This window comes from Lynx canadensis, chromosome B4, assembly GCF_007474595.2.
Source record: "Lynx canadensis isolate LIC74 chromosome B4, mLynCan4.pri.v2, whole genome shotgun sequence".
Lineage (NCBI taxonomy): Eukaryota > Metazoa > Chordata > Mammalia > Carnivora > Felidae > Lynx > Lynx canadensis.
This window is the reverse complement of record NC_044309.1, coordinates 116,528,977-116,673,155: the sequence shown is the minus strand read 5'-3', so window position 1 is coordinate 116,673,155 and position 144,179 is coordinate 116,528,977. Positions and strand designations below refer to the sequence as shown.

The window sequence follows — 144,179 nt, the reverse complement described above, 5'->3', positions numbered from 1 at the left end:
CCCTGGATCTGGAAAGTGAACACCAGGCTCCCCCCAGTACACTGTTCTTTTGATTTCTCATGGCCTTTTCCGGAGCCATGAAAAATACCAAATATGGTTCAATAAAGCAACAAAGTAAATGGCAACTACATTCTTCTAGTTATTCAAGTCAAAAACCTTGGAATAATTCTTGACTCCTTCATTTCTCTTAGCCGGCCCCATGTGCAGTCTATCATTAAACCCTATCAGCTCCACTACAAAATGCATCAGGAATCTGACCCCTTCTCACTTTATCCATGGTGTTACGCTGGTCTAAGCTGTCTTCATCTTCCATCAAAATATTGTCCCCTGCTTCCTCCCATGTCATCTCATCTACCGAGAAGCCAGAGGAATCCTTTTATTTATTTTTTTAAATGTTTATTTATCTTGAGAGAGAGCATGAATGAGTGGGGAGGGGCAGAGAGAGAGAGAAGGAGAGAATCCCAAACAGGCTATGCGCTGACAGCGTGGAGCCCAACATGGGCTCAATCTCATGAATTGTGAGGTCATGACCTGAACCGAAACCAAGAGTCGGACGGTCAACCAAATGAGCCACCCAGGTGCTCCCAGAGTAATCCTTTTAAATAGTAGATCATATCACATCACTCCTCAGCTCGAAAACCCCCAGTGGCTCACATAACACTCCAAAGAAGAGTCAAAAGATATAACAGTGGCTTTGGAGACCCTATATGTTCTAGCTTTTTACCTCTTCAATTCCATCTCCTACTACTTTCTCCTTGCTGATTCTGCTTCGGCCAGACTTGTTTCTCACTGCAACCCCAAAATATCACCTTACAGCCATCCTATGTGCTATTCCTTCCACCTGCAACACCTTTCTTCACAGTATCTTCTTGGCTCATTCCCTTTTTTCAAAAGTTGATGTTATCAGAAAGATGTTACATGACCCCGTGTGAAGACATACCTAGTCTATCTTGAAGCCACTGACCTGGATTTTCATCGCACTTACCACTAACTAAAATATGTAAGCATTTGTTTACATGTCGTTTTTTCCCATACAAGAATAAAAGCTCTATGATAACAAGGTCATTTACCACTATATCCCCAATATCTAAAACAGTGAAAGCATTCAATAAATAGTTACAGAGAATGAGTAAAAGATTTTTAATGTTTATTTACTTATTTTGAGAGAGAGAGAGCTTGTATGAGTGGAGGAGGGGCAGAGAGAGAGACAGAGACAGAGAGAGAAAGAATCCTAAGCAGGCTGCATACTGTCAGCATGGAGCCTGATGCCAGGCTCGGTCTCATGAAGAATGAGATCATGACCTGAGCCAAAGTAAGGGGTCAGATGCTTTGCCAACTGAGCCACCCAGGTGCCCCAGATTTTGAACAAATAATACACCAAAGAAGAAATAGCTAACAACAGATGAAAAAAACGTTCAGCCTTTTCAAGAAGCAAAGAAATTGGTTGATTTTTTGTTGGCCATGGCAATATTTCTGCCTATTAAATTGGCTAGAACAATCAAATAATAAATCCATTACTGTTGATAACAATGAAATTGGTATTTTCATGTATTCTTGGCAGTCTCACTGATTCATTAAGTAGATATTTATTGGGTATCTACTATATACCAACTGTTGTGCAATTTTCCTGTATATACCCTAATCCATAATAAGGTCCAAAGTCTGTGTATTTGTCAGGATAGAATAGTTCAGCTGTGGCAACAAATTAACTCTGGAGTCCCAGAAGTTTAATATAACAAACATTGACTTCTTGCTCTCTCAGCCTACCTTCCTCAGGTTGGTAGAGAGGTAAGGTTTACATGTCCCTTCCCCTCATGTTTCATTGGCCAGAACTAGTCACATCACATGGCCCTACCCAATGGCAAGGAGGCTGAGAAGTGAAGTTTTCTGCCTGCCCAAAAGGAGTGAAGAAACAGATATTGGCAAATGTTAATAATGTCTATCATAATCCTTGATTCAAGAAATCTTAACACCCTACTGGAATAACCTAAAGTACATTAAAATACATTACATACACTAAAAGTACAGGGGCGCCTGGGTGGCGCAGTCGGTTAAGCGTCCGACTTCAGCCAGGTCACGATCTCGCGGTCCGTGAGTTCGAGCCCCGCGTCAGGCTCTGGGCTGATGGCTCAGAGCCTGGAGCCTGTTTCCGATTCTGTGTCTCCCTCTCTCTCTGCCCCTCCCCCGTTCATGCTCTGTCTCTCTCTGTCCCAAAAATAAATAAACGTTGAAAAAAAAATTAAAAAAAAAAAAAGTACATTAAGGGAAATGGTCATCGATATCTTGTTTGTTAGTCTGAAATATTGAAAGAATCTTAAATGTTGACTAATGAGAAAATAATGGAATTATGGTTTATCCAGGTAAAATAGATTATTACACAACCATAAAAATTATAGTTAATAAAGAATATATATACAATAACTATTATAAAATAGAAAGTAAAACTTAGAAAACAAATGAAATAGATACTATAATTATATCATAAAATCTACCTAATAAACATATTCTTTAAAAATACATAAAATGGGGCATCTGGGTGGCTCAGTTGGTTGTGCATCCAACTCTTCATTTAGGCTCAAGTCATGGTTCCAGGGTCATGGGATTAAGCTCTGCAGTGAGCATGGAGCCTGCTTAAGATTCTCTCTCTCCCCCTACTCTGCCCCTCTCCCCTGCTTGCCAGCTCTGTCTCTCGCTCTCAAAACAAAAATACATAAAATGTATTCATTCAATAAATATTCATTCAACAAAACCTCCTATGTGGTAAGCCCTGCACGCAGATTCAGGGATAAAACACACTGTGTGTGGCCTGGAGGTGCCACAGCCATATAAGAATATTTATAATGGGCTAAAAGAAACCCCTGTCTAAAATCATAACAGCTATTCTAATAATTTCATGGATTCACACAGGGTAGACTTTTATCCCATTTTCACTTGGATCATCAAGGAAATTAGAGACAATGAATCATCATTCACTCAACGGATAGTGACCAAACATATACTAAGTGGGTGGCCAAGATGACCAAGATGCCAAATCATGCTTCTGACCTCAGAGGACTTACACTCTAGCTGGAATCCTACATGTCAGAGCAGCCTGGTCCTTGCTAGCCTCAGCTTCTGTTCTGAAGAACTTCTTTATGTAATGTTCCACATCAGACCTGTGAAGATTCCTGGTGCCTAAAATAGTGCCTGGCACATAGTTGGTCTCCTATAAATTCTGGTGCTTTCCAAAACCTACTGTACATATAGGCTTCCCATCCCAGCTGATAACATCAATATCCTTCATTGCTCAGTTCAAAAATACGGTGTCATTCTTGACTCCTCTCTTTCTCTTGTACTCCACATCAAATCTGTCAGAAAACCCTACAGTTCCCACCTTCAAAAAATATTCCCAAATTACACCACTTCTCCCTCCACATTATACCATCCCAATCCAAGTCACCATCATCTTCCACTGTTACTTCATGCTGTTGTCTGAATGTCTGTCCCCCCAAAATTCATGTTGAAACTTAATCTCCAGTGTGATGGTATTAGGAGGTGGGGGCCTTTGGGAGTGATTACATCGTGAGGACTCTACCCCCATGAGTGGGATTAGTGTCCTTATAAGAGAGGTCCCTTCTACCATGTGATGTGACAGCCAAAGGAAAGCCATCTGGGTTCTCACCAGATGCCAAGACTGCTAGCACCATGATCTTGGACTTCCCATCTTCTAAGATTGTAAGAAATAAACATCTGCTATTTATAAGCTACCCAGTTTATAGTATTTTTGTTACAACAGCCTGGACAGACTAAGACGCTGCAGTAACCTCCTGACTGGCCTCCTGGCTTCTGCTCTTGCCCTCTATAGTCTGCTCTCTACACAGTAGCCAGTGAGAACTGTTTAATCCTATCTGATCATGATATTTCTCTGTTTAACTCTACTCGGACCACTCTGCTCTGCAGTCAAATCCACGGCCCTTACAATGGCCTTTCTGGTCTTTCTTCAGAAGCTCTTGACCCTGGTGGACTCAAATCCTCCATTAGTAGCAAACATTGTGTAACACCTCCTTTACAGTCCAGAAATCAAATTTAAGGATAATATCACCACACTCCACACACAATTTTTAAAAAAGAAAATCACACAATGCCCTATCTAAATTACAGAGCAGAATTAAGAGAAAGCAATTCATAATAAAATATGGATTATGTATTTTAACATGGAAATATTTAGACACAACTACACTAGAACAAATACAGCTCCATGAATCTCAGAAGCCCTATCGAATGGTGCCACCCCACTGAAAACCACTGACCTTCATCATCTGGTCTGCCTTCCTCTCTCTAACCTCACACCAGCCATCATGTCCTTCACTCACTCTGCTCCAGCCATGCCCAGTTTCCCCATTATTTCCAGACCAAAAGGCCCTGTTCCTGCCTGGGGTCTTCACAGTTGCATTCTTCTGCCAAGGAGATGCATAGCTCACGCCCCTACAACCTCAGCTTTTGCTCATACGTCACTTTCTCGGCAGGGCCATCCCTGACCACTCTCATTAAAATACCAGCCCTCTTCCCCACGTAGTACTCCCTGTCACCCCTCACTGCTTGGTTTTCTCCATGCTACTTATCTGAAATACTAGATATTTTTAAAACATGGTATTGTCTGCATCTGCTCCATGAGGTCATAGATTTCTACTCTACTGTGTCCTCATTATATAAGTGGGTGGCTGGAACACAGTGGGTGTTCAATAAATATCTGTTGAATGAATGAGAACAATGAATGAGGGGTATATACTGAACAGTTGAATGGATTGCTACAGACGTCTAGCAATCATGACATTATTCCTGAATCACTTGCCTCTACCCCCCCCCCCCGTATCTCGCTCCTCCCCAAAACTTTTCTTCTCCCACATACTTATTGCTTTTTACTGGAGATATTCTCTACCCTCAATTTAATGCTTGATCTGGCTTCTTTTTCTTGACCTTGGTGTCACATCTGGCTTACAGATTTGTCTAATTCCTAGGTTCGATCATATTGTGACAGCTTCCTAGCAATGTCCATCTTGTCTCACTCCCCTCCAGCTTCCCAAACACTCCATCACTTTGTCCACAAATGCACTTCCCCCAATATGCTTGTCAAACTCCTACCCATCCTTCAAGGATAGGTTCAAATTCCTTCTTTTTCTTCCTTAAGGAACACCTGATCCTCCATGCAGAAGTCAGTTTCATGTCCCAGAGACCCATACTTATTTGTAACTGTCCTGGACTCCAATAGATCCTTTGCTGTATAAAACCTTTGTGTTCTCTTTATCCCTCCTGCCAGAGTTTAAATTAAGTACAGAGAGTAAGTTTTATTCATCTCTTGCTTCTCCCCTGGTACATAGTAGATGGTCAATGAACATTAAATGAGATCATTTATGTCAAGCCCTTAGTATAGCTTCTGGACACAGTAAATGCTCTATTACTGCTGGCTGCTAATACTAGGTGTTTTTTTTTTAATATGAAATTTATTGTCAAATTGGTTTCCATACAACACCCAGTGCTCATCGCAACAGGTGCCCTCCTTAATAGCCATCACCCACCCTCCTATCCCTCCCACCCCCCATCAACCCTCAGTTTGTTCTCAGTTCTTAAGAGTCTCTTGGTGCTTTGTAGCAACGTGGATGGAACTGGAGAGTGTTATGTTAAGTGCTAATACTAGTTAATACACAATGGAGGCAGAGTTCAGCCCCACCCAGAGGACAGCTACAACCAATGAGGTCTGCCAGGTAGATTTTGAGAGTCTGTGTTATATCTGAGTCTTTGTTTCTCATTCCCTGTGCCTCTTCCCATCTCAGCAGGTGCCCCATGTTCTCTGGACCACCCGAGGTCTCTTGCAGCAATGGACAGACCCTAGGTCAGGCTCGCAGCTCCCCTCTCATGTGTCTACAGATGTCTTCCTCTCGGCCTGTCACAGGAGCTTGCTAGACTGCTTGTAAATATAGCCCATAGATGGGGGAGGTGGTACTTAATCCTCCTGGACCAACCTTCAATCAACATGGTTGGGAGTTGTTGTAAAAATGCCCCAGCCTCCTTGATTTTCACTGGGAGAATTCTAAAGCATGCCCCACATGGTTTCTCAAGAGATCTCTACTAAGATTGAGTCCCTGTTGCCCCAACAATAACCTATTTGTTGGGTTTTCTCTCCTCTCTGACTTACATAACCCACTTCCTTAATTGTGCTTTTTGGGATCACATCCCAAAACTATAGGCACTCAAGTTCTGCTCTAAGAGAAAACATCATCAGTCAACATTCCTGAAGAAATGAGTGTCCAGCCCTTTACTCTGACAAAGCCCCAATGCTCCCCATCCTGACACTACCTCCCTATGGCCATCCAGTACAAGCTCTCTGCCACCAGAAAATCCTTGGGTTATCTGCAAAGACAAAAATTGGGGGGGAGGGTGGGGGGAGAGGAGGAGGTACAGGTAGAATTTATTCTAAGTTTATCCTTATAGAAAATGTGCCCAGGAAAGGGTTGCCATGACTCACCATTTAAGAACAAAGTCCTTACTCTCACTCTCAGATGTGATCAAGCACTTAGGCCTCTATAAGGACACATTCCTTCTTTATAGAGACAAACATGCTATGAAAACACAAGGAACTTGCTGGTTTATGACTCAGTTTTTCCGGTGCTGTATATTTATTAATGAGGCTCTCATGTATTCCCCAAAGCCTGGTCCCTATTCTCACTGAGCACAGGACTAGATTATATCCCTCAGCCTCCTTTGCACTCGATGTGGAATGACTGGGTTCTGGCCAATGGAATGTGACAGAACTAATGTGTACCACCTCTAGGCCTGGCCATTAAAACCCTCCCATAGATGATCCTCTATGTTTTCACTGATTCTGTCTGAAAGCAAAGGACTCCATGATCCCAGCATATGGCAAAAGTCAAGGTGGCAGCAGCTTGAGGCCCTTAGTCACCATGTGGAAGGTGCCTACATTGGCTTGGCTATGAGAAGAAATAACTAGTGTCTTAAGCTGAAATTCCAAGGTTTGTTATAGCAGCTACTGTTATGCCAAGCAATATAAAAAATGGCAGCTAGAAGTGGAGTGCTGCCATCACCAAAACCTAAAACAATACAGAACCAGCTCAGCAGTTGAGTGGTAATTAGTGAGGAAAGTGATATAAGAAACCAGAAAGAAAGAAACCTGTTTTGTAAAGTGGCAAAAATCTGATGCAACTGTTGCCTTCAATGGCAGACATTATGCCTACTTAAGCCTGTAGTCCAGGGGAAGTGGCTGGAAATAGAGTAATAGGATGTGTTGATTTTTCCCAGGTCAGGGACTAGGGTGAGATGAGACACGTAGGGCACCGAGTTAAGGAGGTAGGCACTTGTACAACTCTGTTCTTAGTGAGAATTATGAGAAAGAGAGGGGTTTAGGAAAGATTGGCTGGTTTGTAAACAGAAGTAAAAGAGGCTACAGAGTCCAGAAATAGTCGGTCTCAAGGGTTATAAAAGCCTACTCATTTTGGATCCCAAATGCTAACTATATTTGAGCAACAAAATCCCCTTCTGACTCAAGCCTACTAACAACGATCTGAGTAAGGATGTGACATTCCCATCCATGCCTATTGTTTTAGATAGTCTCAAGACAGTTACTCTCAACTCAACAGACAGAAGCATGAGAGAGGAAGCAAATACATAAATGAAGCTTGAGAAGCATGTATAGGAAAAAACTTTGGGTATGAACATTTGCTCATGGGATTTCTGGGAAGCAAAGATTAGCACATTCTGAATTTTTAGGGAGTGATATTGCCAAAGAAAAATAAACTTAGATTTAAAAGGCTCTTCATAGTTAGAACCTTGAACCAACTTTTGAGTCTCCAAATTTGCACAAGTAGGAAGTGGGCTTCAGAAGCTGTGTAGTCCTCAGAAAGGACAGGCTCCTCCACACCCATCTCATGGGTTCATAGGTGGCCATGGAGGATAACAGCTAAGGAAGAACCTTCCAGAAAGCAGAGAGGACTACAGAAAACAAAGGACATGGAATTCCTCCCAGAGTGGAAAATCAGGCTACAGTAAGAAGGGAGGAGCCAAGGTACTTACTCCTACTCCCAGGACCAGGTCACAGCACAATGCCTTCCCACTGGGCCTTCACCATTGTCAGTTATCTGCATTGCTGTGTGTCTCTGTCTTCCCTTTCCAACTGGGCACAGCTATTACTTTATCTCGTCCTTGCCCGCCACTTTATATTGGGTATGAATGGGACACGGAAGTTTGTCCCTTCAGTTCAGAGATCAATGGGCAATGAAGAAAACATCCCATCCTGATGGAGAAGGCCACACATTACCCAGAAATGCTGGATTTTTAGATAACTGCAGTAACTGCAAGGAGCATTGAGTTGTCTCTTTTGGGAAAGGAATGAGTGTGTTGTTTGTGTGGGAAGAAGGGTTAGTTGAGTGAGGCTATTTGGTAACCAAAGAGCGGACTGTGACAGAATCTGTATGTTCACCAAAACCACTTTCTCTTTTACCTGGAAATACAGCTAGACTGTATTTCTTAACAACACTTGCAGTTAGATGAGGCCATGTGTCTGAGTTCTGGAAAATGGCATGGGCAGATGTGCAATGCCTTCAGGCCTCACACATTTAAAACCTCCAACAGAGAATCCCCCATTTTTGTTTTCCATTTGCTGGTTAGAAGAGAAAGACTTTGGGGCTCTAAGGTATAGAAAAGCTACAAAATGAAAGAAGTTTGGGTCCCTAAACTTTCTACCAAACACCTGTAAATGGGTTACAGGCAATGAGAAATAATCACTTATTGGATTAAATCAATAACATCCCATGGCTTATTTGTTACAGCAACTATCATTGTCCTCATACAACCTACCTTATAAGTTTGTCATCAGGATTGAATGAGTTAATGTGAAAAATGGGGCCTGGTGCCTAATATATGAAAAAGGGTGCTATGTAAGTGTTGCCTACTCTTATTTGCTTGAGAACAGGCAAAAAATCTGTCATGAACTCTTGCTTGGCAGAAAGCAGCAGCAGCAATGGAAAACAACATAAACTCAGGATAATATTCCTAGCTTTAATTGAAAATCTTGGAGTCTATAAGAGCCAGACCCCTAATCCCGGGGCACACTTGGGAATTTATAATACCTCGTCTAATCCGTCCCCTGAGCCAACCCTAAATTCCATTCTTTAGTGCCATGTAAGTTTGAAAGCCAAAAAACTGTTTACTTTAGAATCGCTCAAACAAACTCAGGACAATGTGTGTTATGCAAATATTCAGGTAACTTTAAGAGCTTTGCTTCACATGACTAAAAGAAAGGTAGAGATGGTCAGTACAATAGCTGGTCACTGGAGCAGAAAATGGAGATGCCTTTCTACCCAGCCAAGAACACAGCTTCAGAACTAGCTGAGTCTGGTCTAGCAATCTAAGATTAAAAAAAGAAAGAAAGGAAATAAAAAAGTGAGGCATGCCATAATTTCTTTGATCACCTTCTAAAGGGAAAGTCAATTACTGACACCTTTCACTTCCATCCTGAAACAAGTTTTTAAAAGCAAATCGTGCTATTTTATATCAGACTTTACAGCTTTGTAACATTCTGAGAAGTTTCCTTTCGTTCAGTTTGACAAATACTTATTAAGGGTCTAGAATGTGTTTGACTGTTTTTTAGCATACTTGGTTCTACAAAACATCATGATAATTACAGAATGTGTTCTTTTTGTATCCAAAATGCTTATGAGTATCATAAGGAATGCCATAGCATGTGAACTATCGACAAAAGCAAGACACTACTGACTTGGAAAATAAGAATAATGTTAAAGTCCTGTGCTGTTATCGATCAATGGCTAGGTTGGAGGTGAAAAATTTACTCTTGTTTTCAAGGTAGAAAAAGGAGGGTCAGCTCATACAGCTAAAATTATTTAAACAATCAGACCCAAGGTGTTGGCTTAAAAACTCCAAGCCTACGAAAGAACAAGATAGTTGTTAGCACCCAAGGCCTTCGGTAGGTCTTTGAGCAATTAGGTTTCAGAAATATAAATGATGTAGTCTTTTGCAACATAATGAATGAAAAGAATTATTAGCTTTGTTATATAAAGAACTCCTAATCAATAAGAAAATGCAAATATTCGGATGCCTGATGGCTCTTCATTTTGTCTCAGGTCCTGATCTCATGATTTGGTTTGTGAGTTTGAGCCCCACATTGGGCTCTGAAAGCACAGAGCCTGCTTGGGATTCTCACTCTCCCCCTATCTCTATCCCTCCCCTGAGCATGCTCTCTCTGTGTCTCTCAAAATAAATAAATAAACTTAAAAAAAAATGGGGGTGCCTGGGTGGCTCAGTCAGTTAAGCTTGTGACTTCGGCTCAGGTCATGATCTTGCAGTCTGTGAGTTCAAGCCCTACATTGGGCTCTGCACTGTGACAGCTCAGAGCCCACAGCCCGCTTCGAATTCTGTGTCTCCCTCTCTCTCTGCCCTTCCCCTGCTTGAGCTTGCTCTCCCTCTCTCTCTCTCTTTCTCTCTCAAAAATAAATAAACATTTAAAAAATTATTTAAAAAAAAGAAAATGAAAATATTCTAAAAATATATAAGAGATACAGATGGTAAATTCACAAAGTAATTAGTATAATTAGCCAGTAAACATTTGAAAAACCTGACTTTACTGGTCGTCACATTAATATAAATTAAAATATCAAATATAATTTTTCTCCAAAGAAAAGGAAAAAATTAGAAGAGTAAAATAGTAATGTGAGAGAGCTCAGAAATGGGCAGTTTCATACATGCTGGGAGAAATAGAAATTGACGTAATATTTCTGGAGGTCAAAATGACTTTATAAGGCAAATAAACTTAAACTGTGTAAGACTTTTTTTTTTAGATATATTTTTTTAATTCCAGTGTAGTTAACATACAGTGTTACATTAATTTCAGGTGCACAATATAGTGACTCAGCAACTCCATACATTACTCAGTGCTCATCATAAGTGTACTCTTAATCCCCTTTACCTGTTTCAGCGATCTGCCCCATCTCCCCTCTGTTCTCTATGGTTCAGAGTCTGGGTTGTTTTTGTTTTTTATTTTTGTTTTATGTTTTTTGTTATTTGTTTTTTGGGTTTTTTTTGTTTTGTTTTGTTTTGTTTGTTTTTTTGAGAGAGAGAAAGCACAAATGGGGTAGGGGCAGAGAGAGAGGGAGAGAGAATTCCAAGCAGGCTCCACACTGTCAATGCAGAGCCCGATGTGGGGCCTGAACCCGCAAACTGTGAGATCATGACCTGAGCCGAGATCAAGAGTGGGAGGCTTAACCGACTGAGCCAGCCAGGCGCCCCCAGAGTCTGTTTTTTTTTTTTAATTTATGTTTTTAATATACCATTTCTTCATATGAGATTTTTTCCTAGGAAATAATCATAGGTATGAGAAAACTTCAGTTACGAAGAAGGTCATTGCAGAGTTATCATTGCAAACAACTGGAAATAAATTCAACATCCAACAAGATAAGATCAGTGAAATAAATGATGCTACGCCATTTTCTAGAGTACCATGTAACCATTCAAAATAGGGTTGTACAAGGATACATATTCACATATATTGTTAAGAGAGAGAGAAAGCAGAGTACAAAGAAATACACACAGAAGCATCTGACTTGTATATGTGCTTGTGGCTGTGTGTGTGTGTGTGTGTGTGTGTGCATGTGCACACATGGGTGCACATGCACATGTGTTTCTAGCTGTATCTATAGCTGTATCTATATCTGTGTATCTATGATCTTTTTTAATTAAATTTTTTAAAATGCTTACTTATTTTTGAGAGAGAAAGAGAGAGAGAGCACAAGCAGGGGAGGGCAGAGAGAGAGGGAGACACAGAATCTGAAGCAGGCTCCAGTCTCTGACCTATCAGCACAGAGCCTGATGCAGGGCTCAAACCCAGGAACTGCGAGATCATGACTGGAGCCAAAGTCAGACACTGAACCGACTGAGCCACCCAGGTGCCCCTCTATGATCATTTTTATATCCGTATTCAGAAGGATGTTTTCCCCAGAGTTAACCGGTCATCTCTGGGTGTTAGCATTTGCTTCACTGGCATTACTATACTTAATCTCACAACAACCATGAGTTAGGTTCTATTGTCTCCTGTTTTGCTGTGATGGAAACCAAGGCTTAGCGAGGTTTAGATGCTTCCCCAAGTTTCTTACTTACACAGCAAGTAAGGAACAGAGCTGACTCAAATTGTTTGACTTTAAAACCTGCACTGTGCTTTTATTAAGGACAATGCAGTGAGTTATCTGTGATGCTAAATTTACCCAATATAAATAGTAGTACTTTCTAAAAGATTAGGTCCTTCCTGCTTTTTTGAGATGAACATAACCATTCTTTAATGAAAAGATGAGATTGTAAACAGTAACTTTTATTCTTCAATGTCCTTAGTTAGGACATTAAAAAGTTAATAACCTGATATCAGTTCTCCCATTTTATTTGCACTGGTCCTAAAATGTAAACGTTAAGGAGCCGTGGATGATTGCAGGAGCAGCATCGGCAAATTTCATGAAACTACATGTAAAAATATGGTTATATGTGACAACATGCTTTCTTCTGCAGAAAGGCTCCATAGCTTCCTGATTCTCAAATCAGGTTCTCAGATCAATCAGATTCCTGACTGAAGAGATTAAGAGCCTCTATTTGATTGTTTCTCCCTTTATTATCTAACACACACCTTCACTAGGCCATGGGATCCCATTCCCTCCCCTTTTTCTGAGACCATCCTTCATGAAGTATCTTTTCCCTCCCCTCCTCTTTATACCTTCAATCTCTTTCTCTATTCTGGTGCCTTCTTATTATCTTACAAATATGCCCTAGTTTTCTTAAATTAAAAAAAAAATCTTCCCTCTCCCTTAAACTGTCATCTGTCTCTTCACTCATACAATGAGAACATACTAGGTATCTACTCTACTCTGTCAACCCCTAGAAACAGAGAGAAACCAGACAAAGTCTCTGTCCTTATAGAACTTCATTTTTGGAAGACAAGCAAGGAATACCTTATCAGTTAAGAATGCTTCCAGCTACAGGGACACCTGGGTGGCTCGGTCAGTTAAGCATCCAACTTTGGCTTGGGTCATGATTTCATGGTTCATGAGTTCGAGCCCCAAATCAGGCTGTCTGCTCTCAGCACAGAGACCACTTCGAATCCCCTGTCCCACTCCCCCCACCCCGCCCTCTCCCTCTGTCTGTCTGTCTGTCTCTCTCTCTGTCTCACGTGTGCATGCACACACACACTCTCTCAAACACAAACAAAAAATATTAACATTAAAAAAAAGAATGCTTTCAGCTACAAGAACTAGAACCTCATTAGCAATGGCTTAAACTCTTCTCAATAACACTAAGTCCAAAGGTAGGTGATGGCTGGCATCAGTTGCCATCAAAGCAACTGTACTTTTTTTTTAAATGTATTTCTGCTCTGGTGTCTTTAGCATGTTGACTTTTTGCCATTATGCTTGTCACTCATTGTCACAAGGTGGCCACAGCAGCTCCAGGATTCCACTTTCAGGGTGCAAAGAAGAAGGTAACAATAGAACAACAGAGACTACTTCTTTTATGAGGAGAGAAAAAGCCTCCTCTCAAACATACCAGATGAGTGACTTCCTTCCGTTTCATTTGTCAGGATGGAACAAGGAAAACAGGCATCTGGGATTCCTGCATCTGCTTGCAAACAGTAGGTAAGAAGGAGGCTGGGAATATCTGTGGGTTAGCCCAGTAACAATGTTCAAAACACATGATCAAACAAATAAATACAATAAACTCGAAAAGTAGCAAGGGTGTCACTTCCTACTCCTTAAGTATGGGTTGTGCATACTGACTTCCTTCCAAAGAGTACAGGATCAAATGGAGGAGGGAGGGGGAGAGTAATTTTCTAGTGGAGAACCTAATATAAACACTACCTCAGCCAGGTGATCAAGGTCAACACCAACAGTCATAAACCAAACCAGATCATAAATCATAAACCCTTGATACAATGTGATGAAAATGCTCTTTTACGTCTATACTCTTTCTCCCTCAAACCCGTAATAATCATGGAGTCCCCCAAACTCCAGGATAATCATGAGAAAAACATCAGACAAATCTCAGTTGAGAAACATTCTACATAAGAACTGACCTGTACTCAAAACTGTCAAGGTCATCAAAAAAACACCACAGCCAACAGGAGAACTCAATGCATGTACTGTGGTACCCTGGATGAGGATGGGACCCTGGATAGGATCCTGGGCTAAAACTAAAGAAATCTGAACAAAGTCTGGTTTAGTTTCATATAATGCATCAATATAGGCTCATTAATCATGACAAATGCTCCACACTAATGTAAGATGTTAATAATAAGGGATATTGGGAGTGCAGGCAGGAGTATATGGGAGTTTCCTATATGATCTTTGGGGGTGTTACTCTAAATCTAAAATTATTCTAAAAGAATAATTATTCTTAATGAAATCTAAAATTATTCTAAAAATATAGCTTATTTAAAAGAATAATAGGTGCTATAAAGTAAATGAAATAGGGTAATGAGAGAGAAGGGTGGGAAGGGCTACTTTAGAGGGAATAGTCAAAGAAAATCTCTAAGGAGGTGACACTTATGCTGCCACCCAAATACTTAAATAAGCTGGCCGTGTAAGAGCTGGGTGAAGAGCATTTCAGGCAGAAGGAATGGCAAACAAAGGCCTGAAGGAGTTTAAGGGAGAAAGAAGGTTCATGGGGCTGAAGCAAAGCAAGTGAAAGGAAAAGGCAGGTGATGAGATTGGGAGATGGGCAATGCTGACGGAGCCTGGTCTGCAGACAGTAGCCAGCAAGGAGTGTGTGATGTCCACAGGTCGACCTCTGGATTTGACAGCATGTGGATATCAAGTAATATAACTGTATTAGTCTCCTATTGCTGCTGTAACAAACTGCCACAGATTTAGTGGCCTAAAATAACACAAATTTATTATCTTACAGTTCTGTAAGTCAGAAGTGTGACACGAATCTCATGGGCCAAAATCAAGGTGTCACAGGGCCACGTTCCTTCCACGGGCTCTGTTGCCTTGCCTCTTCCAGCTTCTAGAGGCTGCTGGCATTTAGGGGCTTATGCCCTCTTCCTCCATCTTCAACCCCAGCAGTCACAGCCCTCCACCCTCCGCTCCCAGCATCTCCTCTCCTGAGAGTCTGCCTCGCCTCTTTCACTTCAAAGAACTCTTGTGATTACATTGAGCCAAACCAGACAATCCAGGAGAATCTCCCCAACTCAAGATCCTTCCTCACTCAGTCATTCCTGCAGCGTCCTCTTTGCCATTGCCATGTAAAGTCACATTCATGGGTTGCAAAAATTAGGATATAACATATCTGTGGACCATTATTCAGCCTATAATAACAACAATGACAACAGGACTACAGACATCAGATTGTGGACTCTTTCGTCAAGTTGAGGCATTAAAAAAAATCGCCATATGCCAATTACAGTGGAAAATCATCCTCAGGTTTTAAACCGAGGAAAGGCATGATAATGGCCACCATTTTCTGTAGAGACTCCTTTGGGAGAATGCCGGGCCCCCTGAGAGATGCTGTCCTGCAGATTTCTGCCTCCCGTTGCCCCCCAGGCCGGCACTTGAGCACAGCATAACCACACAACCATAAGCAATCACCTTGGATATAACCTCGTTTATGGTCTGAAAGTTTACTTTTAAAAACCCCTTACTATAGGAATCTCAAGCAAATACAAAAGTAGAAAATATACTAAATCTCCATGTGCCCATCACCCAGCTCCAACAATTACCAATACCTATCATCTATATTCCCACCAACCTCCTTCCCCCACTGGGTTATTTGAAGCAAATCAGACATCATTATTTCAATCATAAGTAAAAACTTTACCCTTGATATTGGGCAGAGAAAGGTTGTTTAGGGAAGAGGCAGTGGGAATGCAAAAGTGTGCAGGGCAGAGTGAAAGTACGGAGACCCGCTAGATGGCTTGGAGTAAGACAATAGAAGTGGGGAAAAAAAGAGATGTGGATACATTGGGGCTATACCGTGGAGGCAGAGCTAACAGTGATAGCCAGTGGATTGTACGTAGGCCATAAAGAAACCAGTCAAGATGGCACCTACAGAATGGCAAACAATGCTATGACTTCACCAAATTCTATTTCCTCTTCTTCCTGGGCACCCAGCAAGACTACATTTCCCAGGCTCCCTTGCAGTTAAGTGGGGCCATGTGACCAAGACTGGGCTGATGAGATTTTGTCAGAAAAAGCATCTGTTATTCCGGGGCCTCAGATCTCCCACAGAACCCTCATGCCCCCGCTCCTCCTTTCTCTGCTGATCAGGGGCAGAGAGACTTAGGACTCTGAGGCTGAGGTGCTAAAAGAGTGCTTCCAAAACTATATGTAGTGAGGAGCTTTTCTTTTTAGTTCTAATCTATCATGGCCTGCTACTTTTATAAAATACAGTAAAAATAATCACTGAGACAATTATATTTTAAAAAAGACAAAATATAAGCCCAATTCTACTTTTTATTATTAGATTCAATAGACCTAAAATTATCCTGTCAAACTGCTGTAATTTCTGAACACTCTCAGTTCCATAATTATCTTGGCACAAAATGGTGACAAAGAGTTCATGAACCCGCACTGGCCTATGGACCACATTCTGAGTAGCACCTTGCTAGAAGACGGCAGAGCCAGGTAGAAGAAGCCTGGGTCCTGACTGGCCGAGTGGAGCACAAGCATCCCCTCCCCCAACACTCCTTCCCCAGCCAACATACACTGGACTCTGACACGAGTAAGAAATAAACCTTTGTTGTCTCAGGCCACTGAGAGTTTGGAGTTGTTTGTTAAGACAGCTAGCACATCCCAACTAATACATAGGGTTTTGGTCTGAGCAGCTGGCCAGATGCTAATAATTGAGATGGGAAGACTGAAAAAAGTCTTTCTCTCTCTCTCTCTCTCCCTCTCCTTCCCTCCCTCCCTCCCTCCCTCCCTCTTCTTCCTTTTAAGCCAAACTGCCTGGAAGTATAATTTAACCTTACTAAACACTTTCTTAACTTCCTATAATTTGTTTTCCACCCTTATGGTGCTCTTGAAATCGCTACGCTCAGGGTGAGATACACTGAGCCCCAACCACGTACCAGTTCAAAAGTCACCTCCTCTGTAAACACTTTGCTGATTCCCTCAAGAAAGGTTAGTTGTCATTTCTGTGTGAATCCTATCCACCTACACACCGCTGAGCCTTATGAGGCCTTGAGGATGTATTCCCTTTCTTTATACCACCCCAATCCCTAACACCTAACTGGGGCTTGTCCAGGATCCTTCCTAATAAGTGTTGCTAACAGACTCAGCCACTATGCACTTCCTTACGAAGCCCAGGTTTAACGCGTAGTAACCTCCAGGTAAAGTTCTAAATTTTAGCCAGAATCCTTCAAGCACTTCAGTGCTTTTCCTATGGAGAGCTATCAGGGGAAAAGTAGCAAAGCATATGTTGTCAGTTCCTTCTTTCGCTTGTTACATTACTGTTGTATTTAAAAAGATACCATCCTGGGGCGCCTAGGTGGCTCAGTCAGTTAAGCATCTGACTTCAGTTCAGGTCATGATCTCGTGGTTCGTGGGTAGAGCGTCAGGCGGGCTCTCTGCTGTCAGCGCGGAGCCCTCTTGTGATCCTCTGTCCCCGTCTCTCTCTGCCCCTCCCCGCTTGCGCGCACGCTCTCTCTCTCTCTCAAAATAAATAAATAAACTTAAAGAAAAAAAAGGTATCATCCCTCAAAGGAGTGTAAAACAAGATCATGTTAATTGACCTCAAGCCCAGTCAGCAACCAGACTGAAATTCTTTTTTTAAAAAAGGCGAATCTTCAAGGCTGCTGTTTGTTCACTCAGCAAATCTTCATTAAGCATCTACTCTATGCTAGCACGGAGTTAGATGCTGAGGAGACAGCAAGAAGCAAAATAGGTAACATCCCTGCTTCCGTTAGCTTCCTAGGGCTCTGTAACAAAGCACTGCACACATGGTGTGGCTTACAACAAACAATTTTTTCTCTCACAGTTCTAGAGCCTCTAAGTCTGAAATCACAGTGTTGGTAGGGCCACACGTGCTCAGAAACCATAGGGGAGAATCCTTCCTTGCCTTTTCCTAACTTCTGGTGATACGCTGGCACTCGGCTTGCAGCTGGACCTCTGATCTCTGCCTCCATCCTCGCATGGCATTCTCCCTGTGTGCCTCTGTTTCTGTGTCTCTTCTTTTTATATAAAAAGACACCAGTCATCTTGGGGCAGTGACCCACCCTACTCCAGTATGGCCTCTTTTTAACTAATCATACCAACAACAACCCTATTTCCAAATAAGGTTATATTCTGAGGCACCAGAAGTTTACAACTTCAACGTATCTTTTTGAGGGGCACAATTCAACCTACAACACTGTTTTTGTGTTTTGTGTTTTTCTCTTTTAGTTTGTTTATTTTGAGAGAGAGAGAGAGAGAGAGAGAGAGATCATGCACGCAAGCAGAGGAAGGGCAGGGAAAGAGGGAGAAAGAGAGTATCTGCACTAATAGTGGGGAGCCTGCGTGGGGCTTGAACTCTCAAACCGTGAGATCATGACCCAAGCCAAAACCAAGAGTTGGTTGCTTAACGAACTGAGCCATGTGGGCGCCCCTAAAACACTGCATTTATAGAGTTTATAGCTTAGGAAGGAGCCATAACTCAACATGAAAATGCCATTTGTGGTAAATGCTCTAATGGTAACAAGAACCGGGAAGACATTATAACAAGAAAAGCTAAGCTAAGGTAGTAGTCAGGAAGAGATAGTCAGGAAAGAAGGAGGGAGTCAGGAAAAGTTTCTCTGGGGAGGAGAAACTTAAAGTGAGGCCTGAAGAATTTTCAAGCTGGGAGCATTCCTGGGCATGGAATGACAAATAGGGAGCCCCAGGCTGAGGAGAAATTTGACGAGGGACACATAAAAGACCCTCCAAAAAGGACAGCTAGAGAAAACTTGAGACGAAATAAAATCTCTCTCGTTTCATTCACTTCAGTAATCTGAATGGCCCCAACAGGTTGTGTGCATAGGAAATTCAGTTACTCCACTGAGTCTATGAAAGAAGGAAGATCTGTCCTATCATCAGGTTCCCCGACTATTTTAGTGATTGTTTTGCTTAGTCTTTTCAAGACCGTGTTGAGTGAGCCAAATTTCACTTACCGTCGTCTCCCTTTGGGAGCTGGCTGAGGCCGCCGGGTGTTTTGTCTGACCAGGCAAATGTGATAGAGTCACTTCCAGTTTGAAATGTTTGAGAGAAACATATCATATTTACAAGATTTCTGGATTAGCGAACATCGATTTGAGGGTACGATTTCAGTCAGTTGCCGCTGGAATCATTGTGAGTTTTCAGCAAAACACTGTTTAGTGAGCAAACCTCTGAAAGTATGCTTTTATACTTTCCACTCACCCCCCAGAAAGTCTCCAAAACCCAGCTATCCTAAAGGGAGTTAAGACTTCCTGAAGCAGTAGACAAAGAATTGAGTGTTAGCTTCTTGGCCAGGTTTGGATTACCTCCGAAGGCAACTGGGCCATCGTACGTGGCATATATTTTTAGAGTTAGATGGGGAGAAGGGAAAGGCTGTGCTGTGGCTGGGTGTGGTAGGAAGTCACCCTCCCTCTTTGGGGACAAAGTGTCCCACCCTAAGCCGGATTGTGACATATCACAGCTCAGCCTCCCAATTTCACCCACTGGCCTCTTTCCCATATCATCCAAGGTCAGAGAGACCCAAACAGACAGAGGTGACTCCACAGCCCACAGGAAGCTGAAGCTGTGAGAATAAGGATGTGCCACACCGTGCACGTCCCCAAGGAACTGTCTGTGCACCGGGCCAGGGCTGCTTCCGGGCCGGCGTCCAGGTCTACTGCTGAGGGCCAGGTGGTGTTGGAGTTGACCCATTACCCCTCCTCCATCACATTTTCCAGGAAGGGGTGGGTAGGGACTGGTGGTAGGTGGGGACATTGTCGGCAATGAATGTTGGTGTTTTTTGAGTGGGAGCCAAAGCATTGTGTGTTTCTGGGGGTCTGGCAGACTGCCTCCATTGAGGGAGACACACATGACAAGATCGCCACCTCGGCCTCTAGCAGATTTGTTTGAACTTTGCAGGGTAAGACGGACACTGGGGTGAGTTCCATCATGAGGGTCAAGCCTTCCTCCCCCTTCAATCTTCAAGTAAATGAAGGAAAGGGGCTGGATGATGGGCTTGATGAAGTGGGAGGGTGCTGTTTACTACCAGCCCTGTCAATTATTTCCAGGGGTTAGATATTGACACAGAGTTCTTCTCCTTCTATTGCCCTGTACGTGAGTCTAGATCTTAGCTGAAGCAAGTGGGCATTAATAGTGGTCCAGGGCCACCTGAGTGTCTCAGTTGGTTAAGCGTCCAACTTCGGCTCAGGTCATGATCTCGCAGTTCATGGGTTCAAGCCCCACGTCGGGCTGTCTGCTGACAGCTCAGAGGCTGGAGCCTGCTTCGGATTCTGTGTCTCCCTCTCTCTCTGCCCCTCCCCTGCACTCGCTTGCTCTCTCTCTCTCTCTCTCTCAAAATAAGTAAACATCAAAAAAAATATTTTTTAAATAATGGTCATCCAGCCCACAGCCAGGGTAGCATAATCAAGCTGTGTTGAGTTCCTAATTGTTTGTCAAACCACTTTCCCACTGTGATTAGACTTCTTTCTCACATAGACTTCAGTGGCCTAAGAATAACTCAGGAGAACAAAAGCAGGAGAAGAATGTCAAAGTCCAGAATGGCCAGCTTCTAGCAACTCTCCAGGATCTTTTCTTTTTTATTTTTTTTTAAGTTTATTTATTTATTTATTTTGAGAGAGAGAGAGAGAGAGAGAGCGAGCATGCATGCACATGCACCCAGTGGAGGAGGGGCAGAGAGAAGGAGAGGCTAAATCCCAAGCAGGTTCCACGCTGTCAGTGCAGAGCCCGAGGCAGGACGCAAACTCAGGGACAGTGAGATAATGACCTGAGCCAAGACTAAGAGTCAGACGCTTAACCCACTAAGCCACCCAGGCACCCCTCTAGGAAATTTTCTACCAGAAGTGGGTCTTGCCAGCACAGAATGTTCTTCAGGAGCTAGGTTGCTGTGGGATTTGGTTGGCCCCTTCTACACTCTGCCTGATCACAGCTTGTTTGCATTTGGAAGCTTCAATGCTGCAGGCTGTTGCCCACCTGATGTACATCACAGGGGCTACTACTGCCACCAGGCCTGGCATTTGTTACAAATTTGAGGCTTGTGGTCTTTGAAGCCAGACAATCATTTGAGAGACTGAATATTCATGGAATGGAGGTGGGGTTTGGTGAGGGAGACTGATGTCGTAGTACAAGCCCCAGAGGAGACCGTCCCTGCTCTGAACTCCCGGTCTGAGCATAGCCTACAACCCTATCAGTCAGAATTTCAGAGAGTCCTTCAAAGGTTGCCAGATGTAACAAATAAAAATATAGGACATCCCAGTAAATTTGAATTACAAACAGGCAACGAACATGTTTTCAATATAAGTATGGCCCAAATATCACATGGGATATACTTACGCTTAAAAAAGTATTTGTTCTTTATCTGAAATTCAAATTGAACAGGGCACCCTTATTTTCTCTGAAAACCCTAACCCAGGTGCAGGATGCCTCCAGAAGCTTCTACTAAAGGCGGAAGTGAAAGGAAACTCTGTGAATGCTGGCTTTTTAAAAATTTGATAATTAGCCTTTAGAGGCTAAAATTAACCAGCTTAGAGGCTGTTGTCAGACTCCAGCAGTGTTTGCTTATGGGATGAACAACTTCATGCAGAGAACCTGAATGGCCAGTTATCACCAACGCAGCCAAAGGGACTGTCACAGAAAAAGAAATGTTGTTCCCCTTGTAGAAAAGTTAAACCTTCAGGTGTTTTAGCTTTATCTCAATGGCTGGCTGAGGCCTTGGCAAGGAACTGCCTCAGCCCACGCCCTGGGGCACCTGGGCTTGTCTTCTCTTTTTTCTTTGCCCTCTTGGCCTCTGGCTGTGAGGAAGGCAAGCCCTTGGGTGTCTCTCCTCATTCCTCCATGTACAGTATTTCCCTAACCCTGGTTACCATAGAATCTGAACCATTACTTGGCCGGAAAAGTAATTTAAGTTTTGTACCGAGGTGAAATTCACATAACATTAACCACTTTAAAGTGTATGACTCCACAACATTTAGTACCTTCACAATACTGTGTAACCGCCCACCTCCATCCGGTCCCAAAACATTTTCATCACCCCAAAAGAAAACCCCGTCCCCATTAAGGAATCTCCAGCGACTTACTTCTGATTTCTTCGAAAAACAGAGTGCTTCCCGCTGCGAGGCCGGAGTAAGGGAATGAGAGAAAAGGAGGCAGCACAGCACGGCTGTTAGGAGCCTAATCACACACCTTTAATTGGTTTGTAAAATGGAAGATTTCACAGTTAAAGGGCCCCAGAAAGACAGGTGTGAGAGCAAATGAGGCTGTGGTTGACAGGAGAGGGTGTGATGCAGGGCAGGGCTTCCCAGGGAGAGTTTGGAGAAGTTGCCAGCCTGTGAAACAATGGGAAGGGAGCCTTCCGGCAAGAAAGGGTGTGAAAGGTATAAATCTGCTCACGGACCACATTCTTGGGGGATAGAGTAAGGGAAGGGGCACCACAAAGGTGTAGACATGGGCCTGAATTTCCGGGTTCCGCGGGAGTAAATGACTCACTTTGGGGAGGTGCCGGGCCTTCCCTTGGACCATCAGTACTTTGACGTTTCCTGATTTACAGAAGTTGGTTCCTTCTTGAAGGAACCCTTGACTGTCTCCTCTCCAGAGGGACCAGCCCTCCCTATTATATATAAAATCTGGTGCAATGGCATTTTTGGAGCCAGCTGCTACTTCCTGCAGTGACTTGCCGCAGTTTTATTATCCAGATGCTTCCAGTTTCCTTTATTCTTTTGCTGCCAACAGGGGTCCCCAGCTTACTGCAAAGTCAGAAGCTTCCTCGCTTTGAACAGAGCTGCAAGGGGAGCCCTTTGTTCAAGATTTAGCTCAGGTATTGAGCAAATGCCCCTTTTGTTAAGGGAGGCAAGAAAAAGAACCAACCGATCTCCCAAAAGGGAGATCTTCTGAGACAGTTCAAGCCACCAGGGTGCACAGAGTGGAACGTCCATCCACTCAGCAAACACCTGTCGAGTGCATGTTTGCATAAGGCACTGGAGGAGAGGAACGAACTCAAGGGAACGGTGTTCATTCTTAGGTGTTAGGTGTTGCATTCTGTGTACCAGGCACCGTTCTGAGTGCCTCGCTGATATTCACTCACTGAAGTACAACAATCCTGTGATTATTGACATGAAAATGAGCTCGTCTCAGGGTAGGGGTTGTCCTCAGTGTGGTTCACCCTATGTCCAGGCCTTAGCCACCACCCCAGCCACCAAGAGGAATTCAAACCCCCTCCTCTCCCATCTGAGGTAATTTACAGGACCCAAAGAAGTTGCAATAATGACAGCAGAGAAGTGGAGGAACAGAATACTCCCACCCTTGTGTGCACAGAGCTTGCCCTACAAATATCTTTACCCCGTCCCCTTGCCCCTGTGTCTGTGGAGTTGAAACAGTTGCCCACTCTGTACAGCCTATGGACACTTTGCTCAGGTATCAGAGAAGTAACAATATTCAAATAAATGCCCTAGATAACTGAACCAGGAGAATCTCTGGCCCACTCTGCAAGGTAACCAATCATTCATCCTGGGTTTGGGGAATGAGAGATGTAATTATACTTTGAAATTAAGAACTAAAGGAGGATTTAGTAGTAAATTGAGAATAGAGAGCTCAATTGAATTGGGCCGCTTATTTCTAATACTTTATTAAACGTATAACAAGTTGAGAGGCGCCTGGGTGGCTCGCTCGGCTAGCATCCAACTTCGACTCAGGTCATGATCTCACAGTTTAGTTCCTGAGCTCAAGCCCCACGTCGAGCTCTGTGCTGACAGCAAAGAGTCTGGAGCCTACCTTGGAATATGTGTCTCCCTCTCTCTGTCCCTCCCTCGCTCGTGCTCTCTCTCTCTCTCTCAAAAATAAATATTCACAAAATTTGTAATGTATATAACAAGTTGATTTTATGCCCTTATACAATTTCTTTCATACTTACATCCATAAATTAGGAAAAACTCTTTATTGTGCCCAGTAGTGCAGATCAGGAAATATAGTCCCTATGTTTTGCCTTCCACACTGTATTTAAGCAGAATTGTGACTTCTCTAAACTACATTCCAACTGAAATTAAGTCTCACTTTCTTTTAAATTTTTTTTTAATGTTTATTTATTTTTGAGACAGAGAGAGGCAGAGCATGAACGGGGGAGGGTCAGAGAGAGAGGGAGACACAGAATCGGAAGCAGGCTCCAGGCTCTGGGCCATCATCAGCCCAGAGCCTGACGCGGGGCTCGAACTCACGGACCGTGAGATCGTGACCTGAGCTGAAGTCGGACGCTTAACCGACTGAGCCACCCAGGCGCCCCAAGTCTCACTTTCAAATGTACTCTTGAATGCTGCATACTCTTACCTTGTTTTCCTACCTCAGATCAGGGTATAGATGCTGTGTGTGTGTGTGTGTGTGTGTGTGTGTGTGTGTGTGTATGAGAGACAGACAGAGAGAGAGAGAGAGAGATTGAAGTCTTTTAAGGAAGGGTTAAAGAATCTGTGCAAATCAGCTTCTTTCTCATGGTGCACACTTAGAATCACAGTGCTTAGAAGAAGTGGGATAATGAGGGAGTTGCTGGTTGTGGAATTGCTTCCCTGGGAAGCTTCAGGAAGGGTGAAGAGACTAATTGGCTGGTCTGGCAAACAATTCAAGATGAGTCCAAAAGGAGGAGCCCGCTGCTGTTAGGAAGTGAATGGAAATTCATCTTCCCACTGGCCCTTCAGTGGTGGGTACGCAGATGTGAAAAGCAGAGCGCTTAGGGAGAGAGCAAAGACCCTTCTCCAAATCACCTGCCAAGAGGAAAGCAAAGAGGATTTGTCATTGCCTCCGGGGAACAGCCTTTGCTGTCATTTCAAGATCACCTAAGGAGTTTGCCTACATTGCAAGCCTGTTAGCATGAGCTTAATGGCTTTAAGGGAGTCTCCAGGCAGCATAACTAGGGAAGGGTTATGAGTGAGGCTTTAGTGGCAGCAAAATAGATGGATGTAATTAGTTTAAAATACTGGACATGGGGGACGCCTGGGTGGCTAAGCATCCAACTCTTGATTTCAGCTCAGGTCATGATCTCACGGTTAGTGAGTTCGAGCCCCACGTTGGTCTCTGTGCTGACAGTGTGGAGCCTGCTTGGGATCTCTCTCCCTCTCTCCCTGCCCCTCCCCCGCCTGTGCTCTCCCAAAATAAATAAATAAAAATTTTTTTAAAAATTAAAAAAAAATACTGGACATGGGCACCCTCTAATCTGGGATGATTTAGGGTAGTTACACGGGTCGTGCACTACAGAACACTAGGGGGCACCGTTGACATGGAACCGGCATTCCCTAAAACACCCCACCCCACCCCAATCCTCCCTGCTGCAGCTCACAGCCTACACAATTCCCTGTGGCAGTCCTACTCTTGACTGCTTGGAAGCTGAGTCTCTTATTCAATTTCATTCTACCTGCTCAAAGTGGCTCTTCTAGTTTCCAACCAGGAAGCATTTTCAGGGGCAATGCTGTCCGTATCCTCATTTCCTCAAGGGACTGACTGGTAGTGTATGTTTTTCCAACATATTCACCTCCAGCAAAGAAATCTCACAGATTCAGATTAACTTGATAGTGGATAGAAAATAAGGAAGAAGGCAATAGAAGTCAACCAAAAAACATCTGAGTACTTATAATGACATGTAATATCTTTATGCTTGAGTACATAAAGGGAATTAATTAGGACAGGGCTATAATTTTTTTTAAAAGTTTAAATAGTTTAAATGATATTGAGAATTTACTATGTTGCTTAACAAGAAGTCTTGTGGTAGGGTAGAAGCGAAGTTAGTTAATTTAATGCTTCAACAATGTCTAGAAAGATGGGTTTTTTTTTTACAACCATCCCATACCATTCTCACTTGGAAGGTCAGCTTTGTCCCTCTGGCTACCTTACCTCATGGTAACAAGATGGCATTCATGGTTCCAGACATTCTGCACAAACCCCACATCGTCTTTTGGACAGAGTCATTTCCTGTGTGTGTGCAGGTGTGTGTGTGCGTGTGTGTAGGTACACGTGTGTCTTTTATCAGAGCGGAAAAGCTTAGTCAGAAGCACTCCATATTAGAATACAAGTCAAGCTGCTAAAACAGAAAGTCTCAAAAATATGATGGTTTGAATAAGAGAGAAGCGTGTTTATCTCTCATGTACCAATCCCAATACGAGTAAGTCTGTCTTATTACTCTTTTTTTTTTAATTTTTTTTTCAACGTTTATTTATTTTTGGGACAGAGAGAGACAGAGCATGAATGGGCGAGGGGCAGAGAGAGAGGGAGACACAGAATCAGAAACAGGCTCCAGGCTCTGAGCCATCAGCCCAGAGCCCGACGCGGGGCTCGAACTCACAGACCGCGAGATCGTGACCTGGCTGAAGTCGGACGCTTAACCGACTGCGCCACCCAGGCGCCCCAGTCTGTCTTATTACTCTTGAAGTCACGCTGTGTCTTCAAGTTGAATCACCAATATCACCTCCCAGTCTGCGGGAAGTGGAAAGGAGAAAAAGTGAAGCACAGCAATCCCCTTTTAAACACACGATCTGGAAATGAGACTCAACACTTCTTCTCATGTCCCCTTGGCCAAAACAGCCACATGGCCATACCCTGCAGCAAGGGAGGCTGAGCAGTATGGTTTTGTGGATGGGCGTATGCCTAGCTCACACTGAAGGGGTGTTACTACTAAAAAGGAAAAATGAATAAGGGCAGGTAATCAATATTCTCTGCCCCATTCCCCTCGTGGATTTCTGCTCATGTCTTATTGACCAGAATTACTTCACATGATCAGATCTAAAGCACTCACTGCATGAGAAATGGAAACGCCGCGATTAGCTTCGACCAGGGTTTCTCAACCTCAGCACCGCTGACATTTTGGATTTGATGATTCATTATTGTAGGAAGCTATCCTAGACTCTGCGAAATGTTTAGCAGAATCTCTGAGCTTTACCCACTAGATGTCAGAAGCACAACCGTCCCCCTATTATGACAACCAAGAGTGTCTCCAGACACTGCCGAATGACATTTACTTGAAAATCCCTGGCTTAGAGCAGGAATAGGATGCCTCTTCCTTGAGTCATATTTGAGCAAGATGGACACAAAATCAGAGCTATTCCAACTGGAGTGATGGAAGAAATAGCAACCGACAGTGCCTGTGATTGTCAGTAACACAACAAATGTCAAACAACATGTTACCAAATGGATGTCCTGTCAGATCATTTTAATTAAATAATTTATTTATACTACATATATATGTCTTAAGAGCATACATGGTGGCAAAGTGTTCCAGGTACATTCTTGGCTCTGGAAATACAGTAATAACAAAGCAAAGTATAAAATCCCTGCCTTTGTGGATCTTGAATTTTAGCACATAGCTACCTAATAGTTACAAGTCAGCTCTAGGGGCAGTATAGGGTAGTATGGCATTGGAATTAAACACTCCTGCACCCAAATTCTGATTCTGCCACTTATCAGATACGTGACCCTGGTCAAGTTACTTTCAGCCCCCTGAGTTACACTTTAGAAGAGACTTATACTATCACCTCTTAACATTATTTGGAGGATTAGTTGAGATATACTTTGTAGCCCAGCACCTAACACAAGTCTTAGATGTGTGACAGCAGAAGAGCACTGGACTGGGAGTCAGAAGTGTTTCATTCAACAAACATTTATTGAGCAGCTACTATGTGCCAAGCTCAGTTCTAGATACGGGGCATTCTGAGAGTCAGGTAGCTAAGACATACACTCTGTGCTTAAAGGGCCCTCCAGGTTTAATACCTACTGGGATGACACGGTGGGGGTGGTGGTGGTAAGAGGATGAATATAACCTGTTTATAGGTCCCAGTTTAATCAGACCATTTTCTTTCTAGCACCTGGAGCAATGCTTGGCACATAGGAGGTGCTCAATAAAATATTTATTAAATGAAGAAATGAATGAATGTCTCTATACAGTGAGAACAAAAATTCTGACTCACAGAAATGTTTTGTAGACTTACAAAGTCCAACGTAAATATCAGTGAAGTCAGGAACCTTGATAATCATTTGTCATTATCAAAGTAAATGACTTACATGCAAATTGAAAATGTCAAAGCTTTTTCAAGTACTTGGAAGCCATTTGACCTCTTAAATAGATTGAAATCATATTTATATTATTTTCCTAGTAAACCCTTTCCCCAAGTAACTGGAAAAGTAAACTTTAAACCAACTCGTATCCAAATCATGGCAAACATGGGCAAAATCCAAATGAATGGGATTTCACTACATAATTTATCTGGATTTAAAAGTTTTAAAAAATGATCATGTTAAATTCATTGACTTCATCTATAAAAATACATTCAAATGTGCTTAGAACTTGTTTTGGCTGGAGATGTGGAAACAGAGAGTAATAACAAATGACACTCTACAAATTCTAAAAATTATTGGTGACAAAATTGAGTCTGTTCTTCCAATTTGCTTATAATTATTTTACTCTGATTTTTATTATTTTTTCTTTAGAGAATCAAGCTGTTTCCACTTAGATTACCTCTAAGTCTTCAAATGTAGGTATATTTAATATAAATCAGGGGGCAATTCCAAAGTTTGAGTGAAAACAGAGGTCCAAATTAATGTCATGCTGTGGGGAAGGGCTGCAGGAACTGTTATCACATGCTTCATTTCTCTAAAACATTGTATTTAAATCTAGACAATTAAAAAGGTAAGGTGTTTGTTGGCTGGGGGCAGAGGTGGAAAAAGAAAAGATAAGTTTTACAGAGAACTAAAGTTGGCAGGAAATTGCAAGATGAGATTCGGCTTGAAATATAAATTTATTTACCAAGAAGGAAACTATGAAAAGATCAAAGTACCCACGTCCCCTTGCACATTCCCCCAATTGATTCTAGGTATGACTTGCAAGATCAGGGTAGCCACTACCTATGCACTATATTAAAACTAGAGACACTTGAAATATTCCCCTTGCTACTTTGTTTGAAATATGGGTCACTGCTCCAAGGTGCACGGAGGTACTCAGCTTACAGCTTTGGCCAATGAGCTAAGCTTTTGCATGCATGGATAACTGCATTTCTTTTTATACCCTATAATCCATTTATATATATTTTTTTTCCACTAAAAGGATGTATTGAAATAAGAAGCATAAGTCATAATCACTAAAGGCATTTTTACATATGCAAGACAAAGAATAGGCTAGAACAAGAATGAAAGACGTAAAAATAAGGGAGTCTAATGGAGAACCTTCCTCATTAAGTTAACTCTAATATTGTCTGATTTGACCTCAGAGATTGAGGAATTCATTGTGAATCTTTTCTTAGGGACAAAAGAATTCTTTGCCGTCAGAGCTTACTGTACCTAACAGATACCTTTGGGAGATGTGCCCAACCCACAGCCCAGCCCATGTGGCCTCAGCTTCTTCTTGGGTGTCTTCTCCATGGCTCTAGTTCTGCCGGTCTTCAGTGATGCCCTTCTTTCTTCCATGCCCTTCAGGCCTCAGGATGGTACTGGTTTCCTGCTGTTGTTAATCTCTTGGTGCTTCTCCATCACTTTGTGGTGCCCTTGACCTCCATAAAACCATTACTTACAGTCTGTTCATGTGCCACTTGTGTCTCTCAGGGACCCAGACGACCACACTCCTTGTATAAGTAGTTCCTATTGCTAAAAAAAGTACCACAAGGTTGGTGGTTTGAAAAAATGTATTATCTCACAGTTCTGGAGGTCAGAAGTCCAAAATGGGCTTGACTTGGCTAAAATCAAGATGTTGGCATGGCTTCATTCTTCTGGAGGCTCTGGGGGAGAATTTTCCTTGGTTCATGGCTCCTTCCTCCCTCTTCAAAGCCACAGTGTACCATCTTCACATCTCTCTTTCTCTGACCTCTGCTTCTGTCATCCTCTTGGCTTCTCTGACTCTCCCTCTCCTGCCTCCCTCTTTCCCTTATAAGGCCCCCTGAGCGTAGACTGGGTCCACCCAAATAATCCAGGATAATCTCTCTAACTCAAGATCCTTCGTTTACCAAATCCCTTTTGTAGTGTAATTTACTCACAGTTCCAGGGATTGGGACATGGATGTCTTTGGGGGGTGGGTGGGTATACTCTGTCTACCACACCTTCTTTCAAGGCAAAGGATTCTTCTGTTTCCTTCCTGGACTCTCTGTTCTCCCATGCTCTATTTTACCCGCCTCCCTTGTGGCATTCCATTAAATTTTGTGTGTCCACTGCTAGGAATTTACCCAAGGGATACAGGAGTACTGATGCATAGGGGCACTTGTACCCCAATGTTTATAGCAGCACTCTCAACAATAGCCAAATTATGGAAAGAGCCTAAATGTCCATCAACTGATGAATGGATAAAAAAAATTGTGGTTTATATACACAATGGAGTACTACGTGGCAATGAGAAAGAATGAAATACGGCCCTTTGTAGCAACATGGATGGAACTGGAGAGTGTTATGCTAAGTGAAATAAGCCATACAGAGAAAGACAGATACCATATGGTTTCACTCTTATGTGGATCCTGAGAAACTTAACAGAAACCCATGGGGGAGGGGAAGGAAAAAAAAAAAAAAAAGAGGTTAGAGTGGAAGAGAGCCAAAGCATAAGAGACTCTTAAAAACTGAGAACAAACTGAGGGTTGATGGGGGGTGGGAGGGAGGGTGGGTGATGGGTATTGAGGAGGGCACCTTTTGGGATGAGCACTGGGTGTTGTATGGAAACCAATTTAACAATAAACTTCATATATTGAAAAAAAAATTTTTGCATGTCCATTATCCCTTTCTGTCTCAACCTTGACAGGTCAGATAGCATGAGGAATTACCTAGTACCAAGAGTTCCATGGTTATAATGGATTTTTGTGTTGCCCCTCCCACAGTGTGTTTACATTTTAACCAGATCTCTACTACCCCAAAGAAGGGAATAATCATGGGGTTTCCAGGTATTCAATGAAAAGATTATACAGTTTGTGTTTTACAGCCCATTTGACTGTCCTTCAAAGCCCAATATAAGGGGTGGTCTTGCCTGGAGATTATGAACTTTTGGAGGAATAAGATCTTATTATACAGTTAGTGGTTAAGCTTAGGCTTTGGATTATTGTACAATTAGCTTGGGTTCTGGATTCAAATCATTACCTGAGTTAAAATCCTTTTGCTGTCATTTATTACCTTTGTGATCTTGGGCATGTTACTTAACTTCTCCATTTTAGTGAAAGAACATGCTAAGATGCTGTAATAAAGACACCCAAACTATAGTGATTCAAGCAAGACAAGTTTGCTTCTTATTCACATAATAATCTAAAGATAGATTTAGGGTCAGCATGTACATGGCTTTGTCCCATAAGCTCATCTACAGACCAGGTTCCTTCTATGGCGTTGCTCTTCTCTGCTTCATCCTATGGTCCTTGTTTCCATGGTCAAAGCTGGCTCACTACTGTCCAAGCATGGGGACAAGGAAAAGAGGACGAAGAGAGCAAGAAGCTTCCTTTCAAGGATGGAACACTGAAATTGCAGCCCTCTTTTCTATTCACATCCAACTGGCCCAAATTAAGTAATGTGGCCACATCAAACTGCAAGGGAGGCTGAGAAATGTGGCCATTCTTGGGCACCCCTGGGTCTAGCCAAAATCCATCAGCTTCAATTACTTAAAGAAAAATAGAGAAGACAGAAATTAGGGAACAATTAGGAGTCTCTGCCCGTTGTCTACAGCTTAGTTTTCTCATCTAGAAAATGAGAGCATAGTTTTGATGATTAAATGTAATACGCAGAGAGAATTAGAACTGTGTGCAGCACATGGTAAGTGTTCAATAAATGCTAGTTTGCATTACAATACTACATGTCTCCTCTTCCCTTCCCTGCCTGGGTCCTAATGTCTGTACAAGGGAAAGGCAGACAGTGAATGATCCAAGGACTGTTGGAGGCTCATTCCATTGGGTGTTGTCCTGGTGGGTGTGGATGGACTGGCTGGTTAAAGGTGCAAGGGTAGGGTGCACCATTTGGTATCCACAAGACAGCCTGGCCCTAAGGTACTGAATAATGTGTGCCGTGATGAATTAATCTCTTCATGAACATGGAGCAGGTTCAGCCTAAAGAGGAGAGTAAGGAAGGAGAGAAGCTGAAGCAACAATGATGAGAAGGACAGGAACACAGTGGAGGAGGCCAGCACCTTTGTGTGAATTTGAAAAAGACTCCTCTTCTTCAAGACATCTTACTGCCATCTGCCTCAATGCTGTCGTAATATGCAAATGTATGCTATGATATGAACGATGCCCCCTAGAGTTGTTCAGCTACAACCTGTACAAGTCCTAGAAAAGCCATATAAAGATTCAAGGATGGGTGAATAACAGGAAGTAAGAAAGAAAAGCTACATTGGTAAGAAGTATGAGAACAGAGTTTATAAATAAAAGTGGTATTATGGACTGAATTGGGTCTCCCCAAACTCATATGCTGAAGTCCTAATACCCAATGTGATTGTACTTGGAGATAAGGTCTTTAGGGAAGTAATTAAGGTTAAGTGAAATCATAAGGGTAGGGCCCTAATCTAATATGGACTGGTGACCTTACTAGAAGAGGAAGAAATACCAAAGCGCTCTCTCTGCATGTGCCTAGGGAAGAACCACGTTAGGATATAGTGAGAAGGTAGCCATCTACAAGCCAAGAGAGGGGCCTCACCCAAACCAACCCTGAAGATATCTTGATCTTGAACTTCTAGCCTCCAAAACTGTGAGAAAATGTCTGCTGTTTAAGCCATCCAGTCTTTTGTACGGTAGCCCTAGCAGGCTAATACACGGGTGGGGCGGGGGGCAAGGGGAAGGAAAGGTTTAGCACAGTAGAGAGAGGGCAGATATTAGAGGAAAAGGAAGGACAGAAGAGGAAAGGGGTTCAGTTCTTCATACCGCATCTGGGACTTCATGAAGGAGGGAGTTTCGCCCACTCCAATGAAGTCCTCTGGTGGTTTGGTTAGTCCTTATAAGTGAGGCACTACTGCCACCTGGTGGCAACACACTTAATCCAGTCCTCATTCTCCCAAACTTCTGTTGAGCACCTGCTCTGTGCAAAGAAGGTTGCCAAGCAGAGGGAATAATATTAGTAAATGTTGATTAACACCTGCTATGTGCTGATCTCTGTCCTATGTGCTTTACACACACACACACACACACACACAGACACACACACACACACACAACTTAAAATTCACCACAACCCACCACAATAATATAGCAATATTGTTATTGCTATTTTACAGAGGAGGAAACTGAGATACTAAGAAATTCAGTAAGTTGCCTAAGAGCCTACAGCTAATAAGTGAGAGAGTCAGATCTTAAACCAGGAAGTCTGGCTCCAGAACTCTTTACAGGCATCTTTCCTGCTCTTAATAGTTTCTTCCTAATAAGAAGTAAATAACCAGCTAAGGGAGTTGTGTAAAATACTAACAATTTGAAATGATAGCATTCCATTTTATTTTTTATGTTTTTGAGTCATGATCAAGAATCCTCAGGGTGCCTGGGTGGCTCAGTCGGTTAAGCCTCTGACTTCGGCTCAGGTCATGATCTCGCAGTTTGTGAGTTCGAGCCCCACTTCGGGCTCTGTGCTGACAGCTCAGAGCCTGGAGCCTGCTTCAGATTCTGTGTCTCCCTCTCTCTGGCCCTCCCCCTCTCACGCTCTGTCTCACTCTCTCTCTCAAAAATAAATAAACATTAAAAAAAAAGAATCCTCCTCTTTAGCTAAAAGACTGACTGACTCATTGTGCATCGACTGGGTTAGGGCACTGGCCCAGAATGTGAAAGTCCATATCCCACAGAAGCTATTTCAGCAGAAGGGAGAGGGACGGGTGAAGAAATAGGTAGAAGAGGCAAACCAAGAGAGAGGAGAGAGAAAGAAACTATAGAGCTGTGCTATCCAATATGGCAACCACTGGTCCTTGTTTAAATTTTCATTTTAAAAATTAAATTAAAAATTTTAATGCTTCAATTGTACTAGCCATCAATTCATCTCAAGTGCCCAGTAGCCACTGTGGCTGATGCTGTCATAATGCACTGCATACAGAACATTTCCATCATCACAGAATGGTCCATCTGTACTGCTATAGATCCTTTATCCCGGAGAATGGAGTCTTCTCCATGGCTGATCTGGGCATAAGTTATCCAGAATCCACCTTGCAGCTGGCAGTCTGCAGGTCAGTGACAAAGTAGGAGGCCAAAAGTACAATAATCCCAGAGCAAAACGGATGGTACCTCCCTTGCCCTCTGGCCTGTCCTGGGGAAGGCTAAGAGTGAAGATGTTGAGGCTAAGTAGGACTTAGCTCCTTTTTTAGGTGAGCTGATGAGAAGCAAAGAGGCGCCTTGTTCCTCCCTTCCGCTGGGTCCTGGAGCTGGCTGTAGGGTGCTGTTGCACATAACTCTCAGGGTCTCTTACTGGATGTCCTCTTAGCTGGTGGTTAGGGAAGGCAAGGACGACTTCACCACCCAGTTTCCATTTTACTCAGGGCCTTTGCTCTTAGCTGATGCTCCATTACATTGTCCAGGAGCTGCCTATCACCACACGCTGAGTTGTATGGGCCTCTCAACTCCCAATCCTATCCCTAGGAAGACCTGAATGTTGTTTAATAAAGCTCCTTTTTTTGTGATAATCACAGTTATTGGCTCATATGTGAGCCTCTAACATTAATTTTTCTACTGTGACAAACTGGCAGAGATGGGTAATTTAGACAGGCAATAACCAGCTAGCAATATGAAATTTAATTTAGTTGGCTGCTCAAGAGAAGTCTACTAAAACACACACAGAATGGTACATAAATACACAGAATGGGGTAGCACTCGAGCTTCAATGTAACTATTGTGCACCCCATTCTGTACCACTGCCTGGTTCATTCTTTGATTCCTGTCTCTTTTCTTCAATCCCACTCTCCAGTCCCTTGATTATATTTTGTACCAGCTAAGTTCATTAGCCTCCATAAAGGTGTCCCTGCTCTAGGCTCAGTTCCCTCCAAAACACTCCTCAGCTAAATTCATTCAACAGATATTTATTCAGCATCTACTGCCCCCAAAGAATTATGGTCTAGTTCACATTGGTATAGTCAAATAGCTATAGATACATGGTAGAATACATCTACTGGTTAGTATTCCTCTGGTCGCAAATGAGTGAAAATTCCATCTGGAGTAAGCTGAAAAAGGGAAGTCTAGCTCATCGAGTCCAAAGGTGTATCTTGAATTTAGGTGGGGTTTGACCCAGAGGTACAAACAATATCTCCAGCAGGCTTTTTCACTCTCCTTCCTTTCTCCCTGTCTTCAGTTTGGCTTCATTCTCAGGCACAGTGTGAAGACAGGAGGCTGCCGGCAGCTCTAGACTTACAATGGAATCATGTGTTTCTCTCCACCAGCTCCTGTCATGTCCCAGGATTCACTTGGATTAGACCAACCTGGTTCACATGGTTGCCTCTGAATTGTGGCATTAAGGAAAGTCTCAGGTCACACGGACCACCCCTAAAATGGGGGAGAGGTGCATGACAGAACTGGTAACAGAGAAGGTAGACGAGAAGCCGAGTAGATTAAAAAATAGCCCATGTCTCAATAAAATGATCAAAGCATATTAAGAACACAAAGAAACAGGTGCATAAATCTTTATGACTTCCAAGTCATGGAAGGCTTCATAGTAGAGGGTAAACATGAATTGACTCTTAGGGAAAAAAAAAAGCGCAGAAATTGCTGGTCAGGCAAGAGAAGGGGTGAGAATGGGAGGGAGGGGATGCTAGTGGCAAGAAGGGCCTATGAGGTCACAAAAGAGAATGACCGAGGCATCCATATTTTGTTCCAGGCAAAAAGCTTGACTAAAAGCCAGGCTCTGCAGCTCTAGTGCCTGGTTGGAACCCAGTCTCAATTCTGAAACTTACTAGCTGTGTAATCTTGGCTGGTTACTTAACCTTAGGTTATTTTGTAACTTGTGTAATGTGGAACTTAACCAGGACAGCGCTTGTGCCTCAGGTTCCCCGTCTGTAAAATGGGAAAAGTAATCATACCTACCTCTCAGGGTCGTTGTCAGGATTAATAGAAATATGTAAAACAGTAAAGGTCATCTATGATAAGCCCACAGCTAACATCCTACTCAATGGTGAAAAGCTGGAAGCTTTTCATTTAAGATCAGGAATGAGACAAGGATGACCATTCTAACCACTTTATCAGTGGTTAGTATCAGAATTAAAATCTTTGAAACCTCTGTACTATCCAAGGCAAGCTACAAATTCAATGCAATCCCCATCAAAATTCCAATTGTATTTTTCATAGAAACAGAACAAACTATTCTAAAATTTGCATGGAACCACAAAAGACTCCACGTTAGCCAAAGCAATCTTCAGAGAGACAAACAAAACTGGGGGCATCATGCTCCCTGACTTCAAACTACATTACAAAGTATAGTAATCAAAATAGTATGGCACTGGCACAAAAACAGACACATAGATCAACGGAACAGAATGAAGACCTAGAAGTGAGCCCAAGTATATATGGTCAATTAATTTGTGGCAAAAGGAGCCAAGAATGTACAATGAGGAATGGACAGTCTCTTCAATAAATGGTATTGGGAAAACTGAACAGCCATATGCAAAAGAAGGAAACTGGACCACCATCTTATACCATATACAAAAATAAACTCAAAATGGATTAGACTTAAATGTAGAACCTGAAACCATGAACTCCTAGAAGAAAGCATAGGCGGTTAGCTCCTTGACTTCAGTCCTGGTGATGATTTTTTTTTTTCAACGTTTATTTATTTTTGGGACAGAGAGAGACAGAGCCTGAACGGGGGAGGGGCAGAGAGAGGGAGACACAGAATCAGAAACAGGCTCCAGGCTCTGAGCCATCAGCCCAGAGCCTGACGCGGGGCTCGAACTCACGGACCGCGAGATCGTGACCTGGCTGAAGTCGGACGCTTAACTGACTGCGCCACCCAGGCGCCCCAGATTTTTTTAAATTGGACACCAAAAGCAAAGACAACAAAAGCAAAAATAAACAAGTAGGACTATACCAAACAAAAAAGCTCCTGCACAGCAAAGGTAACCATCACCAAGATGAAAAGGCAACCTGCCAGATGGGAGAAAATATTTGCAAATCATGTATCTGATAAGAGGTTAATATCCAAAATATATAAAGAATGTATTCAACTCAAGAGCAAAATAAAAAAAAAAACTGACTAAAAAAATGGGCAAAGGATCTGAAAATACGTTTTTCCAAGGAAGACATCCTGATGGCCAGCAGACACATGAAAAGACGCTTACCATCACTAATCATCAGAGAAATGCAAATCAAAATCAAAATCAAATGCAAATCAAAACCACAATGAGATGTTACCTTACACCTGTTAGAATGGCTATTATCAAAAAGACAAGACATAACAAGTGTTGGTGAGGATGTGAAGAAGAGGGAAACCTTGTGCACCGTTGGTGGGAATATAAATATGATGCAGCCATTATGGAACTCAGTCTAGAGGATCCTCAAAAAACTAAAGATAGAACTACCATATAGTCATTCTCTTTTCCTCCCTGGCTGCTTGAAGCTCAGCCACCATCAAGAAGGACACAGTACCTATCTGGGCCAGGAAGTTCATGACCAACCAACTACTTCAGAGGAAACAACTGCTCATTGATGTTCTTCACCCTGGAAAGGCAACAGTACTTAAGACAGAAATTCAGGGAAAACTAGCCAGAATGGACAAGACCACACCAGATGCCATCTTTGTATTTGGATTCAGAACCCATTTTGGTGGTGGCGAGACAACTGGGTTTGGCATGATTTATGGTTCCTTGGATGATGCACAGAAAAATGAACCCAGGCATAGACTTGCAAGACATGGCCTGTGTGAGAAGAAAAAGACCTCCAGAAAACAGGGAAAGGACCATAAGAACAGAATGAAGAAGTCAGGGTAACTGCAGAAGCCAATGTTGGTATGGGCAACAAGTGAGCCGGAGATTGGAAAACAGAAGGAATAAAGGTTCTGCAGTGACTTTATCTGTGGTGATGGTGCAGATTTTTCATGAGAGGATTAATCAGCTAAGAACTTAAAAATATATATGGGGCGCCTGGGTGGCTCAGTCAGTTAAGCACCTGACTTTGGCTCAAGTCATGATCTCATGGTTCAGATAGTAAGTTTGAGCCCCACATCAGGCTCTGTGCTGACAGCTCAGAGCCTGGAGCCTGCTTTGAATTCTGTGCCTCCTTCTGTCTCTGCCCCTCCCCTGCTCTCTCTCTCTCTCAAAAATAAATAAACATTAAAAAAAAAAAAGAAAGAACTTAAAAAAAATAGAACTACCATATGATCCAGCAATTCCACTCTGGGTATTTATCTGAAGAAAATGAAAACACTACCTTGAAAAGATATATGTACCCCCATGTGCATTACAGCATTATTTATAATAGCCAGGATATGAAAACAACCCAAATGTCCATCAGTGGAAGAATGAAAAAGAAAATATGGTGTGTATGTCTGTGTGTGTGTGTATATGTATACATACAGTTATACACACATATATACACATATACCTACACTCACACACACACACACACACACACACACACACACACACATGGTTCAGCCATAAAAACAATCCTGCCATTTGCAACAACAGGAATGGAACTTGAGGGCATTATGATGAAAAATAAGTCAGGAAGAGAAAGATAAGTATATACCTACATACCATATGATCTCACTTATATATAGAATTAAAAACAAAACCAACCTGAGAGTTACAGAGAACAGATTGGTGGTTGCCAGAGGTTGGAGGCAGGAGGAGTGGACAGAATACATGAAGAGGGTCAAAAGGTACAAACTTCCAGTCATAAATAAATAAGTCACGGAAATATAATGTGCAGCATGGTGACTGCAGTTAATAATACTCTTGCATATTTTAAAGTTGCTAAAAGAGTACATCTTAAAAGTTCTCATCACAAGAAAATAAAATCTGTAGGTATGGTGACAGATATTAACTAGACTTATTGTGGTGATCACTTTGCAATACACACAAATATCAAATCTTTATGCTGTATGCCTCAAATTGTAAAAAAGAAGTTTAAAAATTATGTTAATATGTCTAAAGCACTTAGAATAGGGCCTGACATAGAGAAAATGCTAACATAAATTACTAAATAAAACAAAATGTGTTTATTGATGAATGCCGTGCCATATCTAATTTAAAATGATGGCCTACAATTCAGTGCAACTACAGATTTGGTTAAGAAAAGATCATAACAAAAGAACAACAAAACTTTACCTTTCTCATGATCATTTATACAGATAACATTAAACATCATATATAGTCCTACTCCTTCTCACACATAGATCGCCCTCTATCCAGTCATACTGTTGGCAAGATATTATCCAATAGTTCCACTTTTTATAGGAAATGTAGTTTCTCTTTCCGGCTTTTGTTTCCTAAGGTCTAATATTGCAGACTTATTTTAGCAAAATGTTGCTCAATTTAGCCCACCCAGACTCGTGAGACAACCTGACCGAAACAACCAGGAAGGGAGAAATGGAACAGGATGTACACACAACCCACTACCTTGTGATCATTTTGTAAATGTCAGATTCTGAAATCGGGTCAATGGTCTTGTTATTCTCAGTCTCTGGATGACATTTTCTTAGTTAATTAATTAACGTGTACATGTTAAGGACTTTGGCCAGATATTCTCATTGTATTTCCTTCTTTGGAAATCCTCCAACCTCCACCCTTAAGAAACAATGACTTTTGAAATGGTCTAAGCAAAAGGAAATCTATCTCATTTGCAATGTTTCATGCAGTGGGGTGAAGAAAGGAAGTTAGAAAAAGGCCTGCGGTGAGATCAGGCTACAGTGCTGTGCTCAAAAAGGATGTGCTCTGGGGTCACACTCCCTGGTTGGAACCCACGGTCTGCTTTTTCCAAGCTAGTGACTTGAGCAAATTACTTATTTATCAGACCCTTGGTTTCTTCCTTCGTAAAATGGGGATGATAATAAAGCCTACCTCGTGGCAGTAGCCAGCTCCAACAAGGCTCCCAATGTCCTCTACCTCCTGGTATTCATGTCTTTGTGTAGTTCCCTCCTATGGTATCAGGGTTGGTCTTGTGTGACCAATCAAATATGGCAGAGGTGATGGTACGTCACTTTTCAAGGCTCAGTGATGCTAGTTTAACCTGGAAAGGTAAGTTTCCAGTGGCTGTGATTTCTTCCAGTTCTAGGGGACAGAAAACCTCAATGAATCCCTGCCCTGATCACTAGGCCAGGGTGGAATGCACAGCCCCAGTGCACATAGGCATCACAAGTAAAATGTGATGGATTTGTCCTTTGGAAATACATCTGGGGGTTCAAGAAGTGTGAGCTATTTTTCTGAATTTGCATTTGGTATCTGACTATGCTCTTAACCATTAACGTCTTAGGAATTACTGTCCCTTTCAATTACCCATCCAAACTTTACACATTCACTCAGGAGAGGTTTCCAAAGCAGGATAGACAATGCATGCAGCAATCATTTGGGTACAGGCAGGAAATACTAAACCTCTAATTTTATTTATGAAAGCGGTCTGCTTCACAGATACGACTTGTGAGATGTATCATAAACAACTGTGTTTTGTTCTTCTACTGTCCCTTTAACTTTTCTCAGTGGGCTGGCATTATTTCTGTTGCCCCTGGCCAAACCCCTATGCAGGTTCATGACTTTTCTGGAGGCTCAGGTAATTGGAAGTGCTATGCTTAGGTTTCACAGATTGCAGCCTCAATGCAGAAGTTACCGTGTAAGTATAAGTAAGCAAACGAAAATGGCAGAACTTATGCTTCTATTCCAAGATAAGGTAGGTTACCTCGATTTAACAAACAAAATGAAACGATGATCAAATCAAATCTGACAGGAAGGTAGCTCTATACGATGCAAAGCAAAATTATGAAGATGATTATTTAAAATTAAGGATTTATATTCACTATCATTGACCATGACCCTTCCTCTCAATGTATTTTGTGCCATGAGATATTCATTAGTTACATTAGCACATGTAAAGAATTTATAAACAAGCAAAAAAACCCACATTTTTTGAGGGTGTGCACCCCAAATTTTTATTGATATTGGTTAGCAATTTAAAAAAATGAGACCTCTGCTTTATGTTTCCATGCATGCCTCACTGCTTCCAGAAAGATGCCCACAGACCTCTCCACTGAACTCCTACAGCATTTGTGGACTGGTCCACCTGAATACTCTTTAATTATTCAGTCACCCACTCTGTTCTCTAGCGGTTTCATTTTATGGTCTTCATTTGCCCAATAAGGTAATGAACTTCCCAAGGACAAGCCAATATCCATGCTGCTTGCTACCCATGAAAGGTGTCTGGTAATATCTCAGAGTTGTATTTAAGCCTGCCTTGAGTACAGTTCCTTTTGGCCTAGAGTTGGGGAATTATAGGGCTTTCCTGCTCCAAGTGAACAATGGGTGAAGAGTGGGTAGAAGGAGGAAAAGGAAACATTTTTTTTAAATTCCAAAGAATCTGGAAGATTTGCTCTGTGTGATTCCTTAAAGAGCAGAAATAAAAGCCAAAGCTATCACAAAATATCACTTAATTTCTAATTTTATGTTATTCTAGTTCAATGATTCCTCTCGGAAATAAAGAGGAAGCATTTGAGGACTGTGAAATTCCAGGAATCCAAGCTCTCTTTGACAAGCAATAATCTCAGCTTCCACTGTTCTTTCCTTCCCCCCCCCCCACCCCTCCTTCCTTTGTCCCATCCTCCTTCTTGGATTCCTTTCCCATCTACTGAGGACCCACCTACCACATTGTACTGAGCTGGGTGCTCTGAGAGAGTAAGGTATCCCCAGGGAAAGCTTGCCACCTTAACTGCTTTGGGAACAGAGAGAGGTTGAAAGAAACAAATGTGAACTGACTGGAAGGGCAAGAATATGTACAGTTGACTCTCCTTACTTGCTGTGGTTGTGCTCTATATAAAGTTGCAGTGAGCACTGAATTAGTGAAACCTGAACCACTGCTCCCAGGGGAAACACAGTGGGGTTCTGTGAACTTTTGGTGGCATTTTTCAATCAATACATAACTTGTTTTAATTTTTTTTAAATGTTTATTTTTGAGAGAGAGAGGGAGGGGGGGAGAGTGCAAGTAGGGGAGGGGCAGAGAGAGAGGGAGACACAGAATCTGAAGCAGGCTCCAGGCTCTGAGCTGTCAGCACAGAGCCCGACACGGGGCTCAAACCCATGAACCATGGGATCATGACCTGAGCTGAAGTTGGACGCCTAACTGACTGAGCTACCCAGGAGCGCCTTAATACATAACCTTGTTTTATGTGTGCTTTTGTCCAAAGACACCTTATTTAATACAGGGTTGATTCATTAATATCAAACTCATAGCCCCCAGCAATGTGAGTCATGCCTGAACGAAGCTTCTCTAACACATGTATGTTCTCCATGGGGCACATCATAGCCTTCCTGTGCTTCGGAAAACAAGACAGCACTTCAGCATGTGCTTGGAGGATATTTAGAACAGTGAAATAAACCCCCCCCCCAAAAGCACAAAAATGTGAAAAACATGACACTAAACACCACGAAAAGGACAACTTGTTTACAGTGTAAGCTGTAGGCAGAAACAAGAAGGCTCAGCTTTGCCTTGTTCAGCTTCAGCTGAGAATGTGAGCCTCAGGCAACTCAATTTTTTCACTGTTCTGCATGTGTCCACAAAGGACCATGAAAGGGCTTCAAGTATTGATTTGGGGTAACAACTAAATTTTAGTGAGTGGATGAACTCACAAATATGAAATCTGCAAATAATGAGGGTTAACCCTGTGTGTTGTGTGTGTGTGTGTGTGTGTGTGTGTGTGTGTATAAAGTTCCTATTCAGAAAACTTCAGGACCAACAAGGGAAGGACAATACATTGAGAAGATATTTCTGGAGAAGGGAGCCAGCAAACAGGGGAGAGAGGAGTGAGCAGGGAATCAGTCCAGCACCTTGGCCTAGGGGAGAACAGTGGGGTGCACCCCTGGGAAAGAGTAGAGTCTGTCTGGAGAAGGGTCTGTGTTGGATGCCCGGAGGAGGCAGCACTTGGAAGGGAAGTGGAAAGCAGGGTGGGAGGTGAGGGGACGTGCATGGCTCAGCTGGAGAAGTACTAAGGCACACACCTGCCGGAGAACGTGAGAAGTCAACTATATGAGCCTCTTACTTGGGTTTGCTCAATTCCAAATACAAAGCACAAGAGGCCTTTTATAAGAAATGACAAAATACTAGTTAGTTCTTCAAACACAAATTTGTAAAGGAGAAGAATGTTTAGAAGGAAAGACTTTTAGGTAGGTCTTTGCTGCAAACGTATTTTACAAGCAAATAGCAATCACCCCTGCTCTGCAGGCAAACGAGAAACTGGGCTCAACGCCAACCAACCTGAGACAGAAATACTGTTTTTGAAATCAGTAATGACACTTGTCAAACCCCACACATGCTTTAAGCCATCAGAACAAAAGGTGTAAGTACCTACTTTGATGAAATACCACTGGCTACTTAGCAGGAAAAATGTAAGTAGAGCCGGAATCTCTGAGTCAGAAAAAACCCCAGTGCGGCTGAATCTTGCAATCAGGTGCACCTAGAAAAGAAACAGTAGGGACTGAGAAGAAAATAAAGTATGATTTAGATCAGCATTTGGGAAGAATTTTTTTTAAGTTTATTTATTTATTTTTGAGAGGGGGAGAGAGCGAGCAAGAGCACACACTGGGGAGAGGCAGAGAGAGAGGGAGAGACAATCCCAAGCAGGCTCTGTGCTATCAGTGCAGAGCCCCGTGCAGGGCTTGAACTCATGTGAGGCTTGAACTCATGCGGGGCTTGGACCCAAGAACCATGAGATCATGACCAGAGCTGAAACCAAGAGCCAGCTTAACTGACTAAGCCACCCAGGCGTCCCTGTGAAGAAAATTTTTTTCTTGTAACTTGAAAACAGCCTCCCTTCCTGCTTGATCCACCTTTCCCTATTCCAGCTGGGAGCTTGTTGGGTTTGAGTCCATAATGAGAGAGCCTGGGTTGCTGCAATGAATGAGTTTTGGCTTATTGCAGAGGTTCCAAAGGAATGGGACCTGGCATGGGTCAAAGCAGCACATCCAAACCTGGCTGCAATATGTCCACCAAAAGACATGTTCTGGAATGTGCTATAGCAGCACCATTCACAGTAATGCAGAACTGAAAATTATCCTAATGTCCATCCACACTAGGACAGATAAATATATCGTGGTCTACCCACACATGTAACACTACACAGCAATGAGGACACATAACCCAGAACTATACATAACAATATGGAAGAATCTTACAAATATAAGAGCTAAAGAATCCAGGCATGAGAGTACCTACTGTACATTTCTTTTTAAGTAAAGGAAATATAAATAACAAAACAGGTAGAAATAATATGTTGTTAGCAATCAAGCAGTGATTACCTCCAAGGAGCGAGGCTTACAGAGAATAGGAGAGAATTTGAGGGGGCCATCTAGTGGGGTGGTGGTGATGCTCTGTATCTAATCTGGGTACTGATTGCACTGGTGTGTGTTCAGTTTATAAAGCTCAGTGAGCTATGCACTTATGATATGTGCACTTTTATGAGTAGATACTATGGTTCAATGAAAATGTTTGTAAAGGGTTTACCATTTACAAGAGGACAGTAAGTGCATTTTCTGTTGCAAGCAAACATATTGCCTGGTGACATCAGAGGACAAGAAAGAGTTCAAGAAGCAGCTTTTTCTTTGCTTCAAAGCCAACAAAGAGTAAAGCACTGAATAAAAGTATCCCTGGAACCTCATATGAAAGCCTCATTCATTTGTACATTTATTCATCCATCCAACAAACATGGTCAGAGATGGAAAATATACCATCTGGAAATTCAGGACACTCCATCGAGTGGGGAAAAAGGACAAATAAACTGATATTTATGCTGTATTGGGGATGACATTAGAGTATTAGAGGAGTACCGATTTGAGGATCCAGGGCCAGGACTCCAAGAGAAGGAGTCCTGATATGTTTGATAACTCTTGAACTGAATTTCCTCCAATCCCAAAAGTATCCTTTGAGTCTCTAAGGCTCAATCCCTGGGATTGAGGCTCAATCCCTGAGTCTCTGATCCCTGGGAGTATCTTATTAAGATGCAGATTCTGAGCCAGCAAGCCAGGGCCAGGGCCTGAGGCCTGAGATCTGTATTTCTGGTGAGGCTTTTAAGAGACACTGATACTACTGGTCTTGGAACCCTACTTGATGTGGGGGAAACAGAGAAGGTCATGTGACCAGCAGTCCCAGCACAGCTTGACAATCTATCCTGTTCTGGCCAGTCCCTCCTGTGGGCACAGAGAAGCAAATGGCAAATCTGTGTGAGAGGCTCTCCAGAGCCAGCCAGGGATAGGGAGAGAGGAGGTGGAGGTAGAAGGAGTCAGGGCAGGTGGAGAGGGTCGCTTATGCTATTTTACTAACTGGGAAGAACTTTGTCTTTTTTTTCAACGTTTATTTATTTTTGGGACAGAGAGAGACAGAGCATGAACGGGGGAGGGGCAGAGAGAGAGGGAGACACAGAATCGGAAACAGGCTCCAGGCTCTGAGCCGTCAGCCCAGAGCCTGACGCAGGGCTCGAACTCCCAGACCGCGAGATCGTGACCTGGCTGAAGTCGGACGCTCAACCTGACGCAGGGCTCGAACTCCCAGACCGCGAGATCGTGACCTGGCTGAAGTCGGACGCTCAACCGACTGCGCCACCCAGGCGCCCCGGAAGAACTTTGTCTTGTGCTCCCTTCATTTCTGGCCTCCCCAGCTGCCCTCACCTTTTCTTGGCATGACCAGACTAGAGATGTAAATATTAAGTATAAAATTCTTGAACACACAAAAACAGATTTCATAGAAAAATGCAGAAATGGGTCAGGGCTGCCTCAACCATTTTGTGAACTAAACATGAAAAAAAAAGTAGCTAAAATAATTTCTTCCACTTTCTCACCCATTGGAAGGAGAACAGGAAGGGCATCACGTACACTTCTGTTCTGTCAGGAAAAGAGATTCTGCTAGACTCCTGTCCAGATTAGAGGGACGGGAGAGAGCTCCTGGGAGAGAACTCTTTCTAGGAGCCCTGGGGACTGGGTGGAGGTCAAGTCTTAAGGAAGAGCTCCAGAGAGCTGAGATCTTTCTTGCACAAGCTACTCTGAGCTTGGCTGAAGTTTGGCGTGTGAAGGTGACCCTGAAGAGCTCGACATGATGGAAATAGGAAGTCATGTGTTAATACACCTATTGCGATTTCCCAAATTTCCTAAATGTAAATATATTTCAAAAACAGGTGATCATCACTAATGTTGGGAACTCTCTTTAGAGGTCTCTTTTGGCACTATCTGCTGATTTCCCATGTCTTGGTTGCTTCTCATTTTCCAGGTCTTCCTAAAAACTCTTGCTAACAAAATAAGGAAAAACACATATTAACATGACCAAAATGGACAAAATAAAAACCAATAAAAATAATAGCAGCAAACATGTAACAAATGATCACTATGCCAAGTACAATGCTTAGCACTTCACATGCATTATTTCATTTCATCCTTCCAACAACCCCATGAGGCACAGGTATCTCAATTTTCCCGAAAGGATTGAGGATTCTAGGGATTAAGTAATTTTTCCAGGTGAGCAGTAGAGCTAAAATACTCCCTGTTCAAATGGCTCTGTAAATATATTTACTACTTCTTTTAATAAAATTTTACATTTAGGGGCCCCCAGGTGGCTCAGTCGGTGGAGCGTCCGACTTCGGCTCAGGTCATGATCTCACTGTTTGTGAGTTCGAACCCCACATTGGGCTCTGTGCTGACAGCCTGGAGCCTGCTTCCGATTCTGTGTCTCCCTCTCTCCGCTCATGCTCTGTCTCTCAAAGATGAATAAATGTTAAAAAAAATTTAAAAAAAAAATAAATAAATAAAATTTTACATTTCATCCTTAATAAAGTTTCCTTTTGTATATCATTCTTATTGTTATCATTCTTTTATAGAAACAATGGAAAAGTTCATGTTTTTATTTTTTTAATGTTTATTTATTTTTGAGAGAGAGAGAGAGAGAGACAGAGCGTGAGTGGGTTAGGGACAGAAAGAGAAGGAGACACAGAATCCAAAGCAGGCTCCAGGCTCTGAGCTGTCAGCACAGAGCCCAATGCAGGGCCGAAACCCATGAACCATGAGATAGTGACCTGAGCTAAAGTTGGATGCATAATTGACTGAGCCACCCATGTGGCCCAAGCTTCATGTTTTTAAACCTTCCCAATCCACCACTGGATATGAAGAAAACTTCTATTGTTTGTGAATTGCTAATTTTGGACACTATATTTGGGGTCAGTGGTATCTTAGAAGGTAATTGCTACCGAATATCTATCTTTTGACTAATCTATTAATCAATTTGAGGAATTCATTTGTGGTTGCCTGTGACTACCTCTTTTTGCACACACTGGCATAAACCCTGTGGGCTCCTGGTAATCGATAATAGAAGATGATGATATTGACATTCTTTTATTAAAACAAACTATCCTTTCTCCATGAGGAAGATCATTTGATCTTCAAATGTATGCAAATGTCAAAAAATGCAAATCTCAAAAAAATGTGTGCAAATGTCAACTATGTCACGGATTCTTAGGTCCTATGAAATTCAGACTTTTGCACGTGTAAAATATTGGATTTCATAGTTTTGGATGTTTTTATTTTATTTTGTTTTCCTTTGGCTTGCTTAAGCCAACACCAACCACACTTGGTGGTGTGACTTGCTTAAGCCACAACCTCCCACACTTTTTAAATCTTCAATTTCTTCTTCTCTAGAAACCCGTTCACATCTATATCTAAGCATGTTAAGGAATCTCTTTCCCTAAAAAAATAAAAAACGCTCTCAATGCCACATTCTTCTCTATTCCTCTTTTGTCTTCCTTTCTCAACTTGGCCAAACGTCTTGACACGTTCTATCTCCCTGTTCTCTTTTATTGCTCAACCTACTGCTCTCCGACATCCACCTTCCACGAAATCACAAACCTCAATAAAACCACCATCCTGCCTACTTCCACCCCGTTGCTGAATCCAAAGGAGGCTTTTTATTTTTTTATTTTAATGGCCCTCCAGGCTGCATTTGACATTGCTGGTTGGCTCTTCCTAGTTTGTTTCATGAGTTCTTACTCTCCTTGACCCTTTTTAAAAATTTCAGCTTTATTGAGATATAATTGACAAATAAAACTGTAATATATTTAAAGTGTACATTGTGGTGATTTGATATATGCATACATTGTGAAAGGATTCCCTCCTTCCTTTAGCCTTTTTTTGTTAAAACCTGCTGTTCTCCCAGCTTTCAACCTGTTTTCACTGCTGTTCCCTTTACACACTCTACTTGGACTGAGCTCATTCACTGCCAGAGCTTCACCTGCCACATTCCCGGATGTTCTGATATCTGCCATAAACTTCCCCAGATCTATGGATTTAAATATCCAAGTGATTCACAGACATCTCCACTTTGACTCCTATACATTCTAAAACTCTGAGTGTCCACAATTAAACTTAGATCATCCCACCTAAATCTGTCTCTTAATATGGTTGCTCACCTTAATGATTGCTCACACACTGAAGCCAAAAATCTGCGAAACACTTTAGGCTGCTTCTTAGTCTGTGAATCCGCTTATCTCTTAAGTATTCCTTCTTTTCTATCTTTACTTATTCTCTTTTGTTAGGCCCCCTGCATCCTCTTCCTGGACTATTCTAATAGTTTCCTAACTCACCTGCCTCTGTTTTTGATAACTCATAGCCATTCTCTGAATAACCACCAGCGTTCTCTCCATGACGTGAATCTGACCATGTCCCTCACTTGTTTAAAATTCTTCAATGCCCCGCCTCCCCCCCCAACCCCCCCCCCCACCCCGCTCCATGAATTCAGGATTAAAGAACCAGCTATTTAAAGTCCTCTGAATCCTGTCCTCTCCCAGTTTTTCCAGCTTCAACTCTGAGGTCCCATCCCAAAGGAAATCATCCTTCAATCTTTCCTCACCTTCTGGAAGAGCCCCAGAGCCGAGCTAGATGTCCCAGCTCCAAATTCCAATCTTGTGGCCAGCACATACTCAACATCACAGAATTCTCTCATTACAGTATATTGAAATGGCCTTCCTAAATTTCTAAAACGGGAATATTGGCTTATTCAGTTTTTGCTCTCCAGGGCTTGGAAATGTACCTAAGAAGCACTAAAGAAAATCCTGTTGAACTGATGCAATATTTAGCTCACGTGTATTGGGTTGCCAACACGGCAAGCCAGCAACCAAACAACTCTTAAAAAGTAACGCTTACAGGTAATTTGACATTGGTTATTTCTTCCGTACTAACTTTGAAAATGTTTGAAGGTGCACTTTTATCACAGTTGTAAAGGTAATATATATATAAAAAAAAAAAACAAAAAAACAAAAAACCTCTTTGTGCCTCCCCGTCGGGGAATCGAACCCCGGTCTCCCGCGTGACAGGCGGGGATACTCACCACTATACTAACGAGGAACTGCACGAAGACAAGCGTTCTGCTAGGCCTCTTATTGCTTCTGACCCTGCCCTGTCTTTACTGCCCGCTACTACCAACAGGTCTAACATTCTTCAATTGCCATTGCAATTTCTACCGAAGTTGGACGAAACTAAAATGGAAGCATTCAATTGATCTCCCCGCTACACTTGGGATCATTTCCGTCGGCCCACCCCTCCACCGGCTGTTCCCACTCCCCTCCTCTTCCTCCTCCTCTCCTTTCAGGAATGTCCCCAGTCCTTTCAGCACCCCCCTCACACACACTCCCAGGGAGCATAGCGCACGCCTCCTCGCTCTGCATCACGGAACTTGTAGTTCCAGCCACGGGGCAACCTACTCTTCTCTCACTTTGAGAAACTTCCCTTCCCGGCGGGCGCCACGAGTCCTTCAGCTCTTCTTTACCTCCCTCCCTCCTCTCGCTCAGTCGAGTAGTCTGGCAGCTGGGTTTTGGGGTGCAGATCGGCGTGCGGAGGGACTCCCCAGAGCCATGCCCGAGGTAGTGGATACGTGCTCCTTGGCCTCTCCGGCTTCGGTCTGCCGGACCAAGCACCTGCACCTACGCTGCAGCGTCGACTTTACCCGCCGGGTGTTGACCGGCACCGCCGCGCTCACGGTGCAGTCTCAGGAGGACAATCTGCGCAGCCTGGTACGGTGGGACGAGCGCCCAGTGTCCGCCTCTCTCCGGCCGCCCGCGTCGCGTCCCTTTCCCCGCTGCCGCCCCTTCCCAGCCCCGCACCTCGGTCCGTCTGCAGCCCTCAACTGATATTCCACACCTCCCCTTCAGCCCTCACTCATTTCTCAGCCTCCCCTTCCTCAGCCCTCACTCACCCTGTATCTCCTCCTCCCAAACCCACTTATGTCTCTGCATCCCTCCCTCAGCCCCTGAATATACCTAAGTGTCTCTTCCTGCGCCCCTCTCCCCAGACTCTTCTTCCCAGTCCCTGGGCACATCCTAGCGCCCCATCCACGCCCTGCTCCTCACCCAGCGCTCAGGCTTCATTTTAGCACGAACCTTCCCTCCCCTGTAATCCTAGTTTCTGGCGCTAACCCCCTTGTGGCCTCCCCATTTCCTCGGCCTGCAGCCCAGAACTCCCTCCTCGGGCCCCAGATTTCTTCCAGTCCCCCAGCGCACCTTCCTCAGTCCACAGTCTCATCTAAGTCTCACACCCGATGTCCTGCGGATGCTGATCCTTTGCTCCCAGGCACCTTATTTCAACCTGCACGTCTGCAGGACGGGACCCATCGACCTATCGTAGTCTTTCCTCAGCCTCCCTACCAGTGTTTCTCAAATCCCTTAGGATTTCCAGCTCCAGACCCGTCTATCCCTACTGCTTTGGTATTTCCAGTCTCTGCTAACTCTAGATGCAGCTCTTTTTCTCCAGGGTCATGGTCCTTCTACCTTTGATTCTTATTGCCCTTCTCTTCAAATAATTTAAGGACCGTTGGGCCATTCAGGCTTTCCAAGCGTATCTCAATGCAGTGTATTATAGTTGGTTCCAAGGAGCGAGTAATTATTGCGCTTCTTAGAAAGTAATGTACTTTCACAAGATCTCTAGCCACTTGAGTGATGAAAAGTTTGTTTAGATTTATGGAGCATGATTAAATTATTTTATGTGTACAACATAACTTGTTTTCAGTGTTCTTACTCAAAGTGATGGTATTTGGATTGTACCTTTCACCTGAAGAATTTCATAGGTGAGCATTTTAGAAATAAGAGGGACAAGGGTTTAAAATGCCAGGCCCAGTGTATTTTGCATAGAGTGTTGTGGCATCTACTAAAGCACAGCATTAAGCAACCTGATCACCATATGTTGTAGGCTTGATGGTGGGAAATTAATGGGGTCAATTAGTTGGGTATAATTATAAGTTTAGATAAGAATTGGTGGTTCTCATGACTCCTGTTTGTGTAATAGGCCTGTGTTTTGAGTTTGTTAATATGAACTAATGTAGCAGGTAACCTACTCTTTGTCCTTTACCATCTTGCTAGACTGATTCTGATTTGAAAAGTAGGTGGACTCCTCTATATATTGATAGTCACCAAAAATACTACAAGGAAGAAAATTAATATCACAGGCAAGAAGATATCTATTTCCTTGTAGGTTGTACTTTGTTCTGCCTGAAGTACCATGCTATCTTTTATTGCAGGCAGCTTTGCCCTGGTAGGATTGGCCACTTCAATGCAATCTCTCTTTTTATTAAAAGAAAGTAGATTTTGATAGTTTATCACTGCTTAATACGACCTTGCACTCTCACCTGTTTTGTAAAAATAAAGACTGAACTCTGATCCTTGAGGAAGCACAAGACAGGATGCTTCAATTTGGAAAAGAATGTACATTCAATGTTCCAATCTAAAAACTTGCTCATTGTTTTCTTAATTCCCCAAATCTTGAGAGAAGTAAGGTTTTTAAATCAGGATGTCTGGCTGGCATGTCTGTTTAGTAAATTAGAGCCTAGAATTATAATGTTAGATTTTATGCAAGGAAGTTTAGTTGTATACAGTGGCATCTGTTTGTAATTTGCTTATTTATCACAACAACTTGAGGCCAAGAGTTTGGTTTTATTTATTCAACATTAGCATCTTTCCTCTGCTAGATTACAGGCTCTTGAAGGTAGTTCTGTGTTTCATGGCTCTTTGTATCTCAGGTTCTTAGTATAGCACCTGGCAGGTAGAGGACGTGTTGTTAGTTTGATGAACTAATGGATGAATTCAATTAGAAAGCAGTGCCTAAAGTTTACATGGGCTGCACTAAAAATGTGCTAAGTGTATCTTGAAGGTGAGAGGACCTCATCCTCACCACCACCAATAGAGAGGACCCAGCGGCAGTGCTGGGTGAGGACATCAAGTGTCCTTTCTCACTTCATTCTCGGAGTCCTTGATGCTGGGAATGTTGAAGGAACCCTGCTAGGACTAAATCCCAGCTTTTCTGAAAATCCTTCTGAGGTTTTGGGTTATTTGCACTGAAGTTTAATACTCATTTGTGATAACTTCCAAGCATTTGTTTCTTGTATTAAACTTTTCAATTTTTTTAGGTGTTCTGTCAGTTGATGGCTCAAAGAGTTTTTAATGTCTTGACCAAGATCATTCACTCGTAAGTTGCAGAAGCCAGGATGTGAACACAGATCTTTCTGACTGCAAACCCTCCTGTCTTCACTAAGTAAATAGCTGAGCTGGGAATCAAATCAAGGTGTTGTTTTCATTTTGGTTTTAACAATAACCCCATGCTTTTTTTGTTATAGCATCCTGCAAATAACAAATAGAAAATGTAGAGACATAATACTGAGGCATAAAGCTTTTTAACTTAATTTTTTTCATGTTTATTCATTTTTGAGAGAGAGAAAGAACATGTGCGTGAGCAGGGGAAGGGAAGAGAGAGAGAGACACACAGAATCCAAAGCAGCCTCTGAACTGTTAGCAGAGAGCCTGCTGCGGGGCTCAAATCCACAAACTATGAGATCATGACCTGAGCCAAAGTCCGGTGCTTAACCAACTGAGCCACCCAGGCGCCCCATAAAGCTTTTTAATTTAGAGCCATGCTTTGTTGAAGAAAGAATTTGAGCTTGCTTTAAAAAAACATATACAATATTATAAGATTAAAAATACTTTAAGAATTTGGAGGAAGAGAGGGGCACGTGGGTGGCTCAGTTAGTTAAGCATGAGACTTCAGCTCAGGTCATGATCTCGCGGTTTGTAGGTTTGGGCCCCCCATCGGGCTGTGTGCTGACAGCTCAGAGCCTGAAGCCTGCTTTGGATTCTGTGTCTCCCTCTCTCTCTGCCCCTTCCCCACTCACTCTCTCTCAAATAAACAAACATTAAAAAAAATTTTTTTAAAGAATTTGGAGGAAGAGAGAATAAGGGTAGGGAAACCAAATGTATGGCACAAAGTCCTAAAAAAAGAGAAGTGGGTTGCGAGGTTTAACACGGAGCTTCCCAGCAGCCTGTGCAAAAAGGGAATTGGTTATATATTCCATGGCATCTAGCCAGCTGGTTTTGGGGGTGTTATTCAAAGAGGATACTGTGAGATATAGTAAATTAGTAACTTCCTAGTAACTTCCTACCATTAGTAGGTCTGTTTCTTACAACTGCATGTGGGTATCTTGGTCTTATACACAGTTGGTGTTCAGTAAAACTTTATTGAAAAGTACTATTCCAGCTTTTCAACTATCCAGTTTCCTTTTTGTCCCTATTACTATTTTTGATCAATTGTTTAATAACGTTTATTAGTGAAATTTGAAGGGGGATTTCTTAATTTGAGAATGATAGCTGAGGTTAAGACTTGAGATATATAGCTTAACCACTGCGTTTTCTATTGTCTCTTGGCTCAGCACTTGCTTCATGCTGATACCAACTGATACCTACTACTTTTCAGGTACTGTGCTGAACTCTGGGAATGCAAACCTAAGAAGGTTTCTGTCTTTTTAAGAACCCTCAAGCTAGTAGAGAAAACATAGCAATATAATATGGTACAATAAATGCTATAGGAGAGATTTGGACCAACTACTGTATTAAGTTCAGAGGATATGAAAAAGATTAAAAAAATAGTCATAACAGTAATCTGACTCTCTGATTCTGAATAGATTTGAAAAGTTTAGGCAATACAGACAATAGAATATGTTCCTCTGGGAAATGAGCCAGTTGAGTCATCCTTTTGGTTATGAAAGTCGTGTAAACATGAGTAGTTATATACATAGATATTCAAATTAAGTTTTTAAAATAAATCAGATAGCCAGAAATAGGTACTGGAATAGGAAGGCACAAAGGAGTAACCCTCTCATTCTCAATAAGATATAAATCTAATAAAACCAAATATTCTGAATATGCAAGTGCAAGAAGATAAGTCAGTTCTACTAATTTAGAGTAAGGGCGATGGTTGAGGTGCCCCCAGAAGAAAGTAACCCAAGAGGAATAATTACCTATTAGCAGGAAAACAGGTGGCTCCCCTAACAAATATGGCTGCTTTAAAAAAAGATCAAACCAGAATGGAGATTTTTTTCCAACCAAGTATCATTGACTCTAGAGAGGTAGGAATCAAATTAACGACTGCCCTTGTGACTTTTCCTGAGTTTATAGTTCAGTTAACCAACTTGAAAGAGAAGCAGCTGGTCCTCTAACTCCCCATGCTACTGCAGCCAGATTTCAGTAAAAAGATGCCAGAGGTAGGGAGATCAGACCGCAGGTGGTTCTAAGGCAGGGTCTGGCCTACAGTGGTGGTAGAAGGACAGAGAAGAAAGGATGAGGACGGCATGAAAGAAAAATTTGTTAATTGGCTACGGGGGATTGGGAAGTGGGATCAATTGTGGATTATTTGAATGTCTCAAACCTTAGGTACCTTGAGGATTCTGTTAACAGAACAGAAATAAAGGGAGAGAACTGATTTCAGGGACATCCAGGTAGCTTCATTTTTGGAATTTTGAGAAGCCCACTGAATATGAGGCAATATTTCCCATGGAAATGTCAAGCAGGCAACTAAGAAACCGAGCAGCAGTCCTGGGGAAGAGGTAACAACTGTAGAAACAGACTGTAGTCATCAGCACAGAGGTATTGGTTGATGACACGGGATGAGTGAGAATGAGAGAGTGACGAATATGGTAAGAAAATCTAGGGATCAAAGCTAGAACATTGAGACATATCCATTTTTAGGAGCTAGAAAGGAGGTGGAGGAAATGGCATTAGACAAAGAGGAAAACCATTCATGTTTAAACTCAAAGAAGCCAAGGAAAGGACTTCGAACAGATGAGGTGGCCCATAAGGGCTATGAGTGGATGGGGGTCCAGATTACAGAGCAGAAAAGACCTCTCGATCAGGAGGAGTGCCCTGCCCTCTCAGTAGCAGAGGATGGAGAAACCAGACTGAAGAGGGAGAAAGGAAAAAAGGAGGAGAGATTGATGAGGAAGAGGAAATAGCAGCCATAGGTTGCCCATAGAGTTTAAGAATGGAAGGAGACAGGGGTGCCTGGGTGGCTCGGTAGGTTGTGTCCGACTCACGATTTCAGCTCAGGTCATGATCTCAGGGTCTGTGAGTTTGAGCCCCATGTCAGGCTGTGTGCTGACAACGCGGAGCCTGCTTAGGATTCTGTCTCTCTCTCTCTGTCTTCCCCTGCTCAGGCTCTCGCCTGTGGGTGTGCATGCTCTTTGCCGATCTCTCTTTCTCTCAAAATAAATAAACTTTAAAAAAAGAAAGGACAGAGACAAATGAATAGGTATCAGGGCAGATTGATCAAGTGAAGTTTAAAAAGTAACATTGGGAGACTTGTTCAGGTTGTTTGGAAACAGTCTTGTGGCATAGGAAGGTTGAAGATTCTAGAGCAAGAGAGAGATGATGAAAGGTATGGTCTCTAGGGCTCGGATGGAGGATTATGGGGATGGAAAGCACTCAGACACCTGCTGCCACTCCTTTCCTGCCCCATGCAGTTGTCCTTGATGGGCCACGGCAAGTAGACACCCTCTCCCAGTCCTCGGTGGGTCATGTGGTAGGAGCTGCCCCCCCTGCCGCCCAGGTTGGGCTTTTTCAAGGTACATAATGGCAGTATACAGCCTGCGTATTTGCCCAGCAAGTGCCAGGGTTTCTTTTAATTTTGGGATAGATGCAAGTACATAGGAGTTGGAATTTCAGGAAGAAATACATGGTGAGATACATCAAGGAGTGGTGATGAAAGAAACTTTTAAGTTCGAGGTGAATGTTTTTCATAACAGGAAAGTTAAGTTTTAGGAGATAGGAACAAAGGCATTTTAAATTAGATTTGACTTCCACTTAAAACCTCAAATTTGTGGGACTATCCCGGAATTACCTAATGATATATATGCAAACTTTAGAACCAAAAATTTTTCAGGAAGCTTAGAGCCCCAAGAGACAGGACCTACACTAACTTTTGACTTCTTAATTCTTGTAATTTCACTCTGTATTTTACTCTCTATGAGCAACTAGTTCTACTCTGTAATCATTATAGTTAACCCATAACTAATATTAGTTTTCTCTGGTGCATATAAAACAATTTTCTTATCACTTAAAAACACTAATTTAATTCTAGATTTTGGATACAAAGGACCTCACGATAGAAAAAGTGATCATCAATGGACAAGACGTTAAATATGCTCTTGGAGAAAGACAAAGTTACAGAGGATCACCAATGGAAATCTCTCTTCCTATTGCTCTGAGCAAGTATGCATGTTATTATCTTTCTCTTTTACATAGCTAAATAATAGAGAAAAAGTATTTTTAATGTAAACAATTTTCCTTTCCTATTTCTAGTTTGACTATAGGTAGTAACTGGTGCTCTTACTGATCTCCTCAGATTGAAGTTTATGGTAAAAGTTATATGTTCTTAAGATACTAAAGAAACTCATTGTACAAAATCCTGAAGAATAGGAGTTTTGCTAACTGTTACTTCTTTACTGATCATTTTACTAATACCTAGAGTGATGATGGGAGCATGCCATCTTAAGGAGGCATTTCAGGATCACCTGGGAAACTTTTACAAGCTGCACATTTTTCACCTTTTCCCCAGAGGCCAGCCACTTTTATTAATGGAATAATGGCAATGACAAACATAGAACCGTTTCTGTATACCAGTCTTGAGATAATGCTTTAAATACATTTATCTTGGGGCGCCTGGGTGGCGCAGTCGGTTAAGCATCCGACTTCAGCCAGGTCACGATCTCGCACTCCGTGAGTTCGAGCCCCGCGTCAGGCTCTGGGCTGATGGCTCAGAGCCTGTTTCTGATTCTGTGTCTCCCTCTCTCTCTGCCCCTCCCCCGTTCATGCTCTCTCTCTGTCCCAAAAATAAATAAACGTTGAAAAAAAAAAAAATAAATAAATAAATACATTTATCTAACTTACCGAATTTACATAACTTATCTAATCCTTACAATAACCGTTGTGGTGTGATTTCCATTTTACAAATGAGGAAAGGGAACCTCAGAGAAATAAAATAACTTATTCAAGAAAGTGGCAGCCACAGTTGTCATATCAAGGGTGTATCCCACTCCTTGGTAAATTGGGAAGGGGAGAAAGGGTGGAAAACCATTGGCCTAAAACAAGAGTGATCTACCCTCACCTTCCAGTGGCCAGTATTTTCATGCCTCCTCTTCCTGTTTAAGAAAAAGAAACAACCACATGTAACTTGTCAGGTGGATATCATTGACCTCTTTCTGCAGATAAAGAACTATGGCAGAGGGTGGTCGAATAACTTGCCCAAGTTCCCTGAACCAGTAGGTTGTAGATTCAGGATTCAAACACAGGCATGGCTGCCGGTCTCCACAACTCTTACTATTTCCTCATGATGAGTGCTGCTCAAACTGAGGTAAAGGGCCAGTTCTTGGTATTTCCAATCTGTCACAGGCTGATTCTTTTATAAAATGCAATAAAGATGAATTGCTAGGAAGAAGAGATTAAAAGCAAGCACACATTTTTGATTACTAGATTCAGCAGATGTAAAAATGACTCCAAGTTTCTAAATGCTTCTTCTCAGTGTCGACCTGTCTGGTAAGTTTGCAGGCCAGTACAACTCTGTGTCGTGCTGTGGCATCCACTGCTGGAGTAGTCACGGTTCCAAAATTATTTCTTCCATTTTCCCATTATCATAAAAGATTACATGATACCACAAGCGCAAGTGTGTGACAATCAGTAGTGTACTCCACGAATATTAGTTCCTGTTCCTGTTACATCTTCGTAAGCAGTTAGCATGGTGGAGTGAAAAGGACCCGGAAGCTGGCATTCAGGTAAGAACGTGAGAGGCAAACTTGACCTAGTTAGGAGGCAGCATTCTAGAGCTTGCGCTCCATCAGTCACGAGACCTTGTAAAATATTATTTATAGTATATACTCTGTGTATTATGAACCCAAACTTTAGTTAGATTGAATTATATGCTACTAATGTATTTGTTTGTTGCATACAGAAATCAAGAAGTCGTTATAGAAATTTCTTTTGAGACATCTCCAAAGTCTTCTGCTCTTCAGTGGCTCACTCCTGAACAAACTTCTGGGAAGGAACACCCATATCTCTTTAGTCAGTGCCAGGTAAAAGAGATCTGGAACGATTCATTATACATAGAATTCCCAGCACATTCAGTTCAATGAAGCAAAGTGGACAGTGGTCTCAGGTCTCACCTAAGATAGCATTTTAATGTATAACAACAATATGTATCTTCATTGATATCTCTCATTATTAACACATTCATATATTACTTTTAAAAAGAAACTCCCTTCAGTTTGAAATCATGTCCCTTTGAAGTAGACTATCTAGGTCATATTTATATTTTTGTCCCCAGCACCTGGCATAGAACTTGGCATTCTTGAGTGGGCCCTCAAGAAATGGTAATAAAATAGAAAGGAAAAAATTAATAAGGCAAAAGTGATATGTACTGGTTATGAAAAATGTTAATTATAAATGGAAAGCGAAAGATCAGATTTTTCAGTCTTCTGCAGACATCATTGCCTAGAAGTAACCACCACTGAGTTAGGTTTGCATCTATTCCAGATCTTTCTTACACGTTTACAACTGTATATGTTTTGTAAATATATTAAAATACTGTTAAAATGACACGACTTAAACTATTTCTCTTTAAAAACTAAGAATGTGGATGGAACTGGAAGGTATTATGCTGAGTGAAATAAGTCAGTCAGACAAGGACAGGTATCATATGTTTTCACTCATATGTGGATCTTGAGAAACTTAACAGAAGACCATGGGGGGGGGGGAGGGAAGGGGAAAAAAATAGTTACAAACAGAGAGGGAGGTTAGGCAAACCATAAGAGACCCTTAAATACGGAGAACTAACTGAGGGTTGATGGGGGGGTGGTGCTGGGGAGAGGGAAAAATGGGTGATGGGCATTGAGGAGGGCATTTGTTGGGATTCCCCAAAAACCAAGAGAATCTACCCCAAAAACCAAAAGCACACCTTACACACTGTATGTTAGCCAATTTGACAATAAATTATATTAAAATAAAAATAAATTAAAAAAAACTAAGAATAAAGAATCCTATAGAGACAATCACAAGGATAATACATATCAAACTATCTTCTAAAAAGAAAAAAATCTAATTCTGTTAGTAATCAAATAATTTATAATTAAAGGAACTCACTTTGTTAAACACTTACTGTATTTTCCAGCACTGTGTTACGTACTTTGCATACTTAATCCTCTCAGTATTCCTCTGGGATAGATACTATGTTAGGCTCAAATTTGAATACAAGTCTATTAAAAAAGAAGCAATAGTGGAACACAGAATAGACATGTTTACTTTCTATTGGCAATTGGAATACCTTTTTAATCCAAGAAACCCTTAGTTCAGTAATCTGAAAGAGATACAGTTTTCTAGGCACGAGTGTACAAGTTGTGTGCTGTCTTAGAAACATCTGATTTTCAGTCAGTACTTCTTTTAGAATGTCCATAATCTAAAGTTGGCAACATGTGCAAGATTTGAGAGTCACAAGAATGTGAATTTTGAATATGGTATTCCACTTCATATTGGCAACAGTGTTTGAAATACAGGAAAGAGCTTGCAGTTAAATTAAGAAATGACTGCGGTTAATGGGGAAGCTGGACGTGATTTTGTTCGACAAGTTTGCTACGGTTGCCCTCCGCACGTGTGCCTGGGTGTGGGCTTTTCCAGTGAGACACTTGTCAAAACCACTTTGGTGCTGCTGAGCCACCAACTAGAGATCGTTAAGGAACTCCAAAGACATGGTCTTAGAGGCCTGTTTTCGGAGAATCAGGTGGTTCTTCTAGTCTTACTTAATCCAGGTAGAAGTCATTTAGGGTCCCATGTCCTTGGAGAATCTATTAGATAGGAAGTGAAAAGGGCTAGAGTTTGGGGGTTGTAAGGAAGCGTGCAGTGGCAGCAAGTATGTCTAGGATCTGTAATAAGTTCAGACAGAGATGTTAGTGTCCGTGCTCCTTTAAGCTCAGGGGACTGTCTCAAGGAGGCTGGGGCTGCTTTGCTCACCAGCAGTCAGTCCAGAGTTGTTTGTCGGCCAGGGTACAAAATCATGGGTACTCTGGCCATTCTTCTTGATGGAACCGGCACTCGTGACGGATGGATGGGGAAGCAGAAAAACACTGCATCTCATGCAATGAATCTGTCTAGATGGTACTGAGGAAGACTGTTCTTTTTCCTTTTCATCTTCGTTTTTACTTTCCAAGTTTGCTGCAAAATTGAAATGTCAAGACTCTAGCGACATTCCCCAAGCTGTTTTCCTCAGAACACAGACGTCCCATGAGATGTTAATAACTGACCAGAGAAAAATAGTTCCCCATCAAAAACAATTGTAAGAATTCAAACAGGTTTCTTTATTGTAGGTCTTTTCAGAGTCTTCAGGAGGCTATGTTCCAAAAGACTCATTAAGACAGGGATGTAGAATGCATGGTTTGCCATTTTATTTCACCAACGAGCCTTTTTTTCTCAGGGTCCCTAACAGCTTCTCACTGGGCACTACTGTTACTCTAAGTAGAGAGTAGGAAACAATGTTTAAGGTTGCTTCCTGCTTCAACTGAAATGTGACGATTGACCATACATTAAAATGGAAAATCAAACTTTTTTGTCCACAAGTCTGTTTTTGCTACTTCAATAGATCTGAGCAAGTGTGAGACATACTTTTAAAAAGAATGTGTCTAAGGACAGTGCTGCAATTTTAACGATTTCTTAATGACTTGATTTATAAGAAATGGGAATAGCTTTCTCTTTCTTCCCCCCCCCTCCCCCCCCCCCAGGCCATCCACTGCAGAGCAATTCTTCCTTGCCAGGACACTCCTTCTGTGAAATCAACCTATAGTGCTGAGGTAAGTATCACAAATTATTAACTAAATTAAATGACTCATGAAGTAAATGTGGTAGAAATGATAAGCAGAGAAAATAGTTGGATTTTTATAGTTAGTAATACTTTACTTAATTAAATTCTATATGAAATATGTACCAAACAAGCTGGGGTCCTCATTTTGCATCTCTCAAGATTTTATTTTTAAATAATCTCTACATCCAACATGGGGCTTAAATTTACAGCCCCGAGATCCAGTGTCTCATGCTCTACCGACTGAGCCAACCAGGTGCCCCTGCATCTCTCTTTTAAATAAGTTCTTTTTCTTTAATTTTTTTTAATGTGTATTTATTTTTGAGAGCGAGAGAGGGAAGGGCAGAGAGACAGGGGAACACGGAGTCTGAAACAGGCTCCAGGCTCTGAGCTGTCAGCACAGAGCCCAACATGGGGCTCAGACCCATGAACCCATGAACCCATGAACCGTGAGATCATCACCTGAGATGAAGTCGATCGCTTAACCGACAGAGCCACTTAGGTGCCCCTGCCTCTCTCTTTTAAAGGCAGTTTTGAACATAAGTATAATAAAAGGAAATGGGTACTATTTTGATTGTAAAAGAAATTCAGAATAAAGGACCTCAAAGCAAGAACTTGGGGACAGTGTCTTTTAACTTTTAAAAATTAACATTTGCAGGATTAAAGGTTCTAGAAATGTGCTCTGTAGCCACGTAAACTTCTATCTAGGTATCCTAACAGGCATATATTGCAGATTTACTGAATACATTTCCGTCTTGTTCTTGTCATAGGTACTGCTAATCGTTTTTCAGAAAGGGCTATGATAATAAATACATACTAAATAAATAATAAGCGCTAAATAATATTAAATACATACATACATTCATACATACATACTAGCTCCCGGGCCAGACCTATTTGGACCAAGCAAATAGAATTGAGGACCAACCTGTCTTAACGGGGCCTTCTTGATTCTGAGATCATCCCACACCAAACCACACCTACTGTGTATAGGGCTATAGAACACTATATACTTGGAGGCAAAGAATCTCAGCTTCTAGACTCTCCTCTACCACTTAATAACTGCATGACCCGAGGCAAGTCTTATGACCTCACAACCTCAGTTGTCTCATCTGTATAACACATCACTGCCTAAATAGAGAGAGGAAGCAGAACCAAATTATTTCCCAAATGCTTTTCAGTGCTAGAATTATGGTTGTTGTAGCACTGGTTCTGGAGCTCCTGCTTCTGTATCTGCCCCAGAGATAGCTTTAAATACTGGGCCATGCAAGAAGAATATGAAAGTCTAGAACTTGGAATGGATGTTTCCTCCATCGTTAATACTGAGGGGATAGTCCTTGATTCCAGCAGTCCAGGCAGTTAGTAAGTAGCACAGCTAGAATTTTAAACTAGTTTCTACCTAATGCTTGTAATATGGATGGATGAATGGATAGATAGATACTTCACATTTGTTTTGAAAGAAGCCAGTTTTATGTATTGCTAGCTTTATTCATAAACCTGATATGTACAAACTTACCTGGCCAACAGTCTATTGCATAGTTAAGAAGGGGAGAATACATTATTTTACATACAGAGTTTAAGATACATAGCATCTTTTATTTATAACTGGAAATGACTTCTCTTCTTGATTAGGTGTCTGTTCCTAAAGAATTGGTGGCACTTATGAGTGCCATTCGTGATGGAGAAGCACCTGACCCAGAAGACCCAAGCAGGAAAATCTATAGATTCAGCCAAAAAGTAAGTTCTTAGGTCTAAATTTTTGGTTTAATTGGTGGTGAACTACGAATAGCTTTTACCCATCCAGAGAGAAAATTACATTTGAAATATTACAGAATTTAGGAAGCAGCTTCTTTTTTCTTCATTTCTTTTTCTTTTGTGCCTATAAAATGGTGTGTTCTACTTACAGAGTTGTACTAAAGAAAGGGGTTGCTGGATAAGCAAAGTGGGGAGCATGGCCTGATCCCATTTTCTCTTATCCCAGTTAGTAGCAGATTTTCTGTTATTTTAAGTTACACTTTTGCCCGCCTTGGTACCACAGTACAGGCATGTGGTTATTTAGTGTTTATAAATGGAAGGGCTATATTAGACCAAAAAAAAGAAAAAAAAAAAGAAAAAAGAAAAAAACCAACAACACTGTGTTACAATTCTTAAAGTTAAAATTCCTGTGTAATTTAAGCTGGTAATTTGACTTGCATCTTTGACCTTTGATGAATTGTGTGTGTGTGTTTATACATAGTGCTTTTAGTTTTTTTTTTAATGTTTATTTATTTTTGAGAGAGACAGAGACAGAGCACGAGCAGGGGAGGGGCAGAGAGAGAGGGAGACACAGAATCCAAAGGAGGCTCCAGGCTCTGAGCTGTCAGCACAGAACCCAACACGGGACTTGAACCCATGAGCAATGAGATCATGACCTGAGCCAAAGTCTCACACTTAACCAACTGAGCCACCCAGGCGGCCCTGTGCATGTTTGTTTTTGTTTTTGTTTTTAATTGACCTCCTTCACAGTACACGTAATTGAGCCACAGCGGACAGTTTTGCTCCTACACCAGCATCTGGGATTCCAGGCTCCCAAACCTTCAGCATCCTCTTACTGCTGGATTCTTTTATATGTCTCTCAAATATACCAGGAGTGGTTTTAAAAAAGAAAGTAAAATATTGTTTTAGATCAAGGAAAACACTGAAAACTTAAGAGAAAAAGCACAGTTCCTTCTTACAGATTACTTTTTTGAGAAATGCTTGAAATAGACCTTGTGCAATAATGATTTTCACATTTCAGAATCTGTCCTTCCTAGTAAACTGAAAGAGAAATAGATGTTTTGAAATGTTTTACATCACAATTTTGAACTATTTGACCCCCTAAAAATGAGAACTGTGAAATTTGAAAAGGAATTTATTTACTTTTAAATATGAATTGTCTTACTCTATAACATTTTTAAGCACTAATTTGAGCATGTGTGTGGGTTGTTTTTTATTGTTTTTCGTTTTTTTGTTTTTTTTTTTTTCACTCCCTTTAGGTTCCGATCCCCTGCTACCTGATCGCTTTAGTTGTTGGAGCTTTAGAAAGCAGGTGAGCTTTCGAACAAATCTTGAGGTTTATGAAAAGGTTAAACTTTAGGCATTTTGAATCTCTGGCAGGATTAACTAATAGCTCATTTGTGCATTTCTCAAGATACCAAGCTGACAGCTCTGGAAAAATCAAATCTAATTATAAAATGTAAATAGCAACTAATTTTAAATTAAAGTCTTTACCAGTTGCCCTTCAGATTTTCCAAGTATTATAGAATGAGCATGCTCTTACCTTTTTTTTTTTAATTTTTTAATGTTCATTTATTTTTGAGAGAGACAGAGACAGAGATAGAGCATGAGCAGGGGAAGGGCAGAGAGAGAGAAAGACACAGAATCCAAAGCAGGCTCCAGGCTCTGAGCTGTCAGCACAGAGCCCGACGCGGGGCTCGAACTCACAGACCACGAGATCATGACCTGAGCCAAAGTCGGACGCTCAACCGACTGAGCCACCCCGGCGCCCCCTACTTTTTTAAAAATGCGACTACTAGGCAATCTAAAATTAAATAGGCAGCTTATACTTGTGGCTCCCTTTAAATGTATTAGATAATGTGAGTTACATTTCTACTCAGTGTGGTCTAGAAACCAATAGCTTTGGCATCACCTGGGAGTTGGTTAGAAATGCAAATTCTTGGGCCCTATCCAGACCTACTAAATCAAAGTTTGCAGATGAACAAGCTTCCCAGATCATCTGTATGCACATTATGCAAGTTTGAGAAGCAACAACCTAGAATCCACTGCCTCTCTGGGACGGGACACCTAGGCAAAATCTTGTTGTTCGGGGTTTGGTGGTGCTACATAAAATTTTTAAGATGAAATATAGATGAAAAAAATATTTTTGAGTTCTAGCCCTATATAAATGATATATGTAGTTCCATTTGTTTCTTCCTTTTTAAAAAAAAATTTTTTTTTAATGTTTATTTTTTGAGAGAGAGAGACAGAGACAGAGGTACAGCGTGAATGGGGGAGGGGCAGAGAGAGAGAGGGAGACACAGAATCTGAAACAAGCTCCAGTTCCGAGCTGTCAACACAGAGCCTGACGCGGGGCCTGACCTCATGGACCATGAAATCGTGACCTGAGCCGAAGTCAGAAGCTTAACTGACCGAGTCACCCAGGTGTCCTTCTTTTTTTTAAAATTGTGGTTTAAAAAACCCCACAAAATTTACTATCTTAATCATTTTTACATGTACAGCTCAGTAGTCAGTAGTGTTCAGTATATCCACATTATTGTGAAACAGATTTTCAAAACTGTTTCATTTTGCAAAACTGAGACTCTATAGCCTTTAGAAAACAACTCCCATTTCTATTTCCCTCCACACCCTGGTAACTACCATTCTACTCTGTTTCTATGAATTTGACTACTTTAGATACCTCATGAGTGGAATCCTAGAGTATTCATTCTTTTGTAACTGGCTTGTTTTATTAGGCATAATGTCCTCAAGTTTCAGTCATGTTGCAGCATGTGACATGATTTCCTTGTTTTTCTACTTGTTTCTTCTTATATGAGTGTTCAACCTGTAAATGCATAACAAAGTTTACATCTGCCCCTGTTCTGGAATAACGTCTTACTGAGCCACGATTGGGTTTCTATAGCTGTGAGATTGTGGGAGGAAACCAGGTCCCCAAAGTTCTTACCAGAGCCAATCAAGGCACTTTATGTCTCAGTTTTCATTTGGCTTAGCCTGTGCCTCCTTCTAGAGCTGCATATACAACAGCAGGTTTGTATCTCAGAGAAGCCATTTAACCTCATCTCCTCCCCATAAGCACATGGTAAATCACACTAGTACTGCAAGGATTTGTGTATAGTACTTCAGCTCTTTCCTAGAACCAGGGAGGTAAGTTGTCTTGAATTTCACTTATTAAGCTTTTTAATTTTGCAGGAAGATTGGCCCAAGAACACTGGTTTGGTCTGAGAAAGAGCAGGTGGAAAAGTCTGCTTATGAATTTTCTGAGGTTGGTCATCTAGTTCCCCTTTTTAATAATTGTGGTAGACAGTAGATTTAAGGTTTTAAGGATGAAATGTTGTGGTGTTAAGTGATGTAGTAAGAGAATCAAATACACCTTATTTTATGTGAATTTGTAGTTGCTGCATTTTTTGTGCCAATATCATTTAAAATGAGCATCATTAACTCATAACCTTCATAGAAAGCAATATACACGTTTAAGAAATCCATCATTGTGATGACTAAGACATACAAATATATATGCATTAATTTTCCAGACTGAATCTATGCTTAAAATTGCAGAAGATCTGGGAGGACCGTATGTTTGGGGGCAGTATGACCTGTTAGTCCTGCCACCATCCTTCCCTTACGGTGGCATGGAAAATCCTTGCCTCACTTTTGTAACTCCTACTCTGCTGGTAAGTATAAATATTTCTTTCTTTGAAACTGAGTTCTCCCCAAACATAAAGCTAGACACGAAGAGCCTTAGACTCCTAATAATATGTTTTTTAAAAACATATTTTCTCTTATTTATGTAACTCCTCTTCCTTCCTGATTTTATTGCTTATTATGGCTATTTTCATCATCTTATTTTTCAAAAGAAAATAATTTGGCCCTTAGGGAGAAAAGAATATTATGTCCAAGGTGTGCGGGGACGTTGGGGGAGGGAAGGCTGTATAACAATAATCTGTTGATGAATGATGCAGCCAGACAGAGAAACTAGACCATTTACACTCGGTGTAGAGGTACTGGTACAACAAAATAAACAAAAGCTTACTTGACCGTGCATAGGGAAGGATTGGACCTACAGTATATAGCTATAGCTCATATGCCTTTGTAAGCTGCTTTAAATCACTACAGACTTTTCTTAAATGCACTGTGGGCAATAAGGAGAGAATAAGGTACATGAGGGAAATTAGGGCAGATATAAAAAATGGAAGTAGGAGACATGTTTCCCGAAAGTTAATCAGAGATAAGTATACTGGCCTTCCTGGTCCTGGAAAAATTCCTGAGATGAGGGAGGGAAAGCATTACGCTATTTTTTTAGTCCTGCATTTTTTGTTTAATTTTCTCTGTACATACCCTTTGGAGTGCCATGGTAGAAATACAGTGGACTACTGATACCACAATACATCCTGATGCAGGCAGCCTTCTAAATATAGTCTGTAATTTGAATACTAAGATAACTTTCTTCTTTTTTAGGCAGGAGACAAGTCACTCTCCAATGTAAGTTAAAATTTGTTATCAGGGTCTTACCCTCAAGAACTATTAAGTCAACTGATTTTTCTAAAATACCCATTGTATTATTACATTGAAGATATGGTTATAAAAGATAATTTGGGGATTGTTGTTACATTAACAGATTTAATAGATTTCATAACTTTATGGTCTGATGTTCATACATTTAAGAAATACGTCTTAATGGAGTGATATCTCCACTTAATATTTTCTAAATAGTTTTTTGTTTCTAATTTATTATTATTTTTTTAACATTTATTCATGTTTGAGAGACAGAGATAGTGCGCAAGCAGGGGAGGGGCAGAGAGAGAGAGAGAGGGAGACACAGAATCCAAAGCAGACTCCGGGCTCTGAGCTGTCAGTACAGAGCCTGACAACGGGGCTTGAACCCATGAGCTGTGAGATCATGACCTGAGCCGAAGTTGGATGCTTAACCAACTGAGCCACCCAGGCATCCCTGTTTCTAATTTTTTAAACTGCACTTTTGTCCTTGGCCAAATTATGATTCATATGCTGAACTAACTCCCTGAATATCTCAGCTGATGCTAAAAAAAAAAAAAAAATTGAACATGGAATTAAAAGACCTAGAGTACCTACTTATGGAGTTTACATTAAAGTGATCCATTTCACTCCTAACCCCTTCCACTATTTACTATGAATCATTTCCATTTTAGGTTATTGCACATGAAATATCTCATAGTTGGACAGGAAATCTAGTGACCAACAAAACTTGGGACCACTTTTGGTAAGATTTTTTTATTATTTCTCTTTATTTTTTTTATTTTTTTTATTTAGAGAGAGAAAGATGCAGTGGGGGTAGAGGGCAGAGAAAGAGGGAGAGAGAATCCCAAGCAGACTCCATACTGTCAGCGCAGAGCCTGACATGAGGCTTGAACTCACGAACTGTGAGGTCGTGACCTAAGCTGAAACCAAGAGTCAGATGCTTAACCAACTGAGTCACTCAGGCACCCCTATTATTATTATTTCTTTATTGGTCCTTGTTATTAATTTCTTTCCTTACTTCCTGGCCCTCTGAATTGTTTTGTGGAAACATCTTGTTGTTCTTTGTTATCGTCTCTTTGATAAACAGTTAAAAAAAAAAATTCTGCAACACTTGTCACAATGTTAGGGAGAGTGGAGTATTCAGCTTATGCTTGTTATTTAGTTCCTGGTATGGTCACATTTTAATACACACGTCAAACAAGAACCAAGGCTTAATTTTCCCCTAGGCTATCTGCTGGGCTGGGCTTCCCATTGTTCTGAATGAAATGCAGAATAGCCACTTAGGCAATCTGCTTTGACTGTAGTGTTTGTGCTTTACAATGCTTTACTCTGGAAAAGCCAAAAGGAAATTTTTGTTCATTAAAATGCTCTTTCCTTTCGACTGTGTCACTGTTTTTATTTTATTTACAACAAAAAAATTTTTTCAGGTTAAACGAAGGACATACTGTGTACTTGGAACGCCACATTTGTGGACGACTGTTTGGTGAAAAGTTCAGACATTTTCATGCTCTGGGAGGATGGGGAGAACTACAGAATTCAGTAAGTGAGTCATGATGTGAAAAGCATTCATCCAAGGTTGTACAGGCATTCAAGTATAGTTTGTAAACTAACTTTACTAGGTAGCAACAAGAAAGCCATTTTTACAGGTGTTGAAAATCAAGCAGATCTGGTATAATATTCTATTGATACATGCTAATCATTATGCTGTGTAAGGTCATGTTCATGACCAGTAGGCCCTCATTGGGTCTTTACAATTAATGTAGTCAGTTACTTAGTTTGAATTTTATTTGGTATATTTATGTCATTTTTCAGTGCTCCCTCCTAAAGGTTGAATTTGCTGACCAGGAATTGAAACATCTTTCTAGTTTTTTATAAGAATAAAACCCACTATTGGGCAGGAAATGTTATGGAACATGACACAAGTAGCCATTCCATTAATAGACTTCCAGAAATTGATGCTAACATACCCTACAATTTCTAGTCTCTCAGTTTAAGCTCTAGACTGTCCTACTAAAGTTATGCCTCTGGGCTTGCATGGTGGTAACCAGTCTTCATATTTGAACATTCATCGAATTCTGTGTCTCGCAGATAAAGACGTTTGGAGATACACATCCTTACACCAAACTTGTGGTTGATCTGACGAATGTGGACCCTGATGTAGCATATTCTTCAGTTCCCTATGAGAAGGGCTTTGCTTTACTCTTTTACCTTGAACAACTTCTTGGGGGCCCAGGCAAGTAGTTGGCACTTTCTGATTTTTTTTTTTGAGAGCAATTAAATTTTATTTAAAATTAAATAAAATTGTGTTGCTTGTCTTTAAAGAAAACACATCAGTATTTTAAAAATTATGAAAATAGTATGTACTTATTGAAAAAAAATTATGTGGTACAGAAGTTTGTGAGAGTCCCTCAGCCCCTTTCCACTCCCCAGCTAACCACTGTTAGCCATTTGGTGTGCATGGCTCCAGATTCTTTTCTAAGTATAAATGAACAAACAAATATATTTTAATTATAGAAAATGGATCATATTTTATATATATATATATATATATATATATAATTTGTTCTACCATTTTTTTTTTTAAATTCAGCAGTGTTCCACAGACATCCTTCCATGTCAGAACATACAAATCTGTCTTAATGTTCTTTAATGCCACCATACTCGTTCATTACACAGATGTGCTGAGTTTATGTAACCTTCCCCTATCAATGGGTGTTGAGGTATTCTCCTTTGCTCATGGACTTTGAAGGCCCTTCTTCACCCATACGCATTCTGCCAGTCCCAAATTATTCTTCTCCTTTCGGGTCACACCGAGGCCATTGCTTTTAGAATTTGTGTTGTGGGTTCTTTCTATGTTTCTTTTTTTTTTTTAATATTTATTTATTTTTGAGAGAGAGAGAGCGTGCGCATAAGAGCGTGAGCAGGGGAGGGGCAGAGAGAGAGGGAGACACAGAATCTGAAGCAGGCTCTAGGCTCCGAGCCCCATGTGGGGCTCAAACTCACAAACCGTGAGATCATGACCTGAGCTGAAGTCAGACACTTAACCGACTGAGCCACCCAGGCGCCCCCTATGTTTCTTCATTGTATCTTCCTCTTAATTGTAATTAGGATTTCTCTTCTCCTTCCACTAAATTACATTTACTTTTCAAGGCCCAGCTTAAGTCCTACCTCCTTTTTTGAACATTCTTTCACCACTGGAGCCCTTACTGGTTTTGCTATTCTCTGAAAATTCTCTGTTCTCTATGGTTAATAGTACTACACTAAGAACCCCCCAAAATATTAAATAGTTACCTTTCCATTAATCAACTTTTCTTTTTCTCTTTTCATTTTTTTTAACTCTTAGAGGTTTTCCTAGGATTTCTAAAAGCTTATGTTGAGAAGTTTTCCTACAAGAGCATAACCACTGATGACTGGAAGGATTTCCTGTATTCCCACTTTAAAGATAAGGTTGGCTTTTAAAAACTTCCTTATTTTTCATGCCCAATATATCTTCATCTAATGGCTATTTGTTAGGCTGATTTGAATTACTTAATAGTAGTACTGGTCTAGAATGTAAGATTGAACCTTTCATTATATTTTTTCCTATTTAAAATGTGATCTCAACAACATGAACTAATGTGTATATATTTCAGAGAGATCTGCAATAGCATGTTTCAGAAATGCATTATAATTTTCTTATTTTAGTTATGTCAGTATAGACAAAATTACAGATTTGAGGACCTAAAAGTCTGTTTTAGATTCTTTTTGTTTCCAATGGAAAAGCCTATTCTGTAGTAAACTGGGTGCCCTTCCTGTTCGCAGGTTGATATTCTCAATCAAGTTGATTGGAATGCCTGGCTGTACTCTCCTGGAATGCCTCCTGTAAAACCCAAGTCAGTACTTACCTGTTAATGCTTTCCTTCTCATTCTCCTAAATCCTCAAGCTCCTCCAAGATACTGGGGAGGGTTTTATGACTTCCTTAAGCTGTAACTAGTTAGCGAGTAGACTTCATAGGTGTTTGAACCTTAACCCTGAGGTCAAAAGAATCATTTCCGTGATATAAATCAATGAATTGCAAGTAATTACGGAATGCCTCCTTTTAGCTGAAGGTTGGTGATACAGAGAAGAGTACGATATTTCCCTTTCCTTCAAAACCTTTGTAATGAGAAATAACTTGTATAAGTATTATGTTAATCGTTACAATAGTGTTATAAGTTGTCATCCCATTTCCAGAGAAGACACATTAGGCTTAGCTAGGTAAAATGTCTTCCCTAAGTTTGCACAGTAGGTAGTAAGAGTTGAGATTCAAACCCTGGCAGTCTTTACTCCCCAGTATACTGTTGTTGTTCTTGTTGTTTGTTGTTTTCTAAGTTTGTTTATTTAGGGAGAGAGTGCACATGAGTGGGGGAGGGACAGAGAAAATCCTGACCCAGGGCTCGAGCCCACAAACCGTGAGACCATGACGTGAGCCAAAGTCAGACACTGAGCCATCCAGGTGCCACTCCAGGGTGCTGTCTTTTAAACTAAATACCCTCCTGAGATCAGAGACCTGAACTGAGGTTGTTCACTACTATTAGCCCTTCCCGCCACATGGCGTAGTCTTGACCCGGGTAATTACAGTCTCAGCTCAAGAACCACTTGCTCAAAGGAACATTCCTTGACCTCTATGACCAGGTCAAGTCCCCGTATAGGGTTTTCTGGTGCTGTGTATGGCCTCTTCATTGTTGTTACCACAGTATTCATTTTAAATTGGTTTGTGTGATTACCAAAGTCTTTCTCCTTCCCTACACAGAAGCACCATGCAAGCAAGGCTCATATCTGGTTTTGCTCACTACTGTTCTTAGGACCTTGCCATAAGTAAGGGTTGCTTCTCCTCCTGCCATAAGTAAGGGCTAATTCTTACAAGGTTCTTTTTGTGACACAGAGAAGGAAGTTTCAGGGCACAAGAAAGAGATAAGCAGAGGTTTTGTACTGTCCTTTTGTTCCTTAGAAATCAGTGCTAAGAAATATTCTAGCTGAAGGTGATTTACTGCCTGAGCAGTTTACTGCCTCTGATCCCCTTTGGTTTTGGTGACAAACAAGAGGCTTTCCCTGCAGTCCACACCCTGACTACTTTATGGAGATTGACTGGCAGCTGCTTCAAAGGAGCTCCCTGCTTTAACCCAATTGTAATTTCCCCTAGGGCACAAACTCTCTTTAAGCAGGTTCAATGGTAACTTCTAATCAAAACTTATTTAATTTAGACCCTCAGGGGCAAGTTCCCTACTGTTCTCTCATGGAAACATTTCACAGCAAGCAAGCATGATTTATGGACAAATAGGGATGTTTTGCAAGAATTTTGCACACATTTTACAGTCTCTTCCATCGTTGCAAAACATGTGGTTTATCTTCTAAGTTGAGAACTCACAAATTTTAATGCAGTTTGCTTTGCTTTACAATCAGAGTTTATTTCCACTTTCTTCTAAGAAATAAAATCATCACATTGTTTCGGAGTCTCCCAAAGGTCTCCTGGGACACCATTATTTCCCCGGTGTCTAGAACAGTGCCTGTCACGTAGGCACTCGCAGATTTGTGGCATGATTAGATAGCTGGAACAACAGAATGTAAAATCCACGAAAGCAGCGTGTTGTCACATTGTCATGAACACCTAGAACTGTGCCTGCCATACAGCAAACACTAGATCTGCCCAACTGAGTCCCGGCTCCTTCAGCACACGCTACTGAAGCATCTGTCTTTGCGGAGATGTTGGGGTGTTCTCTCTGAAGGATAGTCAGGTGCTTCACTAATTTGGTATCCACGTGGATTTCCAGGTTCTTAGATGATGCCAGAATATTTAAGTCAGGTAGAAGATTTCCTGTTTCCATCACTCTGGTGTTCCTGATCTTTATTTAAAAAGAACTTTGGGGAGCGCCTGGGTGGCGCAGTCGGTTAAGCGTCCGACTTCAGCCAGGTCACGATCTCGCGGTCCGTGAGTTCGAGCCCCGCATCAGGCTCTGGGCTGATGGCTCAGAGCCTGGAGCCTGTTTCCGATTCTGTGTCTCCCTCTCTCTCTGCCCCTCCCCCGTTCATGCTCTGTCTCTCTCTGTCCCAAAAATAAATAAACGTTGAAAAAAAAATTTTTAAAAAAAAAAAAGAACTTTGAAAGTTAAGTGCGTTCTGTAGTTTCAACGTCACATTTATGGAAGAGCATGTACATCTTTATGAAATTTAATCTCCAGTATTTTTTCATCTTTGCAGCTATGATATGACTCTGACAAATGCTTGCATTGCCTTAAGTCAGCGGTGGATGGCGGTGAGTACTGATGTGTGATTTTTGGCTCCTTGTTGAAATGTACAAATATGTCTCTACTCATCAGGGACTTTACTTATAAACTCATGTATTTGGAAAGGTTATTCATAAATCAAGTCTGGGGGTGCCAGTCAGTGGAGTGTGTGACCCTTGATCTCGGGGTTGTGAGCTTGAGCCCCAAGTTGGATGGAGAGATTGCTTACATAAATCAAATCTTAATTAAACAACAACAGAAAATAAGTCAAGTTTGTCCCAAGTGATACCAGCCCTCAATGTGTGAAGTTAAGTTTGGGGGGGGGGAGCAAATAGATGTTTGGTACTAGTTCTCATTTTTCTTGCTCCTTTTTCAAGTCTTAAAAAAGGTATGCAAAAATATTTGCATTTTCTCTTTCTTTTCCTCATAAATCACTTGTAAGATACTGTTTCAAATATAGCCCTTACCCATACCAGGTAGATCTAAACTGGTCTCAGGTGAGTGCTAATGCCAGCTGTTAGGGAAGAACCGAGGCACGTTTGCTCTGTCGGTCGGTGTTGTTCACATCTATGGAGCCTCCTAAAGAAGAGCCTCTCTGTGTATATACTGAAACATAACCCTTAGAGAAACCCAAGTGAAGATGTACCCTGGACAGCGCTTTAATGAAAAATATCAGAAAATGTAGGAGCAGTCCTTGTAGGGGAAGAAAAGTACTTTTCCCCTGCCCTCTGAGTTCTTAGCTGAGAGTCCTGTAATAAAACGCAGATTACCAAGAGAAAAATAAATTTATTAACATGTATATCTCATGCATACATGGGAGAGGCCCATGGAAAAATGACTAGCTCAGATGTGCCTCATTCAGGACTAAACACCATTTCAGTGGGGAAAATAAATGATTTTTAGGAAAGATACATGGGCCCTCAGGAGAATAGATGGAAGGTATGACAGTTTGTGACAAAGTTTGGCTGTGGTGTCAACTTTTAGTTTCCTTTTCTGTGATAGGAGTCAGTCTTGCCTGATTGATGAAACAGTTGAGCTCCTTTTGGAAGGTCTGTCTTTAGGCAGATGGGCATAGTGCAGAGAAAACCTCTCCTTGCCCTTCCTATTTTTCAAGAGCCTGCAACTGAAATAATCAATATACTAAAGTGGCATATTTGGGAGTAGTGTATTTTGCTACCCTTCATCCTGTTATCTGCAACAAATTTAGATGTTGCCTTTTGACACTTGTTTGTAAAGTTTAGTTATAAGTAACTGATGCTAAGCAGTAAGTGATGAGCAGCATGAGAAAGATACAGGGGCACCTGGGTGGCTCAGTCGGGTAAGCCTCTGACTCCTGATTTTGGCTCCTGTCATGATCCCAGGGTTGTGGAATGGAGCCCTGCGTCAGGCTCCACTGAGCCGGAGCCTGCCTAAGATTCTTTCTTTCTCTGTGTCCCTGTCCCCCCCACCAACCGCTTGCGTATGCACAGAAACAAATGAAGTCACAAGAGGTCACCAGAAAGAGCCAGTACCTCCACCTGGGGCGGGGGACAGTGGATTGGGGTTAGCTGCAGCATGGAGGACAGCTTTGTCCAGAAGAGGGTATTTCAGCTAGGACTGGATATGGTTTGGGCATGGATGAGGTAGAGGAGGACATTCTGGGTGGAAGGGACAAAGTCCAAACAAAGTTTTTTTTTAAGCAGCAACAAAACGTGGAACCTACGCAGATAGGTGAGTTCTGCCTGGTTAGAGCTTAGAGCCTATTCATCTGGTTCATCTCCCAACCCTCCTCTTCCCTTCTGACATGGGGCCATAGCCACAATGACTTCTGTTAAGTTCCATTGGGTTTCATTAAGATAGTGTTTTTCGATTCCTTCCTGCCTTCTATAATGCTGCCCTCTCTGCTTCCTCCCACCCCTCACTCTCTCCTCATCCCAGGCTAAGTAAGGCTTTCCTTCCTTTTCTCCCATAGGATCCTAAACAGCCTTATCACACCATTTCTGGCTTTGTTTGTGTGTGCGCGCGCGCGTGCACGCGTGTGTGTGCTATCATTAAAGTACTCTTATCAGATTGGAATGAATCAGTTAGCCAGTCCAGTGAACCAGTTAATTGAAAAAATTGGCTAAAGTATGGTGTCATAAAAACTAATCATAAGGAAGACATTTTATTTTAAAACATAAATTACTCAGATTTTTACTATGGGGCCAAAGCTGTGTATCAACTGCATAAACTAAATTCATGATGCACCTGTAACTTCCAATTTTAGTTTCTTTTATTTTTTATCTATTTATTTTTTAAATGTTTATTTATTTTTGAGAGAGACACAGTGGGAGCAGGAGAGGGGCAGAGAGAGAGGGAGACATAGAATCCGAAGCAGGCTCTGAGCTGTCAGCCCACAGCCTGACGCAGGGCTTGAACTCACAAACCGTGAGACCATGATCTTAGCCGAAGTCAGACACTTACCCAACTCAGCCGCCCAGGTGCCCCAATTTTGGTTTCTTTTAAAGTGGGAATAGAATTTAAATACACTTGCAAAGCAATTGGTAGCTCCTTCTAGATTTTTCTGTTGTTATTCCCATCTGTTTACAAAGATCTTGTCTACAAATTCTGTAGCAACATTTTTTGTACAGCACTTTTTAAGTTAAAGTTGACTTAGTTTGTCCAGAGCAATAAACTTAATATTTATAGAGACTTCTTCTTTTTTTTTTGGCACTCCTCTTTCATCAGTATACCTATTATTTAACAGGATTTCCTGCTTACAACTACAATTGACATAAACACATTTGGAAACAAGTTTATGTAGTTAACACATAAATCAACAGGTGGGAGAAGAAAAGCACAGGTATTGAAGGGTGGCCCACCCACTCAGAGCAAAGGGCGCACCCTGGACACGAGTCCACTCATTTTACAGAGAGGGTAGAAAGTATCGGTTAATCCAATGAGTGGTTTTAGTGGAGCTCATTTTTTTGTTGTTGTTTTTGAGAGAGAGGAGAGAGAGCATGAGCAGGGGAGGTGCAGAGAGAGGGAGGGACTGAAGATCTAAAGCGGGCTCTGCGCTGATAGCATTGAGCCTAATGTGGGGCTCAAACTCACGAACGACAAGATCACAACCTGAGCCAGAGTCACATGCTCAACCAACTGAGCCACCCAACTGCCCCAGTGAAGCTCATTTTTAAAAAGCTTTTACTGTAAATGTATTTTCTTACAGTATTGCTTGTATCTGTTTCTTTCACTAGGCGATAAGCTCCTTGAGAGCAGAAATTATTTTTATTCATTTCTATATCCCCAGTGCCATCCCCATTTATTCACTGTTGGATAAATACATGAATTAGTAGAGGGAAAACAAGGTTGGAAAGATGTATTAGTTTCCTATTATAGAGAATCTTGATTGTCAAACTAAGGAATGTAAAACAATCTGTAAACAGCAGTGGATCCTTAAAGGTTTTTGAATAGCAAATGAAATGATCAGAGTTGCTTATTAGGACCATTAATCAAGCTGTGTAATATATAGGATCAATTAATATGGAAAAGTGAGAGTAAGAAAGCCAGCTAGTAGGTCAGATAAGATGGTAGTTCAGACCAAAAGGCTTGTGGCGTTTGAACTAGAACAGTGCAGGAGGAAATAAAAGATTTGAAGTAAAAGTTCAAAAAATAAAATTGAAATTTACTTCAAATTGAAGTAAAACCTCAAAAAATAAAAGTTTTTGAGGTTTAATTTTAAATAGCTAGTTAAGATCTTGAAAACATTAAATGTGGAGAATAAGAAAGAGGAATAGAAAGTTCCAGGTTTTGAGGGAACCCTCTTAGAGCCAGAAGAAGGAAGAAAAACAAATCAGAAGTAAGGCAAATCAGAACAATGGAACAAGAAACCAAGGGAAGGGGCACCTGGGTGGCTCAGGCAGCTAAGTGACCAACTCTTGAGTTCAGCCTGGGTCATGATCTCACAATTGTGAGATAGAGCCCTGCGTGGGGCTCAGTGCTGCTGGTGTGGAGCCTGCTTGGGATCCTCTCTGTCCCTTTCTCTCCTCCTCCCCCTCTTGTGTGCATGCACACACACACACTCTCTCAAATAAATAAATAAACAAATAAACCAAGGGAAAAGATACTGTAATTTAAAATAAAATATAAACATCTTTCTGAAGATTCTGATAACATCATGACCAAGTTAGAACATTACTAACCCTTTAGATCTAGTTCACGATTTTTTTGAGGGGGTAGAAAGTGTCTAGGCAGCTCCTTACCCAGCAGGGTAGTTGTGCACATATGTACGTCCACTGTCAATACTTTGCCTGGAATACTTCCTGCATTCAGTGTTGTAACAAAAAGGACCAGAGATGTTGAGTTACGATTGGAAAAGTGGTTTCATCCTGTATGCTAAATAATTTAGAAAGGTCTAATTATTCCTATGCAGGGAGGGAAATCTGGTGGCACATCTTTTGCCACAGATGATGCTTTAGTTCTTCTGTCTGTGTCTTAAATTTATGTTTTGTGTAGTTCACAAACATGTCATGGAGAAAAGCATGAGGGATCCATGCTTGGATGGATCTTCGACAGCAACGTGATATATTAGGACCTCTGGGTTTTGTTTTGTTTTTAATGTTTACTTATTTTTTGAGAGAGAGAAAGAGAGACAGAAAGAGAGGGAGATACAGAATCCAAAGCAGACGCCAGACTCTGAGCTGTCAGCACAGAGCCCAACGCGGGGCTTGAACTCACAGACTACGAGATCATGACCTGAAATGAAGTCGGTCACTTAACCAACTGGGCCACCCAGGCACCCAGGACCTCTGTGTTCATTTGAAAAATGTATGCCAGCCCACCTACTAAAACTTCTCCTGTACTTCATTTCTGCTTAGATATTCCTTTAGGCTCAGCAGCCAACACGGATGATTATAAATAGTTCACTATCAATAGGAGCAGGTCGTGTCAGAGACAGACTGAGGACATTGTAATCACTAGTTCTCCCTTTGCCTTGTTTTATTGTTCAATTGTTTTTCTTAAATATTAAAAAAATACAAAAGAAAAAATGTATATCACCTATCGGAAGGTGTAAAAAGGTGTACCCACCACTAACATAAGAAAGAAAACCTCAGTGGTACTTTTGGAGCAACCCTCCCCATCTCATTCCCCTCTCTATCCACATTGCCTTCCCAGCAAGGTAACCGTTACCTTGAATTTTGGTTTATCATTCCATTGCTTTTAATGTTTTTACCACTTACGATATAGCCTTAATAAATATTTTAAATTTGCATGTTTTTGAGCAGAGCATGAGATCTGTAAGTTTTGATAACCAAGGTGAGGTTCCAAAGAGAGATAGTAAAGGGGGTTCTGAACAGGGAGGAAGGTGTAAAATAATGTTTCTTTACAAGGATATATTTATGCATTAAATTTCCTGGAAGGATATATGAGGAACTATTCATATTGGTCACTGGGGAGTAGGACCTAGAGACGTGGCAAAAACAAAGGAATTTTTCATTCAGTCCTATCTGATTTTTTTAAACATTGCATATGTTTCTTTTAAAGTTAAAAGAAACCCTAGTTTATGTGGAAGATAGTATGGAGGTTCCTCAAAAAGTTAAAAATAGAAATACCCTATGATCCAGTAGTCACACTACTGGGTATTTACCCAATAAATACAAAAACACTAATTCTAAGGGATACACGCACCCCTGTGTTTATAGCAGCATTAATTTACAATAGCCAAATTATGGAAGCAGCCCAAGTGTTCATCAATAGATTAATGGATAAAGATGATGTGCACATACACACACACACACACACACACACACACACACACACACACACACACACTGAGGAATATTATTCAGCCATAAAAAAGAAAGAAATCTTTCCATTTGCAATGACATGGATGGAGCTAGAGAGTATAATGCTAGGTAAAATCTGTTAGAGAAAGACAAATACCATATGATTTCACTCAATGTGGAATACAAGAAACAAAACATATGAGCAAAGGAAAAAAGACAGAAACAAACCAAAAAACAGACTCTTAACTATACAGAACAAACTGATGGTTACCAGAGGGGAGGTGGATAGGAGGATGGGTTAAATAGGTGATGGGGACTAAGGAGTCCATTTGTCATGATGAGTGCTGGGTAATAATGTGGAATTGTTGAATCTCTATATTGTATACCTGAAACTAATATAACAGTGTAGGTTAACTATACTAGAATTAAAATAAAATAATAATAATAAAGAAACCCTAGTTGAAAGGAATTCAAAACTACTTAAAGATTTTTTAAATAATTGCTTTGATAATCTTCATTTAATATCTCTTAATCATATCTTCAAAGATTTTTGGCAGTGAATCCTAAATTAAAAAGTACAGACTCATTTTTCTTTTTCTAAGATGATTTCCAAGATTAAGTGGGGAAAACAGAATGTGTGGGGTTGGAGGGAAACATCAGTTTGTGGCCTTATCAATTAATTAGTGTAATATTTAAAAGAATATGCAATTTGATCCTTTACCCAAATTTTACAATTAGCCTGTAAATTAGTTGACATGCTCTTTGTAACATTTCTTTACTTTGACAATCTGTACATCTTGAATGGTACAAAGGATGTAAAAATTTTTTTACTATTAATAGTCTAATTTCTCTTAAGTAATATAAATTTTAGGAGTTATGTTAGCTCTTTAAGTTACAGTAACATCATCTCAAAATTATGAAAGTAGCCAAGGCTTAAATTTATTTTTTACCATCTTGTACATCCTTGTATTTCTGTCTTTTTCTTAATTTTTACTTTTATGTTAGGTGAACCAATAAATATTATTAACTTGTACATTTTATACAAAATAACCAGGAAACATTTTTTTTAGGCCAAAGAAGATGATTTAAATTCATTCACCGCAGCAGACCTGAAGGACCTCTCTAGTCATCAGCTGAACGAATTCTTAGCACAGATGCTCCAGAAAGTAAGTACTAGCTCAAAACATGAGACATTACAATGGATATAATAAAAGCACAGCATTTAGGTCAAACCCAAGTTGGAAAAAAAATGTTAATGTGAAAACTAATGGGAAAAAAAATTTATAAAATTCATTTGTTTCTTTAAAGACATTTGTTGAATGCTTATTATGTTTAGTGTTATTATAAATATGAAAATATTTAAGAAAGAAAGAAACCATGTCCACAAAAGCTTATAATCTAGTAGGAAAGGTCACACATACAAAATCTGGCAATTAAAGGAGACATATTTTAGGTATCATTTGAGAAAAAATCTGTAAAGAAGGACTCCCTTCTAAATGGCATCATCAAGGAAAGGTTTTGTGGGAGTGGAGCTAGCTTTGAGGAGAGCAGCATCATAATGCAGAGGTGGAAATTCAAGTCCGAGGGAGTAGCAAGCCACCGTGTTGCAGAAGTTAATGAAGATCATTCTAGAAAGCCTGGTATAGGATGTGATGAATCTTGAATGCTAAGCTAAGAATCAGATTTTGTAGGTAGGAAGGGATCTAACATTTTTAACAGGAAAGGATGGATTATAAAACAAGCCTGCTGGTGGATCAACATGAGGAACACGGGTGGTAGAGTTATCTGGGAGACAGTACCAGGGGGCACTGGTAGGAAAGGAGGGGGCAGGGGTGAAGGGTGAAAGGCATGGGTGTGTGCCTGGCTGGATTTGGCGGTTAACAGGAATGAGTCCAAGCAGATCTTAAGGTTTCAAACCAAGGCAATAAAAAGAAAGGCAATAAAACAGAAAGAGGAGGCTGCATTTTGAGAGGAAGGGAAGGACTGGGTCTTGGCTTTCACATTAAAATGCTCTGTTGGGCCTGAGGACCTTGAGAGGGATAAAGAAGACTGGACAGAGTTTCCTAAGGAATCAACACAAAGGGAGGAATGGATTTTAGGCAACAGGGGCTTGGTGAGAATCAATTTTTTAGGGCATAAAGTCGCCATTTTTCATAAATGTCTTTAGCGCTGCCTTGGGGCCAGGGAGAGGGAGGACCTGACGGGATGTTTCCAGAAAAGGCATGGCAAAAATGGGGGAAGATTGGGGGTCCAGGAGGGGACCTTAACCAGTGGACCTACCAGGGCGGACTTGGAGGTTAGCTGAGACCAAACAGTTTGGGAAGGGTCTGGCACTCAGCGCAGAGATGCTTCCGGAGCGAGCATGGGGTGGGTTTTGTAAGAGGAGTCGTGGCAGCAGAGGAGAGTCACCACCCACCTAGCAGCACCTCAGCCTCCCTGCTTGTCCAAACTGAACTTGTCTTCCTTCTTTCCTCACCAGAATTGCTCCCCATTTTAGCTTAAGGTTAAGCCAGGCACAGGAGGTTCATGAACTCCTGAAATTGTATAGAGACATTTGTGTTTGTATGGTAAATGTATCTCTTTTTCCTAAGGAAAGGGTCCATATTACTCATCAGGTTCTCAAAGGACCTGTAAGATAGAAGTTTTAAAAGCTATTTTGTAGGCATATAGATCATTTAAAAGGGATTTCAGAGGAAATATGCAAAGATAAAGCTCAGGGTAATCTGTGAGGAAACAAAGAACTGTGGTTTAATACAGAGAATGGGATAAATTTAAGATAGATAAAGTATAAGGAAAAACTTGAAGGACTCTGGAAAGAGTTAGAAAGTTAGATTTTATATATACCAGAAGGTCTGAGGAGAGAAATTCTCATTTAATTCTCTACGTACCTCACAAATTAAACTATCCCTTCGCTTGTAGCAGAACATCCTTATCCAGAATAAGTTGGCACAAAATTTATTGTAGTGTGCATTTGTTTTCATTTTATCTAACTTATTTCTATATTTGAAAATATTTAGGATTTTAATCTGGCTAAGAATTTCCCCCCAGCTCCTTTCTTCCAAGGAATCCTGTTGAAATGATATGTCATACTTCTTTATTTTGCTCTTAGGCACCTCTTCCATTGGGGCATATAAAGCGAATGCAAGAGGTGTACAAGTTGAATGCCGTTAACAATTCTGAAATACGATTCAGGTACATCATTTTAACTTGTCTCTGTGGAAGAAAGTAGAAACTAGTTTAAAATGCGGAGAAAGGGAAAGCAGAGTCGGAGCCATACATGAGTTTTAAGAAATCCTGTGAAATCTTCTGCGCTTGTATAAATAATCATAGGAATACTTGCAGTATCTGTAAGATGAGAGTATTAATCTTTTTCTTAGAATTTGTTCGAAGCTTCTCTTGGCCTTAAAACAAAAAGGAGAATTAGGAATCCAGAGGTAAATAGTTCTTCCACAACTAGCCAAACTGACTCTGATAAGGGAATAGTTAGAAATCTCTGATTCTGTTATGTGGCTAATCTTTCTTAATTCTGATTTGTAGTGTGAGTCTTAAACCAAAGTTTAATTTCCTTTAGAAACTGCACAGATAAGGTACATGAACACCAACGTAATCTAGCTTTTTAAAACGTCTGGTCTTTTTCAAGAACAAACTCCTCTTCCTTCTCTTCTCCAGTTATTGAATTGTATATAAAAGGATTTGAAAAAAAAGAAGGATTTGAGATTCTCAGAATAAAGACATAATATAAAGAGGTGTGCAGTAGAATTATAATGGGATTACTTATCACTATGAAAGTAATCTTCAGAAGTGACTGTATATCCCACCCCTTCCTCCTCATTTCCTACCCCACGCCCCCTAAAAATCTTCCTTTCAGATGGTTACGGCTCTGCATTCAATCGAAATGGGAGGAAGCAGTTCCTTTGGCTCTAAAAATGGCAACTGAGCAAGGACGAATGAAATTTACGCGGCCCTTATTCAAGTAAGAACCCACTCAAATGGTGCTTTGAATTTAGATCAGGAATGGGGAAGAACAATCTTAAGTTTTTCCTGTTGTTAAAATACTTTGCAAAATTCCATCTAAAAATAATTTTTAAATTTGTTAAAGATTACAGGTATAATTTTGGAATAGGAATGAACACTTCTAAAATATTTAGAATTTGAGGTAATTGGATTAGCTGTTTTAGAAACCTTATATATCAATTACCTATTATGGGCCAGATAGGTTTAGACACTGGTGAAAAGGAAGTAAATAGAAAGCAATCTTATGTGCACCGAACGGTCTTTAAAAGCAAGTAGGAGATAATTGGTGGATAGGCATGGACAAGAGAAAGAGTCTGAAGTTATTCAAATGCAATAAGAAATGAACAGATAAAGCCAAACCTTTTTGATTCAAATGTCCCAATGAGGTGGAAGAATAGGTTGCTTGACATACAATAAAGCAATGCGCGGTAGAGGGGAAAAGTTGTATCTTGGCTAAAAGCTAGAATTTAAGAATATCTTAATGAAGTTATTTTGACTGTGGATTTGGCAGGAATTCTGAAAAATATATAACCGTGACATAGACAGTCATAATTAATCTTTTCATTAATTTCACAAGAATAAAATTATACCTGCCAAATGAAACATTCCTTGCCAAAATAATAAGTCATTATCCAACTTTCTTCCTTTTTTCCCGCTCCCACAGAGACCTTGCTGCCTTTGACAAATACCACGATCAAGTCGTCCGTACCTACCAGGAGCACAGAGCTAGCATGCACCCCGTGACGGCCATGCTGGTGGGGAAAGATTTAAAAGTGGATTGAGGACCCACCAATGACGATTTCAGACATTTTTCTTTTTTAAACTGAAGTCACAAAGAAATGGAAAAACTTCAGCTCACATTGTAATTAAAATGTTTTTGTTTTCGGTTTTTATTATTTTGTCGGTGATTTTCATAAATAAAGCTGAGCTACCTTTTTTTTCCTCCCTGCCAGTGGCATGTTCTTTGTAAAGTGCATTTTAACAAAGTTTGGTCTTTTAATTTATAAAAGTAAAATGTGTAATTACATATTTATTTTCCCCAGCACGATCACAAAAGCGTCAACATATTATTTACCTGACATTTTAAGTTCCTTAATATGAAGCTGCTACACACCAAACATTCAACATGATTAGGGTTTTGCTCTTTAAAGGTTTTATTTTTTTAAGTTTGTTTATTTTGAGGGAGAGCAAGCGCAAATGGGGGAGGGGCAGAGAGAGAAAGAGAGAATCCCAAGCAAGCTCTGCACACTCAGCACAGAGCCTGATGCAGGGCTTGAACTCACGAACCGCGAGATCATGACCTGAGCTGAAATCAAGAGTTCGATGCTTAACCCACTGAGCCGCCCTAGCACCCCAGGTTTTGCTTTTTAAATAACATGAACGCTCCGTTGGATTTGCTCCCCCACCCGCCCAGTGAACATAGTACAAATGCCCTTTCCAAACTGTATAAACTCTATAGGGAGCATTGTTCCCCCCACCCTGCATCCACCTGCTGATCCACTGGACTTGTCCTGCTGTCCTGTCTGTCAGGGTCAAATGACCGCTCCGAACACCAGTATTTCCCATCAGCCTTTCCGGAGTCTCTCCCGTCTGTTCAACCTTACTCCTCTCCTTAGTGGTCACCAAACATTCTTCATCCTTGTAGAGCACCAAGCCCATAGAAAGAATACAATTATAGTATATACTGTACATATAATACACACTGGAAATGATACGACTTGAACCAAATGTAACAAAGCATCCCATGAGTGTAATGTACCCTGGGGCGCCTCAGCACACGGTTTGGGAACCACAGTTGTATTAGTATTCTTTGATTGTAAGTGAGAACGACTCATGACTAGAAGTCAGAAAAGGAAAAGGAGGATTATTTTAAGGATACAGGGCAGGGGCAGGTTATCAGAACCTGTGGACAAACAGAAGGGCACTAACACCCAGAATTGCCAAGCAAGCAATACTCTTTCTTGTCTCTCATTTCTGCTTCTCTCCTCCAAACTGTAGAGTCTGGCTACCCTCCAGCTTTGCTGTTGTAAATAGTTCTTGTCACACGGAAAGACTGTCTCAATTCCAAATTCCGAGAGGTGAGACTCTGACCCAGTTTGGGTCCACCCATGGCCACATAAACTTTAGCAAGAGGCGTGATGTCTCAGAGTATAAATGTGGGTGGAGGTCTATCATTAAATACACAGAAATAATCCTGAGATTCTCCCTACTCTCTCTCTAGCAGTTCCCTGCTTCTGGACACATCTACACCGCAGTGATTCTGTTTCTCAAGGCTCTGCTTTAACATGTCTTCGGTACCAGAAAGTCCATAGGACAGAGTTCAGCTCACATCCCTGGTATATAATCAGGTTCTGAATGATTAGACTTTAGCAAATCTATGGACCCAAATGATGCTTTTGAAGCCTTCTCCTGGCCCATAAGCTTTCCCACACTCTAAGTTAAGGTCACGTTTCAGTTACCATTGATGAACGAACCTGGAAGGGAACTGGGACAAGGGACACTTCAATTGAAGGGTGGTGGTGAAGGATGAGATGAAGAAGGTAGAGGGCGCTAGAGACAAACATCACAGCTTTACCTGGGCCAGAGCTCAGTGGAGTCCACATTTACACACTTCAGCTAATAAGCATATGTTGAATATATTTGTGCTAGGCTGGATATACACATAATTTCTGGGTGAACAAAGATAATTTCTATACACTGCTAAAGAAGAGATACGCTAAAGCAACCCGGGGAAGGGCCGTTTAACCCATCCAAAGGGTTTAGGAGATGCTTCCTGAGGAAGAGAAGGCCTATACTGAGTCTTCAGGGATAAGAAATATCTAACTTAGCAAAGAAAGTTGGAAATGTGTTCCAGATGGATAAAGAATGACCCAAAGGTCATTGGGAAGTGAAAATAGCTTGACTCTGCTCCATGTTGTCTAGGGCATGAGTCTGAAATCTTCAAATGGCTCAATTTGCTGGGTGGTATCATCCAGATGCTTCCTCCCTCACATGTCTGAAGTCTGACCTGGGATTAGTCACAAGCTGGGCTCAGCTGAGCCTGGCAACTGGAGTGCCCAAGTGGTTTGTGTTTTCTCACCACACAGTGGATGCCTGGACTTCTTGGTAGTCTTCTTTGTAAGTGCATCCATCACCAGAGTAGCACCAGGAAGCCAGAGAATGTCCCTTATTTCATTCCCAGCACCTGGCATAGTGCTTGGGATAGAACAGGTATTCAAAAATATTTGTTGGCTGAGTGAATGGAGGAGGGTAGAAGGTTAAGGTGTTTCACCTCTAAGGGCCTCAGTTTTCTCAGAGACGTAAGAAGTAAGGTCTTCCTCTGAAAACTAGAGGAGATGGATGTTGAGAAGTGGGTGAATGTTTTAGAAACCTGCTGAGGGGGAGGGGCAAGTAGAAGGACAGTGCCATGATGTACATCATCACAGAACTTTCTATAGCAGAGCCTTCCACCAGGGTGAACACAGATAGCAGTTTGTTATGATGACCCAGGGGGTGAATTTAACTCAGAGAAGGCATAGGTTTAGGGTGATAAAGGAATTTCAAAGTGCTGAAGAAAGAGTGGCCCAGGTGAGCAACCAGGACACCAGCTTCCTAGGAAAGAAAATGAGGAAGCTGGTGGGAAATGGAGGAAAGGAGGAGCCAACCAGAGGTCAGGTCCAAGGGCAAAGATGACTAAAGTAAGGGGGGAGCTGGAAGGCTAAAAGGGCATGGTCAGAAGACAGGGTACTGGAATTTAAGATTTCTTATGTGCATTAAAGTCAGATGGTGACAACAAGAACCATATGATCGTCTCAGTAGATGCAGAGAAAGCATTTGACAAAATACAACATCCTTTCTTGATAAAAACCCTCAAGAAAGTAGGGATAGAAAGATCATACCTCAAGATCATAAAAGCCATGTACAAAAGACCCAATGCTAATATCATCCTCAATGGGGAAAAACTGAGAGCTTTCTCCCTAAGGTCAGGAACAAGACAGGAATGTCCACTCTCTCCACTGTTATTCAACATAGTATTAGAAGTCTTAGTCTCAGCAATCAGACAACAGAAAGAAATAAAAGGCATCCAAATTGGCCATGAGGAGGTCAAACTTTCACTCTTCGCAGATGACATGATACTGTATATGGAAAACCCAAGAGATTCCACCAAAAAACTGCTAGAATTGATTCATGAATTCAGCAAAGCTGCAAGATATAAAATCAATGCACAGAAATCGGTCGCATTCCTATACACCAACAGTGACGCGACAGAAAGAGAAATCAAGGAATTGATCCCATTTACAATTGCACCAAAAACCTAGGAATAAACCTAGGAATAAAATACCTAGGAATAAATCTAACCAAAGAGGCGAAAAATCTATACACTGAGAACTATGGAAAGCTTATGAAAGAAATGGAAGAAGACACAAAAAAATGAAAAAAGATTCCATGCTCCTGGATAGGAAGAACAAATATTGTTAAAATGTCAATACTACCCAAAGCAATCTACATATTCAATACAATCCCTATCAAAATAACACCAGCATTCTTCACAGTGCTAGAAAAAACAATCCTAAAATTTGTATAGAACCAGAGAAGACCCTGAATAGCCAAAGCAATCTTGAAAAAGAAAACCAAAGCAGGAGGCATCACAATCCAGACTTGAAGCTACACTACAAAGCTGTAATCATCAAGACAGTATGGTACTGGCACAAAAACAGACACCCAGATCAGAGGAACAGAATACAGAACCCAGAAATGGACCCACAAACGTATGGCCAACTAATCTTTGACAAAGCAGGAAAGAATATTCAGTGGAATAAAGACGACAGTCTGTTCAGCAAGTGATGCTGGGAAAACTGGACAGCGACATGCAGAAAAATGAACCTGGACCTCTTTCTTACACCATACACAAAAATAAACTCAAAATGGATGAAAGACCGCAATGTAAGATGGGAGGCCATCAAAATCCTCGAGGAGAAAGCAGGCAAAAACCTCTCTGATCTTGGCCGCAGCAACCTCTTACTCAACACGTCTCCAGAGGCAAGGGAAACAAAAGCAAAAATGAACTATTGGGACCTCATCAAAATAAAAAGCTTCTGCACAGCGAAGGAAGCAATCAGCAAAACAAAAAGGCAACCGATGGAATGGGAGAAGATATTTGCGAACGACAGATAAAGGGTTAGTATCCAAAATCTGTAAAGAACTTATCAAACTCAACACCCAAGAAACAAATAATCCAGGAAAGAAATGGGCAAAAGACATGAATAGACACTTCTCCAAAGAAGACATCCAGATGGCCAGCTGACACATGAAAAAATGCCCCACATCACTCATCACCAGGGAAATACAAATCAAAACCACAATGAGATACCACCTCACACCTGTCAGAAGGGCTAACATTAACAACTCAGGCAACAACAGATGTTGGTGAGGATGCAGAGAAAGAGGATCTCTTTTGCATTGCTGGTGGGAATGCAAACTGGTTCAGCCACTCTGGAAAACAGTATGGGGGTTCCTCAAAAAATCAAAAATAGAACTACCCTATGACCCAGCAATTGCACTACTAGGTATTTATCCAAGGGATACAGGTATGCTGTTTCGAAGGGGCACATGCACCCCCATGTTTATAGCAGCACTATCAACAACAGCCAAAGTATGGAAAGAGCCCAATGTCCATCGATGGATGAATGGATAAAGAAGATGTGGTAGGTATATATATATATATATATATATATATATATATATATACACACACACACACACACACACAATGGAGTATTAGCGATCAAAAAGAATGAAATCTTGCCATTTGCAACTATGTGGATAGAACTGGAGGGTATTATGCTAACCGAAATTAGTCAGAGAGGGACAAAAATCATATGACTTCACTCATGAGGATTTTAAGACACAGAACCGTTGAACACAAGGGAAGGGAAGTAAAAATAATATGAAAACAGGGAGCAGGACAAAACATAAGAGACTCTTAAATATGGAGAACAAACAGAGGGTTGCTGGGGGGAGTTGTGGGAAGGGGGATGGGCTAAATGGGTAAGGAGCATCAAGGAATCTACCCCTAAAATCATTGGTGCACTATATGCTAACTAACTTGGATGTAAATTGAATAAAAAATAAAATAAAATAAAATAAAATAAAATAAAATAAAATAAAATAAAATAAATTCAGGTGGTGACAAATTGCAGGGATGTGGATGGCTAAAGTGCAAGTTTCAATAACACTCAAGGAGTGGTAGCTCTTTCTTTTTACATTTCCCAGGAAGCTGTGGAGGAAAGAGAGATTTGGGGTGTTGGTGTTTTCCATGAACTACTATGTCTCTATTCCGAGCACAAATCTGTTTTAGTGGAAACAGGCTTCAGGATCTTTCTGCTGCAATAATCAAACCTCTAGAAACTGGCTTATTACTAAAATGCTGCTTAGTTAAAACAGTGCCCACATTTCTTTGATTCCTTTTTCATTCTCTTCGGAATTCCTTAATCCACTGGTAATGAATTAGGTGCAGAGAGGAGTTAACTGTGTTGAAGATGCTTAATTGGATTAGGGATATCCATGTACCAAGCTGCAAGAACATTTAGAAGCTAATATAGGTATACAGAGCATTAGAGTCCAAATAATAGTGATTACACACACCTCTGTAACATTTCCAATTTACCATCTGCTGAGCTAAGGGCTTTACATATATGAGCTCATTTAATCCTCCATAAAGCCCTTTGAAATAGGCACAATCATTGTCCCCAGCTTAGAGATGAAGAAACTGAGGCCGTGAAAAAGTCAAGTAACTTGCCCAGAGGTCACATCGCTAGCAAATGGCGAAGCCAGGATTTGATCCCAGGTAGACACTGCAAATACAGCAGTGAGGCAGCTCACCCCTCTTCCCTTTTGAAGAGGAAACAGAGGCTAATTAATAATTTACTTGCTCAAAGCTAATACATAGTGGAGCTGGAGTCCCACTGTGGCGGTCTGAGCTGTTAACCTCCCAGCCATGATAGCTCATTCATCCAGACGTGACCTTCAGCTGTGAGAATGATCTCTGGCCTTTGCCGTCTCCCTTCGTTGAGGGACAGCATGGGAAAACCTTAGTGGCGGCAGGGGGTGGTTGCTCAACACATGTTTGTGGAATAAACAAGAAAACGAAGATTGCCACACTCCATGGTGTCACAGTAGGCCAGAAGGTGCATTTTACTGTTGAGTAATTCTAGATAAAGACAGGAACACGGTGTTTATAGGCTGCCCTCGATGGAGAACACAGAAGCCAGGGCAGGGAGAAATCCGGGACCCTGAGAGACAGGCCAGCAGGAGGGCACCTGGGACCCCCAGCGTGGGAGAAGCCGGGCCTTTCCGCCAGCAGGGCTGTACCCCGGCTGGACGGGGCGCTCGCCTGCCTGCATCCCCCTCTCCCGCCCCTCTCTCGGCTGCGAAAACCCACAGGAACCCCGTGCGGCCCTCGATAAATATTTGTCCAACGTGTGGATGAGTTAAGGCGAGGGAAGGGGCGTGTTTTGAAAGTCCAGCGGTGTCCTCCCCGCCGACCACACCTAGGAAGTCCCTCCCAGATAAAACCGTCCCAGCCAGGCTCCTGCCCAGGCAGAGGAGCAGGCGGCCTGGTGGCAGGGCCTCCTTCGGGTCGAGCGGAGCCATGCCCAGGTACACGGTGCACGTGCGCGGGGAATGGCTGGCCGTGCCCTGCCGGGACGCGCAGCTCACGGTGGGCTGGCTGGGCCGTGAGGCCATCAAGAGGTACGTCAAGAATAAGCCAGACAACGGCGGCTTCGCCTCGGTGGACGACGTGCGCTTCCTCGTGCGCCGATGCAAAGGCCTGGGCCTCCTGGACGACGAGGACCTGCTTCAGGTGGCCCTGGAGGACAACGAGTTCGTGGAAGTGGGTGAGTGGCCAGAGGGCGGCGGCCCAGTCCCCGCATCCCTGGGAAGGAGGTCCTGGTGTCCTCTCTGCCCTCCGTGGGGGGGGGGGGGGGGGGGTCGTGCTGTCTCTCAGGTTCCAACAATAACCTGGAGAGGGCAAGATTCTCATCCCCCTTTTACCACGAGGCAGCAGACCCAGAAATGAGGTGGCTTACCTAGAGTCGAGCGCTAGGAAGTAGCAAAGGCAACATCTGAATGCCTCTGCAGGTACAGAATCATCTTGAAGATCCTTCTGCCCTTCAAAAGCACCTCAGCGGACTGGAGGCCAGTGGCCTAAGCGGTTCAGATTTAACACAAAATACAGCTGGGGGTGAGGATGGGGGTGGGGGTGGGCGTTAGATCTTGAACTTCCGTGTAAACCCCGGTCCACGCCTGATACCTGCATCTCTGCATTTCGCTGTCGTTTGTAAAGATGCTAGGAGCACTTGAAGGCCTCTGAAGTGGTTTTAAAGCAGCCATTTCTGTAGAAGTCAGAGGCAGTGGAAGAGCCCTTTCTTGGTTTACCAGCAACAATGCGCGTCTCTTTTGCCATCTGTAAGGATCCTGTCTTGCATTCTTGTTTCAGTTATAGAAGGGGATGCCATGTCTCCCGACTTCATTCCATCACAACCAGAAGGAGTTTACCTGTATCCTTTCCTGCAGGCTGGTGGGTCTGCGCTGGGGGGCTGCCCCTGCCAATGATGGGGTGGGGGCTTTCTCACGCTACCCAGTGTTTTCCTTTACCTGGCTTCAGATACAGCAAATACCGGGAGCCTGAAAAGGTAAACTTCCAGCCGCTCTCTGTTTATAAAGAAAATTAAGTCCCCCTCACTTAAGGAGGGGTGGAGCCAGCAAAATTTTTGAGTGAACACTGTCAGGACAGGGCTTTATCCTGGTCGGTGGAGTAGGCAAATGCATTAACTATGCTCTTCCATTGCTAGCCTTCTTTACTCAGCCTCCTCTTGAGCAAGCGGTCGTTTAAACTAGGACATGAATGTGTCAGAGCAAGGGTAAAATCTCTCGGGTGTCAAAATGTAGTTTTGCTTGAGGCTTCCCTACTCTCTTGTTCAAGCGCCAAGCTGCTCGAGCTCATGGAAGTTCCCTTCTTTTGTGCAGTACATCGCCTTAGATGGGGACAGCCTGACCACAGAGGATCTGGTCAACTTGGGAAAAGGACACTACAAAATAAAGGTATGGGGGAGGGCAGGGGAAGGATGTCCTCTGACCTCTTTCACTGCGTATGGAAGTTTTCAACATGCTCTGCTTTGACCAATGTTTTCCTAGCTCACCCCAACTGCGGAAAAGAAGGTGCAAAAATCCAGGGAAGTCATAGATAGCATCATAAAAGAAAAAACTGGTATTGTTTTCTCTTTGTGTCCTACAATTCTTTTTATTAACCGAACAAAACGGCCTGCATCTAATTGTACAATGTCTGTTTTTTTGTTGTAGTTGTTTACGGTATCACTACAGGTTTTGGGAAATTTGCCAGAACTATAATTCCTGTCAATAAGCTAGAGTAAGTCTGATTCTGATTCCCACCCTCCTTAGCAAACACAAGCATTCACATGCCACCTGTCCCCATCTTTGAGACTTCTTTCAACAAGAGAAATAATTAACATTTGCCCCAATTTACAGATGAGGAGGATAAGTCTCCTGTTAACTTGTATACGAGTTGGCTTTGAAAACACAGGCTTGCTGGTTTCTTACATTGCATCACGCTGCCTTATTCTGCCTCTCCAAAGATTCAACTGTTCTTTCCTTCATTTTCCCAGCTGAGGAAACGTTTTCACTGCAAGGTATCTAAGAGGGTTTTTTCCTTTTCTCTTCCAGAGAGCTGCAGGTCAACCTAGTACGTTCACATTCTTCAGGTAAATCATTCCAAACAGAGTGAGGCATCCTGTAACAGCCACGAATAGCTAATGCATTCCAAGAACTAGTGCCAATTCTGCTTCAGGGGAGGAGGGGAAAGAGGAAAGCATCAGACAAGATCACCTTTCAGCTGAATCTGAGAAAAAGGAATGGACCAGGTGGAGAGATGGGGTTGGGGCAGGAGCAGCTATACTATCATGTCAAGAGTGGTGTATTTAGGGAACGAAATGAAGGCTGGAACTCAGGGAATGAGTTGGTCAGGATGAGGTGAGATGTCAAGAATCCAGTCCCACCTGATTGCAAGGGAGCTTGTGCTGAGGAGTCTGGATGCTATTCTAAGGGTGTTGGGGAGGGTGGGGCTCACTGAAGCATTCTAGGAAAGAGAACTGAGAAGGCAAAACTGGGGCTTCTCCTTTTTCTAGAAGATGGAACTTTTTAACAAACAGGACAATCAGGAAGGAGAGCAGTGCAAATGCGCCTTGACTGAGTCAAGTCTCTTCTTGACGGTGGTAGGAGACTGGACTGAAATGGAAAAAGATTTGAGAGATGGAGGTAGAAAAGATTTCTAGAAGAAAACATTAATTCCGTTTTGCAGGTGTTGGGAAACCACTAATCCCTGAGAGATGTCGGATGCTCCTGGCTTTAAGGATCAATGTCTTAGCCAAAGGATACAGTGGCATTTCCCTGGAGACCCTCAAGCAAGTTATTGAAGTATTCAATGGTAATGCCATGGATCCCCAGACTGACCCTCCCCTGAGGCTGGGCATATACCACAGGTAGACTTGGTTGATGGCAGGGTGACGACTAACAGAGACAAGATGACATAGAATAATGGAGACAAATGGAAATGGGCTTGGTGAGAAGGCTACCTGAGGGGACAGGGGTGGGGACAGAGATGCTTACTCCTGTGTACCTTCAACTCACACTTCATCACCCTTCACTTAGTATTTGGTATCTTTAAGTCTGGAACAAACCCCTCAAGTCTGGCCCAAAGCTCAGAGCTGGAAAGAACTTTTAATTCAGCGATGCCCAGATGTGGTTAGAGAAGTTGCATCAAATCATCTGGGAAACACAGTGATTCCTGGATGTCCATCCCAAAGACCAATTCAGTAGTTCTGCTTAGTGCCCGGGAATCTGACATCTTAATGCTCCCCAGATAGTGGAATACCCAGACTTAAATAACTGAAACTTAACTTCTTGCAAAGATAAAACAGAAGCATCAGAGAGATCAAAGACTTGCTTCTGGACCAGGAAGCCATCTCGTGCCAGGATACAATACAGTTCAGCTCTTTGGAGCTTACTTCTCAGGGTAGAAAAACTCCAATGTGGAGACAAGATTTGAAATGCTTAGGAGGCCACCGTCCCTTCTCACAGATAAAGATGAACATCAGAGATCAGCGCAGGCTCGGGAAACTCTTTGGGGTGAAGGTATATGGGGTATCTATGGGTAGACATGGCTGTGCTGAGCAGACCAGTAGTGATTCCACCACCTGTCCCTTCTCCCACCCTGGTCTTCCCTACAATCGCAGATAGTACATCTCTGGCTGTAAACCTACCTATGCTTTATGGGTCAGTCTAGGACCCCCCTGGGTCCCTAGAGTTCTGAGAATTCCCTAGGTGAACTATGATCTGGAAGCTGGCCTGTGGATGGCATTGCTTCATGCCACTAACCTTATCTACAGATGGAAAACACACTGCTATAGGAGTCTGAGTTTACTTTAGAAAGAACAGGACTTTTTTTTTTTTTTAACTGAGAATTTCCTCCAAAACAGTACATGTCTGTTAATAAGTGGTGGTGAGGTAGTAGGCTGGGTGCCTAGGAATCTGGGCAAAAGTAGAAACAGAGACTATGCTGTCTATGCTTACCTCCTCAGAGAACCCCTGTGAATACTTTGGTGTGCCTTATCCTTCTAGAACATTTTATAATTCTTTTCTAATGTTAAAATTTACATGTTTCCAAACATTCTCCAATAGTGTTTTTTCCCCCAATAGCTTTTAATGACTGCACACACTCTTTGGTTATATGAGAGTCTCTTAATTCTTTTTTTAAAAATTTTTAATGTTTATTTTTACAAGAGAGTGAGAAAGCACGCACAGGGGAGGAGCAGAGAGAGAGGGTGACACAGAATCCGAAGCAGGCTCCAGGCTCTGAGCTGTCAGCACAGAGCCCATGAACCATGAGATCATGACCTGAGTCAAAGTCAGATGCTTAACCAGCTGAGCCACCCAAAAGTCTCTTAATTCTATGTTGACATCATTTCTAATTTTTTGTTCTTAGAAGCAAGGCTGTAATGAACAACAGCTAACTCCTGATCTTTAAGATACATTGTTACAATTCCTAAAAATTTCTAGGTCTGGTTAGGACATGCACAGTAAAAGCAAAGGGGCAGAGGACCAAGGAGGAGGAAAAACTTAAAGGAATAGATAATCCTTATGTGGATATGGGTTTCAAATCACCTTTCTTCCATGCAGCCTGATCTGTATTAGTCCCCTATGTACCGTGTCCCCCAACCAGCTTCACACAGCAAATCTGAGCATGTCCTGGCTAAAATCTGTAATGTCCCTAGGAAAGAGTCTAAACTTAAAAAAAAAAAAAAAAAAAAAGTTTCATATGCTGTACCTTTCATCCTTATGCTTTATCCATTCCATAAATGGGAGCTTGTACCTCCCACTCCCCTTCACCCATTTTGCTCCATGCCCCCACCCCCATCAACCATCAGTTTATTCTCTGTATTTATGAGTCTGTTTCTACTTTTTTTATTTTGTTTTTTAGATTCCACGTATAAGTGAACTGGTATTTGTCTCTGTCTCACTACTTTCATTTAGCATAATACCAAGTCCATCTACATTGTCACGAATGGCAAGATCTCATTATTTGCTATGGCTGAGTAGTGTTTCATTGTATATAAATACTACCTCTCCTTTACCCATTCATCTAGCAATGGACATTTGGGCTGCTTCCGTGTCTTGGCTAGTGTAAATAATGCTGCAATTAACATAGGAGGGGCATATGTCTTTTCAAGTTAGTGTTTTCATTTTTGGGTAAATAGCTAATAGTACAATTACTGGATTATGTGGTAGTTCTGTTTCTAATCTTTTGAGGAGATCCCATACATTGTCCGCAGGGGCTGTGCCACTAGCCGTACACAAAATTTCTCTTTTCTCCACATCCTCACCGATACTTGTTGTTTCTTGAGTTTTTTATTATAGCCATTCTGCCAGGTGTGAGGTGATAGCTCACTGTGGTTTTGATTTGCATTTTCCTTATGGTTAGTAATGCTGAGTATCTTTTTATGTGTCTGTCAGCCTTCTGTATGTCTTCTTTAAAAAAAAAATGGCTATTCAGAGCCTCTGCCCACTTTTTATTTTTTTTTTATTTTTTTTCAACGTTTATTTATTTTTGGGACAGAGAGAGACAGAGCATGAACGGGGGAGGGGCAGAGAGAGAGGGAGACACAGAATCGGAAACAGGCTCCAGGCTCTGAGCCATCAGCCCAAAGCCTGACGCGGGGCTCGAACTCACGGACCGCGAGATCGTGACCTGGCTGAAGTCGGATGCTTAACCGACTGCGCCACCCAGGCGCCCCTCTGCCCACTTTTTAATTGGATTATCTGGTTTTTCTAATGTTGAGTTCTGTAAGTTGTTTGTATATTTTGGGTATTAACTCCTTATCAGATATATCATTTGCAAACATCGCACAGTCGGTAGGTTGCTTTTGCATCTTGTTGATGGTTTCCTTCATTGCGTAAGACTTCTAATTTTGGTCTAGTCCCAGTAGTTTATTTTTGCTTTTGCTTCCCTTTCCTGAGGAACCATATCTTAAAAAATGTTGCTAAGGCCAGTATCAAAGCGATTACTGCCTATGTTTTCCTTCTAGGAGTTTTATGGTTTCAGGTCTCACATTTAGGCCTTTAGTCCATTTCACGTTAAGTTTTGGGTGTGGTGTGAGGAAGTAGACTAGTTTTCCCAGCATCAGACAAGCCTGTCTTCCCCGTCATGTATCCTTCTCTCCTTTGCCATTGATTTATTGACCATATAGGCATAGATTTATTGCCGGGCTGCCTAGTCTTTCCGTTGATCTGTTTGTCTGTTTCTGTGACAGTGCCACACCATTGTGATTACTACAGCTGTGAAGTGTATCTTGAAATCTGAGACTGTGATAGCTCCAGCTTTGTTCTTCTTTCTCAAGGTTGCTTTGGCTATTTGGAGTCTTCTGTGGTTCCATACAAATTTTAGGACTCTGTGTTCCAGTTCTGTGAAAAATGCCATTGGTGTTTCGATAGGAATTGCCCTGAACCTGTAGATTGCTTTGGTAGAATGGACGTTTTAACAATATGAATTCTTCCGCTCCACGAGCACAAAATGTCATACCGTTTGTGTTGGCTTCCATTTCTTTCATCAACGTTTTATAATTTCCAGAGTACAGATCTTTATAGTCTAAACTTAAAGCGGCTTATAAGGGAAGGAAGGCTTTTTGTTATTGGGAAGGTGCTCTCTCCCACCCACCCTTATTCCCCTCTACCTTTTTTTAATAGCAGTGAAGCCAGGTTCATTAAGCATTAGTTGTGCTCCAGGAACTGTCTTTCCCCAGGTATGTGTGCCATAAAGTGATACTACATCCTATTGGGAGAGGTTGGTCTCGCTGGCAAAGTGAAGACAGCCACAAGTAACTGGTGCCTCCTTCTCTCCCAGCCTCCTGCCTGCCCTACGTTCCAGAGAAAGGAACGGTTGGTGCCAGTGGAGACCTTGCGCCACTCTCTCATCTTGCTCTTGGGCTAATTGGAGAAGGGAAGATGTGGTCTCCAAAGAGTGGCTGGGCTGATGCTAAATACGTAAGACTTTAATAACTTACATTCTGCAGTAATCTCCCTAGGCTGGGCACCGGCTGCACTTGCATACTTTATAGCACTGAATCCTTATAGCAACCTCATGAGGGAGCCACCATTAGTCAAACTAGGTAAGGCTCTTAGCTTCCATACTTTACTATTGGCCCTTTGGACCTGATGGTCACCTTGGTGAAAAGGTACAGCAGTCAGTGTTAATCCCAGCATTTTATTCTGCAGCCAAAAATCTTCCAGTGTCTATCCCGGAGGCCACACACTGTTGCAAATTTATTTAGTTGCTGGTCTCACAGTATAGCGCTGTGGATCATAGTACCTGCTGTATGGCCTCTGGAAAGCAGGCTCCGTTTTCCTCCAAGCTTCCACCCCAATGGCTAATCAGAAGGGCTTGCTTTTGGTAAAGCTTTAATGCTTTCCTCATCCATCTCCAAATTCCATCAGAGCAGCCAAAGAACTATTTGAGGTGTCATCCCAGGTCAATTGCTGAGAGGTTCCCCAATGAAGGGGCAGAGGACCCAGGGGAAGGAAGAAGTTAAAGGAACAGATAATCCTTAGGAGGGTATGGGTTCCAAATCACCTTTCTTCCCTAAAGCCTGATCTTTATTTCTCTGTACAATGTTTTCCCAGCCACCGTCACACAGCAAATTCAAGCGTGTCCCGGCTAAAGCCTGTAATGCTTCCCATTGTCCTTAGAATAAAGTCTAAATTTAGACTGGTTTATAAGAGTGTTGTTGGTCTAATCCCTCCCACTAAGTTCTACATTACAGAAACTGGGGGTTCCTTACAGCTGGGATGTGCTGTGCCCGGGACAGAGGGACCAGCTCGTGCTCATTCTACTCTTATTCACTCACTCCTGTTCCTCCCTCTGATAAGTCCTCTGGGAAACTTCCATCTCTGCTCCCCTGGTTCTTTTCCCTCCAAATGCTATTTGCCCTTCCTTTGTGCTATCCTACCTACTTCCTGCCTCCTAGGGCATTTCACATACTCTTACTCTGTAAACATGTACTCAGGAAGCAGCAGAAGAAAAAGTGAGTCAGTAATGTGGAAACTGAACACAAAGGACCTAAAACCCAAAATTTGGGGTTACTTCTGTAGACGCTAATGCCCCTGATTTAAGTACAAAAATTATGTGAAATATAAGTCTGCTTTCAGATTAAAGAACAGAACTAGAGAATAGACCAGAGGGGGATGAACAGAACCAGTTTATGAGGTCTGCTCTTTTATAAGACAGATCTTTAGGCTTTAAGGATATTTTGTTGATTCCTTATGAAATTAGAAAAAGGCTAGTATTTCATTTGATACCCATTTTTATCTTTTTAATCATTCTGCAGGTCTTGGAGGCTCATGGATTGAAACCAGTTGTTCTGAAACCAAAAGAGGTAAGGAGATTCAAGGAAAACGTATTCATTTTAACAAGTTTTTATTTATATACTATTTTCAGTCTTAATGTCGGTCTCACTGATTTCTTAAAGTAAATGTGGCTTTCATGTTTGTTAAGTTTGTCAGTGAAGAAAGGACTCGTCCATAACCATTCAGAAGATTCCGCCCGCCACAAATGTTTAGGGGTTCTCTTACTTAATTCAAACTTCAAATCGGGATCTCTAAGGATCCTTAACAGATGCTATAAGTCAAGATTCCTCAGGGTGCTCTCAGCCAAGAGTCTTGGGCCAGAAATGTTTTAGGATGTCCTGTCCACAATGATGACAAGTTAAAGAAGAAATGCTGCGTAATTAGGAGCTAAAGACTTTATATGCAGCTACACTGGGCGTTCATTGTTGTCTTGAGAATGGGGATACTTAATATGTATTCCACTTGCCAGGTTTATACTAGCAATTTCACTTAGGATAGCACTTAATCCTCAAGTGCTTAAATAACCTTACTGCCCTGCACTTTAGAAAACATAAATAAATGTCCTTCAGCTGACAGGTTAACTTTTCTCTTAGGGATGCAAAAGATATGAAATCAGCTTGTACATAGGTTACAATAAATGTAGCAAGGAACTTCTCTCTTTCTTTCCAAAGGGTCTGGCACTCATCAACGGGACACAGATGATCACCTCCCTGGGCTGCGAAGCTGTGGAGAGAGCCAGTGCTATTGCACGTCAGGCTGACATCGTGGCGGCCCTGACCCTTGAGGTGCTGAAAGGCACTACCAAAGCCTTCGATACTGGTCAGCATGGTTCTTCCATTTGGTTGCTATTCAGTCATTCAGAGCTGGTTGGGTGGGCTGGTCCAGGTTTTTAAACATGAGTGGTGGGGATGCGTGGTAGGGGAAAAAGAGAAAACCCAAGGGCCTCTGGCATACATAATACTGCCATGGCTTCATCTAAGTTATGCCACGCTTGATGCTTGGAATGACCACATTTTACAGATGCTGACTCTAGAATTCACCCAGCGTTCTGGATCACCCAGGCCCAACTCCCATCAAACTGTGCACTGTCTTAGGAATCTGTTCACAGGGTTTTAGAAGTAGAGTAGGATTAAAGTTGGTCTCCATTAGAAAATTGAGAGAGAAAAACCATAGAAGTTGTAGTTTACCTGGAAAGTAATGAATTTGAAAGACTCCCTACCATTCTATGTAGTAGGACAGAAATCTGCCTAAAATTGATGTAAAACTGTCTAAAATTGGCCACTGTGGAGGTTCCTTCCATTAGGAGCCTAAATCCTAAATTAGGGTAGGCCCAAGGTCTTGAGTTGAATTCCCAGGGGGCTTAACACGTAGTTTGCACTCGGATATTTAAAGTAGAAAGAGTACAGTCAAAGGAAAAGCTTGCTTTTGGAGTTGAGGTTCTAACATGAGTGGTGGTAAGAACCCCTGGGATTTTGAAGGCTTGTGTCAGCACCATGGATGGTCCTGAACCATCACCAATGGTAGTTCGTGCTAATGGAAGAAGTGCTCAGACTTGTTCTCCATCAATTCTAGACATTCATGGTGTTCGCCCTCATCGTGGGCAAGTTGAAGTGGCTTTTCGGTTTCGGTCACTCTTGGACTCGGATCACCACCCTTCTGAAATAGCAGGTCTGGGGATGTTTTTGTGAGCGAGCTTATTTGGTTTTATGTTTTGTGGGAAAAAATTGATAACTTTGAAAAAATTGCTATCCCTTCTACCTCTTCCACAGAAAGTCACAGGTTCTGTGATCGTGTTCAGGACGCATATACCTTGCGCTGCTGTCCACAGGTAAACAAACAAAAAGCCTTTTCTTTTTTTCCCAATTCAGGGAGGGGTGAAAAGAAAAAGAGGTAAGTGTTAAAAAGTCATGTAATGGTCAATTATAATCCAAATTTCTTTACTGCCTCTGTTAAAAATTATGTGTGTCATACTTCCCTTTGTCCAATTATTTTAGTTTCTATTCTATATATTAAGCTGTTTGTTCCCTTTTGAAGTGCTTTGCTCAATTCCCTTGTACAGAAGCACAAGAGACAACTTGCTGTGTTGGTTTAGTGCCGTAACTTTTTAAAATTCTTAGTGATAACATCATCCTAACCAGTTAATGGAAGTTTACTGGTTCTCCCTTCTAGATATAGCAAGAACCAGCTTTCAGAGATGTTTGCAGGAAAGTCTAATCAAAATTAAGTGCACATCATGGTTGTACTTTATCTTCATTTAATAAGCAGATATAAACCACCATAAGTAAATCTGTGAGGCTTAACTTTAGACTAAAACAATGCAGAAGACCTGAGTGGGCACGAGGCATCCAGTATTGCAGATGTTATAACTCATTTGTGAATGGCAATTAGTTGAGTAAGAAATTAACACACAACTCAAGAATGAAACAATATTTGATCTGGTGCCAGATTCTGTAGTGTAATAGGGTCCTCCCTAGAATAAATACCCTGTTTCCTTTAACTCATCAAGTTCTATTCTAGCTAGTTGATCAAAAACGTCTATGAAAAATCGCTAAATTAACCTTATAGTACAAATAAATCCCAGTTTAAAACATCCTTGCTATTCAGGGTGCCTGGGTGGCTCAGTTGGTTAGTGTCCAACTCTTGATTTCAGCTCAGGTCATGATCTCATGGTTCATGAGTTCAAGCCCCGCATCAGGCTCTGCACTGACAGTGTGGAGCCTGCTTGACATTCTCATTCTCTCTCTGACCCTCCCCTGCTCATGCTCGCTTGCTCTCTCTCTCTTTCTCTCTCTGCCTCAAAATAAATAAATACACATTAAAAAAAACATTCTTGCTATTCTAATAAGAATATCAGACTCTGTGTGACAGACACCATTATCAGTGTTTTCAATGTATTAACTCATTTAATCTTGTATTTTAGGTCCATGGTGTGGTGAATGACACAATAGCGTTTGTGAAGAACATCATTACCACAGAACTTAACAGTGCAACAGACAATCCTGTATCTTTTGACTGCTTACTAAACTGTAGTTATAGAAATCAAGCTGGTAATTTTTAGATATGCTAAAGCGATCCTTTTGTGTAGTGTCTCTGTTGTTACTCCATTTCATAGACTAAGTACCTGAGGTTCAGAGGAACCTCAGAGCTGATGATTGGCAGGGGCAGGTCTGTGAACCTAATTTCACTTCAGAGACTACTAACACGCTGTGCTTTCCAAACGGACTCATTAAAAGGTAACGCACATATTTCCGGCATTGACTGAGAGGTTTCATGAAAACCTTTGCCCTAAAACCCAGTGCTGAGATTGCTGATAGAAAGATGAAAACCAAGGTCACAAGTGTGATTATGGGGATCCTGGGTAGGTTTGCATTTATGCAAGGCTTCCCGGTTCTTGTGATGCATGAAACAGAAGGCAGCTTGTTAACACTTATCAAAGTATTGATTAACGAGTTATGGCTTTCCTCATCTCAAGTTTTTATTTTTGACATGGAGGGTACTCAAATCAGTATTTCCATATTTCTACAGAGAATAGTAAGAATGCTTCTATTTTTCAAGGATGCAGCCCTTCTTTCCTTCATGGTGTGGTTATCTTAGAGCCATCTTGTTTTTGCTATGGAATATTCTTTGAGGGTATAGTTCCCCCAGACGTTGATGTGATCACTTGGGAGTCACACTGGCAAAGTTGTCACAGAGGTACCCAGTACTGCCTTTGAAGACCACCCGACCCTTAGGAATATATGCCTTCCTATCCCATGTCGGCCTCAGTTCTTAATACGGGACAAAGTGCTGAGTTAGCAACCCTGGAAGTAGCTCACAGCTTAGCTTAGCGGACAGGTTTCACAACAGCTGTGAAAGATTCATCACAAGACCCTTTTAGTGTGGTTTCTGTGACAAGTTTACTTCAGGATGTGTGTTTTATGTCCTCTCAGATTGTTTTACAGTTAAGTCAAACCCACACTAAGTAATCCTCAGCTCACTCACCTCAACATACTTCACCCCCCAAAATGGACTAGAATTTTCATGAAGTCTATGCAGTCTGTCTCATCTGTCAGTTCTTGTCAGTTCTGGCACTGTGAGGAAAGGCATCCTTTCTACACTTAGATAATTTAGACCTGAAAGGGTATCTTATAGAGTAAAACAAAACAAAACAAAATGAAAAAACAAAGAAAGAATTGCCATTAAATTATTGGATATGGGAGAGGGATAATTCCTTACTAAATTCTTACACTACCACTTGCCCCAGCAAAAGTTTCAGCCAACAGTCTTTTCCTTTCTCAATTAAAGATTCTTAATTATTGATGAAATTCCAATAAGGCCATATTTGAGAGTTCTCCTACAATGGTGGTGTTACTTGAAAGAATAGTCTTCTGAATATTCCTGTTGTAGATATAGAGCACCTATTACATAGTTGCTAGATGTTATGGGAACTAAATTCGAATTGCTATAATCTGATAGCCAGCAACCAAATTTGGAACAACTGGAGAACAACAGAACACGTTTAAGTTTTAAATAGGTGCAGATATTACTTGCTATAAGGATTCAGAGAATGGAGAGAAGACTGAGGCCTGTGACTGGGGGTGGCTTGGTACAGAAGAGCCAGCATTGGGCCTAATAGGCTCACGGATATATGTACAGAAAAGAGTAACTCCAAACTTGGCTAAGTTAGTGTAATACGTGCATCTCCAGTTCCTTGGAAGTCAGAACCTGTCTCAGAGTTCCTAGTTCATAGATCATATTCTCTAGTCCAGGAGGTGAAAATTAGCTGTTTGGAATCTGCAAGGAGGATCTGTTACTGCCTTTTGTCTGAGTGCCTGTTGATCCAAGTGAAGTGCATGATACAAAGGAATGATCCTTGAGGGCATTGATATGCAGGGAGTCTAAGCTGCCTCCTGCTTAGATTGGTTTGCAACAGCCTATTGGCTGCCATATGCTGTGAATGCTGGCATAGGATCACTGAATAGAGAGTTTGAAAACGTTCCCAGGATTGATTGTTCCAGACAATTTGGTGGTTGCTCATCAACAGTCTTCATTCAGCAAATTCTTCTACGGAGCACAAGCTCACATTGCCCCCTGCCAAAAAGAATTTGCTTTTAAACCGGCGTCCCGGTCTCTGTTCTTAGTTTCAGATATAGACTGTTTTGAGGGAAATTACTAACCGCTAAAATTACTATGGTTGTGGTGCTTGAGAATCTCTAATCTCAGGGGAAAAAAATTGATGTTTCATGTTTTCTTGGCCCCCCGTTGGGTGTACATGATTCATCTTTAAGGTTTGGGATATTTGTTTGGTTGTTTTTGGGTTTTTGTCCCTTTATGTGAACAACTGCTTGTAGAGAGAATCTCCTTCCCTCCACCCGTATTTGTACAAGGGCTATCAGTGTTACAAATTGGTGGGTTGGGAAAAGAGTCACACAGGTATCCCCTGCTTCTTGAAAGTCTGCATTACAGACCTATGTTAGTACTTGTTTTCACGGACTGAAAGAAATCTGAAGCGGTAACAGCAGTATCACCGAGCTCCTTCCCTGGGAACTATACTCAGCATCTCAGCATCAGGCTGCCAGGGCTTTGAACTGTATGAGCATCTGTGCTTTATCTTAATTTATTTTGTGCATCCATTAGCAAGATGTGTCCTCTGGTATCAGAAGGTTAAAAGAGGTGATTTTGAGGGTCTGGGAATGCTCAAAAATTTTCCATGTAAATTAATGGCAAGCACTTCTTCCCTTTATGCCATTTTGGTTTAGAAAAGATTATCATAGGAACGCTCTACTTTCGGATGGTGGGGGAGACCTCTACTTGCAGTGATCAGCAAATGTTATATTCAAGCCTTAACCTGTTTTGAAAGATGGTATTTGCCAGTAGGGGAGAGACTATTTCTGGAGGAAACTTCCATGGTGAATACCCAGCCAAAGTAAGCTTTTTAGAATTGCTCCTGACCCTGAAAGCATATTCCAATTTAGGCTCAATTTAACTGAATTGAGTCACTCTTTCTAGGCCCTGGACTATTTGGCCATTGGAGTTCATGAGCTTGCTGCTATTAGTGAAAGAAGAATCGAAAGGCTCTGTAACCCCTCCCTCAGCGAGCTGCCTGCCTTCCTGGTTGCTGAGGGTGGTCTGAACTCGGGATTCATGATTGCACATTGTACAGCTGCAGCCCTCGGTAAGAACACTGCCCACTTCTCAGGACGCAAGCCCGTCCTTTTTATCTGAAAGTGTCAAATTTTGTCCTTGAATGAGGTTTTTCCCCACCTCACTTGCATCCTACCTGTCTCAATACAAATGCAGAAGGAAGCCTGACATATTTTAGGAAAAAAAAAAAAAAAAAAAAAATATATATATATATATATATATATAATAAAATCTAAACAAAGTTGAAGTAAAACAGAATAATACCCCAATGAGTTTGTAAATAATGAGGTTTCCACAATTTCTCTGTAGGAAGCAATTTGACATCACATACGAATGTCATGTTTGTAGCTTTTTCCCTAATCGCAATTTGGGGACTATCAGAAGGAAAAAGACAAAGATATCCATAATTAAGGTGAAACATGAACGGACCTGGATGATTAAACGTTGGATACATTTCATTAGATATACTGACCTCTAAGAGCATAAAGATGTGATTACAATATGCAAAAATGCTTATAAGAAGCAAGATGCCCTCTATGAGAACTGAGGTTCAGTGTCACTGATTTCTGAATTAAAACTTTAAGTAACACATCAGAACAAGGCCTGGTACAAAGGACCTGCTAAGGACTTAATTTATATTTACTCACTTCACGGTCACAAGAATACTGTGAGGCAAGGCACTATCATTACCCCCATTGCATAGATGAATACCGGATGATCTGAGAAGTTAGGTGACTTACCCAACATTGAACGGCTCGCAAGTAGAACTGAATTCAAACCCAGGCATTTTTGTCCTCAAATCTATGCTCTCACTTCAATTAATGCAGATCTCATTTTAATGAGTACATAATCCTAATATGGCTGCCAAATTTAACAAATAGAAATGCAGGATGTCCAGTTAAACTTGAATTATTTGGGACATGCTTATACTAAAAAGTTATTTGTTTTTTATCTGAAATTCAAAGTTAATTGAGCATTCTGTGTTTTTTCTGGCAAACCTACCCATGAGGCAGGAGATCACATGGTTAATTAAGAGCATAGACTCTGGGTCCAAATACCAGCTCTGCCATTTACCAGGAGTGTGATATGGAGCAAGTTTCTTAATCCTATTGACCCTCCGTTTACTCCTCTGTAAAATGGGGGTGATAAATTTACCTAATGGGGCTAATTTGAGAGTTAAATGAATTAATGCATATAAAGCCTTAGAACTATGCCCGGCATGTCTCTAAGCAGTAAGTAAATATTAGTTGCTATTAGGATTACTCCTAACCCTTTCCTCACCAAAGCCTCACATGGAAACTCAATAAAACCAACAGAGACCCTGAATTCATGATGTCCTCTGCCGAGGATCTTCTATTTGCTCACTTAACCCCCTTACGAAAATACTCCCTTAAAGGACAGCAACTTCTCACATTAACATAGGGAGGTTGCGGTTGATTTCTAGAAAATATTAGGGACTTCAGAAAGCTTCGTTTGAATGTGTTTGGCTTCCCTAAACTGCCTATTGAAGTCGCTCAACTTGCTTTCTTTATAATGAAATGGGTAGTTTTCTTTTGGGGGGACATGTAACTTCTCTTTCTGAATGAGCCTCACTACAGCCTGCTTATCCATCTAATGGCAGGTGAAGGGTCACAGGACCTGGGCCTTGCAGTGCTGAAACCTGGCAAGTCCTGGGCAGACCAGGACGAGTTGACCACCCTAGTTCATGTAGCTAGATTACCTCAGGACCCCTTATGGCACAGAAAACAACTGAAGTCTCACTCAGCCACTCTCAGGGTCAAAAATGTAGGGAAGAAAACGCTCTGAGTTTGGCCTTCCCTGGCTTCTGGAGCTGGGGAGGAGCTCTGGAATCTAGGTCCTCCGTATTTAACGTGTTGTCTTCGAGCCAAAATTCCAGCCACCACCTGGGAGCTTATCAGAATCTCAGGCCCACACGAAACTCAACATTTGCATTCTGATAAGATGGAGCGAGTCATATGAACAATAAAGTTTGGGAGACACCAATCCAGGCCATCACTAGGATTTCCCCAGCCTCCCCAAGTTATCTCTGGCAGTCATGAAGCCTGTGCTTAACCCACTGCCTCCACTTATATAATCACTGAACAGTCTGAACTGAAAAATGTCCTTGCTCAAGATCTGGGGTCCAGTCTCCATCCCCAAACACCACCCTGAATTCTAAGGCCTCCTCTGGTGATAGTACCAGTCAATTGTTCTTGAGTACTTAGAAAAGACCATCACGCATTTTTTTTCCTAGTTTCCCTAGCATGCTAAACGTTTCCTGTTTTCAACTGGGCTTTGTACTATTAGGGTTCCCATCTGGTCTTATCTCAGAATTCATTATTGGCTCCAAGTCCTTCTCACTTTGATACAAACCCAACCTGCTTCCATTTCCCAAAATAATTTTGGACCATCTGGTGCTTGGATAACAACCCAGAGCTCCTGGAGGGGCTCCTCCATGACGTTGGGCACGGGGAGAAGCCAACGTGGCCATTTTTCCTATTAGAAGCATGTTTAACTTGCACGGCCTCTTGCAGTTTCTGAGAACAAGGCTCTGTGCCACCCCTCGTCGGTGGACTCTCTCTCCACCAGCGCGGCCACAGAGGACCATGTCTCCATGGGAGGATGGGCAGCAAGGAAGGCACTTCGGGTCATCGAGCATGTGGAGCAAGGTAAACCCAGCCAGTCTGGGATGGCAAGCCTCTCTGATTAACTTCTACATCTGTGAGCCTCAAAACAGGCAGCATCAGCATCACCTGGGAACTTGTGAGAAAGGCAGACTCTTAGGCACCACCCCTCAAGACCTGCTAAAGTAGAAACTCTAGGGGAGAGAGCAGGACAATCTGGTTTAACAAGTCTTCCAGGTGATTCTGATGCTCGCTGAAAATTAAGAACCACACCTGCTGACCTATCAGGTTTATTGGTTGGCTTTATTTTTCAAACAATTTAAAACATATTCAGAAGTAGAGAGATTAGTACCATGAGCCCTCATTTATACCTCACTCTGACTCAACAGCACATTTGCTTCATTTTTTCTTTTACTTTTCTCAAGTTATTTTCAAGCAAATCCCATCACATTATTTCCTTCCTGCATTTTTATCTACCATGATGCCATTATCACATCCAACAAAATCAACAAGTCTTGGGGTCACTGATAAGTCCATATTCAAAATTTCGCAATTATCTCAATGCCCTTACGGTGGGTTTTTTTCAAATCTAGATTTAAGGCCCACATTTTAAATTTGGTGTGTTAAAGGCTTTAAGCTTCTTTTTATCTAGAACAGTCCCCTCTCCCTTTTTTTTCTTCATGCCATGGACTGGATTAAAAAAAAAACAAAAAACAAACAAAAAAACAAAAAACCAGGTCAGTCTTCTGTTAGAAACTGACATTCTGGATTTACCTGTTGGCTCCCTTATGGTGTTACCTTTAACTTGATATCTAGCCCTTGCATTCCCTGTATACTGCGGTTGTTCCTAAAGGCTTGACGAGATTCAGATCCAAACCTTCTGGCAGATACTTCTAGGGTGGAACTGCGTTAGGCCAACCTCTCTCTGCCTTCTAAATTACTGCTTGTTTTGTTTATTGTTTTTTAAGTTTATGTATGTATGTATGTATGTATGTATTTAGAGAGAGAGAGAGAGAGAGAGACAGAGATTGCACAGGGGCAGAGAAAGAGGGAGACAGAGAATCCCAAGCAGGCTTCTCACTGTCAGCACAGAGCCTGACGCAGGGCTTGAAACCACCAACTGTGAAATCATGACCTGAGCTGAAACCAAGAGTTAGACACTCAACCAACAGAGTCACCCAGGCACCCCTTGTTGAGCTTTTTAATTTTTTTTTTTAACGTTTATTTTTTGAGAGAGAGAGAGAGAGAGCAGAGCGTGAGCAGGGGAGGGGCAGAGAGCAAGGGAGACACAGAATCTGAAGCAGGCTCCAGGCTCCGAGGTGTCAGCCCGGAGCCCGATGCGGGGCTCGAACTCACAAACTGTGAGATCATAACCTGAGCAGAAGTCGGAGGCTTAACCCACTGAGCCACTCAGGCGCCCCCTTGTTTTGTTTTGTTTTGTTTTGTTTTGTTTTGTTTTGTTTTTTAAAGGAATTGCCTTCCTTTAAGCATTGTTATCTAATGCTCCTAAATTTTTGCAACTGTATTGGAAGCAGTTGGCTGACAAGAGTATCACTACGGTAATTCCCACCTTATCCACAGGGGAAACGTTCCAGGACCCCCTGTGGATGCCCAACACCACGGGTAGTACCAAGTCCTACGTATACCATGTTTTTTCCTATACACACATACCTATGATAAAGTTTAATTTATAAGTTAGGCACAGTAGGAGATAAGCAAGAACAATAAAATAGAACCATTATAACAATATATTGAAATAAAAGTTAGGCGAATGTGAACTCTCTCAAAATACCTGACTGTACTTACCCTTTCTTGTGACCGTGTGAGAGGATAAAACGCCTACAGACGAGATGAAGTGAGGTGAATGTCGCAGGCGTTGTGACGTAGCGTCAGGCTTCTATTGACCTGATGATTCGTCAGAAAGAGGAACCTGACAAATCATCAGGCTCACCTGCTTCCACACGGTGGTTGATTGCAGGCCACCAAAACTGTGGAAAGCGAAACAGCGGATAAGCAAACACTGCGGTATTTTAAGATAAATGTGGGAGAGCTGAGTATTCTTGTTAAACAGCTGGATCGAGATATAATTTACATACCATACAATCACCCATTTAAATTGCTCACTTGAGTTGCTATTAGTATATTCACAGAGTCGTGCCGTCACCACCACCAAGTTTAGAACATTTTCATCACCTCAGAAAGAAACCTCGTACCCTTTACCTATCCCTCTCCTATTGTCCCACCCTGTCCCCGGGCTTAGGCACCCACTAATGTACTTTTCTCTCTCTGTGGATTTGCCTATTCTGGACGTTTCACGTAAGTGTCATACAATATATGGCCTTTTGTATCTGGCTTCTTAAAGTCAGCATAATGTGTTCAGGGTTCCTCCATGGTGAAGCATGTATCAGTACATCATTCCTTTGTGTGGCCACACATTCCATTTTATGGATTTAACACATTTTGTTTATCCATTCATCAGTTGAGAGATGTTTGGGTTTTGTCTGCCTTTTGGCTAATATGAATAATGCTACTATAGACATTTGTGTACAAGTTTTTATGAAGACGTATATTTTCATTTCTCTAGAGTGGAATTGCTGAGTCATATGGTGACTGACGTCCATCTTTTTGAGGAACTGCCAGGCTATTCTCCAAAGTGGCTGCACCATGTTACATTCCTATCTGCAGTGTTTGAGAGTTCTGATTTTTCCACATCCTCACCAACACTGGTTATTAACTGCCTGCCGGAGTGTGTTCCTAATGTCCATTCTTGAGATGGTCTCCCCATTAAACATGTGGCTCTGGCCAGAAGGTTAAGGAGACACCCTTATCAGACTCCTATCCAGATCGGATCTTCTAGCCAGTTCTTCAGCAAATTAACCTTACTGTCAAAAGACACCAAATCAAGGCACCATCATCTCCTTTTGATTGATATCTCCTTGTTTTTACTACAGTTCTTCCATAGTCACCACATACGATAACCCCGGTGAACTTCTTAAAATGTAATTTTGATCACACCATGTTCCTGCTCAAATTTGCCAAGTTTCCTCATCGTACTCAAAACAAAACCCAGCCCCCTTCCTGTAGCCTACCAGGATCATGCGTGATCTGGCTTCTGGCTCTCACTGGCACCTGTCTCCATTCCATTCGATACCTTGGAGCCACAGTGTTATTCTTGTACCTGCCAGTACCTCAGCACCTGTGTCCTCGCTGGTCTCTCTGCCTGCAACATTGTTCCCCAAGGACCTCACATGGTTCACTTCTTCACTCTATCTTTGTAGCTGTGCAGATTTCACCTCAGATGCCTTCCCTGTCCACCCCAGCTCAACTTCTTAAAGTTTCCAATACCTTACATATGAAGTGAGGGGACTAGACTAGAAGATGTAAAGTTTCTTCCAGGTCCAAAATAGATTCATTTATTTCATCCTCTCCTATTGTGACTTGTCTGTACTCACCAGAGTTTGTGATGCAATTCATAAATTCTAAGACAAAAAGTCAAATATTTTCAATACTCCATTTCAGTTAACCACTAAAATGGTTTGATCAACTTTACGCTTCTAAACTATTTTTTCTTGGCAAATAATGGAATCCAAATGTAGAGAAACTTAGATGTCAGTATTCAAAGCCAATCACAAGGTATGGTACATTTAATAAGTTCTTAGCTAGGAAAAACCTGTGTAAGGATTGTTTTATCAAGAAGCCGAAAGTTGGCAAAGTACCAATTTCTAGAATTGCATTTTTTAAAATTTTTTTAATGTTTATTTCTGTAAGAGAGAAAGACAGAGCAGGACAAGGAGAAGGGCAGAGAGAGAGGGAAACACAGAATCTGAAGCAGGCTCCAGGCTCTGAGCTGTCAGCACAGAGCCCAATGCGGGGCTCGAACTCACAAACCGTGAGATCAGGACTTGAGCCCAAGTCGGGACGCTTAACCAACTGAGCCACCCACGCGCCCCTAGAATTTCAGTTTGTTTTTTTTTTTAATTTTTTTTTTCAACGTTTATTTATTTTTGGGACAGAGAGAGACAGAGCATGAATGGGGGAGGGGCAGAGAGAGAGGGAGACACAGAACCGGAAACAGGCTCCAGGCTCTGAGCCATCAGCCCAGAGCCCGACGCGGGGCTCGAACTCACGGACCGCGAGATCGTGACCTGGCTGAAGTCGGACGCTTAACCGACTGCGCCACCCAGGCGCCCTAGAATTTCAGTTTTAATGGGCCTGGGAGCCTTTGAGTTTGAAGGTTTGAAATGAGCACTATAGACTTAGTCCCAGCCTAACAAAAAACTCATTTGCTCATGCACTGGCTCCTTCAATCCTTTGATGAGAGTCTATTGCCAGGTATTTCAAGCCAAAAGAAATAGCAAGACTAAAAACAAATAGAAATTTATGCAAAGGTGGAAATAGGACAAAGATGTCATCCATCTTGATCAGATAAACAGGAAGTGGGGGGCTAAGACATTTGGCTGGATAGTGCTTTCCTTCTTAACATTAAAGGTACAGCCAATAGGTTAGAAAAGCAAATTTAAGATGGTGACCAAACACCAAGGCAGCTTTATTCTACCACTAGACAGAGAACCGACTATCTCTTAGTTGGCTAGCGGTGTCGACTTCCTCGTGAGTTATATCCCCCAGCACAAAGTCAGGCTTTAATCATCCCTCCACCTTTCTTATTGTAGTGCTGGCCATCGAACTTCTGGCAGCCTGCCAGGGCATAGAGTTTCTACGCCCCCTGAGAACAACTACTCCTCTGGAAAAAGTATATGACCTGGTGCGCTCTGTTGTAAGGTAAAGTCAAACAGGTCCCTGGAGATGCCATCATTTCAGATCTGTGAACCCTGGCAGTGGTGAATGTTTGGCTGATGGTTTGATGTACTTTCTCTGTAGGCCCTGGATAAAAGATCGCTTCATGGCCCCAGACATCGAGGCAGCGCACAGGCTGCTCCTGGAACAGAAGGCAAGTTGGCCACTTGGCTTATCTCTTAGTTTTGGGTCATTATGGGAAAGCAAAGTGGGAGTAGGGAGTGAAGAAATATTGTCTTATTCTTTTGTTTCTCGTCTATGCCTTGGATGTGAACAAAAAGGAACTCGGGCAACTTCTTGTGCAACTTTAAAAAGCTGTCTGATAACCGCTTAAGTGTCCTGTGTTGCACCCAAACATTAAATATCTAATGATTAGAAACTGAAATGATTTTAAGTGGAGTTGGGGACAGGTATTCATGGGGAGAAAAAATGAGATGAGAGTTTCATGGATCCCCTTCACCAAGAGCGTTCTCTTTCATTCTAAAGTACGTTATCACCACCACCTCCAACTGGTCCAATGATTAAATAGACTCAAAGAGAAAACGAAGTCCCAGGTTTTTACTCCAAAGGTCTATAGGTCTGTCTAGTGCCGTGGTGTGTCCTACCCCATCATCACCTTGATTGAGGTACTACAGGTTCTCTTTACTGCTTATTTTCTCTGCTTTCATTGACTAGAGATTTCTCTGATAGGGACAGATGCCTCATAGGCTGACTCATTTTTTAAATACATTTTTTAAAGTTCTTTAAGCCTTTTGTAATAATTTGTGAGTATCATGTTCTCTAGAATTTCTTGATTTCCCCTGGAACCATTGCTCTGTTCTTGGGGAATGATTTTTCCCTTTGATCTTCACATCTGTCATTTCTAAGTGTGCCCTACACCCTTTGAGGGGACGCCCCTTGCTTGCTGCCAACTTTGGTGCACATCGAGAGGTAGATGAGAGAGGTTGGCCTTTTTTTATTAATTGAAATATAACTGACATATAACATATCCATTTCGGGAGTACAACCTAATGACTTAATATTTGTATATATTGCAAAATGATCACCACAATGAATCTAGTTAACATCTGTCACCATACATAGTTATAATTTCTTCTTGTGATGAGAACTTTTAAGATCTAATCTCTGAGTAACTTTAAAATATACAATACAGTATTATTAACTATAGTTATCATGTTGTGTATCCCCAAGATTTATTTATTTTATAATTGGAGGTTTGTACCTTTTGTCCCCCTTTATCCATATCGCTCATCCTCCAACTCCCCCACCCCCACCTCTAGCAGCCACCAATCTATTCCCTCTATCTATGAGCTCAGTTTTTGCCGTTGTGATTGCTATTTAGATTCCACACATAAGTGAGATCATACAGTATTTGTCTTTCTGTGACTCATTTCATTTAGTATACTGCCCTCACGGTCTATCCATGTTATCACAAATGCCAGGAGTTCCTTCTTTTTTATGGATGATCAACACACACACACACATACATACATACATACCACATTGTCTCTATCCATTCATCTGAAAACCAAGTTCAGCTGTCCATCACTTGAAAGGCCAATACTCAAGAGATGAGTTTTGATTAGAAAGGAATATGAGTTTTATTCAGGAGGCCAGCCACAGTTAAGAGAATGCAGTGGTCTATGACATTTCTTACTTACATGCTGACTCAGTGATGTCAGCTACAGAGTTATCTCAGTTCTTAGAGGTTGTGGAAGAAGTTCCAGTTTCTTGATGCCCAGGGGAGTGGGGGGAGCTGCAAGGAAGTCTGGTTTCTTGGTACCCAGAGGTTGTGCAAGAGTACTTTGTTCTTTTTTTTTTTTAATATTTTTTTAATGTTTATTTATTTTTGAGAGAGAGAGAGAGAGCGACAGAACGTGAGCAGGGGAGGGGCAGATACAGAGGGGGACTCAGAATCCGAAGCAGGCTCCAGGCTCTGAGCTGTCAGCACAGAGCCTGTTGCGGGGCTCAAACTCACGAAGTGTGAGATCATGACCTGAGCTGAAGTCAGATGCCCAACTGACTGAGCCACCCAGGCTCCCCAAGAGTACTTTGTTCTTTCTGCAAAGGAGGGCAAGATCTACAGATGACCAAAGGGAGGTCAATAATCACTGTGTGATCTTAAAAAAGAAAAACATTTTGCTAAAACATTGCTGGGCTAGTTGGAAAGCCAAGGTGGCTCCAAACATACTTGTTGGCCTCTGCAGGCGGGGAAAGTTCTTGGTCCTTCATTCCCCAAGGCCAGTGGTTGGCAAATCTCAAAAGAAACAAATTAATTCTGTTATAGATCAAGGGCCTTAGGTGGGCAAGCAAGAAGTGTGTTACCTTAACTCAAGTTAACTCTTAAGACTGGGTGGAGTTGTTATACATCTGTCTGTGGACACTTAGGTTGCTTCCATGTCTTGGCTACTTGCAAATAATGCTGCAATTAAACCTGGAGATGCACATATCTTTCGAGGAAGTTAGCCTTTGAAAGAGTATATTTTTTAAGGTAATACAAAAGAATAGGAAATCCTCCTTGGTTGTTGACAGCAAGCTGATAAAAAGCAGTTGTAAACCAAAAACAGGACCTTAACGTGAGAAGACATGATGCTTGAAAGAGAATAGGTTGGTGGGTGGAGGTATAAACAAGGGTCTGAAGCACGCTTCTCAAACTGTGGTGTGCGTGTGAATCTCCTGGGGATCTTGTTCCAGATGCTGCTGCTGTTGCTCCACAGGTCACACTTTGAGTAGCAAGGGTGTAAGGAATAGAGCACACACGGCATGGAAATCTGGCAAATGAGGAAATCCACCGCCTTATTCAAAGCTTGTTTTAGAAAACACACGGTCATCGTTTGAGCAACTTTCTTTAATGCTGTCCACACTGAATTCTCTAGGCTTTGTGTGTTTGTTAGCTTGTTTTGCTCCAGAAGAGTAAGCAGCTGAAAACCTTCATGGTAACTCCAGAAAGGTTTCAGACTAGCTTTGCGCAGTGGCAGTATCGTTGCCAATGAGGTTTATCCGAGGTGCGATTATTGCTAATAGAAAGGTTTCAGACTTTGTATTTTAAAATCTGTTAATGCAACCAAAGAGCAGTTGACACAGATCGTATGTCAGATGGCTTAGAACAAAAGCAAGGAAGCAGCCGCTACGCGTCTAGTCAGCGATAGACGTTTTGGTCCTACGAGGTTGATGTTCCATGGCGTGTGAGAACAGTGTCCTCAACATTTTGACTTTGTTTTGTCCTTCTCAGGTTTGGGAAGTAGCTTCACCATACATAGAAAAATACAGAATGGAACATATTCCAGAATCCAGACCAGTTTCTCCAACGGCCTTTTCACTGGAATTCCTACATAAGAATTTCATCAAAATCCCAGAGTCTGGGGATCTTTAATGGGCTTTGTCATGGATTAGCAGATCAGATGGTACTTTAACAGCAAGCAGTATTATGCTGAGGAAAAGACCTGAGAACTTCCCTGGGTAGATCAACCCATTATTTTATTCCGTTCTTCTAAAACCTACTTTGGTTAGTCTGGTGACTGTATTAGTTGCTGACTGTAGCGCCGTGTTCTTGTTGACTTGGTTTGAGACACGGCAGCTGTTTTCAGATTATAGTTTTCTTTCTTTCTTAACGGTATCAACAGGCCACAGGCCACTTAACATTATTTGAACTCAAACAGTTCAAATGGTATCTGGAAACAGATTGAGGGTATTCTTTTCCAAATGCATTAGACTTTTGTAAATCTTTTTTATTTGTTTGACAAACTCTCCACTAGATAACTTTGATCGAATTACACTATAATATGATGGGTGTTCTTTAATAGGCCTTGATAAACAACTTGTTTTGAAGTCATAATTTGTCCTTAAGCTTCTCTTTCTTCTATTGATTGAATCATAGTCTAGTCAAGAGGTCAACAAGAGGTTTTGTGCAAAGGAGCTGAGGAATGAATAAAGAGATTGCCATTGGAGTGGCCCTTAGTGATATTTATCAAATATAGTGATATTTATCAAATATCACTATATATCTCAAAAAAAATCTTAGATGCTTAAACTGGAGTTAGAGGTTAGTATTACTACTTTCTTCCTATGTGTTAGTACTGTACTCACATTCCTATAGTAACCCTTTGTTAAGGAACCTCCTGTCTCACAAATAAGGAATTTTATGTTCAAATTTCGCCAGCCCCTTCTCTGTAATGGTAATCATTAAAATGAGGAACTATTGATAAAGGTCGATGGGGCCTTGGATGTGTTACCCAGTCTGTTTTTTCCTCAAAAAATAAGATAAGGGATCTTCTGGGAAGGCTTAAGTATAATCATTTGGATGAAGGATGGGTCAGATGACCTCTTGGCTTCCCAAGGTTAAGATCTGTGGGAAGATCTTAACCTTCCATTTTGCATCCATTTGTGCAAATATGTGCAAGGCACCCCAAGCGCAGGAGTCTGAAACCGTGGCTCTAAAAACCACAGGAGGCCAGGGAAAGAACAGACACACTTGCCAGCTTGCTTACTTGATTAAAGCCTAAAATGGGTCCAACAGTACCTTTCACAATAGAGTTTTCACTTTTTAGATTGCACCTGTCCATAGGAAAGGCAGAGACAGAAGTGAAAACTGTTGCCTACAGCAATTCAGTGACCAAAAAAATGTGCTGAGAACCTGTTTACTGAAATGTTCTTGGCGTTGTTGTTTTAACATGCACGAGTAAGGTTTATTCATTCTTAGCCACTAACTGCAGTGGAGCCAGTATACCCAGCAGTCTGATGACGGCTCTTCACTCCAGTTTGGAGAGGGCTGGATTCCCACGAGCCACTTTCGTCTGCTGGGGCACTTTATTATGGAGTTTTTGATACAGCTCTGTTAGAAACTGATTATCACACGCCTCCAAGAGAGTACAAGGTAAACACAGAATAAACTGAGTCTCAATTGACTTATGTTGTCACTACATTCTTAGATTTTTATAACAAAGTTTAGCACCTCTTTGGGGAAAGCCTATTCTAACTGCAGTTAATCGAGTTTCTGAAAGATTTCGTCAATGAATGTTAACACAAAGTGTCTTTAGAAACTGTAATTGATTCCTTATCCTTTCTCTTTCTCCCTGAGTAGCAGCAAGAGTTAATGGTACTGTGACTTCCTCCCCAGCAGGTCATCTGAGCTGCTTCACCTGTCGTCTCAGGGCAGCCAGAGCCCTGGGGCTTTTATGCCTCTACTTTGCCATACTTGCTAGTGTCCTTTCAGCCAAAGCAAGTCACATTCTCAAGCCCAAGTCAATCTGGAAGAATAATAGTCAATGGCATGGGCATGTGATTTGCAGAACATTACTGTAACAATTTACCACTATACATGAGATCAAAAACATAACCTGAACAATTCAAGACACTTTTCATTACTACTTTAAACTTGAGTCTCATTTCTGGATCTGGTTACTGGATTATTATATTTTGATTAAACCTTCTAATTATGAATAGCATCATTTTGCATTTGGGGTGTTACTTTGGTTGAAGATATTAATTTATTAAATGTAAACGTTAAGGGGCGCCTGGGTGGCGCAGTCGGTTAAGCGTCCGACTTCAGCCAGGTCGCGATCTCGCGGTCCGTGAGTTCGAGCCCCGCGTCAGGCTCTGGGCTCATGGCTCAGAGCCTGGAGCCTGTTTCCGATTCTGTGTCTCCCTCTCTCTCTGCCCCTCCCCCGTTCATGCTCTGTCTCTCTCTGTCCCAAAAATAAATAAACGTTGAAAAAAAAATTAAAAAAAAAATGTAAACGTTAAAAATATACCCAAAAAACAAAGCCAGAAAAAGAGTTGGAAGAAACATGTTTCAGAGTACAGCATAGGCCTGGTGAGTCCACAAGATACCACATTTCCTTTGCTTGGTGATTAGTTCAAGAAATAGCTGAGGTTGCATTTGGGCCAATGAGACAGAGACAAGTTTTATTGGGGGCCTTGAGAAAGCATTCTCTCCTGAGAGCCACAGCAGTCAGGCTTTCTCATCCACCTATTTGACTTAAATGAGGAGGAAGCATAGAACACCTAGGGCTGTTGACAGCCAGTCCAACCCACTGGGGAATCTGTCCTTGGGGTAACGCCAACACGGGATGACATAGCAGAGAGGGAAGGAAGGAATCTGGGTCTTCAACCTTAAGGAGCTGCTGGAAAAAGCAGTCCTGAAGCCTGTCCTTCAGGTGAATTTCCAAAGGTGATCTAATATACTTCCTTATTTTATAAGCCAATTTTCATCCGATCTTGAAATCTATAGCTGTTAGCATCTTCCCTACCTCAGCTACTATTTCTGAGGTGCTGTACTGGGGCTAAGGTACATCAATATCACATGTAGTCCTTTATTCGAAGACTTTCCATCTAGTTGGGGACATGAAAGGCCAATTAATGTGCCAAGTGTGTGTCCTAGAGGAAAGTACAACAACCACAACACCTTTGGATCATCAGGGAGGCTTCCTGGAAGAGGTAACTGAACTATGTTTTGAGTGATGGCAGTCAGAGGGAGAAGGGAGGAAAAAGAAGAAATGTAAGCTGAACATCAACGTCAGAAGACATTTATGCCAAGAAACCAATTCTACGTTTGGTCAATTTCAATCATTGAACAAAGGGTGACCAAGATGGCCCTGGTCTTTGCCCTCACAGCTTATAGCTTTAGGTAGGCAGTGGCCAGAGGATTAAACAAACAATAGCACTGTGCAAGCAGCAAGATGGAAAGGTTAGGAAGTAAGTAGATGCTAGGTCATTGAGAGCATGAGAACTCATGCTAATGTATGGTAGGGGAAGCAAAACTCTACCAGCACAGAACACCTCAGATGTGGAGGGTGGGTAAGCAAGCACGGATGGCTCATTGCTGGTTTCTACCAGTTGGGTGCCAGGCTCTTGATTCCTGCAGTAGCTGCAGTAGAATCACTTGGAAAACATGTGCCTTCATATTTCAGAATAACTTCCCATCAGAAAAAAAAATCTCTCTCAGGGGCTGGCATTGAATTTATCCTTTTACTGCTTACTGTAATAAAGACCCAGATGCTCATGCTTTGGGGGTCGGGGGGATATCTGGCAAAACCAGTTTAAATTTTAAAAGTATTGTGTTTCACGAGTTCCTTTTAGAAGAATCAGCTCTTAATACACTTTGGCTTTGATTCTACTCTTTAATGTCAGTCTTACTGCCGTAATTGGGTTGTAAATTCCCTGAAGGCAGGGCCCAGTCTAGAATCAGAATTTCAGAGATGGAGGGAATCCAACCTCTACAGATGAAGAGTTCAAGAAGAAATCAAAGCCCAGATGTTAAGTCCCAGATGTGTGTTCCCTCCAGCATACCATGTTGTCTCCTGTCTCCCACGGCATTTGGTGTGTGCACCCTCAATTCAGTGGGGGTGAAATTGTGCACGATGAGGCAAAAATTGGTTCTTGAGATGCAAAAGAACTTATATATTATGATGGTTTATGGTCTTCCAAGCTCAGCCCTATCTGACGAAATCTTACTCCTTAGGGAGAAATCTAATTTTGGGGGGTGGCCTGATAGTTTTAAAAGGCTGAGAAAAGAAACATTGGTCTAGCCCAGTGTGGAGCACAGAGCAGGCATCTTGACATCTTACTGTGCCACTGCAAGAGCTTTCCACTTCTAGCCCCGATACCTCCTACTCTATCCACCAAAAGGACTTGTTCAAGGTGTCTTGCCAGAGTCCACGCATACAACAAATGTTTGAGTGCCTACTATGTACACTAAAACCGGATTAATTTTTTCTATAATATTCTTGTCCTGGTCCTAACTTGTTCAAAGATTCTCAGGGGCTTTTCCTGACTTTAAGAATGAGGTTCCTCCTAGTGAAGGTGACATTCAAAGCCCTGTGAAATCTGAGCCAGCCCTAGCTCCCCACGAGCCCTCTGCTCTATGAGAGCTCATCACCTATCTTCTGAACACTTCATAATGTTCCGTCTTGGAGCCTTTCTTTCTCAACAACATCCTTCCAACCCCCAAAGGTAAACATGGCAGCCCAGCTCCCCACCCAACCATGGAACTGTTTCTTTGGGTTTACTTTTACAATTTACTCCTCCATGAGCATCATTCTTTGGCATTAACTTAAGGAATTCATATGTTCTTTCCAATTCACAGAACATTTTCCTTATCACTGCCTTCCTGGGGTGGTCTACTTAGTATGTTTTAATAAGTCACTTTCACTGTGACTATCAGTATGTTTGTGTAGCCGTTCATTAATTCATTTCTTGATCACCTGCTATGAACCAGTCTCCATACTAGATCCTGGGGCACGATGAGGTCCCTGCCCTCTGTTAACTTAACATTCTAAGGGGAAAGACAGTTAAAACCACAATGCTATTAAATCTATCATGGAGGATGGGTGCATGGTGGGGGTGTGGAGGGACTAGATTTACCACATAGAGAAGTGAGGGAAAGCAGTCCAGGCAGAGGGAACAGTGATGCAAGGCCTGGAATAGCAAAAGCAAACTGTGTTTTGAGGCACAGTGTGAAAGCCAGTGTCGCTAGGGGTCTAGACTGCAGTACTTTTCAGAACTTAATTACCGTACAAATAACCTGGGGGCTGGTTAAGACACAGATCCTGATTCAGCAGGTCTGGAGGGAAGCCAAAGTTCTCATTTCTAGCAGGATCCCAAGTTGCTAGGGCTTACAGGACACTGGCCTGGGAGGACTAAGGCGGTTCTGGGTAGGTATCCTCTTCTCTTTCATTTTAAAAAGACATTAATGCTATCTGTTTAAAGTGAATGCCTCCTAGAGGGAAAATAGGGTGCACTTCTCCTTCTTATTCCATAGGCGTAAAGATATACTTCTGTGCTAAACACACCTAGTCTTTAGTTTTGGCCTTTATATCTATCGCCTGCATCCCAAACTCCAACTGCTGAGCAAGTGCTTGGTCATTGGGGAGGCATCACCCACAGCAACCATCCATCTCCCACACCTCCTCAAACTCCTTCACCAAGCATATGAAGGACAATGCTCCAAAGACCCCATGCTATCAGGTAGTGACAGTAATGTGCAATGTTACCCATAACCTCCCAACAAGGGGTATTTTGGTTCAATATATATGGAATACAGTAAAGCCTCATTGATTCAGGCTTTATTAACCTGAAATGGGTGATAATTTGGTTAACATTTACTTCTCAAATCATTTATTCATAAATAGGACAAAGTTTAATAATGCAGTTGTGATTATAAAGATGATCAAACATTTAAAAAGATTTCAAGTTGGGGCACCTGGGTGGCTCAGTCGGTTGAGCATTTGACTCTTCATTTCAACTCAAGCCATGATCTCAGGGTTGTGGGATGGAGCCTGTGTCAGACTCCACACCGAGCCCGTGCTCGAGGGGTGCTTGAATCTCAGCCTGCTTGAGATTCTCTCTCTCCTCCTCCGCCCGCCCCCCACCCTCCGCCCCACTCGGGCTCATGCGCACTGGTGCACTCTCTCTAAAATAAAAAAAAAAATTAAAAAAAATTAAAAAATTAAAATATTTCAAGTAAACTCATAGGGCTTTAGAAACACCGATTTATATAGTCATCCACTATTTCTTTATGTGTAATTATGTAATTTGTTCATCTCCCAAATAGCTGCAATAGATAATACCACTGATCTACTTCCAGGGCTGGAAACAACAATAATAGTGACTACAAAATTTATTGAGAGCTACAAAAATTTTGTTACACATTTGTAATGTGAACAATCAAAAACTTAAAAATGACTTTTAAAAATCACATTAATAGATTTGGTCAAAATGCATCCTTTCGAGGAAGGCCCCTGTACTCATGTATAAAATGACAAGCCTTGAAGTCTGTTGTGCAGCTCTATTGCTAGAATTGAGAAGAAATTAGAAATATAGGGACACCCTCCCATAGGAGACACTAATTCATTCAAACAACATCTGTAAAGACAAGCTATGTGGGGAAAGGACTAGCCTATTTTTTTTAATTTTTTTTAACGTTTATTTATTTTTGAGACAGAGAGAGACAGAGCATGAACGGGGGAGGGTCAGAGAGAGGGAGACACAGAATCTGAAACAGGCTCCAGGCTCTGAGCGGTCAGCACAGAGCCCGACGCGGGGCTCGAACTCACGGACTGCGAGATCATGACCTGAGCCGAAGTCGGATGCTCAACCGACTGAGCCACCCAGGCGCCCCAGGACTAGCCTATTATAGAAGGCTACACGTGCTTAGTTTGGGGCATATCACTTGGATTTCTCACCATCCCCTAATTTTCACTAAATGTAGTTTAAAAACTGAAACTTGAAAAGCAGAAATAAAATGGGATTTCCAAGCCATGTCTACCTAATTGCCAATCTGCTTTCCCCACAAAGGCATTTTGGTGATACTCCATCATATTAATCTTCAAAATATTTGTAACAAATCTCTGCGAGATGATTTAATGTTATAAGATTATGATCCAATTGATTTACCTATTTGTATGTCCAGGTACACATGTTAAAAGAAAATAAATTTATCTCTTGGTTTTTTCAAGTGGATTAACAAAGCACTGAAATATATCTGACATCACCCTGGTAAATTACTATGGTATTTTAACTTTTACTACAACTGCATTGACTTATACAGTCGAAGAGTCTTCTCTTTCCTTTCAGATCTTTCATTTTTTGTAGATGACTTTTCCTTTAGCTATAACATATTCAATTAATTCGTGATGGCCTCCAAACTGGTAAATCAAATGCTCCCATCTAGAAAGAAATCAAACGTACTTTAATGTATACAAGCCAAAATTATCCCTTTGTCAATAAATGCTAATTTAAAAATACATTCTCTCAAAATTTCTTCATACTTTGTCATTGGTATTTGGGCTTTTAAAAAAATAGATTACATGATGACTGGTCTACGACTTAAATACGGTTTAATGATGTTATTTAAGTATTTGATCTTAACATATTTGATCCTATTAAGTGATGTACAAAAAGTAACATCAGTATCATTTTCAATAGAAAGAGTGAGGAGTAGAATTACAGAGCCTCGTTCTTCTGTCAAACACGAAGTCCAAGGACTACAATAGGCTGGCTAGGGTCAAGGAGCCATAGGATTAACAACTTTAAGACAGAAAAGTTAAGACTCAGTTGTCACACTGGGGGCCCAATTAGCAGCAGGCTGTGGGTGAGTAACCAGGGGCAGGAAAACTTAAGCCTTTGGGGATCTGGTAGGAGCGAGAAGACGCCAGAGAGGTAATGAATCAGAACCAGGGTGACGAGCCAGAGTTGGGACATGCGTGCCCAGCACAAGCATTGGTCAGAACTCCAGCAGAAAAACTTGTGCTGGGGGGCACAAGTCCCAAGTCCAGGTCAGAACAAAAACCTGAAGATCTATGAAAGATGTAAGACAGATGAAAACACTGGACAATCTGGTCTCCTCTGTGCGGTTTAGGATCTGTAGGCAGACTTTCTGGTTAGAAAGGGATGATGATAAAGGAGATTGGGGGGCATCTGAGCCTACACGGAGCCTGATGCTAATAATTAGCAGAAAAGGCATTTAATCCCAGTCTATATATTACAACGGGCATGAAAGAAACTAGTTCAGTTGGGAGAGCACTCACCTGGATGAATTGATGATAATGAGATCTCCCTGCTTACCAACTTCCAGAGATCCATGTGTGTGAGATTTTCCCAGCGCATAAGCTGCATTGATAGTGGCAGCCGCCAAGGCCTCAGGCATGGACATTCTCATGTTCACACAGGCCAGATGCATGACCATTGGCTAAGGCAAGAAAGAACAGTGTTAGAGGAAAGTAACAAAATGGCAACTTCTACCTGGACATTTCTCAACGCAGCACAACCAATAATGGAAATTAAATAAATAGGAGGAACTGGCTAAACTAGTATGAGAAAAGTTATAATTCACATGTAAAGATTCTTATGCTTTGGAGAAGATCCCTTTATTAATACAGATTTCCCACCCCCACCTCCGCCACATATGGAGTATTTATTCACAACTTTTCAAGACCACTAAGCTCCCCTCCACACTCACTCACTAAAACTTCTTTGAGCTTGTGCTAACCTCCAAGACAGGAATAAGCTATTGTCAAACCACAACGCCCAAGGCGGAATCAAAAAATTATGCAGGTAGAACTTTCTCTCCCCTCTCTATGCCTGGAGGCATTCATGTGGGGCAGAAATATCCAATTATTCTGTCGTCTACACTTTTTTTCTTGTTTCACAGGAAAATATTTTTTAGATCTTTGGAACATTTTAGCAGTTAGTGAACTAGTTTTAAATTATTTATACACTTGGTGGAAGACTGATTCTCTGCTCAGAAAGGCACATTAAAAATAATTACCATTGAAAGGCAATATGCGTTAGGGTTGAAATCACTGCCCAGAGCAACGATTACCCCTTCATCTAACATCTTCCTAGCCCGAGGTTGCTTCAGTCTAAGACAAGGGGGAAAAAGAAAAAAAAAAAAAAAAAAAAAAAAAAGATGTCAGTCTCTGGAAGTGGAGCTTCTGCAGACTAGATGTTCAGAATGGAAGCAGACTTAAGATATCCAACCCATTTGTGTTCTGGAAGAAGAAACAGAAACTCAAGGTTAAGTGATTAATGGTGATGTGGAAGCCTAGGACTTCTGACTTTTATCATTCTGCTTTTGAAATGACTTGGCTATGATTAACTTCTTTAATTTGGGAGTGTTCATTTTGGCAATTTTTTTAATGTTTATTCACTTAGAGAGAGAGAGAGAGAGAGAGAGGGAGCACACATGCATGCAAGCAGGGGAGGGGCAGAGAGAGAGAATCCCAATCAGCCTCCACGCTGTTAGCACAGAGCCGCTATATGGGGATCGAATTCACGAACCCCTGAGATCGTGACCTGAGCTGAGATCAAGAGGCGGCACTTAAACTGAGCCACCCAGGTGCCCCTATTTTGGCAATCTTTATATACATCCAAAAATTCCTGCTAAGGAAGAAAAATACAACTTAAATTTTTTCAAATGTAACAAACTTTTTTTTGACTCCCAAATATAAACAATGAAGTTTTAAAAAATGTTATTTCTATTAACTTCAATTTTGCAATTTTTTATTCATATTTCTCTCCCTCCTTGCACAGGGGGTGGGGGGAAGGGTCTCGGACATTTTTTGTGGCCCTTTAAAATCCTGAAGGCCCAAGAATCTAATATGTAAAATATTTGTGCTTCTTCCTAGGGTACATTCTCCCTGACCTCCTTGGCACAATATTATTTATTCTTTAGGACATGACTCAAAAGTTATGTCAGAGATAAACAGAGCCAAACACTAGTTAAAATGCTGAAGACAAACTGTATTCAGTAATAACGACTGCAGAAGGGAAAAGAGTCCCATGTGGACTGGACTGTTTTGATCTGTGCAGTGCTAACTGGGTGTTTTAAGAAAGAACGAGGAGATCAGGAGGAAAAAGGGGCAGAGGGAGTTGAGTAGAGCCAGGGAAGTGAAAATTTTCTAAAAGCATGAGAGATGGGCCAGTATGATCTGCGTTTGTTCACTGGCACTGGTTTGTTCTCTGGAGGAGAAACAAACTTCACTACCTTTACAAAAAGAGGCAGGGGCATAAGCTGGTGCAGTGTACCCACCAGGCTGGGAACTAGGGACAGAGTTGTCTTCTTGAATGTTTGCCTTTTGAAGAGAGGGCTCTAAGGTCCTTGAGGAGACAATCCTGCTTGGGTGGTGGAAGATTTATATCTCAAAGGAGCAGAGAAAGGGGCACCTGCATGGCTCAGTCAGATGAGCGTCCGACTTCAGCTCAAGTCATGATCTCACAGTTGGTGAGTTTGAGCCCCGCATCGGGCTCTGTACTGACAGCTCGGAGCCTGGAGCCTGCTTTGGATTCTGTGTCTCCCTCTCTCTCTGTTCCTCCCTGCTGCTCTTTCTCTCTCTCTCTCTCTTTCTCTCTCTCTCTCTCTCTATCTCTCTCTCAAAAATAAATAAAGATTTAAAAAAAATTTTTAATTAAAAAAAAAAAAGGAGCAGAGAAAGAATTTACAATTGCAAGCTTTGTAAAGTTACTGCTCTAAGAGGAAGTCCAGGGGTCCAGCTGCCTGTCGCCTGGTTTTGTTGGAACAAACACTTAATTCCCCTGTCAGGTTGGGCTTTCTCAGGCAGGCACTATAAGGGGCACGGGTCATCCTAGGGATGCAGTCTTGAGCTATCAGACTCTACGCTAGTGTTTACTCAGGCTCACAGTGTCGGGGGGAGGAAGACAGATAAAATCGGTTGTGCTGAGAGTCTACAGGTTTTACAGGCCAAGACTGAGGTCCTTGAAACATTCACAGTCTATGACTGACAATTTGCAGGATGACCTGAGATAATGTTCCTCAACTAGGATAATATATGAGAGGAGGTGGGTGAAGCAGAGATAAGGGTGAGGAAAGGTAGAGCTTAAAATTTCCCCACGGTTCATTCTGATGGCCTCCCCTCCCCTTCCAGAAATACTTCAGGAGGTAAAAAAAGAAAAAAAGAAAAAGCAAAAGTGAGGCTGTAGAAGTCTCAAGGGAGTGCCAGAAAAACTAAGGTGAATGTATCCGGAATAAATGTAAACAGTACACACAAAGATGCATAAAATAATGATTACAGCAAGTCCTTGAGTAGCGTAAGGCAACTGTTACTCTGGAAATGAGAGGCAAGAGAATTCAGGGCAGGGGCACCGGGGTGGCTCAGTTGGTTGAGCGTCTGACCTCGGTTCAGTTCGTGATCTCATGGCTTATGAGTTCAAGCCTCACATCAAGCTCTCTGCTGTCAGCACAGAGCCCACTTCAGATCCTCTGTCCCCATCTCTCTCTGCCCCTATCCCGCTTGTGCACATTCTCTCCCCACCCCCTCCCTCTCTCTCAAAAATAAACAAACACTTGGAGAGAAAAAAAGAGAGAGAATTATGGCATCCCCCTCTCTCTCCACCCTCCTCCCCCACTTGTGCTCTCTCTCTCTCTCTCTCTCTCTCTCTCAAAATAAATAAGCATATAGAGAGGAAAAAAAAAGGAGGGAGAATTCAGGGCATGACAGGGAGCCCTGCAAATTGCTCCTGTTGGAGAGATCAGAAAAATTCCAGAACAGAGAAGCCAGAGAGAAAAGTGTGGCCTTGTCTGTGATTCTTCCTGTTGTCCAAACTGCGTGACCAACCCATCTTGTGGTGACCACAGATGGCAGCCCCCTCTGGCAGCGGGACAAAGTTCTGACTTTTATTGCTGAGCTGCCCTTCATACTTCAAGTGTCAGAGTTTCGCTCCATCTTAAGAGATTCAAAGTGAGTTAAAAGTGTTCCTTGGTTGATGGAAAATTAACCAGATTAAGTATTGATTGATGACTTCAGTTGATGATTGCTGAGACTTGCTGTAAATGCCAAGATACCAAGGACGGTTACTGATCGATATTTCCTGGTCGTAATCTACATTATGTCTACTCTTTACATTAAGAGAAGAGTAATAATAAGAGAAATGTATAATATTATACATATGTGTATAAATCATACTCTATTTGAGAAAAGCACTGCAATATTCCTTTCTTCTCTCTTATAAAGGTTACTCAAAGCCTGGCTTTTCAATCGCTAAGGCCGAGTGTCCCAATCCCGGCACAGTTCATATTGTGGCTGGGTAATTCTTGGGCAGGACAACTCTCTGTGGTGGGAGGCTGCTCTGTGCACTGTGGGGATGTTTAGGTGCATCCCTGGCCTCTACTCACTAGATGCCAGCAGCGCCCCCTAGTCATGACAACCCAAACTGCCTCCAGACATGGTCCAATGTCCGAAACGGCAGTTATGATGATGAACTATGGGCTAGGTGCATTCAATCCATAGAGGGCAAACAGCAAAATTCCTGGGAAGATTTCACAAAATATACTTAGACATCTCCTCTTTCCTCCCACCTCCGGGATTTGTGAAGATTGAGGTACCTACTTGCATCCTCTTAGAAAACAGCTCCTTCAGATTCTGAATATTGCTAAATATCTCTAACATCTTATGCATGTTTTTTTAAGTAGAAAGTCCATTACATTGGTTTCTAATGATAAAAGTGATGCATGATTTTTAATTGGAAAATCCCAAAAAGGAGGGAAAAAAAGAATGAGAAAGCTCCACTCTTCGCAATAATCCCACCACTCAAATGCCATTTGGGTCCAAGCTCTTTCCTCAGAATAATGCATCTCTGTACCTGACTCCAGAATTGGCATCTCCCATGGGCTCAGTTTTCCTGATCTGCATTTTTCAGGAATTTGGAAGGACAATGAAATACTATTTAGGCATCTCGGTCTGCATCCTCACGGCTTGCACGGGCAGCTCACCTCAGCATGTAGGCGGTGGTGGGCAGGAGGACAGCGGAGCTCCTGGCCGTTGCCATGGCAGCGATGCCTTCATCGCTCACTTCTTCCAGGTGACTGATCGCCTGAGCTCCCAGCTCAGCTCCCAGCTAAGCAGAATGGGCAGAGAGAGAAAGGTTTCACCACCAACAACAATAACCAACAAAGTGCCAGAACATTGTTTTCCCTGCAAAAATAAACAGCGCTCTATTATGAAAATTTCTTGGCAACTGCCTCTTGAAAACAGAAGCCCCCAAATGGGTAAAGGCTCTGTCAAGGACATTCACTTGAAAATGAGCTAGTGTGCTACTTTAAAAACTATTCTTAAATATAAGGGCTTACTGATATTCTTCAGGCATTTGCTAAAAAAGAAAACTTCATGAATCTTATGGATCAGAATAGAACATTGAGTGACATTGGTAATAAAATCTGATTCTTCTAGCATCATAAAAACACCATAAAGAAAGGTATATTGGATTGCATTGACTCAGTGAAAAGAGATCAATTAAGAAAACAAACTTTAAAAATGGAATTGTATGTATAATTCGAGAATATCTACTTGAGCTTGATGTCTCTCCAGGTGAAAAGTCTGGGCTTGATTGTCAGAGGAATACCAAGAGGAGGTAATCTTATAGTAATAATGAGAACATGGCATTTAAGTGGGTTTCTTCTCGGGTTGACATACCCCCCCCCCACACACACACACATACACACTGCCCCAGTCTGAAAGGTGATATGGTAAGCACTCCAAGGCAAGGAAAGTAGACTAATTTTTGACATTACACCATGGTCCAGGGAGGCAGCGATGCCCACACCAGGGCAGGAAAGAGCTGGCCCCACATCAGTAGGAGCTCAGGTCTAATAGCCTTTTGATTTGGGCTTCTGGAGAGTCCAATATTCCATAGACAGACTTTGCTCCCCAGGGGGAGTTTCTTTCCAACCTTGGAATCACCTTCACTTTTCCAAACTTGATTTGTTCATCCTGGATACTGACCTCTATTGATTTAACTGGCCAGTCACTCTCTATGACCAAGAGTATCTTGTTGACCACCTAGTTCACATTCATTCAACATTCAACAAATATTTACTCTCTAAAGGCCATCTGTATGCCAGGTATTGTGCTAACCCCCAGGGATAGGGCTGTGAAGGTGTGGGTACAGTCCTCAGCGTGTTTACGGTCCAGTAGGGATCACAGAGGCAATTTGAACACAGTGGGACAAGCATAGGGAGGGACTATAGCCCATTCTTGGAGAGCTCTGGGAAGGGTCCCAGAGAAGTGGTAGCTAAGATGAAACATGGAGGGGAGTTAGAGTGAGCCAGAGAAGGGACACTCAGATTAGAGAAAGCATATCCAGAGGCATGGGTTATTAGGTATACTAAAACTATTTACTGTGATTGGCTCATGGTAAAGAGGGCAGAGAAAGAGGAAGATGGGAGGTGAGCGAGAGCTGGATCTGGTAAGTCTACATGTGCTGAGTTTGGGATTCATCCTGCCAGCACTGGTGAGCCTTGCAGGGGTTTTCAGCAACAGAGAGGAAAATACAATGCACTGTAGGGAATGGATTAAAGGAATGAATTGAAGTGCAGGAAGTGTGGATGCAAGGAGAAAAGCTGTTGCAGGAGCTGAGAGCTGATGGTGGTTTGAACTAGGCAGTAGGGTGAAGAGAAGTAAACTGAGAGATATTCAGGAAATAAACTGGGAGCTCTCGCAGATTGGTTGAAATGTGACAGGTAAGATGGGGAGGAGACCAAGTGATGTCCAAATTTTTGGCTTAGGCAATACATAGGTAAATGGGGTCATCCACTGGGCAGGAAACACGGGACAAGATTTGGAAGTGATTTCAAGAGATCACATTACATGTGCTATCGTTGAGACACATGTGGAGTATCCACATCTATATTTTTGCCCCAATGGCAGTTATTTATTTTGCTCCAGGGTTTAGAGGAGTGACATCTAGATTCACAACTGAGGGAATTTTGTCTGTTTCATTCACTGCTGAATTCTCAATGCCTAGGACAGTGCCTGGCACACACTCAAGTATTTGTGAAAAGCATGAATAAATGAATCTGAGCAAGACATGCAGATCAGAAAATCATCCGGTGACTACTAATGGGGCACTCCACCAACATTCACCTGGAGGCTGCCACAGAAAACCCCTGGAAGCCACATGTGAACTTAGTAGACTCTGCCAGTGTAGCTTTGTGTTCCAACCAAGCTATGTTCTGAATTTGATAAACAAGATCACAAAGGTACTTCTCTTCCTACTAATACCACCAGCAGGTGATAATAAAAGTAAATGGCCGGCAAAAAAGTAAATTTCTAATAGAGGTCAGCGATTCCAAGTCTCAACCCGACCAGCCCTCGCATTTGTTCAAACGAGTTCTCCCATTCTCTATCTTTTCGAAAGGCTATTCCTAACTCTGAACAAACTAAGGAAGTTTTCCACCGCACGAATCTTGACAAAGGAAAAGCCAAAGGTCAACCACACCTCAGCAGCCTTCATAGGATGGAGTTCATCCCCATGAAAGTTAATCTGTAATCCTAGATCTTTTCCACTTTGAAGAATCCTTCTGGTGGAATTGAGATCAAAGACGCCTTTCTCACAGAACACATCTATATTGTCCACGTGTATTTCCCCACGGCTGCCAAGCTCCTTCAGCTTTGGGAGGTGGTTATTGATGATTTCATCAGCAGCTTCTGTAGCAGTCTTTCCTCTGAGGGAAGAAAATGAGGTTACATGGGAAAAACAATTTTTTTAATTGAAGAAAGGCTTTTCTGGCACTTGAAGAACCTGACAAACTGTAGGCAAATGACCTTAAGATAGAGAAATAATTAAAGCAATAACTCAGGAGTCTTAACAATTGGGCTATAGCAGGGATATTGACAAGATTTCTGTACACACAGACCCTGGACACAGAGACTCAAATGGCTCATCCATTCTGGTTCAGCCATGTTGCCTTTGAGAATGCCAGCAAGGCTCCCTGCCTGAGAAACTAAACACTCTTTTCAAAAACACTTAGAGAGCATCCTGGATGCTTCCCTGACAACCAACTGCAGGGCCCCCTACCTGGGCCCTAGCAATCACTTTTCTTCTTCCACACTATTTCTAGAAGCATCAGCCTAAGGCTTCCTATCTCACCATTTGGAACCACGAGGAAAGAGGATCATGAGAGGCCCTGAAATTCTAAGATTCTGAAATAGTTATGTGTTAGACAGGGCTGGGCTTCTGAAGTCAGACGGACACAGAGCTCTGCTCTTTGCTGGCTACACAACTTTGGACATGCTATTTAGCCGTCATTTGGCATACTCTGAGGCTCAGGCTGTATGTATCTTTGGGGATCAAGATGTAGCCCTCAGAGACTCATTAGCAGATAGAGAACATTCTGTAAAACTTTAGCACTATATGGGGCACCTGGGTGGCTTAGTTGGTTAAGCGTCCGACTTTGGCTCAGGTCATCATCTCACAGTCTGTGGGTTCGAGCCCCTTATCGGGCTCTGTGCTGACAGCTCAGAGCCTGGAGCCTGATTCAGATTCTGTGTCTCCCTCTCTCTCTGCCCCTCCCCTGCTCACTCTCTGTCTCTCAAAAGTGAATAAAAAAAACATTTAAAAAAATTTTAGCCCTATATTTGGAACATAAAAGTCTCTTGTTCCACAAAAACCGTTTTGGTAGGAAGACAGAGGTGGACCATGAGGAGACAGGCACTTACATATACTGTTTCCAATTCTCAAGACAATCATATAGAGAGTGTGTTCTCTCACTGCTTTACCAATGTTCAAAAGAGTTAAGTGATGCCCTCAAAATCACCCAGTGGGAAAGTAGCCAAGCTGGATTCAAACCCAGGTCTGGTATGGCTCCAAAGCCTGAGACTTCTCTACCATGTTACACTGCCTTTCATCCACCTTATGTTCCATTTGGGGAAAAATAAAAAATCCATTTTCTGTAGACAGATGTCCCAAAAGTCTTAGTGCAGTTTTAAGCTTTAATAATAATCTCAGAAGTAGAAATGCTACACACATACAAAAACATCATTGGAAATATTAAGTATTTATGTTTCAACTTAATTAGCTCTGTGAATTTTAAGTAATAAATTTAATGTTAATTTTTAAATTTTCTCTGATTAAAAATGATAAACCAAAAATTCACATTAAACTTATTTTTCAAATACACAAAAGTGAATAAATGTAAAAATATATAAATTATTAAACTTTCAAAGAATTTCAGTAAGCCTGTGGCACTTATGTATCTACATTATCAAAACTCAAAACTGCACTAAGACTTTGCCCTGTTAATTGTCAAGTCCTGGATTTCTTTGGACCTTTTAGTTCTAGAACTGCGGGCTTTTGGGTCTAGAAATTTCAGGACAGATAAAGTACAAAGGCAGAAAGGGACATAATTCTCTACAGTAAAGCCATATAGGAGAAACTTTTTGGATAAAGGGAAAGCTAAAAACACATTTACAACAAGAAAACATGTTTGGTGCTAAACAAGTAAACAGATGAACAAAATTAAAAACCATTCTGAGTCTTCTTGCCTTACAGATGTGATCTATCTCCTACAGAGTGTTTCTCTGAATCTCTAATGTGTGATTATGCTGTCACGGGCAACTATTTAAAGTAGCATCTGTCATTTTAAAGGATCTATACGGGGGGGGGGGGGGGGCATTGCTTTTTGTTAACCGAAAGAGTTTTGAACATCTCTTCCTCCTTCATCATTAAGGGACTAGCAAACTGATAGGTCCGGTGGGGATCGCCTTCCTAAAACCACCAGCATGAGATGTCTATTAGAATCAGAACACCTCTCTAATGGCTTCTACCGGACTCTTCTGCAAGAACTAAAGCGTGGATTCACCTCCACTCCCAGGAGAATGTATCCCCACTTAGGCACCACCTGCCCCCTTCCTTCTCTGTTGTCAATGCCCCAAATCAAAGCTGGGTGCCCCAGGTTGAGGTTACTTTGGCACTGAGTGAGCCCCGCAGTAAGTGGCCGAGATGCCGATGGGCCCCTGGCGCCGAGCGCGCTCAATCACACGCAGCATCTTGAGCTCCGTCTCCAGGTTGAGGCCGTATCCGCTCTTGCACTCCACCAGTGTGGTCCCCGCCCTCATCATGCACTGCAACCGCTGCTGAAAGGAGCAGAATAACTCCTCCTCCGAGGCTTGGCGCGTGTGCTCCACAGTGAAGTTGATGCCTCCTCCAGCCTGGTGAATTTCCATGTACGTGGCTCCTGCCAACTGAACACAGGGCTCACCCTTAGGCCGGGCACAGGCACGAGGTTGCAGGCAGGTCCACAGAGCCTACCTCCAGGGTTGATATTCAAAATGATTTAACAACTGATATGTCAGGGACACCAGCAGATGGGAAAGGATGCTGGGACACATAGCCGTGGAAGCCCCTACTCTGCCAGGGTGATGGGGGGGCCGAAGGAACATGGGTACCTCAGGAAGGACTGGGGTGGCAGAAATGGGAGATGTGGTGGGGAGCACTTCCAATCTCAGGCAGCAGCAACAATTTACCAACCAGCCCATGAGTATTTCAGTATTTTAATAACCCAGTTGGCCCCAATGTGTGCCAGCTAAGACTCCGTCTATCCGTAGCACCTATGGATGAGAAAACAAAGCTTAGACAATTTGGGAACCCCACTGCAGCTATTCCAAACATCTACTAAAGAGACCCAGGGGGGTTTCCCACCTCTCAGTATCTGGCCACTAGAGTTTGGGGCCTGACCTCTGTGACTCAAGCAGAGAAGCTCTTCCTGGGATCCCACGGGGCTCCAGTTACTCTAGGCAGCAAGAAGTGTGGTGCAAACAAAGTATGCCAACCTGGGATCCCCCTGTCAGAGTTTCTCGTCTGGGTTCTGCCATGGCGAGCTGGTGAACTCACTCAACAGCCATCCCTTTTCTGGGCCTCACGTTCCCCATCTATGTAATGAGATGTTTGGACTGCAAATCTCTAGGATTGTTTTTTTGGCTCTGAAATTCTGTGATTTAATAAAGAAGTCTTAAAAACAGCTCTAGTGTGTGGGGTGCCTGGGTGGCTCAGTCAGTTAGGCGTCCAACTTCGGCTCAGGTCATGATCTCACGGTTTGTGAGTTCAATCCCTGCATCAGGCTCACTGCTGTCAGCACAGAGCCTGCTTTGGATCCTCTGTCCCCCTCTCTCTCTGCTCCTTCCCTGCTGGTTCTGTCAATCTCTCTCTCTCTCTCTCTCTCTCTCTCTCTCAAAAGCAAAACTGAAACAAAACAAAAACAGCTCTTATGTGTTGAAGAAGGTACACAATATCTGAAGAAATTTCTTAGCTGTTAGGATGTACACTTAAAAACCAATGTGAAGAAAAGAGATGGAAGAACCTTAAATGCATACTGTTAAGTGAAAGAAGCCAGTCTGAAAAGGCTACATACTGTATGATTCCAACTATATGATATTCTGGAAAAGGCAACACTAAGGAAACAGTAAAAAGATCAGTGACTATTGGCTCTCAGGGGTTGGCAGGGAAAAGGATGAATAGGCAGAGCACAGAGAAACTTTAGGGCAGTGAAACCACTCTGTATGATACTATAAGGGTGTTTACATGTCATTACACATTTGTCCAAACTCATAGAACATGCAGCACCATGAGAGAACACTAGTAACTATGGACTCTGCATAATAATGATGCGTCAGTGTAGGCTCATCAATTGTAACAAAGGTACCACTCTGGTGGGGGATGTTGATAATGGGGCAGGCTGTGCATGTATGGGGTCAGGATGTATATGGGAAATCTTTGTACCTCCCACTCAATTTTGCCATGAACCTAAAACTTCTCTAAAAAATAAAATCTATTAGAAAGAAACAATGTGAAAATGGCTCCAACCAGGGATTTGAGGGCTGACCATGGCTAATTAATGAGTTGTGACACAGACTACACCTTATATTTCTTAATAAGTCTCATTTTTCAGGGAAAAAAAATACAAGACTTATTTTATTTTTTATGATTAGCAATATATTTTTCCAAGTTGGAACCAATGAATGGTGAATTTCAAACTGTTTCCTGGAGCCCCTCCAAAGGCTAGTAGGATGGAGAGGTGAAATGGGGGAAGGGAAAGAGAGGAGAAACTAGTAGAAAAAGGCAGCCCAGCTCTGTTTTAAAAGGAGGAGTCTAAAACAAACAAACAAACAAAAAACATACATACATACATAAGGATTCTACAGCTAAAATTTTTTGAGAGCTATCATACCTAAAGATTGCTGGCCCTATGCATAGTATAAAGATTTGGACAGTTATAAGTCAGTTTTGTTGTAATTTATTTTCATAGTCCAGGTCAGTAAAAAATATCCATTAAAAAGAAATGTAGACATATGTTGTTGCAAAGCTTGATAGCCTATCCACTCTTTAGAAAAAGACGTGTCTGTATTGTGCCTTATTTTGATTTACCATCATTTATTGCAGTTACCTTCATTGCAAACTCGTGAACTCTTTCACCAGCCCAGACTGGATGTGTGTGTGCATCCACCAAACCTGTAACCAATAAATCAAATCATTTTTAAATCTGAGAAATAGAAAGCCCTTAGATAGTAGGCAGACTATCTCGAACCACTCTTGGGAAAGCAGGTGATGGTCAGCCATCTCGGAGGATGATGGAGGAAGAAGAATTTGTATGGTTTCCTCCACCAAGAGGAAGGAAGCCTCTCTGCATGGCCGGTCTAGAAGCCTCTAATGGAGGAGGGTGACTCAGCATGACGAGTATATCCAATAAAGAAATACAGCTTCTTCTGCCCACTAAGCCCATGCTCACTAAGCATCCTGTTTTAAAACAGGATGTCATAGCTATTAGTTCAGCAAAACCAAGGACTGTATCACCAAGGAATAACGTGGGTGTGAAAACAGAATACAATCCCTCCCAACTTTGAGAAGGAAAAATCTGAAATCAGAAATATGAATCTTTCTTCAAAAAAAGAAATGTAGGGGCACCTGGGTGGCTCAGTCAGTTGAGCGTCCGACTTCGGCTCAGGTCATGATCTCATGGTCTGTGAGTTCGAGCCCTGCCTCAGGCTCTGTGCTGACGGCTCAGAGCCTGGAGCCTGCTTCAGATTCTGTGTCCCCCTCTCTCTCCGCCCCAACCCTGCTTGTTCTCTGTCTCTCTCTGTCTTTCAAAAATGAATAAACATAAAAAAAATTAAAAAAAAAAAAAAAAGAAATGTAGCTTAACTGAAGAGAAACTATAAAGCAATCATTTGGATTGTTTGCTTACCCAGGTCTAACTCAGTAAAATGTGTCTTTCCAGAATATTTTAAATACCTTGTGGATTAAAAGTCTCATTAATAAATAGTTCTGATTGGACTAAAATCAAGAATCTCTATTCAGATTGCTTTCTACTATTTTCTGCTTGTTTTCATAAGGTTTCACTCTGACTTTAGTTCCTGACTCCCAAGAGGCAGAAGGTAGAAGTTCTATCAGATATACATAGTATACATTTTTAAAATGTAAATTTTAGCCTCTATGTTTTGTATAGAACTCAAAATTTGTGAAACTTGCTTCAGATGATTTCATGAAGCCATAGAACATTATGTAGGAGATGATGGTTAACAAACTGATTTTGTTGTCAATCATTAAAGATTTAAATAAACTTCAGTGAAATCTCTAAGGATCCCCCCCCCCAACACACACACACTTTTCTGCCTAGAGATGTATTGTTTCACACTCTCTGTAAATTTAGAGTATATTCTGGTATTAGAAACAGCAGTTTGCCCTATCTTCCTCCCATATGAAATAGACTAGTAAAGTTCTTCCAACAGCCTTTGAACCTAAACACACCACAGCTGGTTTCTCTCTAGCATGTGACTGGGAAGAAGTGAAGTGAATGAATAAGTTTGATTCCCAGCTTGCCCTTTACCTGTCCAGCAATCTTGGGTAAGATATTTCATCCCTAAACTGGAGCTTTCTAATGTGTAACATATAGATAATGATACTTTACAGGGCAGTCATAAGGACTCAAGATGAAAACATGTTTGTAAAGCAGCTTAGACATTCAATAGTAGAAACTCAATGCACAGTAGCTATTATATTTTAGTATTATTTTGAGACCCTATTTAAAACAAGCTGCTACTCTTCTTTATGTTACTAAAACCGGATGCAGGGCTTTACTGAAAAAGAGGTTAATACCTGGCAAGATGCATTTCCCAGAACAGTCAATTCTTTCTTCAAACGTTTCTTCAGAAAACAGTGTTTGGATAGCATCAGCCCGACCAATGGCTTTTATAAACCCATCCCTGAATAAAAATCAAGAAATAATTACTAAAGTTTGGGGAAATACTATGGAAAAGCTGACTAATGATTTAAAATATGTTGCCCATGTCTTTTGGTATCAGTCAACATTTGTTGTATTTCCTACTTGCATCTGTGTCTTTGAAAAAAAAAAAAAAGACTCTAGCCACATGCAAGGCAAAAAGCCAAATCATGTGTACAGAGATTGCCAGTTGTTTGCTAAGATCAGTGTTCCCTTTCCCCCACAGTGCTAGATTCCTAAATTTTAGCTGAACACATGACCACCCAGAATGAAGACTACATTTATGGGTTTCTCATCAGCCGGGTGTGGCCCATGTGACTAAATTGTAACCAAAACGATTTTTTTTTCTCATCCTATTTCCTACTGTCTGGAAGGTGGACACCATAAGGAGAGGCGTAGCAGCCATCTTGGATGATGAAGTGAGTGAGAAAGAGGGTTGTGCACAGGAGAGCAAGATACTAGGGCCTCTGGCTTCTACAGAGTACGGCCATCAATTAGCTCTGGATTCCTACCTCTGTGCGGTTCTGTTATGCTTTTAACTAATTTTTAGCAATAACACTGGGAATGTGTTTTTTTTAATCACTTTGTTAATTAAAAATAAAACACACAGTCCCTAAAAGCTGGACTCTTACACAACCCTAAGCAGCCTCAGATAAGGGCCGAGCCCATCTTGCGCAATCGCGATGCTGTGGGGCTCTCCAGTTCAAACAGGCATCCAAACTCCATTCCCATTGCAGGCTCACCCTCCCAAACTTTGGCTGTTCTTTTACTCACGTCATTGCAGGAAGCACAGAAGCTTAGTGAAAACTGAAAATGTCCTCTTTTTTTGGTAGCTGAATCTTAACTTCCTATCACCCCAAACCATCACTATCTGAACGTCTTCCGTGGTGCTCAAGCTTTAGTGTACAAAGGGGGTTGGGCTGGAGAGTGTTTTGTAAAAACTTAAAGTCTCAGAACTCCACCGCAGAGATGCAGATTCCAAAGATCTGGAGATAGGGGGCAGGGAGGGCGTGGGGTTCAGCTTGAGAGCGTTTTTTCACCAAACGGCAACCGGAAGCTGTCACACAAGGTAGGTAGCAACAGGTGCCTAAAAGACAGGCCTGCAATGGCTCTCTGGATGCCGGAAAGCTTTTTTTTCCCCGGTTGCCTCCAGAGCGCACAAGTTAGGGAAAGGGGGCCAAGCCGGTCCCCCCAGCGCGGCCACTTACGTGCCCACCACCAGGCTGGCGCCCTCCAGCACGGCCAGGCTGTGCAGTGCGTCCCGCGCCAGGAAGCGCTCGCCGCGGGCGCACACCATCACCACTTGCTGCGCGTTCTCCAGCAGGAGGCGGTGGCCGCCCGCCATGTCGCCTCGCGCCGCGGGTCTCCGGGTGGCCGCGGAGCTCGAGCGGCGGCAGGCTAGCCGGCGGAGGAGGGTGCGGGTGGGCGGGCCGCGCCCGGGGCAGGGAGGGTGGAGCCGGGGCGGGCGCTCGAAGCCACCGCCTTCCCAATCCGCTGGGAACGCGCGCCTCCCCCCCACCCCCCGATCGTCGCAGCTGCAGTACCTGTGCCAACAACCCGAATGAAGATTAGTAATAAATGTTATCATGGAATCTCTTGTGTTTTTTTGGTCGCCCTCTTATTTTCCGAGTAAATGTGGAGACTGTTGTCCCTACTCTCCAGATTAGGAAACTGAAGCTGGGTCACCGGGAGAGAGAAGGGTGGGCTTCGTCGATCACGTGGCCAGGCGAGTCGCTGAGGGAGTCACCGAGGGGCAAGAGCGCCCAGATGGGGCCGAATGGGGGAAAACCTCTGCTCAGGGGCAGGTGCGGGAACCAGGCACAAAGAGCCGGGAGGCGCAGTGTCGGGGAACCTCTGCCCAGCCGACTGGGACGCGACCGGCCGCGGGCAGAAGGAACCTGAGGATGGGGAGGAGGGGGCTGCGGTGGGAGAGTTGCTCCTGGGTCCGCGCGGCCGAGAAGCCGGGTGGCGGGTGCCACGCGCAATTTTCGGTTGGCCAGCTCCGCTTCAGATTCCCCTACCAGAAGGTCCCCGAGATGAAGCGGGATCCAGGCGAGGGAGGATAGAGCCGAGCCTAGAGAATCGATTGGCGTTTCTGTCCTTCGTCCCGTTACTAACGGCTTCCTGAAGGATAGGTTGGACCGGCTGCTGGATCCGAACTCTTGGAGGTAAAAGTGGTTTCAGCTCAGTGCCCCCCTCACCTCCCATCCTCACACCCAGCTGTGATTGGTGGGCCTACCCTCAATTTGCCCCCCAGGTTGGAGACAGGATCAAGTTTGTTTACGGAAGATGGTCTGTAATTCTCACCGACATCTCTTCTTGCCTATCAACTGCTGTGAAAACACTGGCAGGCACTGGGTTTTGTTTTAAGTTTCTTAATCATTTTATTTTGTTTAGACGCTTTTATTAGAAGCTCTGTGTTAGATTGTGGAACTTACAAAGACGGGAAAGGCACTTTCCCTGCCCAGCAAAGACTATAATCAAAAGGAAGGCATTTGATAAACACGAATAACAGACCATAAACGCAGGCTGAGACCTGTAAGACCATAAAATGTAAAAGAAAGTCAATTTAGTGTTACTTAAAATCCATTTAAAAACAAAGAAGAGAAAGCAAAAAATCCTTTAGATGAACAAATTAGTAAGAATATACTTTAGCTCTCATATTTTGGCCATTCAAGAGAGAAACCAATTGGTAGGAAAGAGAGGAATTCAATAGAGAATGTGAATAAAAGAGACCCGGGTGTGTGTGTGGGGGGGGGGGGGCCCATATATTCCTCACAGCTCAGACACATAATCACAAACAGATGTGTGTGTCTATACACAGTTTTTTAATTTTTTTTAATGTTTATTTTTGAGAAAGAGAGCATGAACAGGGGAGGGGCAGAGAGAGGGAGACACAGAATCCAAAGTAGGCTCCAGGCTCTGAGCTGTCAGCACAGACCCCTCTGTGAGACTCAAACCCACCAACCTCAAGATCATGCTTGAGCCGAAGTCTGATGCTTAACCGATTGAGCCACCCATGCTCCCCTATAGTTTTAAAGAGAAATGTATAATAGAGAAATAATACAAGAGAAATAGAAATAGTGAAAAGCAAACATAAAGTCATAATTCATAGAAAAATATTAAAATTTTATATTATAAAATTTTTGCTAAAGATTTGAATCTGTTACATTTTGCAATTACAGGCCTATTTGCAGACTTATGAAGTTGTAGACATAAAGGAGAGGGTTAAATTATAGGAATATAGAAGGCTTTGGGGTTCGATAAACTTGTCTTAATCCTACTCTGTTACTTATGAGTTGTTTGACCTTGGGAAATGTACTTAACTTTCCTAAACCTCAGTTTTTTCATCCATTTTCTCATGCCTTTTTCTATTTTATGGATTTGTTTGAGCTTTATATAAGATGAAATGTAAAACACTTTGCCCAGTGCCTAGCTCAAATTATAGGTGTACTTGTTATTATACTACTATTCATTTTAATCCTGTTACTTGTCTTACGAGTCAATTAAGTTAAAGATTTCAGCCACTAGATCCCCTGCTGGGTTCACAGAATGTACTATGAACTTAAAGCTTACAAGTTTGGGGGAAGTCTAAAAGAAATAGTCATTCTTTTCATGGGGGTTTTTATTTGTGAGTGAACTGAGTGCATCAATTACAGTCCAGATATACAACATTGCCTGAAAAGCCCCTGCAGACAAGCAAGAAGGATAAGAGAGAACTTCTCTCCTCCTTGGTCATTGTTAAATACTTAATTATAGATAATGTCCTTCGCAATAACCAACATCCCATAGCACTTCTTAGTTTACACAGTATTTTTCACATCATCTTACTCACATTGGCCGACTTCTACTCCTGTACTCTTTCTTCCTCTTGACCCCCAGTAATTTTTTTTTCAGTTTGCAAAAGGGGCAGTCAGAAATGTCAATAGAAAAGCCCACACAAAATACGCCAGCAAGGCCTTAAAGGTCAAGCTGAAGGTAATTTCCTCATCACTGTGCTCTGCTTCTGACCTAATCAAGAGAGGCAGATCATTAAGCAGGCCAAGGACCTAGTGGTTCCTGGCTCTCAGGTAAACAAAAAATTGCTAGTTCTGGTCTCTCCACACCATCCAAGGACACAGTTCACAGCCCTTTCTCCTAGTATTTGTCCAAGTGGGTGGGAAGGAGGTGGGAAAAAAAAAAAAAAAACTGAAAGCCATTGAGTATGAATGTGTCTAAATCTTTGTATATGGGAGATAAACAAAGCTTTTTATCTCCTACTGAGAGACTCTGGAAATCCATTTTCACCGAGTTATAAAGAGAGTTGAGAAAATCAAACACAAATTGCTCTGAATAGTATCTGGGAGATACTGTTATTGTCCATTTTAGGAGTTGGTCTCAGACTTTAGGATTAGGCATTATAAAACCCCATTCTTCTTTTTCCACTTCCATAAAGCTTGGAGTGTTCAGAATGCGCACAAAGGTGGGTCAGGTTCCCCAAATCTACACTGATATTGCTGGTAGAGTCCTCTCAAATGAACCAGTTTCAGGAATTTTAGTTCAGGGTTTCTTACAAAAATTGGTTATCAGTTATCTCTCCTATTCTTGTCAAATGCTGGCAGTTATTCACGAGGCAGAACAGACTAGAAAGAGGAAAGATCTGGATATCTACCTTGAAGAAATGATAGGCAATTATTTCCCTATCAGCACACCATAAGTAGGCACACTGCATACCTTACCTGTGCTTGAAAACTGCAACGAGCCTGTAAGAAAAGTATTCGCTTCCACACCTGATGTAAGAAGAACCTTATGGAAGGTGCATTGAGTTTAATAGGATAAACCTAAGAAGAAAGTGCTGATAAGAGGCAGAAGCAGGATTTAAACCTACCTGCCATCAAGGTTAGGGTCTTCCCACGGTGTCATCCATGTTGCCCCTGTGATGATCCACATCAAAAAATTTGACTCAGTGGCCACATATAATTGCATAGAGGAAGGCTAGTATTGATTTAATCAGCCAGGATCGGTGTTCACTTGGAAGAACAGTATATTTTACACCCATGTCCCCTTAGACATTTAACATATCTCACACATAACATGTTCCTAACTGAAATGTTGATCTTCCCAATTTATCTTCCCCCCACAGCCTCTCTGTCTCCATTCATGGAAACTATCCTTTTTCTCTTGGGCTCTTTATCTCATACCCCACATCCAAACATCAGCCAGTCCTATAGGCTCTATTTTCCAAACGTATCTAGAATCAGACCACCTCTCACCTCTTCCACTACTGTCCCCATTATCTCATGCCTCCCAATGACTGTAGCCTCCCAACAGGTGTCCTTATTCCACCCCCATCCCCTTGTACAGTCTCTTCCCAGGTCAGCCATCAGAGTGGTTCATTACAGATTCTCATTTCACTGAAGAAATGACCCACAGAGCCCTTGCTATCTCTCTGACTTCATCTATCACTCTCTGCTTTGTTCACTATGCTTAAGTCCCACTAATCTCCTTGCCATT

At 41.9% G+C, this 144,179-nt stretch overlaps 4 protein-coding genes, 1 non-coding gene and 1 pseudogene across 7 annotated transcripts; 4 read left to right on the top strand and 2 right to left on the bottom strand.

The window, feature by feature from the left end:
• The first annotated feature begins 37,725 nt into the window (after positions 1-37,725).
• On the top strand, positions 37,726-38,046 carry LOC115518513 (40S ribosomal protein S24-like). Its single transcript, XM_032593756.1, has one exon. The coding sequence runs from the start codon at positions 37,726-37,728 to the stop codon at positions 38,044-38,046; it is 321 nt and encodes a 106-aa protein (XP_032449647.1).
• Positions 38,047-49,563: 11,517 nt separating this feature from the next.
• Positions 49,564-49,635, bottom strand: TRNAD-GUC. The gene has a single exon. It is a non-coding gene; the product is annotated as a tRNA-Asp (tRNA).
• Positions 49,636-50,052: 417 nt separating this feature from the next.
• LTA4H (leukotriene A4 hydrolase) lies at positions 50,053-84,687 on the top strand. The gene is made up of 19 exons (XM_030323439.2): positions 50,053-50,300; positions 56,680-56,810; positions 58,546-58,666; positions 61,361-61,429; positions 63,070-63,174; positions 64,452-64,504; positions 66,382-66,454; positions 66,723-66,863; positions 67,648-67,671; positions 68,358-68,428; positions 69,114-69,225; positions 69,775-69,919; positions 71,030-71,133; positions 71,488-71,558; positions 73,904-73,958; positions 80,744-80,839; positions 82,783-82,865; positions 83,542-83,646; positions 84,352-84,687. The coding sequence occupies exons 1-19, from the start codon at positions 50,142-50,144 to the stop codon at positions 84,467-84,469; spliced, it is 1,836 nt and encodes a 611-aa protein (XP_030179299.1). The 5' UTR covers positions 50,053-50,141; the 3' UTR covers positions 84,470-84,687.
• A 6,576-nt stretch (positions 84,688-91,263) lies between these two features.
• HAL (histidine ammonia-lyase) lies at positions 91,264-118,626 on the top strand. The gene is made up of 20 exons (XM_030323433.2): positions 91,264-91,564; positions 92,167-92,227; positions 92,335-92,362; positions 92,697-92,771; positions 92,865-92,937; positions 93,030-93,096; positions 93,411-93,448; positions 94,045-94,170; positions 98,143-98,282; positions 99,623-99,670; positions 100,313-100,460; positions 101,214-101,309; positions 101,411-101,469; positions 102,562-102,642; positions 105,481-105,546; positions 105,630-105,795; positions 108,299-108,433; positions 113,059-113,167; positions 113,267-113,336; positions 116,415-118,626. The coding sequence occupies exons 1-20, from the start codon at positions 91,318-91,320 to the stop codon at positions 116,553-116,555; spliced, it is 1,974 nt and encodes a 657-aa protein (XP_030179293.1). The 5' UTR covers positions 91,264-91,317; the 3' UTR covers positions 116,556-118,626.
• On the top strand, positions 116,143-116,260 carry LOC115519512 (annotated as a pseudogene).
• A 4,899-nt stretch (positions 118,627-123,525) lies between the features above and the next one.
• AMDHD1 (amidohydrolase domain containing 1) lies at positions 123,526-140,046 on the bottom strand. 3 transcript variants are annotated; one of them, XM_030323434.1, is made up of 9 exons: positions 139,895-140,046; positions 138,563-138,669; positions 136,854-136,918; positions 134,378-134,655; positions 131,912-132,137; positions 129,408-129,532; positions 125,448-125,541; positions 124,708-124,868; positions 123,526-123,847 (listed from the first exon to the last, which is right to left on the bottom strand). In XM_030323434.1, exons 1-9 carry the CDS (start codon positions 140,029-140,031, stop codon positions 123,760-123,762), a joined length of 1,281 nt encoding a protein of 426 aa, XP_030179294.1. In that variant the 5' UTR covers positions 140,032-140,046; the 3' UTR covers positions 123,526-123,759. The 3 variants fall into 3 exon arrangements, with proteins under 3 accessions (XP_030179294.1, XP_030179295.1, XP_030179296.1); XM_030323435.1 differs by lacking the exon at positions 139,895-140,046 and adding an exon at positions 139,461-139,871; XM_030323436.1 differs by lacking the exons at positions 138,563-138,669; positions 139,895-140,046 and adding an exon at positions 134,860-135,021 and having other exon boundaries at positions 136,854-136,916.
• Positions 140,047-144,179: the final 4,133 nt, after the last annotated feature.

Excerpts from the sequence above, each read along its gene's own strand:
- LOC115518513 (XM_032593756.1), top strand. The coding sequence starts at position 37,726 with ATGACCAACCAACTACTTCAGAGGAAACAACTGCTCATTGATGTTCTT.
- LTA4H (XM_030323439.2), top strand. The coding sequence starts at position 50,142 with ATGCCCGAGGTAGTGGATACGTGCTCCTTGGCCTCTCCGGCTTCGGTC. Across the intron at positions 56,811-58,545 it reads CTTCCTATTGCTCTGAGCAA|AAATCAAGAAGTCGTTATAG; the intron begins GTATGCATGTTA and ends TGTTGCATACAG. Across the intron at positions 82,866-83,541 it reads AATTCTGAAATACGATTCAG|ATGGTTACGGCTCTGCATTC; the intron begins GTACATCATTTT and ends TCTTCCTTTCAG.
- HAL (XM_030323433.2), top strand. The coding sequence starts at position 91,318 with ATGCCCAGGTACACGGTGCACGTGCGCGGGGAATGGCTGGCCGTGCCC. Across the intron at positions 102,643-105,480 it reads ACAGTGCAACAGACAATCCT|ATGGTATTTGCCAGTAGGGG; the intron begins GTATCTTTTGAC and ends CTGTTTTGAAAG. Across the intron at positions 105,547-105,629 it reads ATGGTGAATACCCAGCCAAA|GCCCTGGACTATTTGGCCAT; the intron begins GTAAGCTTTTTA and ends CACTCTTTCTAG.
- AMDHD1 (XM_030323434.1), bottom strand. The coding sequence starts at position 140,031 with ATGGCGGGCGGCCACCGCCTCCTGCTGGAGAACGCGCAGCAAGTGGTG. Across the intron at positions 132,138-134,377 it reads GGGGCTCACTCAGTGCCAAA|AGGAAAGACTGCTACAGAAG; the intron begins GTAACCTCAACC and ends TTCTTCCCTCAG. Across the intron at positions 129,533-131,911 it reads ATCCTATGAAGGCTGCTGAG|CTGGGAGCTGAGCTGGGAGC; the intron begins GTGTGGTTGACC and ends CATTCTGCTTAG.